General features: G+C 33.1%; 3 protein-coding genes across 7 annotated transcripts; 1 reads left to right on the plus strand and 2 right to left on the minus strand.

Moving 5' to 3' along the window:
- Positions 1-47,947: 47,947 nt before the first annotated feature.
- LOC124532398 (WAP four-disulfide core domain protein 2-like) lies at positions 47,948-50,216 on the minus strand. The gene is made up of 3 exons (XM_047107300.1): positions 50,040-50,216; positions 49,214-49,393; positions 47,948-48,152 (listed from the first exon to the last, which is right to left on the minus strand). Exons 1-3 carry the CDS (start codon positions 50,077-50,079, stop codon positions 47,986-47,988), a joined length of 387 nt encoding a protein of 128 aa, XP_046963256.1. The 5' UTR covers positions 50,080-50,216; the 3' UTR covers positions 47,948-47,985.
- A 7,359-nt stretch (positions 50,217-57,575) lies between these two features.
- On the minus strand, positions 57,576-82,298 carry LOC124532583 (aminopeptidase N). Its single transcript, XM_047107543.1, has 15 exons — positions 82,213-82,298; positions 76,982-77,059; positions 76,086-76,348; positions 75,180-75,374; positions 73,795-73,950; positions 72,088-72,227; positions 69,498-69,687; positions 69,037-69,187; positions 66,858-67,069; positions 65,886-66,069; positions 65,333-65,534; positions 63,939-64,213; positions 63,405-63,604; positions 59,070-59,384; positions 57,576-57,972 (listed from the first exon to the last, which is right to left on the minus strand). The coding sequence occupies exons 2-15, from the start codon at positions 77,045-77,047 to the stop codon at positions 57,705-57,707; spliced, it is 2,817 nt and encodes a 938-aa protein (XP_046963499.1). The 5' UTR covers positions 77,048-77,059; positions 82,213-82,298; the 3' UTR covers positions 57,576-57,704.
- A 16,836-nt stretch (positions 82,299-99,134) lies between these two features.
- Positions 99,135-121,599, plus strand: LOC124532373 (aminopeptidase N-like). 5 transcript variants are annotated; one of them, XM_047107264.1, is made up of 14 exons: positions 99,135-99,459; positions 105,928-106,127; positions 106,816-107,453; positions 107,656-107,811; positions 108,576-108,896; positions 109,631-109,814; positions 113,637-113,872; positions 114,612-114,792; positions 115,356-115,551; positions 116,425-116,699; positions 117,858-118,054; positions 118,497-118,664; positions 120,135-120,348; positions 121,415-121,599. In XM_047107264.1, the coding sequence occupies exons 2-14, from the start codon at positions 105,945-105,947 to the stop codon at positions 121,574-121,576; spliced, it is 3,111 nt and encodes a 1,036-aa protein (XP_046963220.1). In that variant the 5' UTR covers positions 99,135-99,459; positions 105,928-105,944; the 3' UTR covers positions 121,577-121,599. The 5 variants fall into 5 exon arrangements, with proteins under 5 accessions (XP_046963220.1, XP_046963222.1, XP_046963223.1 ...); XM_047107266.1 differs by lacking the exon at positions 99,135-99,459 and adding an exon at positions 105,246-105,304; XM_047107267.1 differs by lacking the exon at positions 99,135-99,459 and adding an exon at positions 105,320-105,406.
- The last annotated feature ends 1,332 nt before the right edge of the window (positions 121,600-122,931 follow it).

Below are 122,931 nucleotides of genomic sequence, written 5' to 3' on the forward strand. Positions count from 1 at the left end.
CTTAAAAATACCTGTTGGAAGACCGAATACCTTTTTCCTTTGTCTAAAAAGAATCTCTTTTCCTGATAAGTTATATCTGAGTTTAGAGATGTTTTGATATATTTTATGAAGATAGAAAACAGAACCAATTTTTGTGTAACTTTTTGAATAAAAAAAACCTTTAGTCAAACTTTTGATGTATCTGTAACAGCGTTAAGAGTTCCTAACGAAAGCGTCCGGGCCCGACAATTTTCTACCAAACTACGTTGACCTATATATATAAGATATTTTTATGTTCTATGACGTTAATAGATTCCAATATTGTTTGACAGATAACCGTGAAAGTTACCATATAATAGCAACCACTAATATCTATGTATATTTTGTTACTCAACAGATTATATAAATAAATAATCATTTAAGGTTTTAGTCGTTGAGTTCGTTGAATAAATGAAAGAAATATACTTTATTGTACACCACAAACAAAAATAAAAAACATAGTATTAAACACAGTAAAACTAAAACAAAAAGTCAAAAAATTATATTAAAATGCAAAAACAAAAAGAAGTTGATTTTAAGTGTTGTGCAATGGGCGAACTTATGGCTAATTAGCCATCTCTTCCAGACAACCAATGTTATATGTTCAATTATATAAATGTAATAAACACTTTATGGTTTGACTTTCTCTGACCAAGACAAAAGCCCGTCTGGATAAGTATCAAATACCTAACAGATTTTCTATCGATTTAAAATGAAATGAAATTTAATTGCTGGTAGGCTTACACACAAAACAACAGTAAGCAGTATTGTTGTGTTCCGAATCGAAAGATGAGTGTGCCAGTGTAACTACAGGCACAAGGGACATAGCATCTTAGTTCCCAAGGTTGGTAGCGCATTGACGATGTAAGGAATAGTTAATATTTCTTACAGCGTCATTATCTATGGGTGATAGTGACCACTTAGCATCATATGACCCATATGCTCGTCCGCCAACCTATTCCATAAAAAAAGGAGAATAACTACCAAACCAATACATAAAATTTATACCAAGTAACTACTTGGTTTTATTAACTACAGTGTGTTTCGAAGAAAGATATATTACATAAAATTAACATATAAGATGCGCTTCACAGTTCCACCCGCTTTAAATTAATACTATAGATATGACAAGCGTGAATTTTACATTCTTATCTCTTATATAAGTAGCAAGTATAGGTATATATATAATAGTAATGAAGGTATAGGTATATAAACCCACCAAGTATTACTCACCATACTCTAAAAGATCGTCTGTAGGGGATTTCGAGTACAGGCAAGGCATTTTCATTTAAACTTAAAAGTTGTACAAACAAATAAGTTTGAAAAAAAGCTTCCGTTAAGCTTCTTTTGCTTGTGCAAGTTTGAGGTGTTTTCTTGTGCAAGTTTAGTGTTTTTTTAATGCTTTTATATCAAAATACTTTTCTTTTCTTTGAATATAAAGTCTTCAATCTTCGGAATTTAATTCACTACTTGGAATTTGATAAAGAAGTAAAGTTTATATACTTTCTTTGTTTTTAGGTATACTTTAAGCCATCTTCACGGATCTGAAGGGAAAGGGAGCGTGAAAAAAGATAATATCACGCAGATGCATTGCCATTCTATCAACACCAATTTCGTCAAAACATTCTCTACAATCAAGCGAGGCGAGATGGCCCAGTGAGCCGAGATGGCCCAGTGGTTAGAACTCGTGCATCTTAACCGAGCAAGCAACACTGAATATTCATGTGCTTAAGTTGTGTTTATAATTCATCTCGTTCTCGTCGGTGAAGGAAAACATCCTGAGGAAACCTGTGTGTGTCAAATTTCATAGAAATACTGCCACATGTGTTTTCTACCAAACCGCATTGGAAAAGCGTGGTGAAATATGTTCCAAACCTTCTCCTCAAAGTGGGAAAATTGCAGATTGTTTTTGTAATTAAATTTAATAATGGCTATCATTGGAATTTCAAAATATAGCTATCAAGATCTAGGAGGGTTAAGATGGACACCAACACATGAGTTTGATTTTTAAAGCTTTAACGGCTAGACGTAATTCTGAGAAAATTCCAAATTCAATTTCAGAATTTTAAATTTTAATTTTTTTTTTTTTGTGGAAACAAAAAATATACATCGGCTAAGTAAACCGCAGGTGAACAAAAGGACGCTTTTTGAAATTTTTGAACTCAGTCCTGTTTGTCGTAATACTGGTTGGATACATATGGGGCAGAATTTTATCTTTATTTTATTTATTTTTACTTACATTTATACATATTTTTCGTCACTGAATGGAAAAATAATGGACAACATAAATGGAGCACAGAACTCACTAGTGCTAGTGTGGTGTAATTTTTATCTTTTGTTCCCCATTATAACTTTGTAAACCCTTTACAATTTAAGAAAAATAGTAAATCCAGCATTATGAGAAAAGTTTAAAAACTATTATCTCTGTTTCTAACCTCTACCTTAAGGTTGCCTAGAAGAGATCGCTGATTAGCGATAAGGTCTTCATTTAGTAAAGAGAATTTGATCTTAAGATATAGTAAATCCTAATAGTTCGCCAGAATTATTTTTCCCTATATGAGAACGGACCAAGCTAGATAAATCCCCAACTAAGTCTTATGCACATAACGACCCCGAGTCCCCACAGACTATACCAAGCTGTATTAATTTAAAAGTGCCTTTTAATAGTCTCTACAACTTAATGAGTTTTACGATATCCGTATCTTCTTAATTAACTTTTAAAACTTCATTACCGCCACGATAAGCTTCGTAATTTTCCTTTTGTTTCATAATATTATTAATATAATTTCAATAAGGAAACTTTTAAGTGTCTAATTAAGAATTGGAACATTATGTAAGATGGTAATTTGAGATAGAAAGGGATCAGTGTAGCTTCTTGAGTTCGTTAGAAACAAAAATTGTCATTTCTTTCGACGAAAGAACAGATTTTTCAAAGTTTAGCTTATTCAATTAGCAAAAAAAAAGCATTACATTAGCTTATTCAGGAATAACCTCAAAGTTAAAAAAAACATTATCGTCTGTTATCCTATCTCCAACATATAACACTCGCAATAATAATAATCTGAGACGGCACAATGGTTAGAACGCTTGGATCTTAACCGCTGATTGCGGATTCAAATCCAGGCAAGCACAACTATATATGCTTAATTTGAATTTATAATTCATCTGCATGCTCGGTGATGAAAAGATCGTGAGGAAACCTGCATGTGTCTAATTTCTTCGAAATTCTGCACATGTGCATTCCACCAACCAGCATTGGAACAGCGTGGTGGAATGTGTTCCAAACCCTCTCCTTAATGGTAGAGGATGCCTTATCCCAAAAGTGGGAAATTTACAGGCTGTTACTACTCACTAATAATAAAAATAACATATTGTTGTTTTCCAGTTCCAAGGATTAGTGCAGTGTTACTACAGCAATATACCTATATATAGTAAGAAAGTATTATCCGCGCATTTTTTTTTTTATATTAAAAACAACATTTTCAACTAACTCAATCTAGATTTGAATCCAAATCTTCAATTTATTACTTATAAGGTAACACGACGAATGAAGCAAGTAAAATGGAAGCGTACATATAAATATAAAATTATCGTACTTGTCTCCCCTTTATCGAATAAAATAAAATATATCCTGGAAAATTTAAGACGAATTCGTATTTGAGAGCTATTCCTGCATTTCCGATATGTAAGGGGTATTCCTTTATGTTCCAAAAGTGGATTTCAGTGTACTGTTAAGATGACATGGTACAATATAGCAAAAATGATGTTCGAATATTTAAAAATCATCTGCTGAAGTAACGAAAATACAGCTTAGTAATTGTATTATTTTGAATCTATCTCGATAGTCTTTTAGATTATACGACTACCGATCTCAAGACCCTGGGTTCAAATCCCAGGTTCGACCAATAATAGTAATTAAGGTTTTCGAAAGGATTGTCGATACCAAAAAAAGTAAGTACTCGTACATGAAAATTTGACCGCATTCGTCGATTAAGATTGAAACCTTCAAACCACTGACAAATCTCAGCTTGCCTAGATTTCAAAATTTAACTTCTAATAAAGTGTAGCATTTAAAATTTATTAAAATTTATTTATTACTAATTTCTATCGTTAGCTAATAATCGCATTGAAAACATACGTTTGAATATATGTATAGTACGACACAACTAAGATGTAGCATCGGCAAAATTCGTAAAACCGATTATTATATAACATTATCATGAAAATATGCGCTTCATAATTACCACTGACTTAAATTTACGTGACCATCGTAAAATTTTATTGCATTTAGTAGCCAATATTAGACAATTAAATATATTTATATGACCATTTTGTCGAAAATCTTTATTATTGAATAAATAAATCAATGATGAATTATTGAAATGACAAAATTAAATTCTTTTCATTACCGTTAATGTTCTGATTGGACACTTAGAACTGATGATTAGCATTCCATTAGTGAAGGCATTCATTAACTTTTCATACCATCGAATAAAACCAAAGTAAGACAAACGAAAATAGCTCTTATAGCTTTTAAATAAGTATTCTTATGTCCTTGAAAGTAGTGTGCACTTTTCACCACAACGCCGAGATTGCATTCTATCATTCGGTAACTCATTACTCGTTCATCTAGAGGTTGTTGGTCGAGTGAAGAGCTCGGGTGGTTTGAGGGACGAGCGAAACCGGTTTTCACCGGTTTGATCAATAAAACGTATTTGACTAATGATTATAAAGAAATAGTGTTGTAATAAAATCGATAATATAGATTCGAAATCGATTCTTAATCCGTTCATCGTAATCCGAAATTAATTTATTTTATGCAAATGTAATAATCATCTTTATTAATTGATGTTTTAAATTCACCGCTAAAGCTTGTATCCTTTTCCCCATATCCTGATATACTCGGACCAGGTAGTATGGTATGAATACGAAAGAGGGCCGTCATTCAGCCGCCAAAGAGGTTCGTTATCCAACCTCATTGAAATGGAAACTCACCGACACCCAAATAGGCAGTTTTATATGTAAGCGGTTCAAACCGGTTTTATTGGGGTTTTAGTTTTACATTATGTATTGGAAGTTTAACTTTTAATTTATAATTTTAAAGTGATTACAAAATATACTAATAAAATAAATTAGTAAATTTATTTTAAACGGAATGTTTTCTTACATTGTTGCTATCTTGAATAAAAAGCTATAAAGTAAAGGCATATTTTATAATTTGTCATTGATAAGCCTTCTTAATATTATTATTCCTTTTTAATATTAATGTAGCGTAAAAAATAATGTGATGCTCGAGTTCGATTCGTGTTTTAGCAATGATTATTATATTTTTGGAATTTTTTTCTTTACCTGGTAATTACAATATTATTTTCTTAATGTTTTGTAGGAGAGTTCTTTTCATTTTCCCACCAATTAGAATTGGAGTCGCAAAAAAATTGTACCAGCATTCGTGCAACCATTCCACACCATTGCGATTTGTACGGATGCTATTTTTAACATTGTTTTGTATTCATTTTTTTAAATACTCAATCTATATAAATCAAATCAAATCAAATCATCTCAAAATAACTCTTATTCAAGTAGGCTTTTACAAGCACTTTTGAATCGTCATTTTACAATTAAGTGAACTACCACAGGTAGCTTTTGAATCGTCATTTTACAATTAAGTGAACTACCACAGGTAGCAATGCGTATTACTTTATTAAAAAAAGTAACCTATTAAAGCATAAACAAATTTTTAAATATTTTTCAAATAAATAAAAAGTATTTAAAATAACATTTCTGGACGACATTCATAACTAACGAAATTGACAAATACTCGACGAACTTCAATTGCGAAACACAAACAAGTGAGCTACTGAGCTCTGAATTCGCTCCGTTCACTAAACATTTGGCAATAAAGCCTGCCAGAAGTTATTTATGTTAGCCAGACTTTACGAACTCGCTTGATCCTTTAAAGTATCGTCAAGTTGTTCGTGATTCTAACTGTGCTCCGAGTACATATTTTATTCGTCCTAATTACTATTCTACACAATACCACCTGACCTCCATACATTGTAAGGGTGAACCAAACTTATAATTCACTTTCTAGACGAAAATATTGTAACATGTGAAGGGTTAATTGAATCCTGATATTTACCTCACAGCCTCCTGACTAGGCTTAGAGGTTTACAACTTTTTCCATCAAACTGTTCCAAGGCGGTCGCGTGTAGTAAATCATATAGAATTTCATTTGACCCAAGTTTCCTCACGATACTTTGGACCAACTGAAAATACAAGATGAATTATAAATTCATATGAAAGCAGATGCTCAGTGGCATCTAGACGGATTGGATCCCGAAATCTTGGAAGAAGATTAATATTTAAATTTATAAGCTTCATATAAACTGTAAAACTGTTCATATATAAATTGCTGTTTAATTTATAACACTTGATAGAAGTCCCCAAAGTCAATCCAGGTCAATCCACTTTCAAACCATCAGATAATCTACAGATAAACAACAATACTTATATAGAATGTATTGAATGTATTTAATGTATTGAATTGTATTGTGTTCTGATTTGGATATTGAGTGATTCAGTATACATATGTTACTCTTCTTACTGGTACTTCCAAGCGCAAGAGGCAAAGTGCCTCAGCGAGGTTAGTGGCACATTGATGAATGAATTGACGCTTAACATCTCTTGGAATGGGTGATAGACATCGATAAACATTAGGTGCCCCATTTGACAGTCTACATGAAAGATGACCATCAACGACGTCATAATATGAATTCAGACGGATTATTTATCATATTAGACTTTTTACATATTTATAGACACTATCAATTTCGAAATGTAATCCTTTTTTATAATTTTCAGTAGTTTAATACTGTCATATAATTTAGTTCATTAAATAATTTTGAAATTGACAAGACAAAGATAGATAAGATTAGTATGGCATTAAAATAAAAGTTCTTTGGATATAGATGTTTTTGCTGACTGCATTTTTTCAAAAACTTTCGCGGACAGCCTTGTATGATTGTTTTCCTGCAGCTGTAAGCGTTAAAAATGGCAAGCCTTGCTACCCCGTCTCAAATTTCGAGCGGCTGTTTCTCTGACCTATTTTTGTGATCTGCTTTTTTCACGAACGTGATATAGGCTGACGTATCTGAAAATGTTATTTACATTTTAAGGGCGTTTTAGGGTATAGACAAAACTCTTGAATAATTCATTTCGCCATAAGTGTACAGACATACGTTGTGACATTTTTTCCTTTATAGTAAATTTAGAAAAAAAAAATATTTCACTCTAATTAATTATGTAATACATTTTTTTAATTAATCCATTATCTATCTTTACAATTTTAAAGGTTTTTTTATGTTATGGTGACAAACGGCAGGAGGTCTGATGACTACCACCGCCCATATACCCACCAGATTGCTAGCAGATGCGTTACCGACCTTTAACAAAGGTGTAGACTCATTTTTTGAAAATTCCAAACTCGTATTGGTTCGGAAAAACAGTAAAAAAGTAAGATGAATTTGCGAACATATATATAGAACACATGAATATAGAATAGATATTTGTTTTAATTTCCTGTTTATAAGGTTTCATTTGAAACTTAAAATAGACCAATTTTCCGTTCAATTATGTGTCTTTTGTTTTAATTGAAATAAACATACATTTATTCATTTTACAAATAACCTCCCGTTTTATTATTTGGAAAATTTCATAATAATTAAAATTAAACAAATTCAGCGTTTGTTTTAATGTTTATATAATATTGATAATACATAAATTATTGTTCAATTTTAATACATAATATATTATCATAATAATTATATCAAGTTATCAGTAAATTTATAAATTTAATTATAAAATTGAAAATGATCATAATTGCTTTATGTTTGTAAATATTTTAATGAATAATATTGTTATTCATGATTACAGTTTAAAAGATAACTATACAAATCTGGCTACTACAAATGCATCAATGCGGCATTTTCCAGTGTAATGCTAAATCTGTAACTTCAAATATCTTTGCAGAAGTATAGATTAATGAATTAAAAAAAAACTTCCATGATACATATGTATTTTAAGTCTTATTTTAAATTAAACAGTAAAAAGTTCATATTAAAGGCATATTTTTAATAAAAGTATAAATAATATAATAACTATTTTACTAAGCATTTTTTTTAATTTAATTATTTTTTAAATAGGAAAACAAAACATCGTAGATTATTTATAAACTTTTTTCTAATTTTTTAAGACAACATATTCGTTCAAAATACGGCCAATTAAACGTAAATTTCGCCGCAGACTTCAATTCATTTGTCTTTTATTATATAAAAGAAATCCCTTTTTTAGCTAGTCTCTAAGCAAAATATTGCCTTCCATGTGTGATGGTTACTTTTCTACACGACCGCTGGCTCTCACCTAAATAAATCAAGTGAGTACAAACTCGATAATAAATTTACCAAAACGCCAATTTACAAGCGTAAATCTATCAAACATGTGACTCATGCTGGAAACCGTCGAAAGCCGCGCGTTTTTTCAACTTCACAACCAATGAAATATTGTACTGGTATTAGTTAATATACGTTTTCGTTTCGGGGAGCTGATATATGGAAGACAACTGAAAGCAAAATACTCATATTTAACAGTGATACTCCTATATGGAGTGTTGGTGAATATGGTACAATGGGGACTACTAATGGAAATTCTGGACTATAGTACTACAGCGCGATTTTTAAGATATTGTGCCTCGCACAAACACTCTCTGGAACCATCTTTCGCCGGTGGTTTTTCCAAACCAATATGACTAGGGAACTTCAAGAAAAGAGTATCTATACCTTAATAAAGTACATTATCCTTAAAGGCCAGTAACGCACCTGCCAAGCCCGCCGGTGTTGCAGATGTTCATGGGCGGTGATGATCACTTTCCATCAGGTTACCCTGCTCATTTGCCCACTGTAACATAAAAAAATCTTGTCCAATAAATTTTGACCCCATATTGGACAGACTAACTGACTAATATCCAGACGAGCCCAGGAATGTAAAATTTCGGTAAGATTAAAGAGCAATAACTAAAGGAAGACACCAAAACTACAGCGTTTTCCTAATATATTTCAGACGAGCTGAACAAAAGTAGCATAGACGAGAGCTCTTCGTATCGAACGGGCGGAAAGTGCACCTGGTGATTGGTCACGAAAAAAAAAAGCAACACAATATCCCGAACACGGCAATCGAGGTCCAATTAAGCCCTTGATGACGCTCCAGCGTTTCGAAATATGCCGACACAACAATTTTAGTATCGCGTTTCAGCGTTTACAAATTTCTCGACGAAACATTATACGTTATTAAAATAAATATTTGAATCGTTTGTCTTAATTGTATTATATTTTAGTTTGAATGAGTATTCGTTCTTATTCTTTCATAGGCTTATTTCTTATGATATGGTGATTAGTGTTCTCAACCGCAAATACAGACAATTGTGCTGTAAGAAATATCAAACATACCTAGAACACAATGATACTGAGTACTGCTCTTTGATGATAGAATATCTGATGAGTACGAGATACCTACCCAAACAGACTTGACAGAACTATAACATCTATCATTTGTGCATTCTGATTCATATTCGCACATGAAATTACACTACAACATTAAAAGTACGCTATGCCAGGCCATCACATCACACAATGCTCGACTTTAAAATAACATGGTTATTTTTATTATTACGAGAGTCTCGCGAACAAGACATTTGTAAATAACGTCGCAATATCGAGCTAAACTAAAAACATGATCAATCCCGTATTTAATAACTGTAATAAAAGGTATTATTTTTTTATAATAATTAGATTCATTCAAGGAACAGTAAGAAAATATTTGTATATGTACATTGTAAATAACAGTCTCGAAGCTCTAAATGGAAATAAAGATTTTGTTAATCTAACACATTGCCTCGCAGTAGATTATCAAAGTCAAATATACTTCATTCAAATAGCACTTTGAATAAGCAGCCTTTTGAATGTTAATTTTTCAAGTATATTCAACGTAAAACTTTTCAAATTTTAAGTATTACGACGAACAAACAAAAGCAAGCAAGTAATTGCTGTTTTTAAATTATGTTTCATTAGTGCATACATTTATATTTGTTTAACTAGCTGTGCCCGTGACTTTCTGCGCGTTTGAATTTAACAAAAAAGTAATTTTATTCATAATAAAAGTAATGTAGCGTATTTAGGTTCTATGCGTGTATTGAAACGCCAATAATTTATCCATGGCATTATTTTGACGTGTGACGTAAAATGTGACGGTGACGGCAATGTGTGCAATGTGAGTGCACCACGTTTCGAAATTAATTAGTGTAACGGACTATTATCCTTCTCCTATAACATCACCCATCCCCTGGCGTGTTCTTCTAGTGTGTGAAGACCAGGGGAGCGCTCCCAAGAAGAAGAGAGTGTTTTCAAAACCAAGAGCCCAGAACTTGAGGTAACAACTCCCCTTCTTAACCAACTAAAGTATACAGTCCACTTATCTCTCGCGTGTACAAGTAATTTTTTAACTAGACGATATAAAAAGATAGACAGAGAACAAATTCAACAAATTCAACAAATTCAAATTCTTTATTTGTAAAATTTTTGAAAACGACAAAAATTTCGCCACTAGGCATACAAATATAAATTGGTACACATTATTACTTTACATTAATTGAAATATAAAAAAATAATTAACTGCTAAAACATAAAAAAAAACAATAATAATAATAACAATAATAATAAAACATTAATTAAAATATGTTAAAATATAATATAATTAGAAATAAGATTAATTAGGAAATTAGATACGAACTTAGGCAAACATCATTAACTAATATCAAAAAATTCAGAGATTTTGTAAAATGTCTTTTCAATGAGGTATACTTTTAATTTACGCTTAAATAGAGGTATTGGTAATGATTTTATGTATTCTGGCAATTTATTAAATATCTTTACTGACATTCTAAAAATTCCTTTTTGCATTAAGGCCGTGTGGGAGGGAGAAGCATTGTAATGTTATTTTGGTATATGTACCATATTATATACATAATTACATAATCATTGATTAAAAAGCGGTTATTATAGTTATACTTCGTTGACTAATGTCATAAAAAATTTTATCGTAAATTGGTATTTTTTTATATTATATTATACTAAATATTTATTATTTTTTTTTATAATCATTCGTATAATTAGTATAAGCTTGAATCCTGATACTTATATCTGCATTTTTTATGGTTTTTCAAACTTCCGTTTGATAGCTAACAAAGTAAAAGGTACGACACAACTTAGATGTAGCATCACATATTCGTCGCTATAGATTCTCGCGTCAGTTCAACCTGAAAAAGCAAGAGCACGTAAATCGACGTGTCAAATTTACGAATATATGTATATGATTTTACAAGTTATTAGGTTTGTGTAATATGTGTAATATTCAAATAAGAAATAAATATTGACAATTTGGGATAGCCTACTTAATTCGGATGTGATCGGCTTTACGAATTCTGCCGATGCTACATCTAAGTTGTGTCATACTATACCTCGGATAAATCTTAATGTTTGGTAATTAAATTAACTTTTAATTAATAACTTAAATCATAGCTACACTATCTACCATTGAAACAAACATTAAATGAAAGTGGCAAAACCAGTGTTTGATAGACTTTTATTGGTTCATTTCTAATAGAAATCTGTCACAAGGGATCGGCTTAACAAACATGGCTGACATAAATACACAATTTTAATAATGAACATGTAGTCAGAGTAAGAAAGCCTTCCTCAGTTTTCAAATTCATTCCTTTATCGAGTTTTAAACTCTTAGAACCTTTTGAATCTAAACATCGAATAATTGCGACGCAATATGTCATTCTCGATCGGTAAAGCAGTTTATCGCTAACACTGAGCACACGAAAATAGATCTTAAGGTGACGAACCTTTTTTTACCCCGACTGTACATATGAACTTTGATTAAGATAAAAATTATGAAATTAACTTAAATTTTGCAATTATCTTTTTAAGTAAAACAATCGGAATTATATTTAGCGGCTTTATTAAAAAATAAAACAAAATTTGAACTTTCATTAACTCATTTTCCGTCTTTATATTTTGCTATACCAATTTATTTTGTAAAGTAAAAGCATTCTTGGATCTGTTTCTACGCTTCAAGCAAATCTGTTGCGAGTTTCCGAGATTGTGCATTTTTTAATCGATCAGCGCCACTGAATCGTCAGGATAATCTGCTTAAAAAAATCGCACTTAAGCACTCGTATTTTTAAGCGTCTAGAGTTCATATCAGTTCTTTTCAGCACTTGCTATTCGAATTCTCTATTTATTTTAAATATCTATTGAGGTATAAAAATTATATTATCATAATCATCAGCAGCCCATATTCGTCCACTGATGAATTGTGATCTTTCTTAGGCTACTCGCTCCTGCCAGCTGTATTGCGTAAATCGTCACTCCCCCGTGCCTGAGGACGTCCTGCACTACGTTTGCCAAGACGCGTCTCCACTCTAGAACGCGTTTTCCCCAACGGTTATCAGTTCTATGACAAACATGGCCAGCCCACTGCCACTTCAGCTTACTAATCCGGTGGGCTATGTCGATGACTTTGGTTCTGTAACGGATATACCCATACTAAAAACTATATTATATTAAATCGAAAACATCAATTAAATTGCACAACCATAAGAATCTAAATCGAAACGGCAACATTTGCACTGTTTTTTAAACATCATGAAAGCATTCAGGTGTAGACCATTTCCGTCAACACTTTCTTATTATTAAATATCTTAGCTAGGAGTACTCCTAACGCTATTTGCTATTAGTTATGTACATAACTTCACCCGAAAACTGTCAATTGTGGTAACTAAATCATATTAGTATAACCTACAGCTCAAAAAACAGTCAGTTACAGAAGTAGTGCAAGAGATCCATGCAGTCCATCCACCAGCTGAGTCAGCGCCATCGATAGCATTCTAGTGTCTTATGCTCGGTTTCTTATTTAAGTACTCTAGTCTTACCTCTTGGGTGGGCAAAATAATTTTCATGTTTATCAGAAATACTATTTTTGATAAACTTTTGGTATCATGTCCATGGTCAATTATAATTTCAAATGCGAGTCCCGCAAATCCATATATGTTATATTCGAGTCAAACATCTTCAACGGCTGCGTCGGTTTAACGGAACGTGCTCTACTATGATATGCTACCAAAATATCTATGGCAGTTGTATCCATCATAAAATACGTCGATAATAATGTATAGATAAAAATGCAAAATTATTGGTTTGTAGTAAGTAATAAGTAGTTTGTAAGTATCACCAAAAATTTTTGGTCGCATATTTATTTAGTGTCTTTATTAAATCAATATTTTCCGAATTGTTTAGGGAAGAACAATATACAGCTTTCGGCCTGGCTTTGGGGAAAAAGTAGCCTTTCTATGAGATGTCAGTAAATATTACTGTATCGTGCACAATTATAACACGATTTATTCAGCTACTTACTTACATTGAGATCAGAGTAATGTATGTGATGTTGTCCAATATTATTTTGATTATAATAACTATTGTAGAAATATAATAAATATTTAGATAAGAGATGGTGTTGATAGAAAATTGAATCGCTCAAATCCTTTTGTTTCTTCAAATTTATTATATTATATTTATAATATTAACTTACCATAAGTTTTACAACTGAATAAATAAAATCTATCAAATTATGAAGACAGTGTCACTTCACCATACTTTTTAAGTACTAGCTAATATTAAAATTCATTTAGGAAATATAGTTTCATAAATAGGGATTATAAATACTGAACGCCATCAATTGACTAAAATATTTAATGGCCCAACGAGAGCTTGAATCTGGGACCGTGGGATTTGCAGCCTTACCTACACCAAAGCAGTAAAATAAATTAAACGTTGTAAGGCCTACCCTTTCATTAAATATTGTTTATTAACGCGCGTAATAAAATGCCTTCTTAAAACTAAATTATAAGGGTTGGTAATTAGAGGCGGCTACCTTAACCGGTATTTGTAGACGTGGCTGTCCGTTAATTAAAAAAAAAAAAACGATTTGCAAACAGTCGTTGAAAAAATATCACAAAACTGTGTCATACATTTTGCTATACAGGTAAAGTCTCTGAAGGCTCCTTTAAAGTAGACATAGACATATACAATTATTATATAACATTACATTTACATTAGCAGCCTCTAAACTTCCCATTGTTGGGCTAAAGGGCTCCCTTTGAGGAGAAGTTTTGGAACATATTCCAACAACAACAACAACAGCCTGTAAATTCCCACTACTGGGCTAAAGGCCTCCTCTCCCTTTGAGGAGAAGGTTTTGGAACATATTCCACCACGCTGTTCCAATGCGGGTTGGTGGAATACATATGTGGCAGAATTTCTATGAAATTTGTCACATGCAGGTTTTCTCACGATGTTTTCCTTCACCGCTGAGCATGAGATGATTTATAAAGACAAATTAAGCACATGAATCAGCGGTGCTTGCCTGGGTTTGAACTCGCAATCATAGGTTAAGATACACGCGTTCTAACTGGGTCATCTCGGCTCAAAATTATTATGATTACCAATACAATTAACAGAATGGAAATGAATTATGATTTCAAAATAAGAACAATTCTAAATAGCAATTATTTTAAAAATAACGGTTTTCCATTAGCCGTAATGTTTCCGGTTAGAGCTCAGCTGCTCCATCTTAGAGTATCATTGTCTTTACTTACTAATAATAATAATTCCTAGTCTCTGACTAATTACTTGAGTCGAGATGGTCCAGTGGTTAGAACGCGTGGATCTTAACCGATGATTGCGGGTTCAAACCCAGGCAAGCAACGCTGATTCATGTACTTAATTTGTCTTTATAATTCATCTCGTGCTCAGCGGTGAAGGAAAACATCGTGAGGAAACCTGCATGTGACAGATTTCATAGAAATTCTGCCACATGTGTATTCCACCAACCTGCACTGGAACAGCGTGGTGGAATATGTTCCAAACCTTCTCCTCAAAGGGAGAGGGGGCCTTTAGCCCAGCAGTAGGAATTTACAGACTGTTGTTGACTAATTACTGAAAAGCGGTTTAATTTCAAATACCTTTAAAACATCACAGAATCCTGAATCACTATTCCGTAGCAGACGATTTGTTAGATAATTTCAGCTTATCCGATGACAAAGGCCGCTCGGGTCGGGCAAATACACTTGTAGCTAATACTAATTTGGTTTCGTACCCTTTGCCGTTACACGGTCACGTAGTTGAATTGTGCGGTGTTTTCTATGGCTGGATACGAGGATATAATGGTTTCAGTACACTGATATGAATACTATTTTTATCAGTGAAACTGTATTAAAGTTTATTGAAGAGTTTTTTAAATATTTGATGTTCTATAAGCAGCTTTTCCATTAACAACAATCATTTGTTTATTGTTTTCTTATTTAAATAGCTTAAGACTTATGTTTCTACATACTACACAGAACAAAATAAAGTCGCTTACCGCTTTATGTCTGTATATATGCTTAGATCTTTAAGTAACGCAACGGATTTTAATGCTTTTTTTCAAATAGATAGAATAATTAAAGAAGAAAGTTTTTATGCGTTATACCTACATAATATAGTAGAGAAACAATTATAATTTTAGATGTTTCGAATATATTGTCATAAATAAACACATTACTTAAAAAGTTAGCTGAACTCTACAAGATACACCTAAATAATGTACACCGAAATACTACAGTATCGTATACAATAAAAAATGTGGTAACCACATAATATGCTATTTGCACTGTAAGAAAAAATATCATCAATTACATTGCCAATGCGTCACCGACCTTGGAAATGTGCTAGTAGAACTTGTCAGTAGTTACACTGAGTCACTCGCTCTACAAATCAGAACACAACAATGCTAAGTAATTCCGCTTGGAAAAATGTGATGAGTTGGTACCAAAAGTTTACCTTACACAACGCCCTACGACCAATTCCATAATATATCTATATCTATACCCTATAATAATACTACAAATGTGAAAGTAACTCTGTCTGTCTGTCTTTCACTACGAAACTGCAGAACCGAATTTAATATGAAGCAAATTTGAATTCCGAGGAAGGACATACAGAGTTTTTACCGAACACATGACAGGCAAACCCCTGAAAATGCGAGTGAAGCCGCGACAAACAACTAGTATGTATATACATCTTACACTGTACAATATATTTTGCAAACTTTTGATTTATAACCCAAAGTAATCTTTTAAAATCCATCTTCCAAACTCCACAGAGCTTGTTTGGCATTCAACCCACGTCGCTAACTTGACGAGGGCTCTCACAAACTGTTCAGCGATTACTATGTGATCAGCATATCAGAGCTTGCATCCATTTCAATTATAATCAGGTTGTTTAAATGTTTCGCTAATTTATTACTTCAATTAGCATTTTAATGGGTGATTTTACAAAAATACAAGTTATATACCCATTTTTTTTCGTTCGAAAAACGTACTTCGCATTTCCCCCAAAGTGAAGTGGGGGGGTATGTGGAGCCCAGGACGCCGAGTGCGTCCCGGCATATTGGAATATCCACTAAAAAACCAGCGGTACCCTCTCCGTCTTTTCAGCGGGAGACACAGGATCGCTTATGTAACAAGTTATGTACCCTACATAGAGTCAAAAACTGTTCGTGAGGCAGTATGCAGTTTAAAAACAGTATCTTACAGAGCATTCCAAATGCGTCTGATGTCAAATTAAAAAAAAAAACTATAGACGACGTTTGTATCAAAAATATTATACAAACAGTAAGTTTATGGACGATAGCACAATTTGGAAAAACGATGTTGACGTTTTCTTGGAAGCACTTACTAGAATAGGCAAACAAGTTAATAGATCCATTAATTTTATGATATAAATTATATGGTAGTAAAACAGCATGTACTTAATAACATATATATAATACTTACTATACCATTATGATACATGACAACAGATTATTGGGAGCGCTCTCCAGAGAAGATCATTAGAGCATTAGAATCATTCATGTTTCTTGTTATGGAATCTGAGTCAGTCTTGCCCCCGATACGAACAAATAAATCAAACTAAGATCAAACGCTCCCTCAGTTTCTTTCTTGCCCAGTAATTGAGCCAATGGTAGTTGTGTACTTGAATTCTTAGTAAAAAAAAATTTATTATTACTACGTACTGGTTAGCTTCACATACAAAAGATAATGAAACATTCGTAAATTGAATTTAAGAGTTTAATTTTGATAATGCATCGCGTAGAATTTGCTCTAAAAAAAATCTTAAAACCAGCACCACAATAATAATGGAAAGTAGATATCTTAATATCTTTGATTAAAATCCGAGATTCATTCGCACAATGGAAACTACAAAAAGTGCCGCATTTTCATTATTATACTCTTTTGTCTTCCTCTCGCCTGTGAATAGAACAATGGGTTAGAGGGAGATGACAGTTAGCACTTACACGCCTTGCTTAACTGCAACACATCCTTACAATAGACGGTTATAGCTACATGCTCGGTGGACAATGGATCTAATATGAATGTATTCAAGGCTAGTTTTGCTCCACAGCATAGAATATACAGTATATAAGAAACTATATTAATTATTTCTAAAATTTTATTTCATTCTTAATTTAAAAAATATAATCATCATTTATGTGTTTTAAATATAGCATGATAAATTTTACTAATTTCTGTGGCCAAGACATACTATACTGCACAAGTGTTTGCACATATACACATACAAGTATAGTCTTAAATGCAATTAATTGTTATGTGCCCCTTTGCTTTAGAATATACTGACAACTGTTTAGGGGGGGCTGTGGGGAGGGGATAATTAAATTATTGGGATGAGTTACCATGGTGCGATAATGATGACTAAGTGGGAAACAATTTTGTTTGTAGCAAAAAAAGAGATGACCCCTTTTTCTATGACAGAATGTGTTAAGTAAAGTATCAAAATTATTTCCACAGATTAGAAATACAGTTATGTAATCTCTTCCGAAAGTAGAGTGTCTATGACTTTAATCTTTCTCGTTATGTTTAATTCATACTGAAACAAAAAGTACATTAAAACACTCCACCAATTTAAGGCATAAAAAAAACTTAAGAAAAAAATTACCAGGGCCGATGAAAATCGACTTTTGTAATGTTTTATATACTTTGTAACGACTTCTAAAATTGAGGAGCCGTTTGATTTGCCTGTTATATTAACAAGTGCATACTCATGAAAAGCACCGATAATACGTTACAAAGATATTTGTACGAGGTAATTAATATTTAAGCGAACCAATGTTACTATTTCAGGTATATTTTTTTATACACACTTATATACATTTATATGTATGTGTGTGTGTGTCTATGAGAGTGTTTATGATTAGTAAAAAAATATATTATCTGTAAAGGCTTCGAGCTGATTCCATCACGTTGCTCCAATACAAAGAGTTGTGTATTCTATACATGTGAGAATTTCATTTTAATTAAATACCTCAATTTAGTGGTGCTCTCTTGGGTTTTAAACGGAATCATCGGTTGAAATACAAAGTTCTAAACTATGTCCCATCACAGCTATACAAACGACGTACGTTACTGAGGACGGGGTGAAATATTAACACATATTAAAAACATGAAAACTGGTTGACCGGGCAATCATCGGTTGAAATGTGGTCGAAGCTTAGGGCCAAAAATTAGCCTACGGTACTTAAAGTGCAAGGCCAATTTTAAGCATACTTTTGCATAATTTTCTAAAATCCTTTTAAATTCTACGAAACCGTCAAAATTGACAATTACAATTGATTTGATTAAACATTTAGACGTACCAGTAGAAATAAGTTTATTTATTCGAATTTTAAATAATCATTAATTTAGCTGATATTGTTAGTCTGTGTGCTCTCTCGTATTGTGCTCACGGAGGCACATTGAAACAACCACTGCCATGAAAAGGGAAATGCATTTAAACAGTGCATCGTACGTACACATGCAATTATGCTAATGAAAATTAATCATCACCATATTTTTATGAATACGACTAACGCATTAATATTAGCAGGCTGTAATTGAAGGTTTTTTTTTTTATAATGAAACATTTTTCGAAAAGCCGTAGTTTTATACTCTATAGCATTTCATATTTTATACTTATTAAAAAATATTATTTTTAACTACTATTTTATGTAGAATAGAAGTAGTTTTTATTACGCAAGGAAAACATTCCGAAGCGATAATGATTTTTGCCTTCATAGGAATTGTAAACATAATATAATCAGAATTTGAACCCGTAATATTCGGTAAAAATTCAAATATTCTGACCACTTCACAGTTGACTGTAAAAGAAAATCTTCTACATAAAATCTTCAGTGTTTTAACAAGCCAATCTAATGAGATTCGTTGAATTGTAAAAAAGTACAGACACTTAGATCCAGCCACTCTCTGCAATTTAAAATCTCGAACACACTCTGGGTCCTCAGCGAATTCCCGCCCGGGAACCAATTATGGGTTTTTAGATGTTCAGTCAGATGTGAAGTTTTCTACGTGACATTATAATCTTTATGAGAAAACGTATTTTGTTTTTTCTGATATCTAGAAAAATAATATCTAAGCAATGTTCTTAAAAAATAAACCAGAAGATATGATTTTCATATTGTAACATTGATTACTTTAATAAAATCTGTGTTAATCATTGTATGTGCACAAAACGTAAGGATAAGCTAATAACGCAATTCCGACTCCGCAAAGTCAATATATCCTTCTTTAAGCAAGGTATCGGTTTCTATCATAAAATACCGCGGACATTTTTAACTTTACGTCTCATAAATTATAATCATTTCTAAAAAAATACATTGATAAAGAAGGCATATTATTATTTATTATAAGATTATCAAGACAAAAAAGCATAAAGCTAATATTTTTTGACTTCCAGTCAACATATATAAAAACATATATAATTGTATATAACTAACATGTATTTTTAAATTTGTTTTTAATAGCGGTGGTAACTTTACTTAATACAGTCTGTTAACTGACGATTCAACGGCGCTTGTAACAAAGCCTTTTTGGATAAAGTATATTTTGATGACGCGTTGGCGACCAATCTCAGAACAGACTGGCTAACTACATCAAATTTATTAAATTCCAAAAGTGTGTACGCACTTTGTACTTTAATATTTATTCCATCACTCGCACGATCCGATTGGCCGGCAAATCACGCACGACCGGAATTAAATCAAAAGCAGAATCAACGTTTTTAAGTACTTTCCGAGGCACAGGACTTTAGGACACTACATAGGAACTACATTAGGAAGTAATTTCCAGACTCCACTATTACTGAGAATTTTATAGAAAACCCACTAACATTTTTATCAGCCAGCTTGAACCGAAGACCTCAGGAGCTGCAGCCTTATATCTCGTCACTAGAGGGACGACACAGACCATATATAATATTACTGTATGAGTAACGCTTTACAAATTAGACAAAAGTGAATTTCATATTCTTAAATTATAAAATGAAAATTTGATCGTGGTTGTACTTGGTGGACTTTGTGCTTAGAGTTCCAGTTTGAGGGCTGAGTGAGTCAGTGTAATTACAGACACAAAGGCTATGACATCGCAGATACTCTTATATTGTAGACGTGCGTTTGTAATGTAAGTAGTGTTTAGCAATACTTACAAGTTACAATGAAAATGGCGACAAACCATAAACCTTACTGAATTTATATAAGCAAATTAAAAAAAAGGAGTTGAATGATAGTATTTTCTATATATATATGTGCTTAATTTGTGTTTATAATTCATCTCGTGCTCGGCGGTGAAGGAAAATATCGTGAGGAAACCATTGAAATTCTGCGACATGTGCCTTCCACCCACCCGCATTGGAACAGCGTTGTGGAATATGTTCCAAACCCTCTGCTTAATGGATGAGGAGGCCTTATCCCAGCAGTGGGAAATTTACAGGCTGTTACTTACTTCTTTCGAAATTTAAATATTCTTGTCTATAATATTTACCAATAAACTGGCTCGAACAGTCATTGATTTCGCATGTACGCTTGAAGCTATAAAAAATAATAAAATTGTTGTTTCTACTTTTTTCGCGCATCAACCCACCCCTCGGGACCTCTAGCGCCGTCCATATTTAGTTCATAAGGTCGCGCGTGTTCTATTTTAGATCAAACCAATTTATTACGCGTTTTAATATTCAGTTTTATTAGCTCCTAATTCCAGCACCCTACTCATCGTATTGTCTGTGAGCCACAAAGGCAGCTGTTTCAGAAAATATAAAATTAGCTTTTGGAAAACGAACACAGAAACTGAAGAATACTAACAAAACATTTATGAACCTCAATTAAAAATATTTTATTTAATTAATGTTTATAATTCAACCCACTTCACACGTTTAAAATATTAATCAACATAAAATTGACGCTTGTGACGTCACATCCAAACTAAAAGCAGCTGCAACTGCGAACCGCAGCCATTTACATAACGATTTCATGACTGAGATACGAAGAGTACTCGACGATAAATATGAAGCACAGTCTACAGAATCTACATTTAAAGAACATAGATTAAATAAATTATTATTAACATTAATAACTGTCGAACACAAAAATACAGATAAAAAAAATAAACTCAATCGAATCTGTCAAGCAAAATACAGATTAAAAAAAAGAAGCGTCGGCATATAACCTCATATTTTAAAAATTGATTACAATGTAGCATTATTTTTAATATTGTAGTCAACGTTTAGTATATTTTTTCTTTAATGGCACGTAATTATGCTTTAGTTGTAGTTAATTTGTCGTTATATTTTGTTTTAACAATAATATTATTACGATACCGTTATGAACTGGCGTGTTTGTATCGCGTTAAATTAAGGACTGTAAATGATTTCTTGATTTCGTCCTTCGATACAAACAACATTAGGAATTCAATCTGGGGTAACATGAGTTATTAATCCTTAATATTACACTTCTATTAATTACTAGCGACACGCCCCGGCTTCGCATGGGTTCAATACTGATATAAAACTAGTTATAACGGATTTGAATCGCGTATATTAATTACGCGTATATAATTGGTGGACACGGGTAGATGGGTAGACAGTCTACCCGTGACCACGAACGCTGTAAAGTGCTCGAAACGTCGGGATGTTTGAAAATAATTAATATACGCGATTCAAATCCGTTATAACTAGTTTTATTTCAATGTGTAATCGCGAAAATTTAAGACAACATTCAATACTGATACTACTTATTCTGCAGTATTTTTTTTATTTACGACATATTAAAAACTTCTAAAATTATTACCAGTGTTTCTTTTCTATATTGTCGTCACAAAAACCTTGCTTTCGAATCGGTCAATCTATTAAAAAAACTCGCTTCAAAATCCACTAAGTAATTTAAAAGATCTAAGCATACATAAGGGCGGACAGCGGTAAACGACTTTGTTTTATACTATGTAATGATGATGATGATTTAGTAATTGCATATGGAGGACAGACAGAGGCATCTGACTCGCGAACTACGAACCCCACTTCGAATTTCAATCTCCCACAGATAAATTATGTACTCAGTGAAAGGTGTGTTCTAATTCGTCTGGGTACCATTCACTGCACACTACTTACTCAGTTTAGCACTAAACAGTACAGTTGTCATGTATCGGTTTAAAGAAAGAAAGCCAGTTTTATTGCGGAAATATTTCTTTTGGTAACCACTTACCATCACGTGATTCGTTGTCCGCCTACCTATATTAATAAATAAATAAATACTTACTCATTCTACCAAATTTAAGATAATTATTAAGGAACGCTTGTGTGCAAAAGGTTACTATACAATTAATGATTTTATGATCGATAGCACACCTTGGGAATGAAACGATCGTCTCCTGGCTATTTCATCTCATATTAAATTGTTTAAATAATATATGAGACAAATAAAAATAAAAAAACCCGCTGAGTTTCTTTCGCCGATTCTTCTCAGGCCAGGGTATTTTCTTATCCGAACCGGTGGTAGTGTTTCAATTGACCATCAATAAGAAAGTGTAATGCTTCTATATTGAATAAAGTTATTTGAGTTTGAGTTTGAGTTTACCACTAAACAATAGTATATATACAGTTGTCAAGAATAGAACGTAATAAAAATATTTCTTTTTACGACCACTTACCATCACGTGAGAAATTCGTTTGTCCACCTACCTACATGAATAAATAAAAAAAAAAAACATTTGTGCAAAGAAATCTAAACTCAAAATGATTTCGCTCTACTATATATGAAGAGAGTTTGAAATACGCAAAACCTTAAAATATACCGCTACAAAACATTCACGGGCACAGTGTTACAGGTGATTTCGCCGCCGTGACGTCAGCGGTCAGCTTTGTAATGCAAATCAGTGTCCACAACAAACTGCACGGTTTTCACCTAAATTGGCGGTTTCCTGTTCCCCGATTAATTCCCGTTAGCCCGTCAGGTGCATACGCTAATTTAATATCACGTTACATTTACAATGTATCGTTTAGAAATTAATACTACTCATCTATCTAGAATCGGAATGGCTAATGGCTTAGAGCAATATTAGCTGAAGAATGTAGTTCAACAAAGCTGATATGTGAACAATTAAATGGAGAAGTAATACATTGTGAGGTAATTATGTTGAATGAATTCATCACACATGTATCTATATTATCATTACATAGTATTAAACAAAGTCACTTACCATTGTCTGTCCCTATGTACGCTTAGAATTACGTAACGGATATCGATGTTTGTTTTTTTAAAAGATTGAGTGCTCCAAGAGGAAGCATCATCAGCATTGCACGCATGTGAAGCCGGGCGGGTCGATAGTGTATTAATTATAAACCGTTTACAAAGTACAGTCTCAGTTTAAGACTAGCTGTGGGATTTACAGGCAGTTTAATTAACATTTAATGTCCTTTAAGTGCATTTTTATTTATTTTATATCATATGCTTTTTATACGCAAAAATGTTATCAGACATTATTTTTTATTTGATGGTCAAACGGAAATGACGTGTAAAACGGACGAACGAACGTACCAGCTAAATGAATTTATAAATTTGAATTAAGAATTCTTATGTAAGGAGGAAATATGTATTTCAGATCAATATATAGGCCAGTACGAGTAAACGCTAATTTCATATGTTAGGACTTGATAGTTTAGTATCATATTGGTACATGATACATATTGATGCGATCGAATTTATATCTGATTGGTGCGAAGTGAGTGCCGGTGTTCCTCAAGGCGGCATATTATCTCCTCTGGTATTTTCTGTTTTTATAAACGCCATCACTAAAATTTTAACTTCGCACTACCATCTGTATGCCGATGACTTGCAGCTCTACGAACACTCTGCTGTCAATGATCTTGCCGGGGCTATTAACTCCCTAAACGATAATCTCCACCGCATTTCTCTTTGGTCCGCTAAATATGGTATCACTGTCAATCCATCCAAGTGTCAAGCCATCATTATAGGCAGCAGGAGACAGTTGGCTAAGCTAGATGTTCTGACTCTGCCCAGCCTAAGATATAATAATATACCAATAGAGTTCAGCAGTAGTGTTAAAGACCTCGGCATTATCATTGACAGTAAACTCACTTGGGGGGAACATATTAAAGAAGTTTCTCGTAGGTTCTACGCCACTATGCATTCCATGATGCGTTTAAAATTTTTTTTGCCCATGGAAACTAAAACCCAGCTTGTTACTACCCTCTTGGTTCCAATTCTTGATTACGGTGACTCCTGCTATCTAGATCTGTCGGAAGAACTCCTGCAACAACTTAATCGTCTCCTTAACACTGGCATTCGCTTTATCTTTAGCTTACGCAAATTCGACCACGTTTCTCGTTTTAGGAAACAGTTACACTGGCTTCCTTTACGGGAACGTAGATATACTCGGGTTCTATGTCTTCTCTACTCCATTCTTACCGACCCTAATGCTCCCACTTACTTATCCTCTAAATTTTCTCTTCTTTCCTCTACTCATAATAAGCCCTTACGATCCTCTCAATTCCTTACCCTTTTCATACCTTCCCATAAATCTGGCTTTGTTTCCAACTCTTTCTCTCTAGTTGCAGCCCGGCTTTGGAACACTTTGCCTGATTCTATTCGTAGAGCTCCATCGCGTGATTCCTTCAAGCGCCAAGTAAAACAATTTTATCTGTCGTCTGTCAACACTGCGTGATGTCTTTTCATCAATACCATTCTCATAATTGGATTCATATATATATGTATATATATATATACATATATTTATATATATATATATGTTTATGTATATATGTTAAATATTTATGTACTTATATATATGTATATGTATATTTATGTATTTTATATTATATTATGTATAACATTGATTTAATTAATTTCTTGTATTATTATTATATATATTTATAGGTGTCTATCGCTATGTATATATTTTTTAATTTTTCTTTAACTTCTGTGCACACCCTACTGACTTCTCTCCTGCACTATTCTGGGTTGGCTAGCAGAAAATGCTGTAATAGCGTTAAGTCCGCCCTTTGTACATGATTGAAGAATAAAAAAAAAAAAAAAAAAATTATTTGTAATAAAAATATTATAACGTAAAAAATATTACGCACTGGTTGTTTAAAAAACCCTCACGTAATCGGTATTAACTTTCATTACCTGTAACATTTCATCTATGTTAATTAAATTGCAATAAAAAATATATAAGTAAAGTAATTCGCAGTCTGCAGGTTAATTTGAAAATGTGACATCAATTATCAAAAAAAAATGAAGAACGTAAAGAAACGAACCGTGAAAAGGCAAGCTCATTCATTACACAAGGTTCTTTCAGTGTCACGAACATTTAAATTAGGCTGGAATTCAGTAATTACTGCTCTGCACCCAATTAGCTTATAAAGAACTTAATTATAATTTGCGTATTATTATTAATATTTCATACGTCATCATATTCATCTTGTGCTCGGTGGGGAATAAAAACATGTATCAAAATATAATGCGATGTAAATAATGGTGCATATATATGTTGCAGTGTTGTTTTGTATTGTAAATTTGCTAATGGATTTGCATGATGTTAATTATGTAATAATAAAACTGATACTCTAAAAATCTTACTGATTCATATAGGACTGACCGTGAATTAAAGTTACAAGTTATAGAAACTACTTAAAATGTTGTTGTATTTTATTAAAGTCAAAGTTAATCTCTTTCTGTACCAATCCACACTAATATTATAAATGCGAAAGTAAGTCTGTCTATCTAACTTTCACACCAAAATTACTGGACCTTTTCAAATGAAATCTGGTACACAAATAGTCTAGAGCCTGAGAAAGGACATAGGCTACTCTTTGGAAACAAAGGGATAAGACCTCAGTGTATACTAATAAAATTATCGTCGTAATATTTTAAGTTAAATTGTAAATATTTTTATATTCTATGCGAACAAAGCTGCGGGTAACAGCTAGTGTAAAATGTGTGTTGCTACTTGTGAGATAGCGTCAGACACCGAAGTATAGAAAAAGAAGATATGCTGCGCCGACCCCAAATAAGATTCGGATGAGGACAGGATGATGATGATGATAATTGTCAAAACCATAGTGTAGTAGTAAATACAACCAAACCTTTATATACAATTAAAAAATATATATTTAAAAATGGAACGCATTCGTAAATAAACATCGTCGATTGAAACGTACACTTCGGAAAAGAACCTCGAAGGAAAACACAGCTAACGAAGTTACAACACCGGCGATAATTCTGATCGCTGCCTCGATAAATTTTCTTTTACTCCGTGTTTATTTTTCTTCGGTCCAATGTTTTTCATGTTTAAATCTTTCTTGTATTTATATTACATAGTTGTGGTGGCATACTACGAAAGCAAAGCAAAATATATACACATAAAAAAAATCGGTAATATATTTTGGTCACTCAGGTTTTTGTTTTGAAATGGGCAGTATAGTCTATACCCTGTACAAGATAGCTTGATCTTTTTGACAGACGGGCTAGTGGTGAAAAACAGGAAATATCCAGTAGTACCAAAATTACGTTTTAAAATATCGTAACTGTGATGAGATGGTGTATATGGTGGTATTATGTGTGAAATTTTTAATTGTATTAAACATAATAAACATTGGGGAGATAAGCGACGGAGGGTCAAAATTCATAACAACAACAACAACAGCCTGTAAATAACTTACTGCTGGGCTAAGGCCTCCTCTCCCTTTGAAGAGAAAGTTTGGAACATATTCCACCACACAGTTCCAATGCAGGTTGGTGGAATACACATATGTGGCAAAATTTCTACGAAATTTGACGCATACAGGTTTTCTCGCGATGTTTTCCTTCACCACCGAGAACGAGATGAATTGTAAATACAAATTAAGCACATGAATATTCAGTAGTGCTTGCCTGGGTTTGAAGCCGCAATCATCGGTTAAGATGCACGCGTTCTAACCACTGGGCCATCTCGCCTCAATATTCATAATAAGTACCTATGTTATTCAGTATTATTTTCTGACCTCCCGCCAAATTTTAATAAGCTAACTTGTACAGGGTATAACGATAGACATGTGCTGTCAAAAATATTGACCAATATTGAAAAATCTAGATTATTATCTATTACTATTATTCATATTTCAGAAATAATGATAATATATATAATTACTATATTCCATATTATACGTCTTTTACTTTGCGTTTATTAACGTTTTATTAACATTATATTATTTTTAATAGGCAACATTAAAATATTTGCATAATAATCTACTCCAAAAATTATTTATTATATTGACTCTATGGGATCGGAAACTTGGTCTTTACAACAAGTTTATCTGTAATTCTCGTGCTCAAACAATATATTAATTGGTCAAACGATGTCAAAGAGATTTACCAACATCAATTTATGTATATATGTGGCGGATAAAATTACTATTGTAGCTCATTGCCGACTGACTATTGATGACATTCAATTATTAGATTACATTTCATATATTTACTATTGTATGTCGTTATGGCTATGAATATCACGAATAGATAGAGTAATAAATACGCCAGTAGAATGAGTATTTATTTAATTTTGGTTTTATTTTTATAAAATATTATTGGCCTGAAGTTAACAAATCGAATTTTACAATATTTTTTAATTGTCGTTCCATGCGCGACTCTCTATTGTTTTGTTTTTAATCCGTTTGCGCGGGAAAACATCTTGTATTATTTAATACAGCCATACCAATGACGTTCTAAAATCGATTACACTTTTATGAAAAGGGATGCACTAAGAAAATTTGAGTTTATTAAATATATAATTGTAATAGCATAAAGAAGTATTTCCAACAAGAGTAATAAATGGAAAAAGAAGATTTAGTTTGGAAGTGGCACCGGTAAACAAAAAACTATGTGGAAACCGACTGTCATGGTATGGCCATATTGTACGGAGGAATGATGAACATGTTGTAAGGAAGGTCTTGAACATGGATTTGGATGGATATAAGTAGAGGACGACCAAACAAAGGATGAATTAATTGTGTGACAAACGATATGGTGAGAAATAATGTTACTTGTAAGATGACGTCTGACAGAGAAGTATGGAAGGAGAATACATGCTGCGCTGACCCCAAGTAAAATTGGGATAAGGGCAGGAGGATGATGATATAGTGTGTCGTTACCAAAATAGAATGTATGAATGTACACACGGCACTTGCATGCATATATGTTTTTACAGGACTGTCCTTTGTTTTCGCACACAAAAGTTATACGTGAATTAAATATGAGTCCTCGTAAAGTTTTTATTAAACAAAATATATTTTATTGAGCAATAAAACAAAAAGTGCTTTTAAAAAAATATATGTATATTCGGTTTAAAATTTAATTTAATATTTCCCTCAAAATTCGAAATCGTATCGTTTACAGGCCAGAGTTAAGAGGCTGCAACCGCTATAAATGCTTGCATTTCAGAACTCTGATTCAGCATTTTTGTTTAATAAAACATCGTGAAATCCATAATTTAGCATGGCTAGTAATGGGTCGGTTTCGAAATAAAAACGGCTGATATTACTATAGCCTAGTGAACTATAAGCGGCTAACTGCATCTGTGGTAACGCTTGATACTTTTTATATCTATACATATAATAAAATCATAGTGTTTGTTTCTAATATTAAAATAGCCCTTTTTTACGGATATGTTTTTATACATGGTACAAATACGACGAGGACGACCTCCGTGGTCGAGTGGTGTGTACACCGGTTTTCATGGGTACGCCACTCCGATGTCCCGGGTTCGATTCCCGGCCGAGTCGATGTAGATTAGCATTAGTTTTCTATGTTGTCTTGGGTCTGGGTGTTTGGGGTACCTTCGTTACTTCTGATTTTCCATAACACAAGTGCTTTAGCTTACATTGGGATCAGAGTAATGTATGTGATGTTGTCTCATATTATATACACGAAAATAACATTTTTTACAATTTTTGTCGGTATGTCTGTCTGTTTGTCTCGGCTAATCTCTGGAACGGCTGGACCGATTTTGACGGGACTTTCACTAGCAGATAACTGATATAATAAGGAATAACTAAGGCTACAATATATTTATTTATTTTGTTTTATTCAAGATCCCGTACCCTTGTGTAAAATAGAAGAGTTAGACAAGTATATCTGATGGAGAGTTTAATGCCCTTTATATCCTCCTCGACACTAAGATATGTTGTTATATGAATATCGCCGACATCCTCGGAAACTAAGACGTTATATCCTTTGTGCTTATCGACTAAAGTTACAAAAAAAAAAGTCTCAATGGGATTCTTGTGATACTTCTCAACTGAATAAACATTTTGACTTCGAGGAAACTTTATATATGTAGTTGTTTTGCATTTTATTACAATCATAATTCAATGGAATTTGACACAGAATAAATTTCTCATTTTAAAAAAATTTAAGATTTCATAGAAAATACAATAAATACAAGCAGTAGGTCAAAACTTCAAACTGACCGCGACTTCGGTCTCAAGACTTTTTATGTACCCATTTTCTTTAAAACCGCTCGCGGCACGAACTCATGTGAAGAGAAATCAGGCCAAAGATTTTCATTCACCACAACGCTAAAAATTGAACTATATTTTATTCACGATTATAAAACAAACGACAAAACAACTAAATACGAAGCCTTTGTACAGATTGAAGCCTAAATACGAATTTAAAACGTTTTAAAAAAAGTAGAGTAGCCCGTAAATTTCCCACTGCTGGGTCTATGACCTTCTCTCCTAATAAGAAGAGAGTTCAGAACATATTCCACCACGCTGTTCCAATGCGGGTTGATGGAATGCACATTTACATGGCAGAACTTCAATGAAATTAGACACATGCAGGTTTCCTCACTATGTTTTCCTTCACCACCGGGCATGTCATGAATTTTAAATACAAATTACGCTCATATATATATTGGTGCTTGCCTGGGCTTGAACCCGAAATCATCGGTTAAGAAGCACGCGTTCTAATCACTGGGCCATCTCCGCTCAAAAATAATGTTTATATAAATTTAATTATATATAATTCTATCTTTTTAAAATCTGTCGTGTGTTTACCTGTTCCCTTTTATTGTAATAAAACTTATATAAATGATTCTGAGTACGCCTGCGAATGTTCCTGGGGTACAAAAGTAAAACCATTTTGTTACTTTTTGTTTTTAAAACGTAAATGATATATTTAAATTATTTTACGTGAAAAGCCTATAGCCTAAAGATAGTCGCTGGTATATTATAATAAATTACTTCGACTCGATAAAGTACTGCACATCTCTGTAGAAGATCTCAAGCAAATTATATACAATTATTTTGAATGTTTAGCCTAAAATCGGCCTATAAATAAACCAAATAGGCGTCTGTATTTCGCTAAATAACATCTACCATTGATAGGGAAAAAATGCTGTAAATATGATTCTTTTATATGAATATTTAATAATAAATTGAAATGTAAAATGTAAAAAAAATTATTATGATTCCCTGAATATAAAATATTTAATAAAGTAATTGTACGTCAAATTGTCGGCTGTCTCCGGGTTAACATTCGAATAAAGCAAAAACGATAAATTTTATAATTTGAATAAAATGTTTACCGAATATTTTATTAATTACAAAGTTAATTGAATATCCAAAATTTTAACAGGCGATCATTTTTAAATTGATTTAAAAAAATAATGGACAGATGAATGTCACCTGACAGTAAGTGATAACCACCGCAATTGTAGCACCGCAAATAATATTACAACAACAACAATTACATAATATATACCATTCCATAAATCGCCAATGCGACAGCATCTTAAGATTTAACATGCTATGTGTGTGTATGTGTATGTGTATGTGTGTGTGTGTGTGTGTGTGGGTTTGTGTGTGTTTGTGTGTGTTTGTGTCTGTAATTACACTGACTCACACACCCTTCAAACTAGAACACAACAATACTAAGAATTGCTGCTTGACGGTAGAGTTACTTTATTAATATTATTTTTCAAGGAATTTATTAAAATAATTATATTCAACGGATTAAAAATAAGGCTTTTATCATCCAACGTCAGCAATTCGACCGAGAAACATACTTTAAATATTGCCTCTGCACATATTATCCACACTCTATGCATTTTAATGGAATCTTTGAATAAACTACGATTATGTATAGGTTACTAGTATCCGCCCGCGCCTTCACTCGCGTTTTATGGTGTTGGTTGACATGTGTTAGGCAAAAAAGTAACCTATGTCCTTTCTTGAAAAAGAGTAACTACTGAATTTCTTGCCGGTTCTTCTCGGTAGAATCTACTTTCCGAACTGGTGGTAGCTTCACTTAATTGTTAAATGACGATTCAATATAACGAACGAATAAAGTTTATTTCGATTTTTGATTCTTGAACAAGTTTGCTTCAAATTCGGTTTCGTCGTAAAAGCGCGAGACAGACAGACAGACAGGCAGACAGGCAGAATTACTTTTACTTTTATATATGATGACTTTTATAATTTTATGGATTGACCTATTCATGATGATAGTTCAAAATTGCCTTAAGAGCTTGAGTAAATGTATCATTAGACGGAATCTGATTTAAAGTTGTTAGGGTTCCGTACCCGAAAGGTAGTGGTCGTTAAAACTCCATATATAGAGGTCTCAAGAGACATAAAACTTCCTCTAATTACACTCCACATACTATAAGGGCCGACATGAGCCAGTATTACAGGAATCTTGAAAGATGATTGTGGATTCAAACCCGGTTTTTATTAGTCATCACGTAGTAGGCGATAAAGTCAAAATTATACGGAAACCTACATGAGTTGTTTGAAGCTACATAGTAGAATCATGTCCAAACCTTCTCTTCAATTGGACAGGAAGCCTTCCCCAATAGAAGGATATTGACGGGTATGGAAATCTTTTGTTACAGAATAGCCCTACAGTTTTGAAAAATAAATTTAAAAGTTCTAAATAAATTCGATACTGCATATATTTTAAGGTTTACTTACTAGACCTTTAATTTATGGAAATCAAATTTGATCTGAAGTAATTCATTACATAGTATAAAACAAAGTCGCTTACCTCATTCTGTCCCTATGTATGCTTAGATCTTTAAAATTACGCAACGCATTTTGATGCGGTTTTTTGTAATAGATAGAGTGATTCGAGAGGTTTTTGTATACAATACATAGACAATATAGTTGAGAAAAACTGATGATCTTTGAAAATCGAACGATCTGAATTAAATTTTTTTAAAAGTTTCTAAAGTGATGTCGTAAATAAACAAATTCTGTAGTATATTTAGTAGTTATCAGCATTGCATTCGTGCGAAGCCGGCTGGTCGCTAGTAATGTGTAAGATATGATTAATAACTAATTTAATATGAAATACTTAATTATTTTATTTACCAATTTAAATATGAAAACATAAATACAAATCGTATTTTCTACTCTAGTGATTTATATATAAAATAGACGTATAGGGGCTCTTTAGAAAGAGTGATCGGGATCCAATCATGTGCTTTCATTATTTTTACTCAACTAATCGGATCTCAAGATTGCTCGACCTACATCCGACGCTGCTTCGCAGTACCTGGATCTAAAATTAATTAATGTTCACACACGTCACAGACAAGAAAATAAAGTAGGTCCATTTAAAAAAATAGCGTTAATCGAATGTCAAGTTTATAATCGACTGATAATCGAGTAGCGTGTACTCTTATTTTCAGGGTTCTCCACTCCGAGATCCCGGGTTCGATTCCCGGCCTTATCGATGTAGAAAGAGTTCATGAGTTTTCTATGTTGTCTTGGGTCTAAGTGTTGGTGGTACTGTCGTTACTACAGATTTTCCATAACACAAGTGAATTTGGGTTACTGGGTTCTGAGTAATGTATGTAATGACCGATATTTATTATTTATAATTAATATTTTTCATTATTATATTCTTACGGTAGACGATACAAAATCCTACACATATTAACCACCAATACATGCATGAAATAGTTGTGAAGAAAAGTGTCTTATTAGAAAGAATTTTGTTTCACATTTGTCAATATTAATATATAAACACTTTCGATTACTCTATTCTTCGTAATTAACTAATTTAAATGTAAATCTGATTTATTGATGTTGTACTTGAATGATTATATGACAAAGTTGCTGGCCAAATAACTATCAAGAAAATAAATAACATTTATCATAACGACTATTTGTAAGTAAATTAAAGTAACAGCCTGTAAATTTACCACTGCTGGGATAAGGCCTCCACTTCCATTAAGGAGAGGGTTTGGAACAAATTCCACCACGCAGTTCCAATGCGGGTAGGTGGAATGCACATGCACGCGTGCTGACCACTGGGCCTCTCAGCTCATAACGACTATTACGAATTTATAATAACTAAGTAAATTATTACAATAACTAACATTGTAGCTAAATAAAATAAAAATAAATTTTATTTGATAACTGTTAACTGTAACTTTTGGTCAAAGCCATATAAATAAAAAATAAGAATTGTTGTTCTAGTTAACAATGTTCGATAAACTGTTATTTTTACTCTACAATCTAAGTCTACGTAAGCCACATAGTCGACAACGAGCTGCCAATTACGATGTGATGAAGAACGTAGGCTGCCTCCACTACACGTTCGAGTACATGATGAAAACAACTACGATCCTAACTGCATTTAGTCTCAACTAGATTTGGGCGCAGTTTCTTAAGTCTACTACAAGATTCGGAATTAACTATTGTTTTTGAAAATCGAACGATCTGAATTTAAAATTTTTAGTAATGGTTATAGAGTTACAAACTACGTAAACCATTAGACATGGCAGCACAAAAAATGATATATTCTTATTCAAAAATGGAATAGTAATGTCCTGTTATAGGGAATTGTTAATATTCCAATTTACCCCCTTTTAAGCTTAATGTTTAGGAGTGGGGACGATAATAGCCCAAGAGATCAATATCAATCTCTAGGGCTATTGTTCGATCGAGGCTTGAACCATTGGGCTATTAAATCATGATTTTCTACATTATTATTTTCCGTGTTGCCATATACATTAATTTTTCGTTTTTCGAATGGCAAATTATTGATAAACAAATATTTCACTCCATAGACAAAAAAATATAATTTAATAAGAATTTTTTTACGAATTTTTATTTAACTTGCAATATTTGTTTTGGTCAAATCTTGCAAGCTGTAATAGATTTACCTCTTATCCAACGGAGTTGATATTAAACATGCTAGTTCAGTTCCGATGTTAATGCATTTATGTCAAGCGTGACCCGATTCTACATCCAGTATTGGCTTCAGAAGACGGAACTCAACAGTCACTGTAGACACGAAATTTGTATTTATAAGCTTGTGTTTTGAAATGAGTTTGTTGTATCTCTCAAGCTGTTTTAGCGTAAAGATTTATATCCCGTAAGAACTCCAATCTATACATACAATAAAATTGGAGTGTCCGTTTGTTATATTTAAATAGCCCTTTGTTACTTTGTTAATTTGGTACATATACCAAAATAACATTTTTTTTCAATTTTTGTCGGTCTGTCTTTCTGTTTGTTCCGGGTAATCTCTGGAACGGCTGTACCGATTTTGACGGGACTTTCACTGGCAGATAACTGACTAACTAACTTAGGCTACAATATTTTTTTTTGTTAAATTCAAACGAAGAAGAATGAAGATATATTACTCAAACTTGAGCTTATACTCGTGGACATATGTAGGTATTATAATTAAACTCATCTTAACGAGAAGTTATAACTTGTATTAGTCGTTTTAAAAGAGATAAATCGAAGTCAAATTCAAAGTCAAATATCTTTATTCAATACGGAAATGTACCGGCGTATTGATAGTAAATTGATCATTGGTTCTAAAATTAACACCTTGGACCTGAAAAGAACTGGCGAAATAACTAAAATACACTAGGCATATAAACGTCAGTTAAAAGTATATTTCTTTACCGCATAGGCTAGTCTATTCGCCAACCTATCAATATGCCAATACTAATATAAATGCGAAAATAACTCTGTAACCTATTCATGCGTAAACCGTTGAACCAATTTAGATAAAATTGGGCATGTTAGTCTGTGTATCGGTGACATACGCTACTTTTTTTTATTTATAATTACGCTTAGATCTTTTACGAGACGGATTCTCATATCGATTACATAAGGAGTAGGTATAACAATTATTAAAATACGTAGAGAGGAAATTTCAAATTCGAAAAAGATTTGTTTTCTTTTAATGTTTGTTTTTCATCGTAAAAGTTGTACCCATACCCTTATTGTACCCATTCAAAGGTGATAAATAGCTAGTATAAATAACGACGACCGGAAAGTTTAAATGAAGAAATATAGTACATACAAAATAAGAAATGGTAACTTTTGTTTACTATCCCATCTGTCCACGCGAATGTGAGCTTAAAATTGGTATCGATCACTTATATTTGAAAGCGCATTAAAATTTGTTGTGTATTATAAAAGATCGAAAAGTACAGACGACGGAAAACCAATTTGATTTATATTAATTATAGATTTGTAAATATGCACATTATATTTAATCATACATATTGAAATAAGTTAACCCTTCCAACTGCCTACGTATTAGATATAATTCACAGGTCTGTGCATTTTCTATTCACACATTAAAATAACTATGTGAAACGGCATTCAACATAACTGGAGAGCTCATGGTCAGTATTAAAAAGTAGCATAACGACTTAAAGTTAATTATAACGACTTAAAGTTAATTATAAACCTTTTAAGATTGATAATCCAAACACTGACTATTCAAAATAATTTCAGCGTAAACTAATCGAGAGCTGAGATGGCCCAGTGGTTAGAACGCGTGCATCTCAACCGATGATTTCGGGTTCAAACCCAGGCAAGCACCACTATATATATGTGCTTAATTCGTGTTTATAATTCATGTCGTGCTTGGCAAGAAGCAAAAAAACATCGTGAGGAAACCTGTATGTGTCTAATTTCATAGAAATTCTGCCACATGTGCATTCCACCAACCCGCATTGGTGACCACGAACACTGCAAAGTGCTCGAAACGTCGGGATGTTTAAAAATAATTAATATACGCGATTCATCCGTTATAATTAGTTTTATTTAAACCCGCATTGGAACAGCGTGTTGTAATATGTTCCAAATTCTCTCCTTAATGGGAATATACAGACTGTTACTTTTTTTTTACTTTTTTAAACTAATCGAAATTGTAGATATTTTGCGGAGAAAATGGAAAATCTAAAAGAGAGTTCTTTTATAGACCAATGTTGAAATCAATCACAGAGCACTATATTACCTCGAAGAGTCAATTCGCACGTTTTTCGCTTTCAAATTTTTTTCATGCTAAAGGACGGTTTCCATGGCTTACGAACGATATTCTTGATCTGTTTGTTTTATCGAACTAAATAATTATTATAACTTTTCGTCAATATCAAGTTATAGAGATATTACTTTCAAAGAAAGACGAAATCTTTTGATACGACCATGTCAAATTAAGATTGAGGGCTTAAATTCGGGGAAGTGCTACTAAATTTCACATCACAGTGTAGTAAAACATGGTGACAATCTGTTCAATATGTATGAACCATCACGTATAGGAGCGGCGTGTTGGGACAAGATGGCCCATTGGTTAGAACGCGTGCATCTCAATCAATGATTGCGGGTTCAAACCTGGGCAAGCACCACTGACTATTCATGAGCTTAATTTGTGTTTATAATTCATCTCGTGCACGGCGATGAAGGAAAACATCCTGAAGAAGCCTGCATGTGTCTAATTATTTTCATAGAAATTCTGTCACATGTGTATTCCACCGACCCGCATTGGAACAGCGCGGTGGAACGTTTTCCATACTTACTTCTAAAGGGGAGAGGAGGCCTCAGCCCAGCAGTGGGAAATTTACAGGTTGTTGTTGTTGTTGTCTGACTAGCTCCGTAATTTTACTATTTTTGCCTTAATCTTCTTTAGATACGTTACGTAAAAACTTATTCTTCTTGAACTTTCATTAAACTTTAGTATGTTTTGTAGTTATTCTTCGATATACTGTTAATCATATCGTCTGACAGTGGAAACTTGCTCTGATACCGAACCGTGAAGAGGTAATTGTGGCTACATGAAATATTATAGTACTCCGTCTTATTCACACCGAGGCCTGATTCCAGCTTTTTATGCTCTCTAAATATATTTAACTTGTTATTTTTCTAAATATTTCGCGAGAAACAGGGTCTTAACAATTGTATCATACAAATAAATTATCAAACTAGCTGAGCCCGCGACTTCGTGCAATTTTGAATTTAACAAAAAGGTTATCATTCAGTTCGCAGATTTCAATATAACCTTTAAATTATGTATTAGGCAGCTTTTTTGTTATTACGTCGTTGATGGGAGGCACCCAACGGCCTGGTGAAGTGCACGAGGGCTGCGGTGCTGTACAGTCTTAGCCATTGCAGAGTGACTTTATTATTATTTATATATAATTCTAAAATAAAATATTCTTATCACATCAGCTATTTGCCAATGAACGTGCCGTCAAAATCTATCCAGTCGTTCCAGAGATTAGCCGAAACAAACAGACAGACAGGCAGGCAAAAAAAAATTTGGAATATGAACCCTGTTTAATAATATATGGATTTAGTAAAGAGCGATTATTTTAATATTACAAACAGACACTTGAATTTAGTTATATGAATATCGTTCACAGTCCATCCTGGCGCTAAGTTCTTTTTATGGTATAGGTTGGCGGACGAGCATATAGGCCACCTAATGGTACCATACCATAACCCATAGACAATGACGCTATAAGAAATATTAACTATTTTAAATCGTCAATGCGCCACTAACCTTGGGAACTAAGATATTATGTCCCTTGTGCCTGTAGTTACACTGGCTCACTCACCCTTCAAAACGGAACACAACAGTACTGAGTACTATTGTTTGGCGGTAGAATAACTGATGAGTGGGTGGTACCTATCCAGACCTCCAGCATCATACATCCATTCGTATAGAATAACTCTTGACGTCCACCTATGCTAAATTTGCTGATTTACAGTCAGTCTAGAACCTATTTATTCCAATGACCATTGAATCTTCAACATACGTCAAAAATCCACTACATCTACATCTGCTAATTTTTCAAGCTTTATAAATCCATATACAATAGCATTGCCTCTTCTCCGAAAAGTCTATTTTCCTACGAAGTTACAACATACATCTATCTCACACAAATTGTTCTTTTTACCGAGCTGTATATACTATATACTAGGTGTATATAGCACCAACCAACAACTTCGAGCGGTTTGCCCTGTTCCTACGTATCGGTCTCTGCATAATTAAAATGTCTGGTGAACTTGACTTCTATCTTGTTCAAGTTTACACCGAGACCGGTACACCAGAAAGTAAAAGAAAATACCTGGCTTTGGTGTAATATTTTTAGTAAGCTGTTTCAATAACTCTACAATAATAAAAAAAGAAATTAACTGTATCTGAAGAAACAAGTTTTCTACCACAAAAAATATTTAAAAAACGTGTCATACAATGAAAACGAAATCTACTTTCGCTATACATATATTATAATTTATTAAATAGTCAATTAAATATATTTAAAACTTTCCAGAATAATTAAATGACGATGAATAAAATTTTTACCATAAATGTTTCGCGAATCAAAACAATAGCAAAAATATAGTTTAAATAAGTTTTTATATGAAAGAAGAGACAGAAAGAGGGGAAAAGAAAGAAAGAGACGGCAGTTGCCTAGAACAACGCTTTTTCCTTTCGTGGCGATTTGTGCCACTCACTCTACTGTAAGCCGTGCGCTATTTGAAATGAGGGTTTTATTTGAAACAAAACTAATCCAAACAAAATCCTTGTGAATTCAAAAAAGGAACACAAAACATTATTTGATTATTATTGTCGAGAGTGAAAATGTTTGAATAAACCGTTTTAAATCAACGATTTGGTTCGTAAAATCCTTTAAATCCGATCGACAAACCTAACAAAGCCGAACGATCAATTCCATCAGAGAAAACAATGTACGCAAATAAATAAATGCTAAGAGGCAGAGTATTATCACAGAACCTTATTGCTATTGATAGCAATTATGAACTCTTTGGAGTCATAATATATTATTTTATGTAAAAGTAAATTACATTACATTTTTCAGGTGCATTTCATTATTATCTTAAAACTAATATTAGATACATATTCATTTCTAATTGTATTTCACTAACATATGTGTATTATAACATAAGCCAGTGTTAACTACAGGCACAAGAGACATAACATCTCAGTTACCACAGTTGGTGGCACATTGACGATCTAAAGAATTGTTAATAATTCTTACAGCGTCATTGTGTATGGGTGATGGTGATCACTTACCATCAGGTGACCCATATGCTCGTCCTTCAACAATTTTTTTCTCTCAAATATGTTGGAATATATATTGTTCTTTAAAATATTTTGGAATATTTTCTCTCAAATATGTTGGAATATATATTTCTGGTTCTAAAATATATATATTCTTACAGGCAAATTGCGACTTTTAAAATAAAAAAATAATACCTGACTTTATATTCGACTCATATATTTATTATGTAAGAATAGCCAAACCTCCGGTATTAACAATTGCGCGATTTTTTATAGAATTATATGTATTTTTTAAAGGTGGTATTATTTTTTTTTCGAGGAAATCGTAATATGCTTGGTTTGGTAATGTATAACTGAGTCTAATTGTTAATCACATAGAAGGAGTGAATTGAGGTCAGTAGAAGACTAAAGGTTAATAATATTAAATTATAAACAATTTTTTAATGAATTCATATTTTATGTTTTTAAAAAGAATTTTTTTTAAGTTGAAAATTAGTTAATTTAACGTGTTCAGTTTATGGCATTTTAAAAAATTAAAAATGTATTCAGCTTTTCATTTACTTTATATAAATATGTAACACAGCTCAACCAATTCATGTCTCTATGATTATCCAGTATACCCTCACAAAATATAATCAATCCATCTCACCTGTGAGGGTCACGGTATGGGCCTGTCCCCTGCCACTTTGGTTAATGTTTGATTTATCGTTTCGCTATCGATTATTAATAGTTCCGCGATAACGTCACGCTGCTCAGGTGTTTATTTAATTCCCTGCAATGTGTATATTGCTAATGGTGTCTGTGACAGTGAATCGGCGTCGTTACTTGCACAAGCGAATTCAGCTTTGCGAGTTAAATAAACACTCATAATATAATGTATTTAAGAAAAAATATGTGATACATTTTTAACTGCATTTACGTATGTGTGGTAGTAGCTTATAGATAGATATATACCTATGTATTATTAATATGGAATCACTACATAGTATAAAACAAAGTCGCTGTCTCCGTCCATACCCCATATGTCCATTTTTATGCTTAAATATTAAAAACTACGCAACGGATTTTGATGCGGTTTTTTTATGTGTATTTTAATAGATAGAGTGATTCGAGAGGAAAGTTTTTGTATATAATACATATATGGACAATATTTTAGTAAAGAAACTCTGATAATTTTAGAAGTTTGTAATGTGATGTCCTAATAAATAAATTCTGTAGTGTATTTAGTATCAGTACTGCACTCATGCGAAGCTGGGGCGGGTCTCTAAAATTATATATAAAAAAAAAAGAAAACAAGGGAATGACTAATTTTTGGAAATCTCCTCTCTTTTTAATGATGAGTTTAATTAAAGCTAATCCATTGCGGATTTGTAACCCATCACCATATATTATATAACAAGAAATGACTTGTAAACACAAATTAAATACATCACAAGTTTTCCGGCTTTTAATTTTGTAATTTTTGGCTAACATTGACGTATTCTAATTTCTACCCTGAGAGCAATGCATCACTCCTGAAAAAAGAAATGATTCAAAGGTATTCTTCAAAGGCTTTCTAAACATTGACGACCTCCATGGTCGAGTGTGTACACCCGTTTTCATGGGTGGAGTACCCATGTCTTTCTTCTAGGACCTCGGCCCTGGGTTCGATTCCCGACCAAGTCGATGGCAAAAAAAAGTTCATTAGTTTTCTAGGTTGTCTTGGGTCTGGGTGCTTGTGGTGCCGTCGTTACTTCTGATCTTCCATAACACAAGTGCTTTAGCTACTAACATTGGTATCAGATTATTGTATGTTGTCCATTATTTATTTACTTATTGATTAAACACATAGCTTAGTGTCTTAACTCAAGTCAAATTAAATACATAAGATCTCTTTAATTACATTTTCTGTTGTTCGAAATTACTATAACGCCACTGGCTCATTTGCAAAACGGGCGTCACTTTGAAACACATTTCCGTCGGTAAGATGTTCGTGTACGAAAAGTTTTTGAATATATATGCAAATAAAACTTTATGTTTCCTATTAGAATTATAAAAATGTTTCGGTTTATTTATGAATTATTTATATGTCTTGTCATATTTTCAATGTTTTGTTAATGTTAGTTCTAATACGTTATAAAACTCAGTATTATTGGCTCAACAGGTGGCATCAATTGAGCAAAATGATCGAATCATCAACATTACATAGTACAAAACAAAGCCGCTTACCGTTGTCTCTCCCTATGTATGCGTAGATCTTTAAAATTACGCAAAGGACTTTGATGCAGTTATTTTTAATAGATACGATAGATTCGAGAGGAAAGTTTTTGTATATAATACATGGACAATATAGTAAAGAAACACTGATAATTTTAGATGTTTCTAATTTGATGTAGTATTGATTTCGAAGCCGGGCCGGATAGCTAGTACAAAATATAAAATTTGTTTTGTATGACCTAACGAAGAGTGATAAACGCATTTAGACCGTAACCTTATATCAACTACTTTTTTTAAGAGTAATTAATAACAAAGGTCAAAATATCACCGTATCTTACCGCAATATTTTGAAAAAGGAATAAACATATCAAAAGGATTTCGATTAATAACTTGCCCGTCAGCATTTCTTCGATATCCATAAATAATTATTATTCCAACGTTTAATTATAACTTTGTATTTACGCAGAGTATACAGTCTAATGATGTATGAACATGCCAAAGTATTCCAAAACCTATGGTACTCCCCCCTTTCCCACCTCGTTGAGCATTCCTTTCTACCGTTACTGGAGGATGACCAAAGCTGCGTTTGCCGATCCTCGGCTCCGACAAAGACGAAGAACATTAAATTATTAAAATGAATTTCCTCTCTCGGACTATATTTAAGACCACAGAGAATGCTTTAATATAAAACCGCTTTATAATAAAGCCTTTTAAAACGAAATAGTACAAAAGTTAAATTTTCAGTCGTCTCACAAAAAATGCATTTCTCGTCTGAATCACGCTAACCATTTGCAGAGGGCAAAGTTGAATGTTTTTTTTTTTGAACACACAAAGCGTTAAGGAATTTCCTCGACCTTAATTTTTTTTAAATATGCATTCTTTTTTCAGTTAAATATGTCAATGTTCATATAGTTACTATGTAATTATAAATAATTAACCGCGAAATTCGTAACAATTAGTTTGAACGTGAATTGTGATATTTTTTTATCGAAGTCCATGATATTTTCTTTTAAGTACTGTAAAGATACACACAACAACTACAAAATGCGTACTGTTGGCTTCACTTTAATGCTTTACTTACTCGAGCTGAGATGGCCCAGTGGTTAGAACGCGTGCATCTTAACCTATGATTTCGGGTTCAAACCCAGGCAAGCACCACTATATATATCTTAATTTGTTTTCATAATTCATCTCGTGCTCGGCGGTGAAGGAAATTATCGTGACGAAACCTGCATGTGTTTTCATTTTTCATTTCATAAAAATTCTGCCACATGTGCATTACACCAAGGAACCTATTTCATTGATATTGTCATAATAAAGTGGGTTTACTTACAATTGCTTCACAATACGTTAAAAATATTATATATTACGTATATTCACAATAACATAGATATTTATTTAAGGAAAATCATCGTATAGAAACGAGGAAAAGAGTTAACTAATAACATCTGGTATCCGATTTCGCAAATGTAATACATCCTTCCTGGGATTTGTTTTTATAATACGACTCCATTAGTATTTTAAACTTAGCCTATTGTAAAATTTAAAAATAATGTCAAAATAACAAATTTAAGGCATAATACTCAATGAGTGGAATTAGTATTTATTGATTTCTAGACAGGAACACTGGATTTACAAAATCTGCTGCTAGTAGGCTAGCAGGCTATTCAATTTTGCCACCTCTACTTTTTTTTGCAACATTTATGATTTGTGTTCTATCGTCCTCATTACACCGGTTTTTATCGAGTTATTTGTATGATGATAAACTAGGTGATATTTCTGTCAGTTACTAGATTATTTTTCCAACCCATCGATTAGGACAACACTTCAACGCGCGCGGACAATCAGAGTCACCCGTACAAGTATGACTGCATATCCAGACGCCACGGGGATATTCAGGGCAACGACCTTTCTTAACTGAAAAGAGATAATCATTTTAAATATCGAATATTTTTTTTTCTATACATGGCAAAGGCGTCATTTCCTTAGTCTCTTTGATTAAACCAACAATTTTATAGAACTATAATGTACTGAAATATTGGTATATTTTTTGTAGATTATGCTTAAAAAAAGAATAAGTAATAATGTGCTGCGTTATATTTTTCTATGAAATTTGAAGGAAAAATGAGCGATTAGATAGAAAATTTAATAACGTTTTCAACGTTTAATTAGTTTGAACGTGAATTGTGATATTTTTTTATCGAAGTCCATGATATTTTCTTTTAAGTACTGTAAAGATACACACAACAACTACAAAATGCGTACTGTTGGCTTCACTTTAATGCTTTACTTACTCGAGCTGAGATGGCCCAGTGGTTAGAACGCGTGCATCTTAACCTATGATTTCGGGTTCAAACCCAGGCAAGCACCACTATATATATCTTAATTTGTTTTCATAATTCATCTCGTGCTCGGCGGTGAAGGAAATTATCGTGACGAAACCTGCATGTGTTTTCATTTTTCATTTCATAAAAATTCTGCCACATGTGCATTACACCAAGGAACCTATTTCATTGATATTGTCATAATAAAGTGGGTTTACTTACAATTGCTTCACAATACGTTAAAAATATTATATATTACGTATATTCACAATAACATAGATATTTATTTAAGGAAAATCATCGTATAGAAACGAGGAAAAGAGTTAACTAATAACATCTGGTATCCGATTTCGCAAATGTAATACATCCTTCCTGGGATTTGTTTTTATAATACGACTCCATTAGTATTTTAAACTTAGCCTATTGTAAAATTTAAAAATAATGTCAAAATAACAAATTTAAGGCATAATACTCAATGAGTGGAATTAGTATTTATTGATTTCTAGACAGGAACACTGGATTTACAAAATCTGCTGCTAGTAGGCTAGCAGGCTATTCAATTTTGCCACCTCTACTTTTTTTTGCAACATTTATGATTTGTGTTCTATCGTCCTCATTACACCGGTTTTTATCGAGTTATTTGTATGATGATAAACTAGGTGATATTTCTGTCAGTTACTAGATTATTTTTCCAACCCGCTATGTATTAACAAGTATACGGGCTACGAAAATAATCTGTATACACAAAATTATAAGTTTTTTTTAATATCTGTAAGATAATAACATATTTGGGCTAAATTAGCCGCCTCTTTAAATCTGCTGCCCTAGGCTCCAACCTACATAGCATAGTAGTAAACTAACTAATAATACATCCGCCACTGGTTAGGAGATAGCAACATTTAATCGGACTTTACTGTCATATTCTATATTTAAATTGATGGAAAGGAGTTACTGATTTTCTTGCCGGTTCTTCTTCTTCTTCTAAAGTACTTTGAGCATTCTTGAATAAAGAATATTAAGATTTTTGATTTCATATTATGATCGTTCTCTCTTCGATAAATTATTTAAAATACCGACAGAGGCTCCATGACAATCTAGAAAAAATAATTATAACAGAAGAATTTTTAAGATCTTATTTTTTCGTACTAGCAACTCTAGCATATTCCAATATTTCACGTATTGCAACTGTATGTTGAAGTATGTGTACTCTTTGACGTATGTTTCGTATTTGTTCAACTATGCACACTCGAAAAATCCAATACGTATGTAAAATTTACGTAAACATCCTGAGCCTCATCATTGATATAAAATACAATTTAATAAATTGTTTATTCAATTATTATATCAAGCGAACGCAATTTGTATTGCGTTTGACTTCACTTCGAAAGCATTTTAATTGGTACGAAAATGTAAACAACTATTTTATACAAACCGCTGTATTTTGACACAGTTCTTAAAAACATACATTTTTGAAACTCATCTCTATATACACCCAGCCGTATTGCATGTTTATTTACAGGAATATAGTCCTTAGCTTTGAAGTAATAAATGTCATTATAGCTTGATTGATTAAACGTATTTGTCAACTATTAAGTATTTAAAAGTAGACTGAGCGCTCTGAATAGTTTTAGATCCTTTTTATATGCACGTGTATAGTCAAACATGAAGGCTTTTTAAGTATTCATGGGACTTCAATATGACAGAACTACTACAGTTAGATACTAAATAAATATCAAAATCATTTTAATAAACAAGCTTTTATGTACTGAGTCATATCTATTTTGATGACAGTTAGGGACTATCTTCTAAATCTATCTGAAAAACTCTATACCATAACGATGCATCGTCATCGAAATTTTTTATGGTGCAGATGTTTAACGAGGAGCCTCTCTAGGTAACCTGACACCTGCAACACCAGGAAACTTGCAGGTGCGTTACCGGCTCTTAAGAAATGTGTAGATTCTTACTTATAGGTTGCGTATCATAGCATAGCAGCTCTGAGAGACAAAAAATGCCTTTAAATAAAAAAAAATAAAAAAATGAAATATATGTTAAAAATATATGTTATGTAAATACATACCTACCATACAATAATATAAATGCAAAAGTGACTGAAACCACAGAACGGAATTTGATGAAATTTGTTAGCAAGATTGAAACCCAAAGAGTGACTTAATAATAAATAAAATGTTTATTAATTTATTATAACTCAGGAATAATAAAGCTTTCTGAAAGACAACAACAACAATAACAACAGCCTGTCAATTTCCAATGCAGGTTGGTAGATGCACATGTGGCAGAGTTTCGTTGAAATTAGACACATGCAGGTTTCCTCACGATGTTTTCCTTCACCGCTGAGCTCGAGATGAATTATAAGCAGCACATGAAAATTCAGCGGTGCTTGCCGTGGTTTGAACCCAAAATCATTGTTGAAAATGCAAGCGGTCGAACAACTGGACCATCTCGACTAGACAACATTGTTCCAATTTAAACAAATGTTACCACTTTATAATATTAATATAGACAATATTTATATGTTTTGTATAAAATGAAACGCGAAGTATCATAAAGTAACTTCCCGGATACGAATATTATTTACGAGAATCTTTGTCCAAGCTTTTAATTTCATTTCGAAATGTAGAACATTTTCTTTTCAAAAATGATTTTCATTCAATTTTCAATGGCCTTAATACTTTAAGTCACATATTATGTAGATATATTTTATTTAAAAATCATTTTCATGGACCAAGGTCCAAATAAATGCATCAATTGCTTTGGAATTGTAAGTTTATAGGACATTTTATATGTTTATATTAAACCATTATTTCCATGCATCAATTTAGGCTTCACGAGTTTTTACATTAAAATCAATTTTGTATTCAAGTCTTTGCTTTCCTATACGTTTCGTACACAATACTGGCGACTAAGGGTCAGAACCGAGGTAGATTTCTGCTGTGTAAATATCTGGAGAAGTATTTGAAGTTCGTGGCTCTCTTTGACTTTAAGCGCTGCAGTTTACCACCGCCGTCCCTCCTTCTTCTTCCTTTTTTACAGAGTAATTGTGGCTCTGACAAAAACGTTCAAGACTGTCTCGTTACGTTATAAGATCACAAATATTCTAGAATAATAACTACCACGAATTAAGTACAGTAATTTATTGTTGTATATGGAAACATTGTGGTGTTCTTTTTTTAAAATATTTCAAAAAATATATAAAGAAAAAAGGTTTAAATACCGTTACATAAATTCTCAATTCGTCCGTAGGTGTATATTTTTTTTATGTATCCACATAAATATTTGGGTATCATGTTATTGCTCATGAACTAATATTGATGTTTTTTTAGACACGTTCGTTCAGGCACTTGTTTTTCGAATAAATTTATTATTTAATTCATTTCATATTTTGTAATTACTTATTAGTACTTTTTAATAAAAAAAGAAATTTTAATATTCGAACATAGATATATGAGAATATAGAACACATATTGTAAGTACACAAAATATTAAAAAAAGGATTTACTGCTGGATTTTTTTTTTATTTATAATTATTGTATTAAATAGGTTGTGGTGTCTCTTCGTCTGCATCTGGTCGCTGGCACGTCTGAGCCCCGCATCGATTAGGACAACACTTCAACGCGCGCGGACAATCAGAGTCACCCGTACAAGTATGACTGCATATCCAGACGCCACGGGGATATTCAGGGCAACGACCTTTCTTAACTGAAAAGAGATAATCATTTTAAATATCGAATATTTTTTTTTCTATACATGGCAAAGGCGTCATTTCCTTAGTCTTTTGATTAAACCAACAATTTTATAGAACTATAATGTACTGAAATATTGGTATATTTTTTGTAGATTATGCTTAAAAAAAAGAATAAGTAATAATGTGGTGCGTTATATTTTTCTATGAAATTTGAAGGAAAAATGAGCGATTAGATAGAAAATTTTATAACGTTTTCAACGCAAAGAGTTTTTATATTTTTTACTTTTATTGAGTTGCGCGTAGACTCTTTATAATACAATACTCGCGGTTTAATGCGTTTTGACCAACAAAAAATCGAATCATATACATATTATTATGCCATACAAACGATGGAAACTGATTTGACAGTTTTGGTAATTCTTAAAGACGCTCTGTGTTTGTTATAAAATTAAGATTATCACCTCATAAAGACTTTATAAGGTGTTAATCTTCATAAACATGCAAACTGACAGAAAATTATTTTTCAAATTGGACATTAGTTCAATCGAACTGAGATGGCCGAGTGGTTAGAACGCGTGCATTCTAACCGATGATTGCGGGTTCAAACCCAGGCAAGCACCGCTGTATATATGTGCTTAATTTGTATTTATAATTCAAAAAATAAAAAAGAAAACATCGTGAGGAAACCTGCATGTGTCTAATTTCATCGAAATTCTGCCACATGTGCATTCCACCAACGAGCATTGGAACAGCGTGGTTGAAAGCCTCTCCTTAATGGAAGAGGATGCCTTATCTCAGCAGTGGGAAATGTACAGGCTGTTACTTTACTCATGCGATCAGTCAATTAAATGCACAAATAGAAATACACTCTCTTTAACTGATGGGTTGTCAATCCAACATTACGAGAGAGGATTTAATGAACACGAGCTGCAGGAACATAAAATAAACTAAACCTATACTTTTTTTAATGGCTAAACCCAAAACATGGCTCTAGGGCCTCGGAAAAATAATAGCAACAAATCCTTAAAAGGTGTGATAAGAAACTCCTTTCCAAAAACTCCTTGTTAACATTTACCTAATGTAACGAAATGTCGCTGTGTCATCGGATCGACGCACATCGCCCCACCACAGGCTGTGGGACAGCAGAGAGTTGTGCTGTTGCATGGCGCCTGTGGTCCACAGGTTGCTTCACAGACATCCACTGACAAAGTGGGCGGGCACGAACCAAGACATGAAGCTAGCGCCACTGATGTTGCTGTTGACAGAAAAATAGATACTTAAATGTAACACAGCTGAACTATTTTTTTCTTGAAGTGACAAATTAGACCTTATTTCGGTGGGGTATGGATTATTTTCATCTGACAAGTGTGTGTTCTTAGTTTTATTTAAAGCTGAGCACAGCGTTAATATCTATGGGCGATGGCGATCTCTTACCATCAGGTTTTTTGGCTTTACCTGACCGCCTGCCTATTACATAAAAATCAAACATAGTTTTCTTGTCATCCCTGTGCACGCGCATCATACGTATCATTTTCATAATGTTTTTATAACAGACCTAAATAAGTACAACCTCAAAATGAAATAAAATAAATAATATTTTTTACTCTATTTTGTTGTTAATTATATACAAGTTGAGAAAAAAATAATTTCGCCACATAACAAAACACTTTAAAAAAATCCTCGAAAACAGCACATTTTAATCACAGTATTACATAACATCTATAAAATAACTCGATAAAAGTAAACAATTAAATAACCACGATCATTCCCGTGTTTAGATACCATTACACAAATAACCTTTTCCAATACGACGTAAATAACTCACAGTCAATATGAAAACGTCACCAAACCCCCAATAGCCGCGCTACAGTAACTCAACTCAACAGTCACAGTCAACTCACCGATAACCACAAAACACAGCCGTAACATTTTCTCCTCCATCGTGAACAGCGGCTGCTTTATAATTCTCGTTTGCTCCGATAATTGCGAGGGACGTCTTGACACGAATATCGCGCGACACACGGATTGATAGATTGGACTATAAGCGCTTCAATGTCGCTTGTAAACAACTAGAATTATCGTGCTCAAATGTAAACCAACTTCAGCACAATCAGATGAACAGCAAGCAGATCTTAGTACATTCTGGGACCGTAGCACGTATAAATAAATAAATATGAGACAACATCACATACATTACTCTGATCCCAATGTAAGTAGCTGAAGCACTTGTGTTATGGAAATCAGAAGTAACGACGGTACCACAAACACCTAGACCCAAGACAACATAGAAAACTAATGGTAATCTACATCGACTCGGCCGGGAATCGAACCCGGGACCTCAGAGTGGCGTACCCATGAAAACCGGTGTACACACCACTCGACCATGGAGGTCGTCACGTATGACGTATGACAATATACATGAGCTTTTTTTCTTTTCCTTGATGTCATGGTTATCTCTTTTAAGCGAATACATCGGCCAATTGGGGCGTAAAAATGTGGGCCTTAGATCCAAATACCGTGTGCCTTTATATTAAAAACGATATAGTGATGAGTCTTTCTCATCACTCCTTCGAAATCTTCCCTATTAATTTACATGTGCCAATTTTCATGATTGGACAGTGCCGACGAATATATTATTCTAAAATAAACATGTCATCATTCAGTTATATTATTAAAATTATTTACCAATGTATTTTAATATTTCTTTCCTTAAAGTAATGTACAACTTGAATATGATAATGATTATTATTTATCTGTAATGTAGGTACATCTCAACAAGTTATAGTTTGTTAGTCGGAGATTCACTTCTGAATAATCATGTTTACAGTATAATGATTGAAAATATTTAAAGAAAGACAATTTAATTCACTTTAAATTATTTATCCCGTTAGACACTCTATACATATCTGCGTTCACGATAAATTCGAAAAAGTCGAAACCTTTACAAGAATACCAAATTTCTAAGCGTTAACTCACACATAAACAATTAAATCAATGTTAAAAACAATTACATACATTTTACACTATTCATAATATAGTCGGTCTATCTGTCTATTTGTTCCGGCTAATCTCTGGAACGGCTGGACCGATTTTGACGGGACTTTCACTAGCAGATAACTGATATAATAGGGAGTAACTTAGGCTACAATAATATCTTATTTTGTTACATTCAAAGGCCTACAAGGTCGCGGGCACAGCTAGCTTATAATATATTATAAATAATATTATGTATTACAAATAAACTACACGACAGTGTGTATTACTGTCAATGTCAACACAGATAAGTCCCGGCGACGTCAGGGTTTGCACAAAATTGTAGTACAAGACATCGCATGTGTGAATGTGCTGTCGTCTGAAAGTTTTAATCCTCTTAAGGAATACGACTGAAAGAAGTTTGAAGAATCTGTTACATAGAACACTGTTATGAAGATTGTATTCATTTCTTAGCTTTCACGAGTATAAAAGGATTATTCTGGAACTAGTTATTGCATCCTATGATTTAATTTGTTTGATATTTTTGATGTCATACATTGTACGTACTGATCTCCAAAATTCATTCATCATCGTGAGATTGATAAACAATAGCATCTTGTACAAAATAACCTTTACTTTTACCAACAAGTGAACTTCACTCAATAATTTCGATTTCCGTAAAGTATAATAGATTTTCCACTGGTGTACCCAGAGTTCGTCAATTTTGGCAAAAGTAGCCATTTTTAATAATCTTCAATTTTGCCAAAAGTGGCCATTTTTAATAATTATTATTACTGTATTAATAATGTGTGGATTTACAGTGTTTTTTTTTTATTACGTAATTAATTTTATTTTATTTAATGATATGATATTGGCATTCATGAATTCTGTCTTTGCATAGTAAGAAATTAAAAAAAAATAACCAGAATTAAAAGAGTTGAAAATGATATTTGTATCTGAGTAGAACTTATCAATTATATAAAACAGTTTGAAAAAGTCAAAGCTCCTCAAAGTTAAAGCTAGTTGCAAAACGGTGAAAAATAAAATTACTCTGGCCCATAGCGCCTCGACCGCGCCTGATGAGTTTCCGCAATAGAAAGTATTGGAAAAATGTTTACCGGAGTTTTATCGTGTTAAAGAAAACTCGTTATCGCCCTCAGCTATTCATATTTAGATATTCCGAAGCCGAAGATCGTTTGAGATTCTATGCTTCCTTACTCAAATACGCTTTACGTTCAAGGCAATTTTGTCGCAGAAAAAGTTTTCTTAATTGTATTTCATAACACATTTTGCTACATGATACATCAAGATACTATATTTTGTGTTACTTGCTACTTACCTTAGTCTCGTACGCATAAGGGTCCATGTGTAAATGAATTACATTGCATAACAGTAGCCAACAATTTTTCCAAAAATTATTTTCCCTGGTAAACAACTCTGCTAGTAGAAAAAAATATTAGTTTTTGAGTTATACGGTTTCAGATAGACAGGTATATATATACAGACACACAAAATCTTTTTAAATTATTCTTTACTAAAAAAAGCTATTGAACCAATATTCACAAACCTTATAATACAAGATTCGGAGATGGTTTAAGAATATAATATCTATATTAATAGCATAAAGAGCGTTAGACTCAACTAGATAATTTCATATTATGCTCGCCCATATCGTCTATCTATAAATTACAAATTGAATTTTATCTTAAATCCCGATAATTTCAGAAAAGTAATTAAACAACAAAATTACGTAATTATCAAGTAAAGAGAAAACATTTTTTTACGAAAATAAAACAAAAAAAATCGATTCGACTAAACAAACACAAAAATAAAGCTGAATTGATATTTTTCTAATTTCAAATCAACTTATGAGGAAAAAGTACCAAGTTTAACTACTCAACTGATTAATAAGTTTCGTTGACACATTTAACTAAGACTACAGCAAAGTCAAGGTTCCGCTGATAACCTTTCTACTGTTGATTGTATTCACTTGAAATGTACGAATGTTTGATAACATACTCGATAACTAGTCTTCTATTCTATCAATCCGATTCGGCTAAAACGCAAACGAATCTTTATGATAGAACAGGATAAACTTTAAGGATTAACAACGATTAATAAGTATAATCAGCCCCAATTCCTGTATTATATATTTTTTGTTATGAATATTATGTATAATTAAGTATTTTTGTAAAATGTGTACACGCTATTTCACTCCATATTAACTTCGTCTTCACCAAATTTCGTCCAACTTCGCTTGAAACGTTATTTTTTTTTTTTGTAAAATAATAATAATTTCACAATAAATCGTTTAAATAACCAATAATTTTAATTTTCTCATGTATGTTTATTCTATTTTGTTTTACCTATTATCAAAATGTCATCAATTCTTATTAAACGGCTTTATTTGGCTTGCCCTTTTTGTTTTTTAGGTCAAATTTAGTCATTTTAATTTTAACCCTTCTTTGAAAGAGTGATTTGATATTTGGCACACCTTTAGTTGTGCTGACACTTCAAATACATTCAGCCGCATTGTAAAACCAAGATGGCCGCCTTTACAAAATTGTATTCGAGTCTCATTGAGGATAGTCATATACTAACTTGCACCTAGCTAGTTATATTTTTTAGATTATAGTATATTATCTAGATTATTCACTTTATTTTCGATAAAATCGTTTAAATAATTTTATTTTATTTACGTTCTTGTAATACATTATTAACGATTCAAGTTAGAAAGATGTCATATTTAAATACTTTTGCTATAGCGTAAACCATAATTAAAACTGAGAAAATGATTTTATAAAACCCAATTAAGCTTTACTTTATTGAAGGCTAATTAATTCAACTTTCACAAATAATTGAATTAAATATAAATAAAGTGTGAAATTATTGATACACTTCCATGACAGAATGTTTTTATATGTACTCTTTGTGACAACACGATAAATACGGCGGCGCTGATAAATACGGGCTGAATCAATTAAAACATTTTATTGACACACATTTAATATTTATATTTCACCATTGTTCCCTTAATCAGCTTCTGTTTTAACCGATTTAATTGAACTCAAACTCAATAATGTATTTTTGTTGATTATGTGTATATACTTTGCATAGTGACGATTCGTGATCAATATCAGACACTCACCAATATTTGATAATAGTAAACTAGTTGCCGCCAGGAGCTCTGCTTGCGTTTTAGGGATCCTTCGTCATGAGGCATAAAAAACATATGCGATGTACAAAGATGCTAATCAATGTTGTATTTATTCATTTCCTGTTTGTGGTGTACGTAAGTAAAGTAAAGTAAAAGCCTATGTCTTTCTTTCAAACTTCATCGTAAATTTCATCAAATTCAGTTAAGCCGTTTGGCATCGAAAGAGCAACAGATAGAGTTACTTTTCAACCGACTTCAAAAAGAAGGAGGTTATCAATTCGTCTGTATTTTTTTTATGTTTGTTACCCTCATAACTTTTCACTAGGTGAACCGATTTTGATATTTTTTTTTGTTTGAAAGCTAGTGCTTCCCCTGTGGTTGGGACACCGGCATCAAATATAACAATAAATATAACTACATTATATGATTGTAAATCGATTTTTAAGTAGTCTGATATTTTTCTGACTTTAAAAAATATTTTGAAATTGCAATTATTTTTATTACTTTTTAGTGCATATTTATTTGTGTGAGATTAGTATAGATATGATATCACGTCTTATTACAGCGAGTAACAAGAAACCAAGTATATTTCTACATTTCTCCCTCAGAGAATCTGAATTGCGATTGAACGGGAAAATGCTGTTAGCATAATTGCAACCGTTCCTCGCGGTGGTATTTCTAAAGTACCTCAATGTAAATAGAACTTATATTAAAGATAATATTATTGAGAATATGATTATGTACTATTGTTTCAAATTTATGCTTTTTTTAATAGGTCACGTTAGCTACGTGTCATTTATCACCTGATGTCAAGTGGTCACGACCACCCACAGATATTGGAACTGCAAAAATATGAACCACTAACGCCACGCCACGAACGCGGCTTCGTTCGCTTTTCTGGTTGTTGGTTGTCATTTGTCAGGCAAAAAAGTAGCCTATGTAACTTGATATGGATCTTAGGTAACCCATACAGTTCACGAGTGAGCTTATAGGAAACCCACATACCAAGAAATACCTCAATGGTGACTCGCACCACCACCCTAGTCAGTTAGCTACCGTTGGCAAAACTTTGTTTCAGAGAGCCCACCATCTCTGCGATGCTGAACACCTAGAGGACGAGCTACGTCAGGTCAAGCTTGCACTCCACCAGAACAAGCTGCCCGTGCCTCGCGAGTACCACAGAAGCCGTATAAAGCCACACACAGTTGGGCGACAACCTGCAAATCTAGTATAAGTGAAGGGAGTTACAGACAGGATTGGCAACATCTTGAAGCGAGCTTCGATTAAAACCATTTACAAGCCTCATAAGAAAGTGAGCCAGTTCTTGAGACCTATCGAGAGTAATATTCCTTTACAAACTGCGGGAGTATATAAACTCGAATGTGAGTGTGGTTTATCTTACATAGGCCAAACAAAGAGAAGTATCGGTACCAGGATCAAGGAACATATAGGAGATGCCAAAAATAGGCGTTCTTCAAAGTCTTCAGTCTGTGAACATGCTCTGGATAAACCTAACCATTTTATTCGATTTGATAAACCACAGATCCTCGCTAGAGAATACAGATACATTCCTAGAATGATACGCGAGGCTATTGCAATTCAAACACATCCGAACTTCAATAAAGAAGATGGTTGGAGATTTTCTAACACCTGGGATCCGCTTATTAAAAATTTAAAATCCCAAATCCAACAGACTGCAAGATCTAAAGATACAGTCAGTGCCTTCTGCGTGCAACCGGAACGTTACTCAAGATACCAATTGAGAAATCGTTGGCGGTAGCTGTAAATAATATATCTTTTGTCCTTCAAATAGACAAATGTCACCTTACCTACCCGTAAACACGAACGCTGTAAAGTGCTCGAAACGTCGGGATGTCAAAAATAATTAATATACACGATTCAAATCGGTTATAACTAGTTTTATTTCAATGTGTAATAATCGCGAAAATTTAAGACAACATTTCGTCACTCATGTCAAGTCCGTGAATATGTACAGATGCAGACACAAATGTCACGTCGTAATGTGCGCGCACCTCTATAGATATTCATGGACTCGACATGAGTGACAAAACAGTCACTGTGTCAAAAACATGTGCTGTCATTTAATAGAAATTCAAAAATTGGGGTGTCATCGTAATGGACATGACAAACAAACAGAGACACTTTCATATTTATAATATTACTATACATTCCTTTCAAAATGCGTCACTAATCTTGAGAATTAATATATTGTGTCTCCTGTGCCTATAGTAGCACACTCACTTATCATACACGAAATTTTATGCATACATGTTTGATGTAACTACAAACATTTTTGCTGAAGACATCCCTGGTGGCTTACAAAGGACAACTATTTCTTTACATTGAAAGATAGTCTTACGTTATTTTCCCATAGGACAAGTATTTACATAGTTTGATATATTCAATTCAATATTAATACTATTTCTTATGTAATATGTAGACGAGCGGGATAATGGGTCACCTGATCACCGCCTATAGACAATTTCACAGTACCATTGAATATATATTTAAGAGTAAACTCATCTTTCAAACTGGAACACAACATTACTAAGTGCTATTTGCCGGTAGAATCTGAAGTTCAATGCCCTCATACCAAGCTATAATCATTATTTAAAAAAATTAAAAAAAGTGATACAAATTACAAACAAATATACAAAATTAATGCATATCTCCTCATCTTGTTTACGTCGATAAAAATAATAATTATTATTAATCAAACTAAGTCATTTGCTTCAATAATTCTAGTAAGAATGATACCAAAATCGGATGCCAAAATTAATCCAATATAATATGTTATTTAAATAATTGGAAAGGTACAAAGGTGAGTTTAAATTGCATTGTTCTCGTCTAGGATAAAAAATGAGCCGATATGGCCCAGTGGTTATAACGCGGGCATCTTAACCGACGATTGCGGGTTGAAACCCACTCAAGCACCGACGAATATTCATAATATGTGCTTAATTTGTGTTTATAATTCATTTCGGCTCAGCAGTGGAAGAATTTATCTATGAAGTATATATAAAAATGTCTGAATTCATAGAAATTCTGCCACATGTGTATTCCACCAACCCGCATTGGAACAGCGTTTCCACCACGCTATATTTCAAAACCTTTTCCTCAAAGGAAAAGGAGGCTTTAGCTAAGCAGTGGGAAGTTTACAGTCTTTTGTTGTTGTTGTTGTTGTCTGGGAAATTTTAGCATCACCAATTAAAGTTGTGTTAATCTTCAAACTCCAATCAAAAGAAGCCACATCATCAATTTTTGTTTATTCATACAATAAATGTGTAGATACAAATTCCTCATTTCATTTATTTTCTCAAATTTTCATATACAATTCGTATATAGTAATAACATTCGTCATATAAAAATATTTATACATTCTAAATTAACTATTCTATTTGTCTTAAACATACGTTTAGTTTCTTACAAATTGGTCATCTTTAACATCAGCTTTACTGAGGTAATCGTCTAGCCATTTCTCGATAACTGGTAAATTCTCTGCCGACCATTTGGCTTCTTCCCTGATGTTCCTCATGGATTTCTCTATGATATGTTCCGCTGAACCGAACTCCCCTTGGTGAGCCACATACAGATTAGAAACCAGCTCCAATCCAGCTTGTGTCGTGAACTGCGACGTTGCCGATGTGATCAAGTTATCCCAGATGTTAGTTTTGCTGGAGAATCTTTAAAGAATAAATGTATATAGATATTTATTATTCAAAACAGCCGAGATGGCCGAGTGGTTAGAACGCGTGCATCTTACGGCTGACTGCAGGTTTAAACCCAGACAAACATCGCTGAATATTCACGTGCTTAATTTGTGTTTATAATTCATCTCGTGCTCGGCAGTGAAGAAAAACATCGTTAGGAAACCTGAATGTGTCTAATTATATAAAAATTCTGCCACATGTGTATTCCACCAATCAACAGCATTGGTGGAATATGTTCCAAACCTCCTCAAAGGGAGAGAAGGCCTTAACCGAGCAGTAGGAAATTTACAGGCTGCTGTTTGTTGTTGTAACACTTGTTATATACGGTATAGAAAATCGATTACGCATTATCATTAGTTGAGTATAACGCATAGTCTGGTTAATTAGCCTTCTCTTCCAGATCAAAGAGAGATTTAATCCGTAAACATTTCCAAACTGACTGATGTATATTATTCTCGTATTAACAAATATTTACAGCTTAATTGGTTACATACATTATGTCTTTTTTACGCCTCAAAATGAAGTAACTAATTCGTAATCAAAAATCAAAAATTCACCCAATTATTATTTTAAAGAAAATATCATATTTAACTATTATTGAATTCAACGTGGATTCGCCGATGCTCTTTAATATAAGATGGTAGGGCTTTGTGCAAGCCTGTCTGGGTAGGTACCACCCACTCATCAGACATTCTACCGCCAAACAACATTACTGGGTATTGTTTTGGTCCGGTTTGAAGGGTGAATGAGCCAGTGTAATCACATGCACAAGTTTCATAACATCTTAGCTCCGAAGCTTTGTGGCGCATTGGCGACGTAAGGAGTGGTTACTGTTTCTTACAGCGTCATTGTCTATCGGTGGTGAACACTTACCATCACGTGACCCATATGCTCGTCCGCTAACTAGTAGCATAAAAAAATCATTAGCATGACAATGTTTAGAAATCCTTCTCATTTAAAAATGTGTAAAATACTCAAGAGCCATAGAGTGTCTAAAAGCACACTTAAGTCCGCATTAAGGTGCGTAACGATAAATTAAAAAGATCATTAAGAAAATATATAATACTTACTTCTCTTTGAGAACATCCCAATTATCATTAAGGAAATGGAACAGAGCCGTGTAACCTTGAGAATTACCAGTCAGCATACTGAATATAAGGAACAGGTCAGTTTCAGTGAAGTTTCCATTGCCTTCTAGAACAGTTATGTTCAACAATTTCTGGACTTTATATTCGTCTACTGGACAACCAGCGAGGGTCTTTAGAAGGTACGTCCTTTCACTCTGCTTCCTAGATGGAGGGAAGTTTATCACCCTCTGGAGTCCGAAGTCCCATTCCTTTTGTGTGCCCCATTTGAATACTGGACAGATGTACTGGTTGGATGTTCTGTAAAAAGAATAATTGTCAAAAAAATACTAGTAGTTTAATATAGCATTTTGTAAATATTCAATACTGTAAACGGTATTACGCACTACTTCCAAAATATTAACACAGAAGAGATTAAAAATTTTATTCTAACTTATTCCTGAAAACGGCATGTATCACATAAACTGTCAAACATCGTACAAATAATAGGCAAATTTTATCTATACATATAATAATTTGGAGTATATGTATGTATACAAGATAAATACACCAAAATAATATTTTTTATAAATTTTCTAATTATTTTTTTCTGTCTGTCTGTCTGTTTGTTCCGGCTAATCTTTGGAACGGCTGGACCGATTTTGATGACACTTTCACTGACAAGACAGAAAGCTGATGTTACAAGAAGTAACTGAGCAACTGCAGCAACAACTTTATTGGTAAAATTAAATGCACGCGAAGTCGAGGGCACAGCAAGTCATACGTAAAATACAATAAAACCCTCAATTAGATGTTTTTTTATAGTGTATATAAAACTCCACATAAACTATTAACGTATATTTATGTATAAAATAGTAACAATAAGACTAAACAGGAACCGTCGAGAACCTGAACAATACGTAACATTATTAATGGCCAAAGCACACTGAATGATGAATCTCAACAACAATGGGAGATGGAAAGAAAATTGCATCCAACAAAAACAATAAAATATTTTATAAGCTTATTCTTTTTAAGCTGAAAAATATTATATATTCATTTGGATTTAAATAATATAACAATATTTAACCCGTACTCGAGCCTCGTTTATCTAGACGATAATTTTCAAGGACATGGGTTTAAGCCATGGACTCAGAAGAATACTAGGATTTGTAGTTGGTCCAGCGCTCTTAATTTTTCTAGTCGTTTTTTATTTACGATTCCTATGTAATGAGAGAATGAGACAAAAAAGATTCCACCACAGTATTTTATACTAAAAAGAATGCAGCAGTGAGTTCCACAATCCCTATGAATCCGTGAAGAGGTACAAACATAGATCGATGAAGTAATATCGGATATGTATTAAATGTAAGGCATTGAAACGACTAAGTGAATCAACTTAAAGTTTTAAGCTTGAACATATTTACTTGAAACAGGATTACCGTATTATATTACTTCGGACAATATCGGCTGAAATGCATGCAATGTAACGATTTATGTCTATTAATCTGAATTTCAATATAGATAAAATTCCTATCTATTTATAAACGAATTGAGGTTAGGTACCGACAAAGATGGACTATCAAAAAGCAATATCAACAACTATATTTATCAGTGGTGGATTTACCAATAGGCTAAGTAGGCTGGAGCCTACGGTGGCAGATTTAGAGGGGCGGCAAATTTAGCCCAAATTTGTTATTATCTTACAGAAATTAAAAAAAACGTCCGTAGTCCGTACAAAAATAATCAAGTAACTGACAGAAATATCACCTAGTTTATAATCATACTAATAATGGGAAAAAACCGATGGAATAAGGAAAGTACCAGCGCCAAAATTGAATATCCTACTAGCCTACTAGCGGCAGATTTATAAATCCACCACTGATATTTATTTATTAAGCAACCTGAAATAACGATGAAGGTTAACTATGTCACATATTTGATAACCCGTAAGGATCCCATTTGCTAATGGAGAATGATATTCACTACATAAGAGGCCAGGATTAAATTAAATTTTCACGCTTCACATAACACGAATGGACGTATCATCCACCTTTCGTTTCCACGTTTCGTCCAATAAATGGGCTCACAATTTATTTAGATTCAATCTTACCGCACAATGAAGATTTATGACGAGTCAATGTAACAAAAGGTGTACATTGTTGTATAAAATTCGACCGGCGAAAAGGGAACACTCAACCCAATAAATTGTATAGAATACAGTTAAGGGTCAATGTTTCAGGTCAATGTACGAGTATCATTATTGGAATCGACGACATCGTTCGTTTTTTAAAAATTTAATCATTATAATTAACTAACAGATGCCCAAGAGATATGTGCTTATAGTCACAATTCTTGTATGTTGTCGACTATCCTGTTAAAAATAAAAAATAACAAAAAAAGCGTCATGACAAATTCTAAAACAAATAGCTACCCAATTAAACGTAGCACCTGAAAATAAACAACTAGATCCGTGTCACGCAAATATGATCACTAAAACTAAACACTCGCGGTATTCAAAATGTTTTCAGTTATAGGCAAAGATTTAAATCGTTAGATGCGCCCCTGCCATAGTATCACCGCTATAATATGTGTCAATCCTCAAATGAGTGAGCTTACTCATTCGCTACCAGTGTTCATTTATACGCAGTGACAGTCAGACGTCATCCATTGTAATTATTGCGCTAATTATAATCCAAAAAAAATAGCAAAATGCCGTCATGTGCCTTTCGAAAGTGCAATCACAACTCAAGAAATAATAATAAAGCCCAGGGTGTAACATTTCACTCGTAACTATTTATATTTATTTTAATATTGAATTTATTTTATTCCGATGTCCGAAAAGACCACGAAATGAAAGAAATTGTGCGACAGAGAAAGTAGTATGGCATAATGTATGTAATTAACAGAGATGAAACTATTGTCTCAGTACCATTCTATTAACTAATATAACTAGATACACGGAAGTACTACGGAAGCGGTTTGGAAAGGGATCATCTATAAATGGACATTAACAGAGGCAATCCTGTGGTAGCGTCGGCATTTTATGTTTTATAAATATTATATTACAAAAAATGTTTTAAATTGCACCGTAATATATTTTGTAATATTAATCCGTCAAAATATATTTTTGCTCTTAGAAATCTAGCTTAGTACATGATGGGTGTTTTTTAAAAATGGTTCAGTGGTTCAATCAAAAGTTACTTATTTGGTGCTGGAATAAAATTTAAATAATTGAGAATACCTTTCTTAAATTACGTTTTTATTATTTAGATTTCCACAAGACACACGAACGTTACCTACGAAATTTAGTCTAGTTTGTTCTGCGTAGAACAACCAGCAACTTGGAACCATAAAATACAATTAATAAAGTCTGTAATTAAATGCTACGCTGATGTACGCCTTTATCATATTCATAAAAATGTTAAAAGAACAAACAGGGAAAAGTATAATAAATTGATTTTATTTCATGGAGAATAAATTTAATGCAGTAACAAAAAAAATTTAATACAATTTTTTATAGTACTATTATATTTTTTTTGTTAAATTTAAAAGTGTTTATTAATAACGTGTTATATTTTTTGCAATTTTCAAATTATTTCCTTTAACAACCTAATTTCTTACATTTTACAATTTTATGAATTTGTTGACCGTACTTCGCACGCAATCGTGTGAGCGCGTAAGGCATCGTAAGCGACTTGTCAACATACGCATTGTAAAAATTATTCCACCGTTTTTGAAGGTGAGGGCGCATCTAACGATTTAAATCTTTGGTTATAGGTATTTGTCCAATCTCAGACATGTATTAAGTATGAATACAAAATTAGTATTTTTGGCTTCATTTACAGGAATTTCCCCAAAAATTCGGCATTTTAAGCAAATTCTCAAGAAGTTACCTTTTTTCCAAGAATTATTTAGGTAACAGACACGCCCTGGTACCATTTTAATATATTCTAATGTCTGTATTATTCAAATCGCGGTGTTACGTTGTTGGTTCTTTCTTTGTTACATGGTTAAACTTTTGCTCAGAACATTTTTATTCGAGATTTAATTACGAAAAAGTTCTGCATTACACAACTTGAGATACGCGTAAAAGTTCTAATTATAGCAACCACAATTAAAAGTTCCATGTTAACTTTGAGACATGTAAAGAAGATTATGATAATGAGTAACCGATACAATTAGACTTTAAAAAATAAACAAACATACTGAAACAAATCTGGTAAAATACATAAATATCTATAACTTTGTATTTGAGGGAATGACTATGGAATATTTGAAATTACTACACTCATTCGCATTCATAATTACCGTTTCCTTATAAATGATTTATATACTCACGGGTTTCCTTCATCAGGGTTGGGAGCTTGGATCCATTTGGCATACTGTTCCTGAGCTTCCACCACACAAGGCTTGTATCCAGCTTGGCAGAGGAAAGTCTTAGTCAAAGTACGAAGGTTCTTTTTCCAATTCTCCTCATCGTCCCTCACTTCTTTTGTCAGCTCAGTATACAGTGGAGTTAACAATATGCGCACATAAGCCTTAAATATGTTAAATGATATTTCAAGAAATATTATTACAGAATTCCTGTCACACGTAAAAATAAACTAAATTACAAAAACTTCTATGAAATACTACAGCGCTCTATATTAAGAATAATCCAGACACATCATAAAAATAATAATTAGTACATAATTTACATGTTAGAAATTTAAGCAAATTACATTACAAAAATTACTGGATTTATGATTTATATTGAAGAGTAAAATTATTAGTTACTGCTTTTAAAATGAATATCGATCAAGAACTAATTACAATCATAAAATCCAAATTAGCAAAGAGGTTGTATGACATTTTCTATGCTGACACACTTACCCGGAACTTATCATGGATACAGGAGCATATGTGCCTTCCGATGTGGTCTATCATTGTAAAAACTGGATCCCATACCAGGTGATGTCTCTCGTGTCTCATGAACAATGTCATATTGAATGCCGTAGCAAAAGACAGTTCGCCAGCATATGCCAAGTTCCATGCGTCATGTAAAAGTTTGGCTCTTGTCAGTTCTGGTATTTTAGTCCTCTGTTCACTTTGAAGGTACGCAGACAAGAGGTTCCAGTTGTCTTTCTCGTAGTTAACGGGAAAGGGTGCTGTTGGTTAAATTTTATTTAGCTTTAACTTTTTAAAAATAATTTAAAACGTCACAAAAGTGTCAATTCACTTGAATCTATGCCGTTAGCCCATTTATTACTTCCCATATATCGGTGTTAATAATCGGTAGTAATTAAAAAATAAATTACTTTTATTTTAAAATGTATGTGAAATAATTATTACGATTGGATTTTATTATAAAGTTAGTATTTGTATGAAAATATCGGAAAATTATTATGACAGATTTGGTCTAATCCTATCGTAATAGTATAAATATAGATTAACAAGTCACCAAACTTACTAATTAATGAATAATCAAAACAAATGTAACCTAGCACACGTAACAGAAGCGAAACTTCTATTTACTTCAGAAGACATGCATAAAGGCCTCTCAACTTCAGCCTCGAAATGCAACTCCCGAAGAAGTTTCACTGAATGGCTTTTTGAATAGGTTTTACATTCATGAAAATTTAATATCTTATATCTCTTTGGTCTTATGAAATATCATGTTCTAAACTAATATAAGTGGCATAAGAAGCCGAGATCGCTGAGTGGTTAGAACGCGTGCATCTTAACCGATAATTGCGGGTTCAAACCCAGACAAGCACCACTGAATTTTCTTGTACTTAATTTGTGTTTATAATTCATCTCGAGCTCGGTGGTGAAGGAAAACATTGTGAGGGAAACATCATGTGTTTAATTTCAATTGGAGCAGCGTGGTGGAATATGCTCCAAACCTTCTACTGAAAGGGAGAGGAACCCAGCAGTGGGCAATTTTCAGGCTTTTGTTGTTGAAGTATTAATTCAAGTAAAATATTCATATACTATAATAATCTAGAAACACTACATGAGATATGTTTTGTTTACTAAAATACATTAGAAATATTGCCTAGAACCGATTATCCTTAACACAGGTTATTCAATTAGCCTAGCTAGGATAGTCAGTACTTGATCTGTGGTTCATTTGATGACTATGTTATTATACCTTGAGACTTTTGGCTTAGTTCTACCATATTTATATATTTTTTAGTGAAATAAAAATATTATTAAATATTAATTTCTTGATTTTTAATTTCTATCGTTTCTTGATTCAAAGTTTATTTAATTTAATTACTCACCAATTTCCTCAGGATTGACGATAATGAAATGATCTTTGTCAGGCAAATTGACGAGATTTAGATCCTTGTGGTTCCTCATCCATGCGACAGGGGTGGTGTTGGTGAAGTCGAGGCTGTCTCCGCGGGCCATTACCAGCGGCGCCCACCACAGCATCTTGGCTGCGTCTGGGACGTCATGGGGTCGCTCACGTAGGTAGACTTTCTGAACATTTCATAATCATTATTATGAATACAATTTGTGTGTTTGAAAAATCATATTATAGAAATTCACACAGTCCGAAATGAAATAAAATAGATCTTAAATCAATAAAATAAATATAATATTTTGTGAGACATTTTGCGAAGAATCCGACAATTTCTTCTAATGCGAAAAGTACCCAATGTATGGTGAGTGTCAAAAAATTTTAGTTCCATATACTGGAAAGGCTTACAAATAAGCAGGATATATAAATAATTGATTATTTTTAATATCGACTATCACTTAATTGAAAAAAATTAAATTTTCTCCTTAAAATATAATAAGTCTTGGTACAAAATAAATTCAAAAACGCACCTGTGTCACCATAGCCGAGTTTGTATCATAATTCCTCTTAACAGTTATAAGTGGTAGTCTATCTTTTTCAATCCAACTACTTGCTACCGTTTTAACGTCGACATCTTTAGGTATCTTGCCATCACTAATAGCGGCTGCATTGAGAGCATTCCAAATGTCATCGCCGGTGAAAGTTTTGAATTTTCTAAAAATAATCACGTTAAAATAAAAGTTACGATTTTTCAATCGAATGCACTTCGTTTGATATTCAATATTCAGTTAAATTTATTTATGTGCATAATGTTTAATTTTTTTTTTATGTTAAAGGTTGGCGAATGAGCATATGGGCCACCTGATGGTAAGTGGACACTATCACCCATAGACAATGACGCTGTAAGAAATATTAACTATTCCTTAAATTGTCAATGCGCCACCAACTTTGGGAACTAAGATGTTATGTCCTTTGTGCCTGTGGTTACACTGACTCACTCACCCTTCAAACCGCAACACAACAATACTGCGTACTGTTATTTGGCGGTAGAATACTTGATGAGTGGGTGGTACCTACCCAGACGGGTTTGCACAAAGCCTTACCACCAAGTATTTAGTATTCGCAAAGTGTTTTATGTACTTATAGTATAGTAGATTTATGTTATGCTCAATACATTTTGTAGCAGCAGTCTCGAGAAACTAGACCTATTTTAGAATGTTTCTATAAATCTTCTAACAGATTGTTTAAGATATCATAATTAAACTAAATTGTAACTTACAAATGTAAGTCATGGGCACAATAACAAAAAAACTAAATATAAAATATAAGCAAGCCAAAGAATGACCCTGCTCCTACCCCAGAAATTTTGATTGTATCTATTGTAACAAGCACAAGGGCAACAATATCAATATAGTATACCAGTGAAGCCCACCATATAAATGTTTCATTATTTCATGATTTACAAACTCTGATATATAATTATGTAATAAAAACAACTTTACTTGGATCCAATGAACATCTTCATTCCCTTCTTGAACGTATCCCCACCGATCGTATAGTTAAACATGCGAAAGAGCAGTTCTATTTTGGTACAAGCTGTCTCCTGCTTCATGCCCGTGATGCGAGAGTGTGGGTACCGCTTGCTGAACTCGTAGTACAGGGAGTACAGCACCGTCATCGGCCACCTCTCCTCCATCTCTGAACCGTTATTTATCTGAAAAGAACGTTATGTCTCCAAAAACGTATTCCTTCCTATCGCTTAAGGCGTGTTGAGGTCTTATTGAGTAATGCTTTCGACAATTTGGTATATGACGGAAATATCTAGCCAAACATTGGCCAAATATTTCATATTAATTTACAAACATGGAACTATAGAATTCATTAAATTTAATTATTGAATTATCGCAGAAGGCTTTTTGTTCTAAGTATCAATTATTCGTTAATGGTAAAAAGGAGAGGAGGCCTTAGCCCAGCAGTGGAAAATTAACAGACTATTGTTGTTGTTGTTGGTAAAAGATTGAAAACAGTTCATTAAATAAATTACATGTTTTTTGGATGAAAATCAACCCATGCGTGAAGGCGAAGGGTTGGACAATTTGGAGTTCATCAGTTTTCAAAGTTTTTGTTTGAACACGAGCATAAAAAAGCGATTAATCGCTTTTTTATGCATGCACGCAGGGCGTGCATGCGTGAAAAATATTGGCCTATTGGTGACCAATTTCGCCAAATCGTGTTCCTATAAATGTGTCGTATTAATAAAAATAAATATGGCTGACATATTATATATTATATATAAGAAAAGAAAATTTGACAAAATATTTATAAGAAGATGAAGCGTAGACAGTTTTACGAAATTACCATATATCGAAACAGATGTGTGTACCTAAACGAGGTTTTACTCTTATATCAGTCGATCTGTGCAAATATCACAATAATAGAATGTATTGGGAATTTATTTAATAGTAAGAAATCGTTATCAATTGACTGTGTAAGTCAAATGTTTTTTTCGTAAAAAATAATTATTTACATATTGTATGGTAAGAGTTCAGAGTCCTATCATAATAGTCTAGAAACTCATTACAGAACATTGTAAAATGTCGAAAAGTAACAAGCGACATTGATTATAAAGATAACTATAGCATTAATAGTTACACGAATTACACTCAGATTTTAATATAAAACGAAAATGGAGCGCCCGAAGCATTATAATGATGCGAATCCCTGTAGTTTGTGTCGCAATTATAATTTATTTCATAATTATAATTAAAGTTTCGGGAAATGCAGAAAAAGACTTTTCACGCTACCGGGAATTTTGCTTTCGATTCTGTATTTTACTATAATATATTAAACGCTTCTACTACTAAATCTTCATTTTATTTGACAAACTAATACCTCAAAAATAGACATGTCTTTAGTGTGAATACATATCTGAGTACTTAAATAATAAGTCTGGAGATGTAAATTATATATATACTTTTCTAAAGTACTGTACGTTTGTATTATCCAGACCAAAAGTTATAATTTCGAATGTGTAAGTATGTAAATACTCATATACATATTTTTATTTATTTGTACATTACGAAAAGTAGATATAGCTAAGATTAAAGAAATTAGGTAAGTAAAGCTGTTATTTATTAGTTTCTCGGTTTTGTACGACTGGATAGATTTTAATGTTTTGTATAAAAAAATAGTCCTATTAAATTTAATATATATTAACATTATGTTTGAACCTGTAAATAAACTGGCTTCATTACCTCATAAAAAGGAAATTAGAAATCAAAGTATTGCTTGTTTATTTAAAAAATATATTCCAATTACAACAACAACAACAACAACAGCCTGTAAATTCCCACTGCTGGGCTAAAGGCCTCCTCTCCCTTTGAGGAGAAGGTATGGAACATATTCCACCACGCTGTTCCAATGCGGGTTGGTGGAATACACATGTGGCAGAATTTCTATGAAATTTGTCACATGCAGGTTTCCTCACGAAATTTTCCTTCACCGCTGAGCACGAGATGAATTATAAAGACAAATTAAGCACATGAATCAGCGGTGCTTGCCTGGATTTGAACCCGAAATCATCGGTTAAGATGTACGCGTTCTAACCACTGGGCCATTTCGACTCATTCATATTCCAATTAGCTTGGACAAAATCCTGTTATAGGGAAGGAGTTAGGGTACCTTGAAAGCGATCTCCGCGGCGAGGTAGCCCACGAGCGCCTTGTTGAGGTGCGCGTCGCTCCACCACGCGGGCGTGGCCAGCGCGCCCAGCCACTGGTACGAGACCTCCTGCGCCAGCTGCAGATAGCCCCGGCTGCTGAGGTCGCTCTCTCTGCACGGAACGACAATACAGGACTGTTCAAAACAATCCATGACATGATGATGACCAAGATGTTACATCTTATGCTTGTAATTAAATGGTCTACTCACCTTTCAAACCGGAACACAAAAAAAATACTCTAAGTAGGTACTAGTACTATTGTTTTGCGGTAGAATGTGTACAAAGTGGGTGATACCCACCTAGTTTATACATCGCGTTTTGGTAAAGTGATAAAGGTCAATGACTTAACAAACATATTTTCCTGTTTTTAGTATATTCATAGATTCAATTGTTATTTACCTTATTACTCTGAAACATTTACCTAAAAACAATCAGTCCCCAATTATCAGCAGGTCTGATTCCGAAATAGCTCGGCAAAGCGACGATGTCAAGTCTGTGTAAAGGAAGGGGCACTTGCCAGAAGTTGGCCACTTCGCCAAACACTTGGGCCACTTTCTCGTTAACACCTTCGAGCGCTTGCAAATATTCTGGACGACCCCACACACGTAGTTCTGAGTGAACAAAGACATAAAACATATTTTGTTAGTCAACGAAATGTCAAAACAAAAGCAGTCGGTATATAAATACATAAAAATTGACTGCACTTGTTTTGGTTACAATAAAATTACACTTATATTGAATAGTGCATGGTAGTATGTATTTTGTTAGAATTGTATTAATACTTTAAAATTCTATTTTAATATTATTAATAAAATTATATTTAAAAGCATATGTTTTGATTTGGCTGTGTGAAAAAACGGCTATTGGACCAAATTTCACTAAGCATTTTTCTATATTATTTATACATACAATGAAGTAACTTAATGAAAAGAAATAAATTAATGAAAACATAAAAAAATAGTAATATATTATAAGACTAATTTACGTATATATTCATTTTAAGTATTTTTATAACTTCTCTTATTATAAAAACAGCTACATATCGAATTTAGATTAAGAAATATTCGCAACTAAATGTGCCCGCGACTTCGTAGGCGTTTGAATTTAACAAAAAAATTTTATTGTAGCCTAAGTTACTCCTTATTATATCAGTTATCTGCCAGTGAAAGTCCCGTCAAAATCGGTCCAACCGTTCCAGAGATTAGCCGGGACAAACAGACAGACAAAAATTGTAAAAAATGTTGTTTTGGTATATGTACCGTGTATATACGTATACTATATATGCATTGAGTAACAAAAGGGCTATTTTAATATTACAAACAAACACTCCAATCTTATTATATGTACCTATGTATCGTAAAAAAAGCGTAATAATTATCGATCATGGGTACAAAAACGATAACTAAATAATATTTTCAAATGTGTAAAGTAGAAAAACTTTATGGAGAAGTATCCCATATAAAACCCATCAACCATTGTTTGCTTGATGGCTCAATTTCGCAGACAACGGCAAAGTTACGGTTTTGGTAGACCGATATATTTTACGCTTACAAAGGGTATTTGAAATATCAATCTTATAAATTTTAGTACGTTATAAGTACTTGTCCACATGTTTGTATAGGCACACTCTTGTCTGCTGTTATAAATCGATATGTATATAATAATAATAAAATTGGGATGTCTGTTTGTAATATTAAAATAACCGCTTTTTACTAAATGTATGTGTGTGTTTTACTAATACCAAAATAAAATTTATTACAATTTTTATCTGTCTGTTCGTTTCGGCTAACCTCTATAAAGGCTGGACCGATTTTAACGGGACTTTCACTGGGAGATAGCTGATGTAATAAAGAGTAAATTAGGTTACACCAGTAACTTTTTTTTTAAAATCAAACGCGCAGGAAGTTGCGAGCATAGCTATGCTAGCTAGGTGTTATAGATAAACTAAAGTCTGTTGGTCTCCTCTTCCTTGAGGTTTAGAGTTTATTCCACCACGCACATGACAACAGACACATTTTTCACAGGTTTTCAACCGCCTAACATAAAAAGATTTTAAACACAAAGTAAGCACATGTGAAGTAAATACAATAGTGCTTGCCGGTGTTTGCCTATGTTATCGGTAATATATTTCTTAATTATAAAAAGACCCAGCATATACTTCTGGTTAGAAACAGAATGAAAGATATCAAAACAAGACAGCGTCTTAGTCTATAAGCTTTTAATACTTAAGCAGTATTACGCTCTTAATAGCATTGTAGGGATGAACGTCAAAATGACGATAAAAGTATAATAAAACCCAGCGGCGACTGGAGCGCAAAGGGGGAGGCGATGAGTTAAATCTGCTGAATGAAGCTACAAATGAAAGCGATATATACATTTATAGAAAGAGAAAGAGAGACAGAATAAAATAAAATATGCAGTAATTAATATCTTTATCACAAGTACCTAAATAATCGCTTATATAATAAATCGCATGCATCTTAACCGATGATTGCGAGTTCAAGACCCGGCAAGCACTACTGAATTTTCATGTGCTTAATTTGAGTTTATAATTTACCTCGAGCTCGGCGGTGAAGGAAAACATCGTGAGGAAACCTGTATGTGACTATTGTCATCGAAATTTGGCCACATATATAGACACCAAACCGAACTGATGCAGCGAATTATGCTCCGAACCGCTCTCCTCTAAGGGAGAGGAGACCTTAGCCCAGCAGTGGGAAATTTACAGACTGTTATTGATTAATGATTAAATTTAAAAAATATACGTGGTATATGTTTATTTGTAACTGGAGCAATGACATAGATGTAGATAATTAAAAAAAAAAAAAAACATTTGACAAAAGAGTTGTACATTATAATTTGAATATGTCAATGAATATATTTAAAATTCGAGACCATCAAGAGTAATATTTACTTCTAAAGAAGTGTAACATTAGCTTATTGATAGTAAAATATAATATAAACCAAGCCTGCAATATTGGTGTCAAAACGTTCGCTTAATATGCCCTTACCGATATCATTTCCGTTGTCATCTTTGTAATGAGTAGATTCCCCGAGCTGTTTCAATTCAGCGATGATGAGGCCCAGCGTGAAAGTCGACATTGGTGGAGTCCTCTCGAAATGATCCCATACTGCATTTGGTTCTCCATTTCTAGTATTATGATTAGTAAAATTAAAATAACTTATACATACATATACTATTTTTTATCACTATCGGTTGGTGGACGAGTATACGGGCCAATTGATGGTAAGTGGTCACCATAGACATTGGCGCTGTACGAAATGTTAACCATTCCTTACATCGCCATCTGTCACCAACCTTGGGTACTAAGACGTTATGTCCCTTGTGCCTTTAGCTACACTGGCTCAGTCACCCTTCCAACCGGAATGCAACAAGGCTGAGTACTGTTGATTTGCGATAGAATCTCTGATGAGGTGGGTAGTACCTATCCAGACGGGCTTGCACAAAGCCCTACCAAGAAAATATTCATAGTTTCATCAAAAACGCATTTCAATTTTAATGCAAAAGTATTTTTCATCTATTAATAATTAATTTACGAATGTACTAATAATATCACTAAATGCTAAGATGTAATTATTGTAATCATTATCGATGAGATATCTATCTGACAACCAGAGAGAAATCAGGTCAAAAGCTTAACATGATTTCCGAGGTGTAGGAGTGTAATACTGCCGAATTGAGTCAAAGGGATTCAGAATTCTTTAACAGAAATCCCTGATAAATTCGGTATTCAAATCCAATACAAAGGATTTACAGCCTTATGCATCCCTCACAGAGAGCATCCTGTAATGTAACAATCTAAGCTTTGATTTTGAGCACTCCTGCAGTTGAATCCGATGTTTTTACAATGTTGTTTCATTACAAGTTGTGAACTATTACTACAAGCAAATTCTCACGTTGCGGGACCGCCCTTGTAAGCAACTAGCGACCCGCCCTGGCTTCGAACGGGTGCTGACTCAAACTCAAACTCAAATTCCTTTATTCAATATAGAAGCATTACACTTACTTATTGATTGTCAAATGACACTAAATATACTACAGAATTATTCTTGTTTCCTTACTATATTCTCTTTTATATAATAATATAAAATCTCTCGAATCGCTCTATACTCGACGTATATCCATTAGGAGGTGATAGGGGTGACTATTTGCAATAATTTTAACCGCCATATGCATAATCCAAAAGTGAAACATTTTTGAATTATCATGTTTTTTAGCTTTTTTCAAAGTTTGTCAAAAATGCAACTTCAAAAATTTACTTAAAAAAAAAGTATCAATTAAAATCTATTTTTTTCTTTTGTTTTATAAAAACGATTAAACACTGGATATTTGTCAATATTAATTTTCAGTTATATTATATATAACTGAAATATATATATAATATTAAGTTTTTAATTTTCATTTCTAACAAAAATTTAAATTTTTTCTGTCTGGCATTTTTAAATTTGGACCGATAATTATTGTAATGGATAACGGATAAACGTCGAGTTACCAATAACCCTGTATATTAAAAAAACCGCATCAAAATCCGGTGCGTAGTTATAAAGATCTAAGAATACATATGGACAGACAGCCTCAATTCTTACTTCATCTTGGTCACTTGGTATGATATAGTGGAAGCCGAAAAATATTATAATAAGGCAATTAAAAGGACCTTTATAAGCTAGACAAGTAAGGCAGTGGACTAAATACTTACATATCTTCAGATCTCGCTACGGGCGTATTGCTAAGGGCTACCATACCCCGAGGCCGCACCACGCTGAGCTCGAAAGGCGTCTTGTATCCAGGCTCATCAAAACACGGGAACATCCGCCTTGCGTTATTGGGACGCAATTGGGTACCTGCTACCATCCTATGAAATATAATTTATAAAGCATAATTTTTGACGACCTCCGTGATCGAGCGTGTGTGAGTGTGTACACCGATTTTAATAAATACGCCACTCTGAGGCCCCATGTTCAATTCCCAGCCGAGTTGATATAGAAAAAGTTCATTAGTTTCCTATGTTGTCTTGGGTATGATTGTTTGTGGTACAGTCGTTACTTCTGATTTTCCATAGCACAAGTGCTTTAGCTACTTACATTAGAATCAGTGTAATGTATGCGATGTTGTCCAATATTTATTATTATTATAACTACTGTATTATTTAAATAAAATTATGGTAGTTCACGTTCAAAATATTACGTCGGAAATCATACGACGTCACATGATAATTTATTACTCACATCGTCATTGCTAACCACGTGATCTAAGATGTTATATCATTCATAAGCCGGAACACAGTAATACGGGCCATAGATTTTTAGCTGGAGAATAATTTACGAGTAGGTGGTACCACCTACCACGTACCACGCGATACTGATGAATGATATAAGCAATGTTAGGCCGTGTACTTTAAATTTAAAACCCATTCGGAGTTCTTTGTTATGAATAAACGACACAAAGATGCTGCGATAAGAACAATAACAGTTTAATATTGGCGGTATTAAAAGTGTTTTGTCTGATGCTTGTTTGTGTGGGTGTGTAAACATACACCCACACGATGTCATAAATGTAACTCACGGCTAGTTCGTGACACGAAGACAAACAGGTGGGTGAATAAAATCTTAATCAAATAAATAGACTACCGCATGGTAGTCGTTGACTAAAACTACTCAGAACGCCTATTATGTTTAATGAATCTGGTGAAGTCTGGTAAATATTTTAAACAATAAATAATGGTTTTCATTTTCATTTTCATACGGCTTAGCATTATTCACACTGTCTTGAATGAACTAACTATAATTTCTTATTATTGACTGTAATATTTTTTAAGATTGAATAAAGTTTTTATATTAATGAATGTACGTGATAGCAAATATTTCTTTATCGATTTTCACTATTTGCTTTATTAATCCAATATTTCCAAACTACTAAAAATATGAATGATGTATAATTGTATTCGGTAAACAAATATTTTCATATTACTCGAATCAATGAAGCGTAAAATTTTAAAACGCAGTATTTACATACGAAGTTTTCAAATATACAATTTAAAATGATCACATATTGTTGAAATATCTTTTACAGTTAAGGATATACCTCTCGACCTCCTGGTCTGTGACGTAGACTGTTTTGAAGAAGGCTTCCGTCGACGACGTTTCCATGTTTCCTTTGAAACTGAAGTTGATGAACCCAATAGACGATTTCGGAACCACCTTTTCCAGACGTAGTGTAACAATCGGCTTCTTTGGATCAGTAGACATTTTCTTGATTGGAATCTTCTGTAATTCTTTCCTATGATATAAAATGCTATTTAGAAGAATACCTGAAGCGTTTTATCGCAGAGGAATACATCGAGACGATGTCGCATTAATATTAATCTCTAAACTAAACGCCACAATAATTCTACAAGCATATCTTTTTGCTCTTCTTCTCGCTGAGATGATATCTGCCTGTGAAGATTCATTATTGCATCAATTGAATTAAAGAGCTGTACTTTAGTGTACTGGAGTTTACTTAAATATTAGAAAACTATCGTTCATGACCGTGAAATATATTCAAGCATTCTTTGTCAAGAACCGCAGATGATTTCGAGTCCAAACCCAGGTAAGCAACATTGACCATTCATGTGCTTAATTTGTGTTTATAATTCATCTCGTACTCAGCGGTGAAGGAAAACATCGTGAGAAATCCTGCATGTGTCTAATTTCATAAAAATTTTGCATGTGTTATCCACCAACATTGGAACAGCGTTTTGGAATATGTTCTAAATCTTCTCCCCAAGGGGAGAGAAGACTTTAGCCCGGCAGTGAGAAATTTACAGGCTGTTGTTGTTTATTCTCTGTCAAATATTTTACCTGTTGCTTGAAAAAATTCAGTTCATGACAGTCTTGTGCTTCCTAGTAAAATTTCCATGAGTTGAATTTATTAAAACAACATAAGAATTATCTTTACAAAACACGCTCTATAAAGTGTTTCGAAGACGCTTTATTTCATAGAACTTACGAATTACTCGGTATGTGCGCCTTGACTTCCGACTCGGTGATTTCAATTTCATGAGCGCAATGCACGCTTATTGTGTCCGCATCTTCCAACCACGTCACGTTGATGCTCACGTGACCTTCGAATATCGCATCTTCCAGGTACGGTTCCAGTTCCAAACGGTAGCCTGTCGGTTCAACTGATTTCTCTAGTCTAGTTTCCATTGCTAAACCATAAGCATTGTTCAAATCTATGCTTCTTGTTTTGATTATGTGAAAAGCGTGTATCTGTGGATGAATTGTAATAATTAGCTTATTCACATCTCTTATTGAGAATATAAGGTCGCCTATTCCTATTACAGAAGTCCCAATTTGTCTGTAGTTCTGTTTTATGTTTTGCACTACAAACAGTTCTTGATTGACACCTGTATCTATTCACTACAGACTCGAGAAGGCGCGGGCGTAGTGGTAAGAACGTAAATCGTAGCGTACATCTTGCAAGCACCACTGCATTTCCATGAATTTAATTTGTGTATATAATTCATCTCGGTTAAATAAAACATCGTGAGGAAACCTTGCGTGTAGCATATAAAGTAAAGAATTAAGGAGATCTTCGACTAAAAAATAAATCTATTAGCGCGTATTTGTTTACAAATTACTTAATTAAATATAAAACGGAATTTAAAAATGATTTACGTTTCTCCCAAACATCTAATATCGTAACTTGCAAAGTTGGAACATCCATTACAGCGTTAAATTAAACCCCGCTGCCTTTAAGAGACCTTTCCAAAGGTTATTTTAGGAGGATAATAAAATTACTCGTTACGCCGTGATAAGTCTCGTCTCGGAATAGGTGTTTAACATCATCACGTGTGAGCTCGACAGCTAACGAGTTGAGGCGCGAACGGGGCACTAACTCACCTTATCCGGTGGCAGGGAATAAGACGACACACACATGCATGCCAGCACGCACACTATCGTCTTCATGATTGTGTAAACCTGTTGACAATTGATAAATTGATATAGAAAATTTTCATCCAATTCCATTCACATTTTTCTTCCATCCCATTCCATCCAGTATCCATCAAAGTCTGACTGTTACCTCTTCAAGATTACACTTAACATATTAAGTTAAACTTTAATATGAAGGTAACTTGAGTCTCGGGAAAAGACAACGGAAATGATTCCTTTAAGGGTACTCCTTTAGAGATGAAAGGTGGGTATTTGTATAGGGAATTAATAATTTCTTAATGTAAATAATATTAAACTCGTTATGATTTAACTTTTGTTTGCTGATTTTATGATTTAATTTTGTTAAGGACCTATTATCTATATTAATGTAACTAGTAACTCTGTCTGTGTGTCGTTCTTTCACGACCAAACCACTGAACCGAATTTGATAAAATTTGGTACGACGCAAACTTGAACAGCAAGAAAGTACATTGGCTATTTATTGCCTAACATATGTTAACTAACGCGAGCGAAGCCGAGAGTGACAATTAGAGTTTCTATAAATCTTCTAACGACATTTTTTTGCCAAATACATGACAAACAACAACACATATATAAACTACTAATATGATAAATGCTAAAGTGACTCTGTCTATATGTTCCGCTTTCACGATTATGTCGCTCATCAAATTTTGTTGAAATTTGATACGAAGCAAGCTTAAGCGCCAAGAAGGGACAAATTATCTTAATTTACCCCTCCGCCTTAAATGTGCTCAAGCTTGATCCAATTCTTAGACCATCTTATTACCAAATTAATTTATATCTTTTCATAATTGTGAAATTATAAATCAATACAACGAATTAGAAGCAGGTTAAAGTTGGCTTCAAGTACATATAGCGTTTTATATATGAATACCTTTATATATTATTACTAGGTAACTAGATAAGGAGCTGAGATGGCTCAGTGGTTAGAACGCGTGCATCTTAACCGACGATTGCGGGTTCAAGCCCAGGCAAGAACCGCTATATATGTATGTATATGAGCTTAATTATTTATAATTCATCTCATGCTCGACGGTGAAGGAAAACATAGTGGGGAAACCTGCATGTGTCTAATTTCATTGAAATTCTGCCACATGTGCATTCCATCAACCCGTATTGGAACAGCGTAGTGGAATGTTCCAAGCCTTCTCCTTAGTGGGAGAGGAGACCATAGCCCAGCAGAGGGAAATTTACAGGCTGTTACTGTTTTACTATATAGGAAGTTTCCGCGGTGAACATTATTAACAGAGAAGAGCCAATTAAACAGGTGCCATTATAGTTTTCGAGTAAGTGCATAAATAAATCTGCACTCCCCGTTCTGGAATGGCTATTAGACTAGATGGGAAAAAGTTCTTATGCAGGATCGACGTCTTTATACCGTATTATATTTCCGTGATACCAGGTTGATAACACAACATCTCTTGGTAGAAAAACTGACTAATATTTTATTAATATATCTATGGGTCTTGAAGTCAGTCAGTCATAAATTAATCAAATAAAAGTGTAAAACGAGAAAAAATAAATGAAATTATTTATATGCATTATATGTATATAAATGAATGAAAATGGTGTCGTAAAGTCATATACATATTATAGAAATACAAAATCGAAATCAAAATAAACTTTATTCAAGTACGCTTTTAGAAGCACTTTTGAATCGTCATTTTACAATTAAGCGAAGCTACCTAACGGTTCGGAAAGTAGATTCTACCAAGAAGAACCGGCATGAAACACAGTAGTTACTAAGTCAAGTAAGTTAAATACAATTATTTAAATTAATATTATATCCTGCTTGGAAGTCAACAGGTATTACACAAAAATAAATGATTTTTTATGTTACACGTCGGTGAACGAGCATATGAACCAACTGATGGTAAGTGGTCATGTTGTGGTATTAACCATTCCTAACATCGCCAATGCGCCATCAACCTTGGAAATTATGGCGTTGTGTCCCTTTTACCTGTAATTACACTGTCTCACTCACCTTTCAAATCGGAACACAACAATACTGAGTACTGTTGTTTTACAATACGTACATACACAGTACACTGTACATATTATGTATATAGATTAAATAAAATATATAACATAAAACCAGTCATTCTCAGAGTTATAAGTCTAGTTATGTATTTGTGATAAATATATAATTATACGTTACAACTTAACGTGAAATTTATACTTAGTTTCGACGTTTTTGTTAAAGCTTCCAAAATCATTTACGTAGCGACATGAGTAATTATGCTACATGTTAAGGCCTACGAACTTATAGTTAGAGCCGAGATGGCCCAGTGGTTCGAACGCGTGCAAATTAACCGATGATTGTGGGTTCAAACCCAGGCAAGTACCACTGAATTTTCTTGTGCTTAATTTTTGTTTATAATTCATATCATGCTTGGCGGTGAAGAAAAAACATCTTGACGAAACCTATATGTGTCTAATTTCATAGATATTCCGCCACATGTGCATTCCACCAACCAGCATTAGAACGTAGGTGGAATATGTTCCAAACCTTCTCCTCAAAGAGAAAGGAGCCCAGCTGTGCGAAATTTACAGGCTGTTTCTTCCCCCTTCCCTTCTGACGCATCTGTGCGAAATCGCGGGCAGAAAGTAGTTATTAGCCTTTAACTCTCTTACTGACCAAAAGCCGTCCCCTACTATGGCTAAACAATAACCATCGCTAAATGAGATTGAATTTATACACAAATTATGCAGACCCCTACTAATAACCTATGACAGATTAAAACCTTATTTGTAAAAAAATAATCTTCATTTATAATAGTAGGATGAAAGCCATATTCATAATTTACAGTACATGTTTACAGGCACGTACGACGATAATGATGCAAATTATATATGTATTAAGAGTTGACCCAATTCCAGATCCGTTTCACGGTAAACTTTAATGGAAAAACTTATGAAATTTATTTTGTAGTTCACTGACCACAAACGTGTTTACCGATATCCTTAGATTAAGCCTTGCCATTGTGTAACAACGTATGGGTATTATTTAATATTTGTTATGTCATCGTATGTTATTACTACGAGAGGCGAGACGGCCCAGTTGTTAGAACGCGTGCATCGTAACCCATGATTGTGGGTTCAAACCTAGGCACGCACCGCTCAATATTCACGTGCTTAAGCTGTCTTTATAATTCATCTCGTACTCGGCGGTGAAATAAAACATCGCGAGAAAACCTGCATGTGTCAAATTTCACAGAAATTCTGCCACATGTGTATTCTACCAACCCGCATTAGAACAGCGTGATGAAATATGTTCCAAACCTTTTCCTCAAAGGGAGAGTAAGCCTTAGCCCAGCAGTGGGAAACTTACAGGCTGTTGTTGTTGTTGTATGTTGTTATGTAATTTCTATTATAAATATATTTATATGGGATGACGATTCATAGACTGACTAGCTCTTATCCATTCGTTAGATCCCTTGGATCACTTGAACTAAATGTATGAATTTAAATGAATTCGACAATGATATATAACTCGTCAATTTAAAAAGTAAAACGAGTGTCGGACGATATTGTTAAGATTGTTGGAATTTATGGATATGGTGTGTACTAAACTCTTAACGTTATGACAGATTGGAAGAACTTCTAGATGGAACCACGCGGTTGATAAATACAGATGGAATACAGGCCTGGCAAATGTGTAGCAATGAAATTGTTTGTATTCCCTCTCCAAAAACAGTCATGCGGCAAATCTTCTACCATATAACGGTTAGGATGTATTCTCGATTCTTTTCAGATCCAACTTCTTAACTAGCCTTAACTACAAAAGAGGGAAAATTCTACTTATTTATCATATGATCCCTAATATATTCCATCTATCGACATTGATTATATTTCGATTTGATTGCGGTATAGTGTTCGTATGTTAGTACAATTGACGCAATATTCGAGCCATTTGTAATGTAGGCATTTGAAACGAGATTTTTTTGAAAAAGTAGGAATGTTCTTGATATATTAACAAAAACAACTAAAACAGCATATACAAAAATATATTAAAAAAAAAACGATGATTTGATGGAAACAGTGACAATGATTGTATAAATCCACACACAATCAGACACTGTGATCCCATTATTAAAGAATTCTAAGATATGAGTCTTTAAAAATTCCACAGACCCCATATATAACTAATATAAAGTCATGTCATTTTTTATAAAAAATATTAATTAATATGCTATTCTTTATACATTGCTATGTTATTAATACATGTATAATTTTTGATTATATAAAAAAGAACAGATTCATCTCGGTAGAATCATTCGGAAACGTCGTTGTACACATTTACACAATTGCGGTGTAGCTTTACGATATTTTACTCAGGCGGACCAACACCGATTATGTTGGTGAATATACAAAACCACCAATAAACATTCCTCAAAATAATCATTCCTTACATCGCCAATGTGCCACCAACCTTGGGCAGTAAAATGTGCCTTGTGCCTGTAGTTACGCTCACTTACAATAAAATAACAATATCTAAAAAGTGGGCAGTACAAAGCCAGACGTGCATACACAAAGAACAATCACCATGTCAAAAATACAAAACGACGATTCAAATTACTTGTAAAAGAAGAACCTACTAAATAAAGTGCATTTTAATTTAAAATCCCATAACAAAAATCATAGCAGACTATACCTTTTTTAATAAAAGATAAATCATTACTATCAATTTTATTGCTTTATTTACGTTTTACATTAAGAACAATTCAACAATTTTACAATATGTTTTGCAATTAGCATATGTTATAAATAGATTTATTGAACTCCATATTTAAAATATATTTTCACTATTCATGTTCAATTGCAGATGTTCTCGTTAACTCACAACAAAACATAAATAGATCGTTCTATTTTCAAAAAGGTTTATTGTGTTCTATTTTATAAAAAAAAAAAAACAATAATATTTCTATATCATATGTAAAAAGGTTTTAGTAGCTATGATAACAATAATAAAAACAGTCATCTATAATACGTATAAATAAATCGTTCTATTTTCAAAAAGGTTTATTGTGTTCTATTTTGTAAAAAAAAAAAACAATATTTCTATATCATATGTAAAAAGGTTTTACTAGCTATGATAACAACAGTAAAAACAGTTATCTATAGTAGGTATACGTGCAAAATATTCGAAAGTTACTTACAAGTCAGGTCGTAGTGGCGGATAGCAGGCGTATGAATTGCGACCAGCTTGAACCAACTCAATTGGTTCAGGATATGCCCTATTTGCTCTGACGACACTGATTGTCACACGTATTGTAAGTTGCTAATGTTAACACGTATACCCCGAAACACAATACTATTGTTGTTCTCATTTTGAAATAGTTTGGCAACAATTGATATAAAATACAGTCCTTTAGCCGCTGTTTCGTTCACTACATACAGGTAATTTACCAATTTTATTTTCCATAGTTCTAAGATAGAACTGTCTTATATATGTTTCTACTTATATTTATAATTTATCTTGTGCTTGGTGGTGAAGGAAAACATCGTAAGGCAATGCATGTGTTTAATTACAATGAAATTCTGCCACATGAAAATCCACCAACCTGCGTTGGTGCCGCATGGTGAAATAAGCTGGAAACCTTCTCCTCGAGGGGAGAGGAGGCCTGGAGTAGGACATTTACGATCTATTACTTTACTTTACCTAACTCTGCTATTACTAATTCTGTCTACAGATTATCCAGCGATCAAAATCTATCTAAATCCATTTAGCCGTAACTACAGTAACTTACTATAATTTATTACAAGTTTATCTTCGAAACAAAAATGAGTGTACGCTTTAATAAATAAGTGGCTTTTGAATGTTAACATTTAAGAAATTTAGCAAAATAAAGTAATACGCTCAAATCGTATCCACTAGCATGTAGCTTGGGAGAAACATTAAAGTACTAAATGGTTCATTTTTATGATACATACATACATATAGTAACTATTATAAAAAAAAACCTATTATACCAAAAAAGATTCAATAAAAAACCAACAATAATATATAAATCATTAGATTAAAATAAAATTCATAGTATCATCAAAAAATATTCCTTAAACTGTTGTATAAAAAAAAAAGAAAAAATAATGGCGTCTGTACGTTGCAACGATGCAAAAGGACGTCACTCAGCATATTTCGCCGACGCTGGTTTTCAGTGACCGCCTTAAAAAGAGAGCACGCCTGCGAACAGTTACTAACGTGAGAAACATTGTATTATACATAATACTAAACAGTATGTATATGCTTTACGTATGATACAAAAGAATTAAAAGGAACGACATGACATCATTACATAGTATAGAACCGATGTCTGTCCTATGTATGTTAAGATCTTTAAAATTACACAACGAATTTTGATGTGGTTTCTTTTAATAGACAGATCGATTCGAGAAGAAGATTTTTGTATATAAAACATGGACAATATAGTAAAGAAATACGGACAATTTTAGCAGTTTCTAATGTGATGTCATAAACAAATACATCTTTACTATCAGTACCGTGCGAGGCAGGGGCGCCGCATATGTAAATAATTTGTTTTTGTTTTGAATTGACGAAACCAGATAATCAAAGTACATACGAACGTTCGTAGTATATACGAACTCTTTAGAAAAAGAAGTAGAAAAACGAATGAAATGTAGTGTGATTATTAACCGACTTTAAAAAAAAGGAGGTCTCAATTCGACTGTATTTTTTTGTACAAAATCGAATTCGAAGTTATACGTGCGTTATTCTCTATTCTCATCGAGAATACCGAACGCCTGTCTGTGGGATTCGCTACGCTAAGTTGGATAGACGTATCACGTAACCACGTTCATAGATAATGTTTGGTACAAGATTTTTATGCATGTTGGACGTGTCTACTCCGTAGAGAGTTTTAAGATATGCATCGAGGTTAAACACTATGAATATCAAATGAAAATTATCCTTGGAGTATCAAATTCAAGTTAAAAATGAATGTAAATTAAATTCAAATCGATTTTCAAATATGTCTGATATTAGTGGAGACTTTTTAATTTACACGGATGTCAATTAAAAAATGCACGATATTTATTAGTGAAGTAATCAAGCATGGAATTTGTTTTCGTATTTAAATTTTTGATATCACTGGAATTACAGAAAATAAATAGGATATACATTAATTCATTTTTTATTTATTAAAAATTATTGCAGAGTATATTGTGTCATCACCAGGGTCGATTATTCCATGAGGCATTGTAGGCCTTGGAGCCCCAAAACAAGACATAATATCTAAATAGGATTACTGATATTTTCAAAGTAAATAATAAAGTTAAATAAAATTACGTTATGGTAAAAATAATATACTTTTGGTCAACTAGAAAAGGATAATAAGGTAAGGGTCATGAGGCATAGGGCCTCTACATGGTTAATCCAGCGCTACACGTTACAACCAACAGGGGCAAACATCCGGATGAAAACGAGCCCAGCAAATGTTTACACAACGAGAAGAAGCTCATAATGTTAACAATATAGAATATATAAAAATCTATGAAATATATGAATTGAATATTAATTTGTAAATCCCGAATAAAAATTAACGATTAATATTTATGACTTTGATAAGATTATAAACGTTTATGTATAAAGTAACAGACCCAATGCAAAAAATGAACAACGTTTGAAAATATGAATTATAACTCTTGACATTTATAAGAAACTGAATTAAAACAATAACAATACATAAAATGTATAATGTTATCATAAAACCTATGTAGTAGAAAGGGAAAGAAAGAGGTCACCTGGAGGCGGTTTAACGCTTTTCTTTTCTTGACAATTTATGCCAAATCACTTTAATGAATAAGATCTTTATTCAAAAATAGATAAATATCATCGATTAATCTATAAAGTGAAACTTAATCGAACAACTCGTTCCTATTTAAAAGGAGATAAAACTTTACGAAATATCGATTTAAATCGAATCAGTGAAGCGATTTACGAGTCGACTATTTAACTTCTCGTAGTCAAGCAAAAGTCGGCGACGAATGAAAGGTGAAAGACGCGCTCGATGTTTGTAACTTATATTGATTCTTTTTAATGAGTTATTTTGTAAACATCCTTCCATTTTTAAAACTTTTGACTGTGTGATTTTTCTCATTACTTTCTCACAACAACCTTTATTTATTATGAGTCAAAATGTGTGAGCGATTATGATTTTTGGTCTCATAGCTTATCCAATTTTGAATCAATATTGATTCCCTTTATATTATTGATTATATACTAACCAACTATAGGCAACTACAGGCGAGATGGCCCAGTGGTTAAAATGCGTGCAACTTAACCAATGAGTGCAGGTTCAAACCAAGGCAAGCACCACTGAATATTCATGTGCTTAATTTGTTTTTTTTTATCGTATAGGTTGGCGGACGAGCATATGGGCCACCTGATGGTAAGTGGTCACCATCACTCATAGACAATGACGCTGTACGGAATATTAACTATTCCTTACATCGTCAATGTGCCACTAACCTTGGGAACTAAGATGTTATGTCCCTTGTGCCTGTAGTTACACTGGCTCACTCATCCTTCAGACCGGAACACAACAATACTGAGTATTGTTATTTGGCGGTAGAATAACTGATGAGTGGGTGGTACCTACCCAGACGGGCTTGCAAAAAGTCCTACCACCAAGTGTCTTAATAATTCATCTCGGTGGTAAAGAGAAACATCGTGAGGAAACCTGCATGTGTCAAATTTTTAGAAATTCTGCCACATATTCCACCAATCCGCATCGGAACAACATTGTAAAATGCTCCAAACCTCGGTGGAAGAGGAGTCCTTAGCCCAGCATGGGGAGCTTTACAAGCTGTTGTTTTATAGGCAACTATTTTTCCCGTTTTTTTTAATTATAGGATATCGATTATGTGATACCGAATTATTTGCTCTACTTTAATCGATCAATTTATCATATATTTATGACATGGATTTTGTATCTTGGTTTTTCCAGTGTTAACGGTACCAGGCTGTGACTGACACGAGACCTACTATTATTTATTTATATGATCTTGATACTTCTATATGATGAACGCTTTGAATATAGAATGAAACGTAACGTAAGTGACTAAGGAATATGATGATGAAACAAAATTTGGTATGGTTTACTCAATTCGGATGTGTTCGGTTTTACGAATTTTGCCGATGCTACATCTAAGTTGTATCGTACTATACTTACTTTTTTAAAACAAATTCAGATTAAATTATTATTTAAATACCTATGTATATAATATGATATACATTAATAATCTCTTTATATAAGTAGGTATGTTAAATACTCACTGCAATATTATACAATGTTTATGTTATTTATTTTATTACTGGTATTTGTTGAAGAGTATTTACACAACAAATATTACATCCAAAATGAATTTAGGAATTATCAAAATATGTAGCATTTATACCTTTTGAATATACTGATTTTATAACTCAGAAAGTAACTGTATGTCACAGCAAAACCACTGAACCGAATTATACTATAAGCTACTGTACTCTGAATATATATTATACTATATATAGTACTGTACTCTGAATATATATTATACTATATATATTCAGAGTACATAACTTATAGTAATGAAATAGACTCAAGAAAGACAGGAATATAAATTACTTTTAACAATTTAGTTAAAAGTATAAAAGTAAAGTAACAGCCTGTAAATTTCCCACTGCTGGGATATGGCCTCATGTTAAGGAGAGGGTTTGGAACATATTTCGCCACGCTGTTCCAATGCGGGTTGGTGGAATGCACATGTGGCAGAATTTCGATGAAATTAGACACATGCAGGTTTTCTCACGATGTTTTCCTTCACCGACTAGTACGAGATGAATTATAAACACAAATTAAGGACTTATATCATCAGTTAAGATGCACGCGTTCTAACCATTGGTCCATCTCAGCTTAACAATTTACTTTCAACAATAACAACAAAAATAGTTCTAACTTGAATTTATCGAAACAAATAAATTAAAAAATCATACTTATTGAAGTGAATAAATAACGCTTCTAATATATCTTTTTTTTTCATTCGTTCTAGCCAGTTATATAAATAAAGGAATCGCCTATAAAGTAAAACTATATAACAGCGTTCAATTTTCTTTTAGACAATGCCATCTATTTTGTTTGCACGGAACTAATTCATACAGTCTATGGTGCTAAATAGATGGCATGCCTGATTTTTTATTATATGTTGTATAAATCGACGGTAATCGGTTTTATTAAATATGCCGATGCTACATCTAAGATGTATCGTACTATAATTAGTAAAACTACTTAAGTTTTATGCTGTCCCCGACTTATGTGTACATATTTTGAAGACCTACAAATCTCTTACATAATGTTTTTGTTTAATTTATAATGTCAACAGCATTAGCTTTAATGGCATGTGCACTGACATTTGTACTCGTCTACCATATGTCCCGTATCAACATAATATATCTATATCCTATGTATTACGTGAAAAATTTCTTTCAGTCTTTCAAAGATTCAAATTTGCAATTCAAACTTGCATTATATAAATTTCAATAAGCTTGAATGATAAATAAAAAAAATTCAGTCAAATTGCCACTAAATGTCAACTAACCAATGAATATTTATTGTTTTTTTTTTTATAAAATATTACGGTTCTGAAGTTAAAAATCATATAATCAATAATCTCCATTTATCGTTCCATGCGCGCTTCTCTTTTGTTTTTTTTAATAATCCGTTCGCGCGGGAAAACGTCTTATATTATAAAGCCATACGTGTATGAAGTTTCAATATAAAATCGATTAGACTTTTATAAAATCAGATATAATAACAAAATATAAGTTTATTAACATAATAAAGTATTCCTAACATACAATTATACTCCACATATACAACATATAAATATTCGTATAAAATTGATTATTAGGACTTGTAGTTCAATGATGAAGTAATAAGTCATTGTCGATTGTAGAATAATTTCGATGGTTGTCATATATTTATTTTTAGCGCGGTTTACCCCGTCTGGAATATAAATGGAAATCGAAATGACGTCACGTTTTCGTTCAGTACAAACCCATGTTTTTGATAGAAAAATATTGTAAGTACATACTAATTATCACCTGTGGATTCGTTTGCGCTGTGGCGGTTGTCCATCAAAATCAAAATAAACTTTATTCACGTGGGCTTTTACAAGCACTTTTGAATCGTCATTCAACAATGAAGTGAAGCTGGCACCGGTTCGGAAAGTAGAATCTACCGAGAAGAACCGGCAAGAAACTTAATAGTTACTCTTTTTCAACAATTAAAAAATACAGTTATATTAGTTAAATACAATTATATATGTATGTAATGTATCCTGCCTGAAAGTCAACAGTTATTAATTCCAAGTTTTTTTCGCATCGCATTTCATGGGTACGCCACTCCGAAGTCCTGGGTTCGATTCCCGGCTGAGTCGATGTAGATTATCATTAGTTTTGTATGTTGTCTTGGGTCTGGTTGTTTGTGGTACCGTCGTTACTTCTGATTTTCCATAACACAAATGCTTTAGCTTACATTGGGATCAGAGTAATGTATGTGATGTTGTCTCATATTATATTATTAGATTATAGTACAGGTTATATACCTAACTGCTATTAGATATACCTATACTATATAAAAGGTACGTAACAGGTCAGCACAACCGAATAATGGTATTAAATCGAGGAATATGAAGAATATAATAAGGAATCCTTTTAGAAGTTTTTTTTAATTAAATACGGCCAGTCATGCAAATTAAAAAAAAAGTCGTGTAATTTTACTTTCAGGTATAAATTATGATGCAAAAGTATTAATAATAAATGGACTCCTACGGTCGAAAAATAATATACGTCAGCAAAATTATAAATAATAATAGTATTGCTAAAATAAAAATAAAAACAAGTGCGTGTAATTAAAGCGCTAAATACTAAAATTATATTTCTCTAAAGTACGAATTTGATAGTTAACAACTAAGATTATAAAATAAAAAGCAGATGGAGCGCGAAGAACATTTTAGTGCAGCCACAAATGCGCATACATTTTCAAAAGCAAACGCGATTCCTGAGTAATGCTGAACAACGCGTCTTTTTGTCAATACGTCAAAATTCCTGGCGTTTTAATGATTATTAATTATAGCCGTATTCTTTTAAGCTTCATCGTGTCTTCCTTCCTTCCTCCTGTCCTTATCCCGATTTACTTCCCTATCTGACGCCATCTCACAAGTACCACTCTGTCCAACCATTATCATTATCTTTCAAGCAATCCATCCATCATTTTATTGGTCGTCCCCTTCCTCTACATGTATCCATATTCATGCTCAAGACCTTCCTCCCAATATGTTCCTCATTCCTCGGCAAAACATGCCCATACCATGATAGCCGCCTTCCTCATAACTTTTCGGCTATCGATGCCACTCACCTCAACATTCTCATCTCCGTCACATGCAGTTGTTTTCCATTCATCTCTTTTGTGGCCCAACACTCTGATCCATATAGGACAGCAGGTCTGCCCATGGTCTTATAAATCAACTCGCCTATTAAAGTTAAACTCAATTTTCTACGCTATCTGTAATTCAGTCTTTAAACTGTCAGGATTAACATTATAACTAGATTGTATTACGTCACACGAGACAGGTAGCTTCCTTCCATTAAAACAAGCTACTTGATACGATGATAAACAAGGTCAATGAAAATAAGGACATGTGGGAATACGCTGATAAAACAAGCTATTGGCTGACGAGTTGGGCCCACGGGATCGTTTACGTGAACTACTTATTACCACGATGATTTATTCATCATTGTTCCAGCATCATATTTTCGGATATACATTTTCTTTTTTATATTATTATATAATAATTGGGCTGAGATCGTCCAGAGGTTAGACCGCGTACATCTTCATCATCATGATTTCGAGTTCAAACCCAGGCAAGCACCACTGAGTTTTCGTGTTCTTAATATACGCAGGTGTATAATTCATCTCGAGCTCGGCATTGAAGGAAAACATCGAAAGAAACCTGCATGAGACTAACTTGACTGAAATTCTACCAAATGTGAACCTCCAACCCGCATTGAATTATGCTCGCGTAGAGCCGTTGAAATATGCTCCTAACCTTCTCCTCAAAGGTAGAGGAGGCTATAGCTCAGCTATCAAAGAATTATATAGATCTAAACACTCATAAAAGTGCGCCCCTTTACGTTAAATGATTATTATATCAGAGTGCAATAGGTATAAGACAGTGATGCTCGTTTAAAAAAAAATAAAGCAAATAAAAACGTAATTATTAAGATTTTTTTTTAATTTAATTAATTTATCGTGGGCCCTTCTTGAGTGCATACGTCAATGTTGGGTATTAACTACAGTAATTATAATATTGAGAAAATACATATAATAATATACATATAACCTCTCAGGCAGTTTTTAATATTTCACTAGGGGGTGAATAAAACTATTTCTTTAAGAATAACATTTCTGCACTTAAACATTACTGAGTTCAATAAATTTCTTGTCTTTTATATCATAGAGTCAGTGTCTTAATTGTACCTTGAACCCAAAGTAACAAAAATATGTTTTTACCAAAACTATAATCTAAACAATGTAACTGTTTTCGCATTAAATTTACTTATTTTAAATATTTATTAGTCATGTATGTATTGATACCTATTTTCGTATCTCAACAGAAGTTAGAATCAAATTAAGAACAGTTATCGACATCATACATTTATTAACGATTGATTCACGAGCATTACGAACGTTGCAGTATTGCTAATATCTATCATTAGTAATGATTTATAATTGTGCATTCACATTTTGCTTCTCATATTCTATTTAACTTTATATTAATAATACATACAATGTCACAAAAAATACATTATAAAATTATATCCATGCGCGATTGTGATTTTGGCTCAAAGAAAAATACATTTTAGTCAATTTATAGTCTTCTCAAAATACACCTCATTACTAAAACCAGAACGAAGATTTTAAAGCAACGTTGAATACATAACATTTAATGTATATGATGACCATTGAGTAGATCCTTCATCTGGAGTCAAATCTTCGTGAAGAATAGACCCTTACCACGCTTACCATAAAAATGCCATTAGAAATTCTGCTTGCAATATTTTACCTAAACTACCAAAAAAAAACATAGCAAATAAATCCTTGTAAAAAATCCGTAGTTATAATAGTGATAGATTTAGATAATGCGCATTAAAACCTTTTTAGTTTAAGGCATTACGAGGAACTATCAATTAAAAGTACAACAAACATTTCGTAAGCCAATTACTGTGATCAATATTAGTTACAATAGGAATTAAAATAAATATATGTAAAAGTAATATATGTTTACTGTGTTTTTTTTTCATGCTTTTCACTATACGCTAAATAAATTAATATGCAAATTAGACCCGGGTTTCGCTTAATTGGTTCACATGCGTGAATCGTATGCCCGAACTATTTTTCACGTTATTAAAACAACAAATCATAAGATTACTAACGCCATGCTTTGAATGGGAATAAAATCTTCCTTGCAATGTTTAATTGGATAAGTATTAAGAGTCTTTTGGGATTAATTTATTTATTTTTATTATGATTTCAACACATGTCAGAAGTTTAGATGTGAGACCACAATTGTGTTCAAAAATGTTCTTGGCGCAAATTGATACCATCCATTGTGAATAGTATAAGTCAAAAGGATATCACCGTGTTATAATTATATTGTAATAAAACTACTCACATCACATTAATTTATGTCACTATATTAAATATATGATTTACCATATATTTTTATCCGCTTATTGTATATAATGACATACTTTTACCGCCCATCCACGAATCTAGCTTTCTTCCGCCCTGCCAGTTCAAAATCTGTTTCTATTTGCCTTTTGTTTTTCTCGTGCCAGGCAGTACCAGTCGCCGCACCACGCCAAGAGAGTAAGTGACGGGAGTCCCACAATACGGTGTCCATAACCGAATCAATAATTATACTAATAAATTTTATTTCAAATAAAAACGTATTTAAAAATTTAGCCGTACTAAATATTATTATTTCAATTCAAATTATATTTAAGTATATTTAAAAAATCATGCCAATATCTTAAAAAAATAAATAAAGTATTCAATACCATGTTATACATATCACTGACTGTGTACACACCATTGGTCTAGTTAAGACTCACGTTTCTAACCCTAGGCCATCTATAATCTGTGAACCGTGCCATAAATCAAGATTCACGCCCATTTTCCAGTCCCAGGTCATCTATGATCTATGAAGATTACCTAAAATTGCTTTAGCTTTTTCTTGAATCTTTTCAAATATTTTTAACGACTTTTTCTGCTGTTGACGCTGTTGTCTGATAAATCACCATGGATTGAGATATTTTTACATAATCAATATACGGAATTTGTATCACTTCCCCTCTGTCACCAATAAATCAGTGCAGCACGAGCCGTGCTAAACGGACTACCGTCAAAGATGAAATATTTGGCTCTGATATTACTGAGGTTTTGAGGAATCATCATCATCATCATCATTTCAGTCGAAGGACGTTTACTGCTGGACATAGGCCTCCCCCAAGGATCGCCACATCGACCGGTCTTCCACAATTTTTTCTTCTTTTTGAGGAATTAATTGCAACCATTAATTTCGTAATAAGTTTAAAATCACTCCATCGTTACGTATTTGTTTGGTAATGAAAAATAAATATATGTTCTTAATAACTTCTTTTTAAAGATTATTGTCCATTTTAGTTTATGCTAATGGATCGCCCGCGAAGCTTGGTGACTATTCGAAATATTTTTTAGGTACTTGAAATCCTACGACAGGTTTTATTTTGATTTAATTTAATTGCATACTGATGAAAACTTTTTTTTAATAAATTTTTTAATGTCAAATACATTAATATTCTATAACTAGCCAGTAACATTTTTCCGCGTTCTAAAATTAATCATCTATTAAATTGTAATTACAATCAAGAATCCTCTTTAAATGTCTGCACATATACGGTCCTGTGAAATGAGACCATAGCAGTCTTTTTTGTGTAGCTATCGTTCCATAATCACGGGGTCAAAAATCGGCTGACGCTGACAAAAGGTATGAAATAATCTTTTTAGATATAACCGTTACAGAATAGAACTGAAATTTAAAATTTAAAAATTTATATAAATAATAATATAATGCATGTTAAAGTTATGTTTGTGTTTGTTCTCATTTCACGCTTCAACACTTAAACTTCATCAGGAAATTCGTTACACTGATAGTTTGAAATGTGAAACCATATTTACCTACTCTTAATTAAAGGAGTCTTGTTATAATATTTTCATGAAATGTATCTTTTAATAATTCAATAGAAAAAGAAACGAAGAAATTTACATAAGAATTTTTAAAATTTAACGAAATACAAATTTATACTGTAAGTATACAATAAAATTGGAAGTCTGTTTGTAATACTATTTTGATATTACTCACTCAATGCATATGTAAACGGTATACATACATAATTATGCATTGTATGTTTACCGTATCGTATTTTGGTATCAAAATGTTATTGATAACAAAATGACACTTTTTACAATTTTTGTAAGTCTGTCTGTCTGTCTGTTTGTTCCAGTTAATCTCTGGAACGGCTGGAATTTTTTAAATAGAATATTTAAAAAAAAAAAGAAACAAGATTCTTACTACTGTATCGGTTAATATTTCAATACTAAAACGATTATGAGACTGGCGATGATCGGGATGTTTTATATAAAAAGAGGTTATATATGAATCACATATACGTCTTACAATCAGCTTCATGAGCGATTCAACCAATTCTAAATAAAGAGGTTTTAATTCGCGGAAGTATCCTTAACATTGCCTCATGACGTCATTACTAATCAAATATGACGAACGTACCTGTCATATTGTACGTATAAATCGCACATTCGAATAGTATGGCTATTACTATATTGATTTAAAAATATCATTTTTTATAAGGAATGTAACCTAATTTCCAACCAATTCATTTTCCGCTTTTGTCGAAATGGTAAAGGTGATTTGTATTAAAAATCAATTCAATCACTTATATTTTAAAATAATATAATAATTATTTATTTATTTTTGTTTTTCTTTATTCTGAATTCCATCTTATTGCCTATATAATGTCTTCTATCCATTCCCAAAGTCATCCGAGATTTAACAAAATAATGATTTAAAAATCCTGAGTGCTAAAGCGAAACGTATTTAATATGATTTTTTTTGTACAAATGATTCAACAACACTTACTGGATAATTACGACTCCTACTTACAATTCTAAGGCCACTTTAAGACGTTACAGCGTAAAACTGAAAAAAAGGAAATTTATTTTTTCATCGTTTTAAAATGGTCCATTTTTTAAATTCTTTTTTTGAAAACGCACTGGCTGACAATATTTTAGTTGGTAACATCTAGATTATTTGTCTTACAAATTTATGCTTCGCAATACAAAAACGTTATGTGGATATCCGACTCGGTACAAACCACTCATCAAAATACTTACCTTTCTTATATTTTACTGAAATGTGATGTGTATTTAAAATATTTCTATTTTAAATATTTTATTCAAGCTTTGACCGCACTGACTACGGCCAATAAAACTATCGGAAAATAAAATGGTACGTTCGCGTTGGAAACTCGGATAAAATGTTTTTAAATGTACTCATCAGTTATTCGACCGCGAATATCAACACTGTTATTGTTGTATCCCGCGGAGAGTCATTGAGCTTGTAATTACTTGGTAGAATTGTCGGAGTCCAAAAGTAGGAAGTTACACTTTCGTGCATCATTAAGTAAGAAAATCCCTAGACCATTTCACAAACCATTATAAAAGCGAGATAATAGTTAATGCGCAAGTTTTTCATGTACTGCATTTGTGTTTATAATTCATCTCGTGCTCGGCGGTGAAGGAAAACATCGTGAGCAAACCCTACATATATAGAACAGCGTGGTGGAATATGTTCCAAACCTTCTCCTCAAAGAGAGATGAGGCCAATTTACAGGCTGTAGTTGTTATTGTTCTTTAAATGTACTAACCACAATGATGTTTTAGTGAACAGATATGTTATTAACGCGCAAAAAGTGAAGACTAGAAAACGTCCTAAATGGAACGTTTACCTTTAGTCGTTTTACGTAGTAATACGTTATAATACAACAATTACGTATTCATACGTTTTGCGTTATTAAAACATCTATTTATCCCTTTAACTTATTGTTTTTATCAAGCCATCCTTTTTACTTTTAACGAAATGTAAAAATAAACTAAAATAAACGGTCCCCGGCGCGGCATAGTTTTTTCTGTTGTTTGGTATGGGTATAACATATCTGTTTATTAGAATATCATTCACTAACCATAAGATGATCTGTTTGATTTTCTCATTTATCCTTCAACGCAATTTACGTATAGTCAGAATAGTTTAAGTTTCTTGAAATGATAAGGAAATTCCTTATCATTTCAAGGACATCATTTCTCAGTAAACAATATTGTATAGATACAAACTGTTGAGTATTATCTATCATTACGAGTGATTATCAATTAGCTGATGTGATTGTAATTGCTATTACAAGTATATGATTTGTATCAAAATTGATTATTCGTTGTCTGTTATTAAGGCTCTTCATTAGAATACATGTGAATCTGTGTTCATACCATTGTGTATCACTTATACAATAAGGCAAAAGCAAAGCTTTATATTTGTAACTAGCGATCCTAATGCTAAATAGGTATACTACAGAATTTGTTTAATTACATCGCTTTAGAAACTTCTAAAATTATCAGTGTTTCTTTACTATATTGTTCTTGTATTATAAACCTTCTTCTCGAGTCACTCAGACAGACAGTAAGTAGTAAGCTACTTTGTGTCAAGATAATTATTAGGGCATAAATAAGAAATGAGTATGGTAGTAATGGTAATCTATGTTTTAATAGTAGGAAAAACCTATTTCAATAAATATTAGATAATTGTTTTATGGTGCTATATATTTTGATAGATTTCTATTATATTTGTAGCAATACAATAGCGATAATTAATTAAGTGATTATTTAAATAAGTTATCAGAATTTCCGTCAATAGTTGGTGATTTTCTACTGAAATTGTTACTTGGTGGAAAAGGTGTTTTGCAAATGCGTCTCGATTGGCACAAATCTTTCTTCCACCAAACAATGATAGTTAGTAGTTTCTTTATTGTAGTGTGTGTGAACCAGTGTAAATACAGTCATTTTGCACCCATGGTTGGTGTAGCGTTGGCGATTTAAGAAATAGTTAATATTTCTTACAGCGCCAATATCCATGGACGGAAATGTTTTCACGTATTTTACTTAATTTTATACACATTTTGCTCTGAATAAAAAAACAAATAAAACAGTGTTATATACATACTTATTTACGTTTATATCGGCGTCTTATACAATATAAAAAGTAATCAACAACTACGCAACATCGAATAAATTTTTCGTTGAAAACTTAAGTAGGTATATGTATATAACAAAAAAAAATTTCAAAAACGCAAAAGTCGATTTTCTTTTTGTGCAAACACTCAAACATAATACTATTATAATAGTATATTCTCTTAAAATTAGAAATCAATAAATATAAAAAAAAATTAACGCCTTGGATTTTGACAATTAAAAAAGTATTTACATAAAAACTTTTTCAATGGAAACTATCATCAAAAAGGTAATTTTTAACGCTCATTGTCGTATCATTACGCGTGAAGCCTGTCGATAGACCTTGATGAGGGCCTGATCTTCAAACCATTGCGATCTGTATGACGAAATATGCCTACACTTTTATTTACATCTTATGATATTATCTCTAACGTTTTCTAAATTATATTGCGAATAATCGTTCATTTTATCACATTTTATAAATATGGACCCGTGTAAAAATTATATAAACAGTAAAAAGGGTGACCATCATTATTCTTATACGAAGAGGAAAGTAAAACTAACACATCTATCCACACACACAGTGTGATTCAAGGGAAAGATATGTGTATATAATACATGAACAATATATGTCGTAAAAGACACTGATAATTTTAGAACTTTGCAATGTGATTTTGTAGTACAAAGTCAACAAATTCTGTAGTATGTTTAATATCAGTATTGCATCCGTACGAAGCCGGCCGGGTCGCTATTAAATAAATAAATCACACACAGTTTCCGATTTCGGAAAGTTAATACAACCTTTTTTAGGGTATTCGTTGCTATAATAAGATAGTGTTATTATTACTTAAGTATTTATTATGGCCTAATAAAAAAATATGCCTAAATATTAGTAAAACCCTTAAGGCAAGGTCTTGAGCTTGCTTAGGCACAAGGTTATGTACCTAAAGATTGTACTGTTGGATTTAAGAGGGTAGTTTCACTTACTTCACTAAATATCAAATGCATCTAAACTTAAAAAGAAATTAAACACAAAAATTCGGTTAATTAATTTGGTCGCGAAAGGGCGATAGACAGACAAAGCTACTATCACATTTATAGTATTTTTATATACAAAAGCATGTTCTTAAATGTGGCTTATTTTAAGATAATTATGATCTATAGTTAGTGTCTGTTGAATTTTATTATAAATAACAGTGGCATAAAATTATATTTCGACTAATGATCTAATCTACGAAAATAAACATTGTTATCAATATAATAATATCTATTATTATGTTAACAATACTAAAAAACCAATTGGAGATATCATACAAGTGAAAACGAGCCAGTTGTTTATTACTGTGTGTGTTTTATATATTTTTATACTAGTAGTCGCCCGCGGCATCTCTTTTTTTTAATATTTAATGGCATTTACATCTCTTGTTTATGAGACGTATTTGGTTTACGACGTTTTATGAAAGTAACACGGAGGGAAATTGTTGGCTGTTTAGCTTTGAAACAGAAAACATAAAACGACGACACGATCACAAGACAATAACGGAATATGTAGAATGAAATGGAAAACATTAGTAAGTAGGAAAGAAAAAGAAAAAATCCACCTACATGCGTAAAGATTTGAATTATGTTTATTATTTTTATAATATGATCGCGGCTTCCCTTGCAATTTAGGGTGTTGGTTGTCATGTGGCAGACAAAAAAGTAGCTTGTCCTGTCTAGTCCTTTCTTTCTGTTTAAGTTTACTTCATACCAAATTTCATTAAATTCAGTTAAACGGTTTGATCTTAAAAAGAACGACAGACAGATAGACAGGGCTATTTTCACATTAATAATATTAACATACATATTTTTTCCATCTAAAGTTACATTACCAATATGCTTCTTTGAGCTGCGTTCTTTCCCGTTCCCCTTGTAGTTTTTGAATGGTTGCTTTTCTACAGTTCATACCGTAAGAAATAGCTAAATAAGTTCAGTTAAGGAAGATCATTATTCAAGGTTTTAATGGTTCGGCTATTACTTAGAATTATCAAAGAATAATTCTTTATTATATACAAATAGAGTAACAAAAAAATTAAAATATAAGTAAAATTGAATGATTTATCACTTATCTTAGACTACCTTTAGATAAAGGATATGAGGATGACGACATGAATAGATCACATGAATGTAATTTGTATTTATAGTTCTTATAATAATAATGTTTAATAATTACAATAACCTCGTACACAATATTTAAATATCACAAGCAAATAAAAATATCACATATTTAATTTTATTTAAATGAAAATAAAATTTAACAAATGACGTAAAACAAAAATTTAAACACACGCCTCAGGCATTCATTTACTCATTACTTTTAGCCTGAAATTTTAAAACAAAATGTTATAATCCGGCAATAAAAGAACTTCGTGAAATTAAATTTTAAATAACGGATATTAATGCGTTGGTATACAAATAATTACATTTACTACAATGAAAACACATTGGTATCTACGTACATTCAATTCCAAATTACTCAATATGTAATTAATTATAAGATCTTAATAATTCGTAACAATTTTCCTTACAGAAAAATAATTCAAGCCGTCTAACGTCACCCTGCACTATCGGTTACATTAACGTCACAAATATGAAATAACGACAAATAAAAAAAATATAAGTCTGCTTTAGTACACCATTACCCACAGACGCAAGGTCGGTCGTGTCACCGTTGTTATTATTATAGTTAACCAGTTAAAACGATCTTCTCCGCGTAACATAATTCTTATTAATATCAGGAAATGAAGAATCAATTACAGGTGCGCGAGGGGTCAAAGTAAAACGGTCGATAAGCAAGTAAAACGCCCACAGAGTGAATATCCACACCGCCATTGGCATTGCGCGCGCGTCGCTAGACACATTTGTTTTATTTTCAAAAGATTTCCGTCGATGTCTAAAACTTTCGTTTGTTAAGTGCAGTGAACTGTGTTATATTTTTTAAGCTTCTTGTTGGATTTATGCGGAGTTACGGTAATTTTTTTTTTATTTAACATGTTTTTATTAAAATTTCATTGACGTATATTTAAGGATAAATTTGTTATACCAATAACTGTACTGTTTACTACTTTACGGTGTTATTGTTATCGCTACACATTGTCCATAGCAACGGGGTTCTAATTTAAAAAATACAAATTAGTCATGATAGAAAAATAAAAAATCTATATTACCTCTTTTGAATTTAGCCGTTTTGATTTAGTGGCTTAATAAAATCCTATATTATATATATACCATTTAAGCGACACGTTTGAAAAATTAGTAGAAAAAATGGAAAGAAAAATGTTTTTAAAACTCTGAATTTCACACTTCATTAAATTTATTGTACGAGAAAAGAAAACGATATAGAACGGTAATGCATAATTCTTACCGAGATTTATTATAGTGCAGTAATAAAATCTAGGTAGGTAATTTTGCACGATATTACAAATTAAGTAATTTCAATGATAAAAAATTTCATATGCAACTGTCTTCACATTTTTGTTTTAGTTCTGGTAAGTATTACTTTCTGAAAAATATAATATCCAGGGTTATTGGTAATTCGACGTATTCCCGTTAGGAGATAATAAGGGTGACTACTTGCGATAATTTTAACTCCCATATGCAAAAGTGAATAGTTTCTGAGTTATCACGTTTTTGAGACTTTTTCAAAATAAGTCAAAAATGCAAATTCAAACATTTATTTAGAAAAAAATTACAATTTTTTTTTTCTTCTGATTTATAAAAACGATTGACCACTGTTTATTTGACTTTTCTTCTGAGAATTATCTGATATTACTTTTTTTTTATACATTAAGAACAGATTTAAGACCAAAAAAGCGATGGATGGATTGTGTGACAGACCGTCCGACAGAGAAGTATGGAAGAAGTCATGTTGCGCCGCCCTCAAGTAAAATTGGGATAAGGGCAGAAGGATGATGAATGTCTTAAAAAGGGCTGGCTTAGTAGTTGAAAGCGATATGAATATGAATTCGCATGCCAAAACTCATCTATTTTTTAGGTAGGTTTAGCTGGATTATCTTTGACAATATTAAATTGAAAATAAATAAAAGTTTTAACAAAAAGAAAAACCGACTTCAAACAAAACACTATTTTAAAACAAATGAATATGCACGAAAAAGTAATAAAAATAATTGCGTATTCAACATATTTTTTAGAGTCATCCTAAGTTAAATGAAATGAAAAATATTAGACTACTTAAAAGTCGATTAACGATTATATCATGTAGTTATAGTTATTGGTATATTCGGAGCCGGTGTCAGCCACGGTGCCCTTGCCCCAACAATCAAAAGAAAGAAGCGATACGAGCCCCTTGATTGATCCAGTATATTATTGTGTAAAAGGTAATTTGTAAAAAACATATTTGTTAAAGTATTCTTGTATTGTTTTTTGATAGATATACTGTAGGGTTTTATTGGCTGACACCGACTCCAAATATAACAATAATTATAACTACATGATATAATCGTTAATCGACTTTTAAGTAGTCTAATATTTTTCATTTCATTTAACTTAGGAAGACTCTAAAAAATATGTTGAATACGCAATTATTTTTATTACTTTTTCGTGCATATTCATTTGTTTTAAAATAGTGTTTTGTTTGAAGTCGGTTTTTCTTTTTGTTAAATTTTTTATTTATTTTTTGATTTTAAGTGAAGCTGATGTTGACTAACTATTTTTTTTAATACGGATAGATTAAGCGTTCCGTTTATAAGAGTCAGAAACTACTTCGAGGACAATTTCAAAGGAAACATGCGAATAAAGCAAAAATAGACTTTCGAAAATGCGGATTTAATACGTCACCCGGCGTAAACTACAAGGATCCCTCGAAAGAGCTGTAATCGAACTCAGCAAAAAAACTTTGAAAAATACCAACTATATTTCGGATATCATATGACATCACATCACATACACAAAATTTGATTAAAGATAGTAAGAAATTCTGCCCCATATCGCACCCTAACTGCGAGCCGTATAGGAGTTCCATCACTACATAGTATAAAACAAAGTCGCTTTCTCTGTCCCTATATCTTTAAATCTACGCAACGGATTTTGATACGGTTTTTTTTAAAAGATAGTGTGATTCAAGGGGAAGGTTTGTGTATATAATACATGAACAATATAGTAAAGAAACACTGATAATTTTAGAAGTTTGCGATGTGATGTCGTATATAAACAAATTCTGTAGTATATTTAGTATCAGTATTGCACCCGTGCGAAGCCGGGGTGGTTAGATTATAATATTCGACTATGATAATTACATAAACATAACCACATTACGGAAGGTGACTCAAATATCCAAATAACCTATAAATAAAAGATTCGACCGAGTATCGCTAACGTGCTCCTCAGAATTGTTCCGTTCCCTTCCGTTCCGTTACTTTGTCATGGATCCTGTGCTCAGAACCTTACCAAACTTTCACCAAATTACCCTTGAAGTATATATTTTATAATAAAAAAAGAATTATCAAAATTTGTTAACGTCATTTTCAGTTATTCACCTATTTGTCGCGCATACACGTAATGCAAATTTAAGACTTATGTCGTTTTCACATGGATACCATCATCGGAAAAAAAAAATAAAAAAATGGGACCCCACGGGAAGCACTACCTTTCAAACAAAAAAAAAATTATCAAAATCGGTCCACCCAGTAAAAAGTTATGAGGTAACAAACATAAAAAAAAAAAAAAAAAAAAAAAAAAAAAAAAATACAGACGAATTGATAACCTCCTCCTTTTGGAAGTCGGTTGAAAAAAATCGCGTTCCAGGGTTTTAAAATTGACGTAGTATTTGATATTAAAATAATGCATTTACAAAATATTTTGTTACATCATAAATATAACAATACGGTTTATCTTACTCTCGATGTGAACTTTAACAATGCCAAATCTCATTCTTCCGTACGTGCAATATGCTTATAAAATTTTCACATATTAATAATAATATTATTGTATTTCTTCGTGTCAATGACCGTTTAGAGAAACCATTTATATCATATTAGTTAGTATATCGGCTTTGAGAAAACCACTAGATTTACATTTCTTAAAATTAAGAAATTTGTAATATAAATAGAATTTTTCTTTGGCCAATCTCGAGAGCCTGCACAATTGCGCAGTTAATCCAGTGTGTGCATAATCACAAACGCACTTCCTAATCCCTATATTCTCATTTTATATGGACAGTATTTTAATAAGACTTCAACCCGATACTGGCATACTTCCAAGCTAAAATAAGTCGCTGCCCATGAAACCTTACAACGGATAACAGACATTAATATCGGAATTATCGGAACTACGACAAAGGTACAGGTCGGAAGGCGACTTACCAATAGCTTTGCTATAATATGCACTACAAAGAATTCTTGGCTGTAATAATTTATAAAAAAAATCGAAGACGTCATGTCAGGAGTTAAATTAATTAATTTAAATTCCTGCCATTGGAATTGGCTTGAGATGTATTGAGTGATGGTGTTTTTTAAAGATTAATGAAATACGTCATTCTAAACGGAGCCATTATGTTTAATTATATCTCATACTTTATAATTTCCAATAGGCTACGTGCGGTATTTAGCAAAAAAACAAAGACCTATAAAATAAGATTAAAAACAATTGTTATAAATTTAAATAATTAATATAAAACGAATTGCCTTTAAAATCCTCAGTCCATTAGTGAAAGCGAAGCGAACGTGGTAATTAAATTCAAATTATTCTTATCAAGTAATGTCCTTAAGCATAACTGCCGATTCACCGCCGCCATCTTACCAGTCGCTGTTACCTGCTGCTATGTTAATAGTCTTCATCTTAATTAATTCACCATAATAACGATTCATATTCCAAAAATTAAAAATATCTAGACTATATAACATATTTAAATTCATCGTAATATGCATTTTAAAAAACGACGTAAAATATTTATTTACTCATGCTAGAAAAAAATTCAAAAGTAAAACTTCCATTCAAATTTTCCTCTCAATGTACCCTCGTTAAGCGGTTAATTTTCAAAAACACTATCCCGAGAATTTTTAAATATAAGCATTTGTTTCTAGATTCAAAACTTTAAGCCCAATTCACCCTCTTGGATGACGTATTATTATAAATCAGTGAATAGTTTTAACATTTTTTTATTCTCTATTATGTTATACGAGAGTATCAACCGTTTGCTACTAAATCAAGTCTAAAATCTATCGTAATGAGATTCGCAGGGAAATGATAGTCTATACATATTATAAAATTGTAGTGTCTGTTTGTAATATTAAAATAGCCCTTTTTTACTCAATTCATATACCAAAATTACATTTGTTACACTTTTGTCTGTCTGTTTGTTTCGACTAAACTCTGGAACGACTGGACCGATTTTGTCGAAACTTGCACTGGCAGATAACTGATATAATACGGAGTAACTGTGGCTACAATAATATTTTTGCTAAATTCAAACGCGCACAAGGTCGCGTACACAGCTAGTTAAAAATAAAATCTAAGTGCTTACCAACTTACCAGACGATAAGATAGCTAAATGAGTCCATGAGACTTCAAACATCACGCGAGCCACTACTTCCGAATAGGTTACAATTTACTACAAACTTGATCAAAGTTATAAATAAGTCCCTAATTATTCAAAAGAAATAATAAATCAGTTTCGAAAAACCAGAATTTTAATTATGAATGGGAATTTCAAATTAAGGCGTATTTTTTTCCTCATAAGTAAGAGTAAACTGTGTCATACCTTAAACGAGTTAAACGAGATCTTATTCATGATATTCACCAAATAGGTATTTTAGTATTACTCACTTGTTCAAAATGTATCGTTAGTGCTCGAAATTGGTCAGCGATTTTTTTGATGATTCGACCAAATTTCCTACCTTACTCTCCAGCAATTAAATTTCGAATGTTTTAAAATTTCTTATATTAAGAAATAATGAGGCGTTTTTCAATATTTACGTAAGATATAGGGAGTATTATTGAGCCAATGTTTAAAGTCCTAGTCGTTCTTGCTAATCACTAAATAGTATAAAACAAAGTCACTTTCTCTGTCCTTATATCCCTATGTACGCTTAAATCTTTAAAACTACGCAATGGATTTTAATGCGGTTTTTTTAATAGATAGAGTGATTCGAGAGAAAAAGTATTTTTAAACAATACATGTACAAAATAATAAAGAAACACTGATAATCTAGTCTAGTCTAAAATAATATTCAGTGTACTTACGTAGTTTCAGAATTCACTCATATGTTAAATGTGAGGAAATTACAATAAAATGAAATAAGTCCTTAATTTATATTAATAATATTCGAACCAATAAACAATTGAAATTGAATAATTCGCAATAGAACAATACAATTAAATATATATGTATAATATAGAATAAATATAATTCTATGTCAATGGCAGCATTCGATTTATTTACAAAAGATTAACCCAGACCTGCTAATTGAAAACAGAGGTTTAGTTACACGACAACGAAAAAATGAGTCACTCAAACGCGATATAGATAAATATGTTTTCGGTAAAATGTATTTACTTATTTGTTACCATATAAATATAATTTCGTGTATCTGTCGCATTTAGAGTCATCGATACGTAAAATTAACATAAAAAAAAAAAAACAAAAAAAATTAACAAAATAGGTTTTGTTTAAGGTTTCTAGTGTCTAGTATGATTTTAAGATTTACTCATACGCAGTCAGAAAATAAAACGTGTATAAGTACTAAAATCAATAGAATATTAGACTAACAAGACATATCGCATGACAATAATATTCATCAATAGAAACAACTTAAGTACACATATAGTATTTTCGATTAAATTTTATTCCTTCCTAAAAGTAAATAACTAATTGTTAAATATTATATTTGTTAGATATGTTATTGATAACACCTTAATGGGGAACATCTGCATATAATTATATCGTTTTATATAAAAGCGGGTAAAATATCGTGTATCTAATGTTTGTAAGTTGTAATGGCGAGCGTTATCTTGATATTGCCCGCATACGATTCGACACGCGGCAGGTGTGCGATGCAGTCAACATTAGCATTAGACAAGGATTCGGTTATTTTATCGATATTCATACCGTTGATTACTACGACATATTAAAGAAAAATATATTTCATAAACCGCCAAAGAACAAGTGATAGAGAATCCCGTAGAAGGAATTATAAATATTTCTATATTTCAGTCAAATAACGCTATATTTTAAGTTAAATTTTTGTTGCTAAGTTGCAAGTAAAATTTCGTACCAGCACAAAGTGCGGAGGGGGGCGGAAACGCTCTCTCATCCCCCTAAAATACGTCCCCGGCCTTTCCAATCCGAATACGGCCATCGCAGGGATTTAATTGGGTAACAATACCACAATACTCGCTTCTATTAATATTATTTACATATAAATAAATAACATTTTTTCAATACTATTGAATTTTTAATGAGAACCTTTCGTTTTGTTTCAGAATGACAAAGTTGCATAATGTCGTTATCGACGAGTCGTCAACAATTCCTAGCGTATGAATCTCATAGAGAACAGGATATACAATATGGAAGGAAAGGAGGCATATTTATTTCAACGTGCATATGCATCAGCTTCATTATCTTCGCAGTATTAACAGCTATACTTGTCGGCATAATTGTTTACTATATTACTTATTTTAGGGTAAGTTACTTATTTTATAAAAATATTTTTTTATTATAACACGACCCAACCCAGTCAATGTTACCATACCAAAAAACCACATTGACAATTTATCATATTATTTAAAAATAGGTATTAGTTATAATATTATCAAAGGAACTGTGTACTTAATACGTTATCGAAATCAACATTCAAGGACGCTGTTAACGTTTTCGTTAATGTCTATACATTATCGCTATGGCCTTTGACATATGATTAGAAAAATTATAACGTCAAAACTCAAAATAATGCAGATGCCAATGAATAATGACATAAGTCAGTTTACATTTTAAAGTCGCAAGGTAGACTTGTGTTAAGTAGTATAAGGATCGAATTTAAATAAAAAAAAAAAAAATTCTATTAAAAAACATGTTAAGGAGTGGAATATGTAATATTTCCGCTATTACTGTTATTGACCTATTTGTCACATAAGTTATTTTAGTGAAACTACATTTAAAAAATCATATTAATATATTTATAAAATTTTGACTAGACGAAAATGTATATTTGCTTTTTGTATTTTTTATTTTATTCAGTGATATGTGTAACTAAAAGTGTGAGTATACTTTTATAAAAATACATTATTCAAATATATCTTAAATTTTAAATTTAATTCTTAAAGCAATAAATTAGTTATTTAAATGCATAAATCAATTTCATAATATTACAGGTGTCACAACAAACTGGGGAGTATTGGGACGATGCTGAACCATTTGGACAATCTGGTCCACCATCTCCAGACCTTCGACTCCCCACCTATGTAGTGCCAAGTTTCTACAGATTAAAAATAAAAGCGGACCTGGAAAACTCATCGTTTCATGGAGACGTTTACATAACTATAAAAGCTAATAAAAATGTAAAAGAAATAATTCTGCACTCAAAGAACCTCAGTATTAAGCCGAATGCTACCTTAACTGAACAAATCTATGAGAAAGTTGAAACTTTACATACAACGAAAAAAATAAAAAGAGAAGTAACAAATGCAACCGCAGAAAATAGCAATGTTACAACGGTTAATAATGAAACATTTGTATCTAATAATACAGAAGAGACTTTAAACCCTGTAACAGTTGGTACTCATGACACGACAACGACTCAACCGATTGATACCCAAGTCACACATAGTCATGTGCGTAACATCAACATTACCTCCGTCGTTTTATCTTCTGGTGATCGACTTATCCTGACCCTTGCATCAGCCCTCACACCTGATGTGGATTATACATTACAATTGTCATTCGATGGTGTCATACAAAATTCACTAACAGGCTTTTATAAAAGTACTTACACTGAAAATAATGAAGTCAGGTAATATCATAGAGTTTAATTTAATTTAAATAAATATGAATATTATTGAAAAATTAATAGTCCATATTAAAATAAAAATCACTTCTCTTTTCAACAGATTATACATAATCAGTTTTTTTTTAATCTGTATCAAAAGATATCAATGAATTGATGAATTTTAAAAAATAAACTATGTTCTAATATGGTATTAATTTCGTTACAGACAGCTTGGAGTCACTCAGTTCGAACCGACTTCAGCCAGAGCAGCTTTCCCATGTTTTGATGAACCAGCTTTCAAAGCAAAGTTCGAGATCAGTATTGGCCACAGACAGAATATATCTGTCCTATCCAATATGAAGGTTGCCACTCAAGAAACAATGTAAGTCAAATCAAATCAAATCAATTTTATTCAAGTTAACTTCACAATGTGGTGTTTTTGAATCGTTAATAATTAAATACTACCACAGTCAGTCATTTCAATCCAAATTAATATTATTAAAGCAAAATCGTTTTTTTATTCATCACACATTCAAGTCTTATTAACCTAGTATATCATTATGAAATTTTGTCATAAGCTGCAACCAGTTCTAAATAATTATAACTGATGAATGTGGGTTCAAACTCAGGCAAGCACCACTGAATTTCGTGTGCTTAAAATTAATCTCGAGCTCGGCAAAGGAAAACATCGCGAGGAAACCTACATGTGTCTTATTTCAAAGAATTGGAGCAGCATGGTGGAATATGCTCCTAAATTTCTCCTCAAAGGGAGATGGTGCCTTAGTCAGGCAGTAGGAAATTAACAGGCTATTACTATACTGTGTTTGAGTAACAAATGAAATTATGTACCAAAGTTACTAATGTATTGTTTTTTTTTTTTTTTTAATAAATATGAGACAACATCGCATACATTACTCTGATCCCAATGTAAGTAGCTGAAGCACTTGTGTTATGGAAATCAGAAGTAACGATGGTACCATATACACCCAGACCCAAGACAACATAGAAAACTAATGGTAATCTACATTGTCTCGGCCGGGAATCGAACCCGGGACCTCGGAGTGGCGTACCCATGAAAACCGGTGTACACACCACTCGACCATGGAGGTCGTCTTGACCATGTTAAATTCTTTATTCCGCTTCCAGGGAAGAAGAACCAGGCTGGCAATGGACTCACTTCGAAAGATCTGTAAACATGTCGACATACCTCGTTGCGTACGTCCTGTCGAATTTCAAAAACTTAGAAACAAGTTATCTCAGTAAAGATAATATCACGAAACCAATCCGTATTTGGACGAGACCAGCTTTACTGTCCAAAGCAAATTACGCGTTGACGATTGTTCCCAAGTTATTGTCGTTTTATGAAGACGTTTTCGGATTGCCTTATGCTTTAGATAAGCTGGACTTGATAGCGATTCCGGACTTCTCCAGTGGAGCGATGGAGAATTGGGGATTGATCACATTCAGGTAAGGAATGGCCCAGTGGTTAGAACGCGTGCGTTAATCGATGATTGCGGGTTCAAACCCAGGCAAGCACCGCTGATTCATGTGCTTAATTTGTCTTCATAATTTATCTCGTGCTCAGCGGTGAAGGAAAACATCGAGAGGAAACCTGCATGTGACAAATTTCATAGAAATTCTGCCACATGTGTATTCCACCAACCCGCATTGGAACAGCGTGGTAGAATATATTCCAAACCTTCTTCTCAAAGGGAGAGGAGGCCTTTAGCCCATCAGTGGTTAAATACAGGCTGTTGTTGTAGGTAAGGAATATACTTCATATATTTGTTATAAACAGTAATTTAATGTTACACTACTGGCACAGTGGTCTTCAACTGTTGAGGAAATGGCTTGGAGCTAAAGCCACCTTTTAGTGACGCGTTTTTATGAAACAAACTACAGTAGTGTACATTATGTAATAAGTACAACTAATATTACAATAAATTCAATTCTTGCCTTTTGGCCACTATAAATTGGTTGGCACAAAATTAGACCGGGTCTACCCTATTTATTAGACCGGGTCTACCCGTGACCACGAACACTGCAAAGTGCTCGAAACGTCGGGATGTTTAAAAAATAATTAATATACGCCATTCATCCGTTATAATTAGTTTTATTTAAATGTGTAATAATCGCGAAAATTTAAGACAACATTACAAAATTGGAATACTAAATAGTTACTTCACATAAAACATTCTTAGGGAGACGACTCTGTTGTTTGATGAGAAGGAAGGCATCCCGCGCGAGAAACAAAACGTGGCCATCGACATCGCCCACGAGCTCGCTCACCAGTGGTTCGGGAACCTGGTCACCATGCGCTGGTGGAACGACCTCTGGCTCAATGAGGGCTTTGCCACCTACATCGAGTACATCGGCGTCGATCACGTGAGTTACGAGTCATAAACTCATAGGTTTTCCATGTTATAAAGCAAAGTCCCCCGGCCGCGTCAGTATGTCTGTATGTTCGCGATAAACTCGAATGAATTTTTACAATGTTTTCACTAATAGACAGAGGGATTCGTAAGGAAGGTTTAGATATATCATTTATTAAGGTTTTTTGTGTAAATAAGTTGAAATAGACAGTAGCGTAGCATATGTCACTAGCACCCGGTGCGGTTGCCGCCCTCTTATTTTTGTAATCCATTATATAAAATTTGGGGATGGTAAAAAAAGTACTTTTATTAGTTTTATTGAATTTAAAAGTGAAATTAAATATTTTTGACATAGAAGGTAGAATAAGAAGGATAAACTTCAAAGTCGCCCTCGCTCGAATTCAAACCTTGTCAATTTCGGTAGCATGGTCTAGGTTACATTGTCCAGTAATATCCAGTAGTTTTGCTGATGTGAGAAAGGAAAATTTCTCTGCTAGATTATTGAGGTGCTGAAATCTCGATCGAATCTCAGAAATGACTCTGTTCCTCCAAAGACGAAAACAGTTTTTTTCTCAATTCATTTTCGTAGGTCAAACCAGCATCCGTACTTCCGTCACCGAATGTTTGTTCGGTCAATCTACGTCGACGAAGTTCGATAGATAAACCCAGTTCATCACACAATCCCTTTGAGTAAATCAAAGCACCGTCTGCCAACTCGTTTCTCTTTGAACGAGACATGTTTGTAGGGTATTTATTTTTTGAGCATCATTAACTTCAAGAAGTACTGGTTCCCAAAAGACCAAAAAACAAAGGAACGAAAATGATTCCAACACAACGAGCAAGGTTCTCCTGCATCTGCCCTGGTGTTTGAATTTTCTTCTGGCGCTGTTAGTTTTTCATGAGCGGTGATAATTTCTTTGTAATGTTTATGCATTATGATTACTGCATCACCTGTCGCGCTCTATCGAGTATCTTGAATCCTTTTTAAGCTTTTACCAGTAGCAATGAGCTGAACTTCCCAGCGGTGAGTTGACATGGAAAAAATGCATAACAGCGTTCTAACGTACCAAAGAACGTTACCGATTTTGCTTCAAGTGAGGCAGCGTGTAGACAAACGAGATTCAATGAATGGTTCGAAAAGGTACAAATTCAGCTTTTGGATTTATATCTTTGACCCTTTATTGCACTCCAGTAAGCTTACCGACCATTACAGTAGCACTATCGTACGCTTGACCTCGGCAATTCATTACGTCCAAGCCATCAATGTTGAGTTTCTTCAAAATTATTTCTGCAATATCTCCAGCAGTCTTTCGTTTCAATGAAATCTATAAATTATTCCACTACTTGCACTTCCTGATTTTGAATCACTACGTAGCGTAAAACTTGGCTAGTTTGGTCCCTGTGTGAAATGTCACGAGTGCTATCAAATATCACGGAACAATACTTGACCTTTTTTCAACCGACTTCAAAAAGGAGGAGGTTATCAATTCGTCTGTATTTTTTTTTTTTTTTTTTTTTTTTTTTTTTTTTTTTTTTTTTTTTTTATGTTTGTTACCTCATAACTTTTTACTGGGTGGACCGATTTTGATAATTTTTTTTTTGTTTGAAAGGTAGTGCTTCCCGTGGGGTCCCATTTTTTTTAATTTTTTTTCTGATGATGGTATCCGTATGAAAACGACATAAGTCTTAAATTTGCATTATGTATATGCGCGACAAATAGGTGAATAACTGAAAATCACGTAAACCAATTTTGATAATTCTTTTTTTATTATAAAATATATACTTCAAGGGTAATTTGGTGAAAGTTTGGTAAGGTTCTGAGCACAGGATCCTTGACAAAGTAACGGAACGGATGGGAACGGAACAATTCTGAGGAGCACGTTAGCGATACTCAGTCGAATCTTTTATTTATAGGTTATTTGGATATTTGAGTCACCTTCCGTAATGTGGTTATGTTTATGTAATTATCATAGTCGAATATTATAATAAACTAGCTACCCACCCCGGCTTCGCACGGGTGCAATACTGATACTAAATATACTACAGAATTTGTTTATTTACGACATCACATCGCAAACTTCTAAAATTATCAGTGTTTCTTTACTATATTGTTCATGTATTATATACACAAACCTTCCCCTTGAATCACACTATCTTTTAAAAAAGACCGCATCAAAATCCGTTGCGTAGATTTAAAGATATAGGGACAGAGAAAGCGACTTTGTTTTATACTATGTAGTGATGGAACTCCTATACGGCTCGCAGTTAGGGTGCGATATGGGGCAGAATTTCTTACTATCTTTAATCATATTTTGTGTATGTGATGTGATGTCATATGATGTACGAAATATATTTTTTTTAATAAATAAGTCGATTACAGCTCTTTCGAGGGATCCTTGTAGTTTACGCCGCATGACGTATTAAATCCGCATTTTCGAAAGTCTATTTTTGCTTTATTCGCAAGTTTCCTTTGAAATTGTTCTCGAAGTAGTTTCTGACTCGTATAAACGAAACGCTTAATCTATCCATATTAACAAAAATCAGTTAGTCAACATCAGTTTCACTTAAAATCAAAAAATAAATAAAATTTTAACAAAAAGAAAAACCGACTTCAAACAAAACACTATTTTAAAACAAATAAAAATGCACTAAAAAATAATAAAAATAATTGCATATTTTACATATTTTTTAGAGTCCTCCTAAGTAAAATGAAATGAAAAATATTAGACTACTTAAAAGTGGATTTACGATTATATAATGTAGTTATAATTATTGTTATATTTGGAGTCGGTGTCAGCCAATAAAACCCTACAGTATATCTATCAAAAACAATACGAGAATACTTTAACAAATATGTTTTTTACAAATTACCTTTTACACAATAATATACTGGATCAATCAAGGGGCTCGTATCGCTTCTTTCTTTTGATTGTTGGGGCAAGGGCACCGTAGCTGACACCGGCTCCAAATATACCAATAATTATAACTACATTATATAATCGTAAATCCACTTTTAAGTAGTCTAATATTTTTCATTTCATTTTACTTAGGAGGACTCTAAAAAATATGTAAAATATGCAATTATTTTTATTATTTTTTAGTGCATTTTTATTTGTTTTAAAATAGTGTTTTGTTTGAAGTCGGTTTTTCTTTTTGTTAAAATTTTATTTATATTTGCCTATAAACTTCCTGACGGACGTTTTGGCCCAAAATTACTATGAATTTGTTTTTGGTTTCCGCTGACATATATGTAACTGAAATTTTCTGTCCCATATTGATGCTCACAAGGTGTTCTCGAAAACAGGATCATACTTTGCAAGAAGATAAACAAGTTCTAAAAAGTTTCCTCCGTTTCCGCTTGTATCATCTTCTTAATGGCCACGCAGAGCTAACTTTTGTTTAGCGAGGAACCTTATAATGTCGACCATTCTAGTGAGAGTCTCTCGTCGTTGTTTAGTTTCTTATTTCGACTACTTCTTTGGCTTCCTTATCAATATTCAGTCCTTTCTGGATTTTCAGTTCTAGCTCCTTCTTTTGACTAAAATTTTGGCAATGTACAACACTCGATTTATGATTACCTACGACTTGCGCTTACATCACCCACGCACAGAACCTGCAAAGGTACCCTGGGTATTTGGTAAAATAAAAAAATGACGAAAAACACTGAAAGAAACACTGAAACTTTTTTTTATTTTAATTTTTGCAGACCGCACCCTCCGACACCCCCCCCCCCCCCCCCCTTCCATCCTACGCCACTGGAAATAGGACGACAATTGTTAAACATGTCGGAAAAAAGCAACAACAAAAATATCAGCTAACCCCAATGCGTGCGCAGGTGAGCCCGGCGTGGAGCTCGCTGCAGGCGTTTTCGCGCGACAAGATGGATCTTCTGCGCGGCGACGCTCTGCGCAACACGGCGCCCGTAGCGCGACGCGTGCGCGACGCCGCCGAGATCGCGCAGAAGTTCGACGAGATCTCCTACTCAAAGGGCGCCAGCCTCATCCGCGTGCTCAACCACACTCTCGGCGCCGGCCTCTTCCGACACGGCCTGCAAGCCTACCTCGACCGCTGGTGAGATCATGGACTTTTATTGCTCATCTGCCATTACATATTTGTGTAACCTGTTCAATCAATAAAACAGTAAAGTTAATGATTTAAGTACAATTAACATTCATCTTATACATGATACAATATGTTTCGGAACAGATAAAGAAGGAAAAAAAGGAGCTCATTCTCTTTCTTACTCAAAATAGGCAATGACATAATTTGACAATGCGAAAAGAAAGTGTCAGTTATTGTTTTCAGTATATATTATACGTTTAAAAGTGGTTATTTATTAACGAAAGTTGAAAATAATACTTAATTTATTAAAAAACCCATAAATAAAATTGCATTATTTTAAACGTGACATAATACGCTCCTGATTGGCCGGGCTTATAATGAAGTCGCTTGCTTGTTGACCTTGCTTGGCTATTGCAGCGCCATATTGTCCAAGTAGCGTTTTCGCGCGCTATATAAATATGGGATTTTTAATATGATATTTTTCTGCAAATATGTTCTAGAAATAAAAAACTCAACTTTTACTGGGTTCCTTAATTAATAAAATGAATTTTAAGAACCAGTCACATAGCCCATTACACTTTTAATGGCTTCATTAGTCCACATTTAGAAAAAGATATCTCAATTATTTTGTTTGTAAAAAAACGAGTATTAATGACGTTAATAAAGTAACATTACCTAACTTCTCACCTTTCTAACGCAAAAACGAACTATCAGTTCAAGATCAGTTTAAAAAAATCTGTAATTCTAGGAAATACCAGAATGCTGAAGAAAACGACCTCTGGAATGCGATGTCGGATGCGACAAAATCTGACCCGAATTTCAAAGACCTATCCGTGGTGGAGTTCATGAACACTTGGACTAGACAACCGGGGTACCCTGTTGTCAATGTGCATAGAAATTATACAACGGGATCTGTTGTATTCCAGCAGGTAAAAGTTATTTAAATATAATACATGTTAAAATAACCCCTTTTTGCTAGCATTTTCGCCACCATTCCACGCGGTCAAGATTTATACAGTAACTAGTTAGTTCATATTTGTATATATTTAAGCATTTATTGTTAATTCTTATGTTAATACATTTTTTTACTAAATGCATATACTGTATGTATATACGCTACATATACCAAAATATCATTTTATAATATTTTTGTCTGTTTGTATGTTACGATTTACGGCTAATCTCTGGAACGGCTGAATCGATTTTGACAGCACTTTCACTGAAAGATAGCAGATGTAATAAGGAGTATTAAATGACTAGATGTCAATTGTATAGAGTAAATTATTATGTGTAAAATAGAAAGACTCAAAAGAGAAGATCGCTTGACACACCCCCTGTGTGACGCTTTTTCTAGTGATTTTTGTCATTTTCAATTCGCGTAAAAGAAAACAAAAATATTCATTACATGATATTCAAATGTTTTCCTCGACTTCTAATTATTGGCCAATACCACTATAGCTAAATATTTACATACTAAATCAATGTATTTCAGAAATTATTTACAAGCTCAGAAGATGGCATCACTAACCCTGATCGGCTTTGGCATATACCGATCAGTTTCACCACCTTGGACACGCCCTCTAGCAACTGGACAACTGCACCAAAAGTATGGCTGAAAGATAGAACTATCACAACCAATCTACCATTGAATGCTACGCAAGCTTTTTACGTGAACGTTGAAGCAATAGGTAAGTTTGGCTAATATCCTTTTCTATTCCATAGTACCGGGTCTATATTAGGTCATAATCAAACCCAAAGTCAAAAGCCATATTCCATATTAAAAAATCTATCACTGGTTCGAAAATAACATCTCAACAACAACAACAACAGCCTGTAAATTCCCACTGCTGGGCTAAGGCCTCCTCTCCCTTTAAGGAGAAGGTTTGGAACATATGGCAGAATTTCTATAAAATTTGTCACATGCAGGTTTCCTCACGATGTTTTCCTTCACCGCTGAGCACAAGATGAATTATAAAGACAAATTAAGCACATGAATCAGCGGTGCTTGCCTGGGTTTTGAACCCGCAATCATCGGTTAAGATGCACGCGTTCTAACCACTGGGCCATCTCTGCTCAATAACATCTCATACTTAAGAAAAATTGCCCTAATGTCTATGGGCGATGATGACCTCTTACTATCAGATGGCCCATATGCTCTTCCATATGCAAACCTTTAGCATAAAAAACTAATTCATTCGAAGGCATTTTTTTTTTGGTCATAACCTTTATACGGAGAACACCTTAGTAATCTTTCAACACATTTGGTCGTATAGTTTAGAAAGGCATAGAGAAAACATACAATTTATGATAATTTGATGGCCTCCGTGGTCGAGTAGGGTGTACACCGGTTTTCATGGGCAAGCCACTCCGAAGTCCCGGGTTCGATTCCCGGCCGAGTCGATGTAGAAAAAGTTAATATGTTTTCTATATTATCTTGGTTCTTGGTGTTTGTGGTACCGTCGTTACATCTGATTTTCCATAGCACAAGTGCTTTAGCTACTTACATTGGAATCAGAGTAACGTATGTGATAAACTACTAAAGTTACTTATATTAATTCCAGGCTACTACAGAGTAAATTATGATCAAAAGAATTGGGAACTCCTCAGTACAGCCCTTAAATCGGGTGCTGTAGAAAACCCCATAGTGAAGGCTCAGCTTATTGACGACGCCTTCAACCTGGCCAAAGTGGGGATGCTGGACTACAGCTATGCCCTCGGCCTCACCACGTGCGTGATCGACGGAGAGGACTCCAGGGTCGTGTGGGAGCTGTTGCTGAATAACATGGCCTTTTTGAAACACAACCTAAGAGCAACTTCCGGCTATACTTATTTTCAGGTAAGTTCATTTGTTCCATATTAATATTATAAATATATATATACAAATATGAACTAAAACTAGTCTATGGTGGCAAGAATGCTAGCAGCATTTCTACGTTGAATCGCAATTCCGATCCTCTGGGCAAAAAACGAACCAGCCCTCCTGTCACCAGTGGAGGCAATGAGGCGAGGTGTTATACTTTTGATGAAGCTTTTTGCACGACTACTCCAAGAGCCAAGCGTTTCGACAGCAATTGGAACAAAAAAGTAATTAGATATATTACACGAATATTTAGTTCTTTGTTTTTGCTTCAGCTTTTTCCGCAGCGGCAGCGGCTCTTAATTATATTATAAATGCATTAACTTTGTGTACATCTGTTGCTCTTTCAAAGCTAAACTATTGATCTAAACTTGATGACATTTAGTATGAAGCAAGCGAGAACTGTAAAGAAGGACATTGTGTACACTTTTGCCCTAATTCTAATGACCAATAAAGGTGGGGGCGATAGTTAGTATTTCTTATTTTGGGCGTAATAGTAAGGTCTATTACTTGTTACATTTTAATGATCTTTGAACTTTCTCATTCTACTTGTTCAACATTAAATGTAGATTACATTGGTCCATAATTGACATGGTTGTTTAAGGCCTATATTTTGAGAATGCACTTATATTTGGGTACGCGCACATTCTCGCACTGCAAAATTCCTTCAGCAGTTCGGTAATTTGAGATTGACTGTCTTATAGTACGACACAAATTAGATGTAGCATCGGAAAATGCAATGGAATGAAAATAAAACCGATTACTGCCGATTTACACAACCAATAGAAATAGCTCCCTATCGCGCCATTCAACGCTATTGGTCGCTATAGATTCACGCGTCAGAGAAAGCAAGTGCATGTAAATCCACGCGTCAAATTGACGAATATATTAGGTCATATGTTATTACAAGTTATTACGTTTGTGCAAAGATCATATTCGCATGAGAAATAAATATTGATAATTTGGGATAGCGTACTCAATTCGGATGTGATCGGTTTTACGAATTTTGCCGATGCGACATCTAAGTTGTGTCGCACTATAGCTGAATATGTCATGATCATCACGCCAAATCTGAACGATAACTTTCCCCCACTAATCATTAATAATAAAGCAAAACAAACAATGATTATATTACAGGATTACATGAACATAATCCTCAAAAAGCAACTGGAGCGCCTGAACTACGGCCTTGACCAGCCTAAGGACGACAACGAGTCGTTTTTGGTGGAGAATCTTGTGGTTTGGGAGTGCCTGATGGAGTCTCCGCGCTGCCTGCGGTGGGCGCGACGATTGTTCGACGACTGGACCAGTAGACCAGACATGAATGACAACCCGTGAGTTATATTAAAGCTTACTATTGGAAGAAGTAAGAAATTGACCAGAAATGACTTGACACTGGTATTAAAATAATATACACTTTTATGTCAACTGTACCCTGTAACTGTAAGAAATATAACTCGCATAGTCAATACGCAATTTTTGCCTAGATTTTTCTATCGATAAATTTTACATGTTACAAATAAAAGTGTAAATAAATAAATAATTAATTAATGGGGTTACAAAATGACACGTTTCTCTAAGCTTCTTTTTTGGAAGATTTTACACATATCAGTTGTAATGATCCTTGGTTAAATGATCTAGACACGCGGTAGCGTGTCAGCCGAGTTCAGGTAACAGAACTGGCAAGCAGCACCGTGTGTAATTTTATTAAGTTTATTCAAATTCCTCTCCACTCGTTTGTATGTGTTTGTGTGAGTGTATGTTAAATATTTTCAGTATACCGAACTACCTCCGGTCACTCGTCTACAACATGGCGATCAAATATGGCGGGCGAAGGGAATTCGACTTGCTTTGGGACATGTTCGAGAACTCAACGGATCCGAATGTTAAGAGTTTGATAATCAGCAACCTGCCGAGTACAAGGGATGAATCGTTATTGAATCTGTGAGTAAATTCTTTAACTTTAACCTATTTTGGAATTTAATATTGATTTGCACACGGAACAGAATTGATTCTACAGTGGGCGTGTTTGCCGTGTTTAAAAGTGTGTGTAGAAGTTTGTATACAAAATTACATGCTTCTTTTTTCTAAAACGGTGGTATATTATATAACTTGTCACCTTATTACGCATACATAAACTTGTACTAGTATTTGCAATTTCATGATTGTTACTAATGAATGTTAAAAATGACTCTACGTCTGATTCCTATTAATATAAAATGTAAAGAGTGATTCCGATTCCCTTGTCCTTCCATGGATATTAATAAAAAAACAATAAATAAATACTGGGCACTATACATACATAACTCTGATCCCAATGTAAGTAGCTAAAGCACTTGTGTTATCAAAATCAGAAGTAATGACGGTACCACAAACACCCAAGACCTAAGGCAACATAGAAAACTAATGAATTTTTTCTACAATACCTCCCAGGCGACTTGGAAAAAACACTTGACGGTATTATTTTTAAATAAACAAAAATCAGAGTAACAAACTCCAAATATAGTGTTAGTCATATTACCTCATAGACTTAGTTTTTATCATACTCAATTTTAATGTCTTATGTCTAAGTCTGTCTGTCTGTCTATCTTATCCCTAAGTTCCTTGTGATGTTTTTCTTTTTGTGTGATATGTTTCTTTTTTTTGATATAAGGGCTTTTTAGTTTTTAGTTTTTGTTCTTATAATTTCATTTATTTATTTTCGTGTGCGCGCATGTGTATTTGTTTACCCAATAGTCAGGGGCCATCTGAAAATCAGTGGTATGCATTAGTACAGCTTATACTGAGATGAACCCCTTGCTACCTACACTGTGTTCTTTAAATTGAATTTTTTTTTTTCTTCCTGTATAATCTATGTAATGTATGTGTGTAGCAAAATAAATGGTTTAAATGGTTTACAATCGACTCGGCTGGGAATCGAAACTAACACTATGGAGTGCCTTACCCATGAATCGTCTAATGACATGCACGTTACTTACTATGCGCGCGCAGACTGCTGGAGCGATCGTTGGGACCTAGCACTATGGAGTGCCTTACCCATGAATCGTCTAATGGCATGTATAGTATGACACAAATTAGATGTAGCATCGGAAAATGCAATGGAATGAAAATAGAACCGATTACTGCCGATTTACACAACCAATAGAATAGCTCCCTATCGCGCCATTTGACGCTATTTGTCGCTATAATTTCACGCGTCAGAGAAAGCAAGTGCATGTAAATCGACGCGTCAAATTGACGAACATATTAGGTCATGTGATATTACAAGTTATTACGTTTGTGCAAAGATCATATTCGTGTGAGAAAATAAATATTGATAATTTGGTATGTACTCAGTTCGGATGTGATCGGTTTTACGAATTTTGCCGATGCGACATCTAAGTTGTGTCGTACTATACGTTGCTATGCGCTTAGGCTGCTGGAGCGGTCGCTGGGCGAGTTGGGCGCGGCGTACGCGTCGAGCGCGTGGGGCGTGGAGCCGCCGGCGGGCTCGCGCGCGGCGCAGCGCTTCCTGCGGCGCCATTTCCCGCGCGTGCGCACTCGCTTCGCCGCGCTCGACGCCTTCTCGCTGCAGGCCGTGCTCAACGGCGCCTTCGGCTTCATCACGGCCCAGGACGAGCTCGACCAGGTAACCTGCCTCATGCCCATCACCCGTACCAAATTCCCCCCCCCCCCCATCCCCATTCCCATGACCCCATTGTTGACCTCGTTGACATCGTTGACCCCATCGACATCACCCTGCTAAAGTTCCTGTCAGATTTATATAATCTAGTGTGTAAACTCATACGTTTTAATTCACGATGAGTATCAAAAATCCTATTTATAACTTAAACAGTGATATTCATTTCAATTCAAATTCATTCATTCATCAAATTCAGTCATTTAAATAAAACTAATTATAACGGATGAATCGCGTATATTAATTTCTCAATTGAGAAATCGTTGGCGGTAGTTGTTAATAATATTTCCTTTGTTCTTCAAATAGACAAATGTCATCTTAGTCTACCCGTGACCACGAACACTGCAAAGTGCTCGAAACGTCGGGATGTTTAAAAAATAATTAATATACGCGATTCATCCGTTATAATTAGTTTTATTTAAATGTGTAATAATCGCGAAAATTTAAGACAACATTAAATTCAGTCATATTTTTTGACCCCATCGACATCGCCCCGCTAAAGTACCTGTAAGATTTATATAATCTAGTTTGTAGACTCATACGTTTTAATTCACGATGAGTGTCCAAAGTTCTACTTATAACTTAATTATCTAGTTTGTATACTCATATGTTTTATTCAAGAGCTGAGATGGCCCAGTGGTTAGAACGCGGGCATCTTAACCGATGATTGCGGGTTCAAACCCAGGCAAGCACCACTATATATATGTGCTTAATTGTGTTTATAATTCATCTCGTGCTCGGCGGTGAAGGAAAACATCGTGAGGAAACCTGCATGTGTCTAATTTCATCGAAATTCTGTCACATGTGAATTCCACCAACCCGCATTGGAACAGCGTGGTGGAATATGTTCCAATCTCTCTCCTTAATGGAAGAGGAGGCCTTATCTCAGCAGTGGGAAATTTACAGGCTGTTACTTTACTTTACTTTTTATGTTTTATTCACGATGAGTATCAAAAGTCCTATTTATAACTTAAAAACTAAATTCTTAATTTGAATTGTAATTGTATGGCCACAGATGAAACAGTTCGCGTTGCAATACAAGGAGGATCTTAAGCCGATGTCGCAGACCTTGCAGAAGATAGTCGACTCGGCAACTTTGCGCATACACTGGATCAAGAAGTACTCGGAGGGGATCAACCAGTGGTTCAAAAACTACGTTACTGGTAACTTGTCATAGTCAATTTATATAAAATTACAAAATACCGGCCATTTCATTGCGACATCTATGTTTCCTAAATAAAAAAATAATTTTCAGATACCAGTTTCAGTGTCTATTTTTGAGTACAGGCCAAAAATAGAGACTTAACATTTTAAATTTGTTAGCATTTCTTAAAACAATAATTAACGGTTAACAATTACATAATACTTTGTCTATTGTAGAGAGTAAAGCAAAGGAGAAATACACACTTAATTTAATTTGTTGACAACCTCCATGGTCGAGTGGTGTGTACGCCGGTTTTCATGAGTACGCCACTCTAAAGTCCCGGGTTCGATTCCCGGCCGAGTCGATGTAGATTACGATTATTTTTCTATGTTGCCTTGGGTCTGGGTGTTTGTGGTACCGTCGTTACTTCTGATTTACATAACACAAGTGCTTTAGCTACTTACATTGGGATCAGAGTAATGTATGTGATGTTGTCTCATATTTATTTATTTACACTCAATTACATGTTTATTTACAGCTTACAAGGCGAATAAATCGAAAACGACCACGGTATCACCAGATTTAACGGGAAATAAGACATCAATTAATGAAACCGAACCCATTACAACATCTAGTCCCTAACAAGCTATATTATAATTAAAACCCATATGGTACTGATGTCTATTTGGTAAAAATGTAAGCATTTTGCTGGTAAAATATGCAATTAATAAACGGCTTAATAGTAGTAGTTGCAATGAAACATCAACAATTTAACCTATAAATATTGTTTGGAGGGTGATCAGTTAAATAATGCTGTCCTCTTCTTTTTAACGTCAAGTCTATAATGAGGGAAAGAGATGAAAGTATGTTTAACTAAACACTCTCTAAACAATGCTTATAAGATCATTAATAATAATTCATTTGTCTTAGCTTAATAAATTATATGATAATCAAAAAAAGACCTTTTTAAAAGAGGCTTTTATTTAATACATAGAATACAACGAATAAAGTTAAGTGTATCTATTGTGTTGGGAAAATTGATTTGCACAATTTTAGCTCAATTAATTGTGTACCGTTCAAAGATTTTACACATAATAAGTAAGTGTAGCTAGATGAAAGTTTGTAAGTAGTCCTGTCATGAAATACCGCCAGAAAAGGTAAAGAATAGGTTGCCATTGAAAAAAAAAATAACATTTAATTATTTTTTTTTTTTTGAAAAGAAATAGCTATCTCTACTGATAAAGTTTTAGAGTAAAATATACGATTGGTGTTTATTTTAGATTATAGTTTTCTATAAAAGACAAGGAAAAAGTGTTCAAACGTACTTACATAAGTGTTGAAAACATAATAATTTGTTGATTTAAATCGAATATTTATAAATGAATTTT

The sequence above is a fragment of the Vanessa cardui genome, chromosome 9 (genome assembly GCF_905220365.1).
Source record: "Vanessa cardui chromosome 9, ilVanCard2.1, whole genome shotgun sequence".
Lineage (NCBI taxonomy): Eukaryota > Metazoa > Arthropoda > Insecta > Lepidoptera > Nymphalidae > Vanessa > Vanessa cardui.

Excerpts from the sequence above, each read along its gene's own strand:
- LOC124532398 (XM_047107300.1), bottom strand. The coding sequence starts at position 50,079 with ATGGAGGAGAAAATGTTACGGCTGTGTTTTGTGGTTATCG. Across the intron at positions 49,394-50,039 it reads GCTGTGTTTTGTGGTTATCG|CAACATCAGTGGCGCTAGCT; the intron begins GTGAGTTGACTG and ends TTCTGTCAACAG. Across the intron at positions 48,153-49,213 it reads GCGACATTTCGTTACATTAG|TTAAGAAAGGTCGTTGCCCT; the intron begins GTAAATGTTAAC and ends ATCTCTTTTCAG.
- LOC124532583 (XM_047107543.1), bottom strand. The coding sequence starts at position 77,047 with ATGAAGACGATAGTGTGCGTGCTGGCATGCATGTGTGTGTCGTCTTAT. Across the intron at positions 72,228-73,794 it reads GTAGCGAGATCTGAAGATAT|AAATGGAGAACCAAATGCAG; the intron begins GTAAGTATTTAG and ends TCATAATACTAG. Across the intron at positions 59,385-63,404 it reads AACCCTGATGAAGGAAACCC|AACATCCAACCAGTACATCT; the intron begins GTGAGTATATAA and ends TTCTTTTTACAG.
- LOC124532373 (XM_047107264.1), top strand. The coding sequence starts at position 105,945 with ATGTCGTTATCGACGAGTCGTCAACAATTCCTAGCGTATGAATCTCAT. Across the intron at positions 114,793-115,355 it reads GATCTGTTGTATTCCAGCAG|AAATTATTTACAAGCTCAGA; the intron begins GTAAAAGTTATT and ends AATGTATTTCAG. Across the intron at positions 118,055-118,496 it reads CCAGACATGAATGACAACCC|TATACCGAACTACCTCCGGT; the intron begins GTGAGTTATATT and ends AAATATTTTCAG.